Source organism: Mya arenaria, chromosome 8 (genome assembly GCF_026914265.1).
Source record: "Mya arenaria isolate MELC-2E11 chromosome 8, ASM2691426v1".
In the NCBI taxonomy this organism is placed as follows: domain Eukaryota; kingdom Metazoa; phylum Mollusca; class Bivalvia; order Myida; family Myidae; genus Mya; species Mya arenaria.
In genome coordinates, this window is record NC_069129.1 from 16150815 (window position 1) to 16294993 (window position 144179).

Sequence of the window (144179 nt, forward strand, 5' to 3'; positions counted from 1 at the left end):
ATATCTTCTGTAACTCAGTTGCTGATTTACTGGGTCGTTCAATAAAGTGCCTGTGCCTCCCCCCACCAACTTCCAGTTGGTTGTCAAGTAAAATAACATTGTCTAAATTATTTGTCTAATCTGGGAACTTATGGTCCGTAAGTGCTATACGGTTCTCTCCCATAGCACTTTGCCCTCAAAACATGCTACAGGCTACAGATGTATATACAAAGTTCAAGCCAACTGAATTTAATCCTTTTTAAAAGTTATATGTCTTTATTGTATTTGAATAAAATATAAAATTAAAAATATCTATGACTATAGCTTAATAATTTATTGCCAGCTAACCTTCTGGTCTGGTGTACTTGACCCTGCAATTTCTGGTTCACTGGGTCTATCAATCTGTTCCTTGATAAACACCCGGTCTAGCTCAGTCAGTCCGTATTTATCGAATTCCGGTAGCAGCTTGTTTTCAGCCACCAGATAATCAAACATTTCGGTAGATGCCTGTTCATGCTGGAAACCAAATATTTGTGTTTTAGGACTAGGTCTGGCCAAATTTTCTCCAAACAAGCTTCAGTCTTTTATTTAATTTAGCCAAATTACTTGCTTACCTTATTTAAAAACATAAACATACTTCATCACGAACTCATTTAAAACTTTTTTCTTTAAAAGCCTCAGAACTCTTAAACATGAAATATTAAACAAGTTACTTATACAAAAAAAAACAAAAAAAACAGTGAGCTTAGCTTGATCCCTTGATAAAAGACTTCAGATGTTTCGAGAAATCGGGGCTTGATATCACTTCTATAACTAACATGGTTAACTAGATTCGTGTTACCACTTATCAATTGATGCAATTCTAGCAGTAACTGGTTTTTAGACTATCTGCGCATGCGCGCAGGTAGTCTTAAGACCGCAATCTCCAAAGAACTACTTCTATTCATGTCGTTTCAACCCATTTTTTTTGCGCTCAATGCGCTCTATGTTTAGCAGAATAACGAAATCATAAAAATAGATTAGTTGTATTGCGGTCTGAGTATGAGTTCTTGCTTGTTCGGCTATTTCCGCGCTGTATTTCTGTATCCTGGCGTTTTATTTTTAGCAAGATATAACTAATTTTAGATCGTTATATTTATCAGATTAATAGGTCAAAATAATGGAGGCTCTGGTAGGAAGGTAACGTACTGATATTCACTCTGAGTTTAGCCCAAGATGTTCTAGAAATTATTACCGACCGCAAGTGACCCATCGCCTGCAGGGTTTGTTATTATAATCTGGTGTGACTCTGAAGCACGCTTATTTGTAATGGTGTATTTTTGATATTACTTTCATGAGATAAGAAACAAAAATGATTGTTTGAAAGTCAAAATAGTTTTATCTCAGGTTTCGCGTTGCAAATGCTTCAAATACTGTGATTTGCCTGCTATACAATTACAAAATACTATTCATTCTATGATTTTTAGGCTTATACTTTTCTTATAAGATGTTTTCATTTTTTTGCCTAATAGCTTCGTTCCGGTGTATTCTTGGCATAGTTTTGGACAAATGGCTTTTAAATTATTCTAACACACATGCCCTGATATGACAGTGAGTTATGCATAGGTTTGATAAAGCAAAGTAGTTCGGATTTAACCTGTAAAACATCTAAAGTGCGCGAAGCATTCATAACAGCACTAGTAATATTTCAACACAGATACTTACAAAACATATAAATAACATTTATTTATCAATAAAACTTGAAAACCACAATCATATTCCCATTCTTAGAACATACAATTTCCGATAATCTAAAAATAGTTTCAACTACATTAACTGACCGAATTTCTAAAAATATTTCCTTCATACATTAACTGACCACATGTTTGTCCTCACCGCGTGAAAACGACCATCTGATAAGCTCTGCATTTTGATTTAGTTATGGTTTATGAATTCCAGTTAATAAGTAACATAATAACTGCTTAACTAAATAAGGATCGTGCTACCAGTTATCTATAAATATGTTTATACAACTGGTTATCTACTAATGATTTTCACTTAGTAAGTGGTAAACGAATCTTATCTAGTTAACCAGTAAGTATGTTACTCACTAAGTGGAACTTGCAAACCATACTATATAACGTGTTAGCGCCTGAATCTGGAATGCATTTATAGTTAACTGGTAACTAGAATCTTATCTTGTTAACCATTTATTATGTTACTGATTAAGTGGAACTCGCAAACCATAACTAGAATTCCTGAAAAAGTTTCCCGAATATGAACTAGATAGCTAGATTATCGCGAAAATGTGGTAGTTAACACGAAACGATTCGTGAACGTTAATAGGTTATCTGACGGCAGTTATATGCCACCATAGAATTGGACATGCCAGTAATGCCAACTATTATCAGTGTAAACAACAACAGGTGTATAATACTAAAACAAAAAATATTGTGAAAAAGTGAAATAGTGTTTTTTTGCATCGATGTTACCTTCCATTTTGAACCTGGTAAGACAGCGGGAATGAACATTCCATCAAAGAGATGTGAAAATGGTCCGTGACCTGAAATCAAAATGGATAAACAAAACTGTTTGAGAAAAAAACACACTAAAAATGCCTTTCCCATCACATTGTAAACCTTATGTGATTTTGTTTTTGATTTCCAAAAAAACTTCCAAAATCATGTTTGATATTTTGAATTTTTTTGTTGGACAGTTTTAATGCATGCTAATAACAAACTGAAGGTTATCCTAAAGCAAACTTTAAAGCATCGGGGTGAACGCTTACATTCATCTGTTTTTCATTAGTTTAAAAGGGGCATAACTCTGCATTTTAAATGTCGAAGTTTAGGGCCTTGCTAAACATTCGTGTATTGTCTCTGGAAAACATGTGCGGGAAACATAATTATGTATTTGGTTTTATTTGAACAGCTGCAACAATTTTGAGTTATGGTTAAGGTTAAATATTTTGCAAGCCGATGCTCTGGCAGTGACACCAAGGTTATGACAACTTTTAATTTTGAAAAACAAACAAACAGACGAGCTTAAAACATAAAAGTTTTACCAAGGTCATGACAAAGTCCCGCTATTTCTGCACAGAGAATGTCATTGCTCGTGATTCCCAGTTCTGGCTGCCGACCTTGTAACGCACGCACCAATTTCCCCGCTAAATGACATACCCTGAAAAAATATTACATTATTGTATCAAATGATATACCTTATTTCCGTTTTCATATAGCCATCATGCATTTTTGCTTATCACACATGTGTAAAATGACATTGCGCTTTTCCGATTGATCAGAAATTATATCACTCCCTTAATTAATTGGCAAATATAATAAGTTGATTGGCAATATTCAATGAATGTACGATGGAAATTAATTTGAATACAGTAGTCCATTTTCCATCAAAATCCTAAAAGGAAAGCGAGATGTTTCGTCTTGGTTTCGTAAAAAAACATTTTTAAAGACGATCGGTACATCATATGTCTAAACAGGCAATGATATCATCAATATATAACAAATTACGATGTCATCATAACAGGATATGACGTCACGATATTAAAAAAGCAAATTTCGTTGAAAGTTAAGTGCTTTTTTATGTAATTCTTACTGGATATGGTCTATGTTTGCATCCTACTTATACAGAATAAAATCGATCGATGTATGACTATCGTTGGGTTCAAATCATTCCGGGTACTAAATTCCCGCAATGCATTAAGGTGAGAGAAAGGGCATTGGTTTGTATTATTCGGCTCTGTACTTGAGCAGGTGAAAAAAGTAAAATATGTTCGCTATTATTTACTTGATAAAAACATCCATCTGATACTTGTCATCCTATATTACATAACCTTATTCAACTTGTCTATGAAATATGTTAGTAAACCCACCAAAGATTCGCTTACAAACATACTTCCTCAACTCGTTCAATAAAATTGTGAATTATATGACGACTGGTGGCAGATCCTATATATTCTGGTTTAATTTTTGGGGGTAGTTAGACACCTTTTATGTTTAACATCCATCCGTTAAATGAACGGGCCCGTATTACTGAATTCACCTTAAAAGTGTTCTTATATTTATCTTAGGTGGATTTTTTATTTGTATTTCTTGAAGGATTAAGGTTCCTAAAAATATTTCTGTTCATTTTAAAAACATTTGTTTTGTTTTTTTTATTTTAACTGGAAAGCATGCATTTAGCATAACTTCCTTCCTTTATAATGTAACAGTTAAGGAACATGTCCTTTTTGAGGAAAAGGTCAACATTCAACTCCAATATTCTGACACACAAATAAGCTAGTTCTCTGATAGCTACATAAACCTTACTGTTAAGTGGCCTGGTGACCTTATATCATCCTGGTATCATATGGAAATTGTTCGCTTGCCGATAACTTGAAAGTAAAATAAATTACCAAAAGTATGTCATACATAAATTTATTAACTTTTTTTTATCAAATTAGAACTATTGTGCAGTCTTTGAAGGTCAAAAAAGTGCATTTGTTATAACATTTTGGGAGTTAATAACATAATATGGGGTCACTAGGCATCCATACTTCACATATTTGTTGGTGTGACATCGATGCTCGATTTGCGTGTATTTTTAATACAGCATAGTAACTCTTCCTGTGTGCCTTGTTAATTAAGGGCCATAAATCCTGCGATATTTGGGCTACAACCACTACTTATGTGTGGTCCTTCTAAATATTTGCATGCAATTTCATATTTGAGTGATTTTAATCAAAGTGTAGGAGAATTAGTTCTGACAATATCCCAAATGGGGTTGAAGTTACATCCACATATGATCAATAATAAAGACAATAATTCAAATAGACGAAGGAAGGGTTGCTCAAGGAGAAAGGGTACATTGCATCAAGCTTAGAATAACTTAATGTTTTTTTATTTGACAGTATACAGTTGTTGCATGCATATTTGTGTAACAGTCAAACTGTTGTCCCGAGGTGGGAGGGATGACTTCTGAACTGTTCGGAATGTCATCCCGGACACCGAGGGACAACAGTTTTGACTGTTACGTAAATGTCCATGTAACAACTGTTTCATTACCTGATTGTATATTTTTGTTCAAACACGAAAAGACAAATTCTTTTGTAAAGCGAATATATTGTTTATATAAGTTTATAGACGACTGAAATTTCTTCGGTATTCTCCATGAACTAATTAAAATTACAAAACCAATACCGGAAATTCACGAGTTTAAACGATATGCAGTTTATTTCTAGAATCTCGGTAAAACCAATGACGTACCTATGACGTAGCCTCACATGCGGGTAACAGTTCATTTTGTTTAACGATCAACAGTTCAAAACATTGTCATGTTGATTACTATTTGTAAAACAGTCAAAAATAGTGAATTACATTTATATATGGCATCGGGTAATAAAAAATGTTAGGTATTTTTTCGAGTAATATTTTATTGCAACAGTAAAAGATGTGAAGTTCGTGTGTATTTATAATCATATCAATTTAAATGAAAACAAAAGTAAACTGTAATTATCTTCAGCATTCAGTCCTACGAAAGCAAAAGGCTGTACATGTTTTTCTTCGTTAGGCCAGAAGGGTGCTACCAAAAAAAGTCATTACTCTTTCGCTAAAACCGTACAGATATATGTTGAGTATCGCCAAGATCTTACACTGCACAAACATCAAAATATGATTACTCACCCCAAACTATGTTCAAATCTGTTGTGGGATGCTCCTGGATATACGAAATAGCCGTTGCCGAGTTGCTTAATGAATCGAAGACGCTGGAATTCCAGAGTGTCGATGATTTTAACACACAGTGGATGTAGTTTTATATATCCGTGAATTGGGTCGTTGACAATCTAGAAAAAACGCAGATTGAACAGAATATTAGTAACAATTACATATGTGCAAAAACTGCAAACTATAATTTCACCAATTTATTTTGTAAGCTGGTTTTAAAGCAATTAAGCATGGGCTTAACCGATATACAGTAAAACTGCGATCGCTCGAGGTCGCCAGGGACCGAGCCAAAAGCTCGAGGGAACAGATGTTTCGAACGACCCGATTTTCAATTTTTCAGTTTGATATGAGATATCTTTCAGTGTATTTTAAGTTTGAAGTCGTCAAACAGACTGTTTACTAAGACACCGATTATGTGTTTCGTTGTGGAAATCGCTAATATGTTCTAAAGTTGACGTAAATTAAATGTAAAACGCAAAAGAAAAAAACAATAAATGAATAAAAAGAAAATGTTTGTTTTAACAAAAAAGCACATTTTCGTAACAAGCAACATTTGAATGACAGTACATATTGTGGCATTAGTCAGATTTAAGTTTCGCAAAATCAAGGATTGTTGATTGGTGCATCTTGTCGGTTTCGCGAAACTGTTCAATCGTAATGTGACGTGACAGCGTACAGAGCGACTGAAGATCACTGTCAGCATCGGCAGTGAATTCAAAGAACCTTCTGACCACATCTAAAGTGTTAACTTCTCTTCATTAACTTCTCATAATTATCATCTCAAATGCCCATATCAACTAATATCGGTCACGCGTTAACAGTGAAAAACGGTTTTTCACACCTTATCAAATTGCCTTTCAACTGTCATTGCAATTTTTACAACTTGCGAAAATTTTAACACCTAGCAATTGTTTGTTTATTTTGGAACACGCGTTTGGGAAAAAGTGTGAAATTATGTCCTCGAGGGAGCCATAAGGTTTTGTGCACGATTTGTGTACTTGGGACCGAGGATATTGCTCGACTGCTCGACATAATTAGGTTTCGATGCAGCGTGGGTATATTTTATATGAAAATAGAACGAATATAGTTCGGGACCAAGCTCCGACCTCGAGAGAACGCCGGTTCTCGAACGACCGCTTGTTTGAGGGAACGCAGTTTCACTGTAGTTAACACTTCGTTTCAAATCACAATTTAATGCATATCAAATACCTTGTTTCACTTTTTCCCTACATTTTGAAATTTGTTCTCAATAATTCTGTTCCTAATCTTAAAGGAGACCAAAACTAGCCTTGTGTATTCAAAATTTCTTCTAACATGGCACACCTTACTTTGGGTGTTCAAGAGCTCCTGCACTTGTAGGGAGTAGAGCTAACCTTGTCAATACTTGTAGGAGGCATGTATGTTTAAGAGATCCTTAACTTAAAGGAGGCACATTTAGCAATGTGTGTTCAAGACTTCCTATACTTCAAAAAGGCACAATTAACCTGGTGTTTACAAAAGTTCCTTTACTTTAGGGAGGCACAACTGACTCAGTGTCTTTAAGAGTTCCTATACTTGAGGGAAGCACAGCTTACCTTGTGTGTTCAAGAGTTCCTATACTTGAGGGAGGCACAACTAACTGTGTGTTCAAGAGTTCCTATACTTGAGGGAAGCACAGCTTACCTTTTGTGTTCAAGAGTTCCTATAATTGAGGGAAGCACAGCTTACCTTGTGTAAACTTGAGGGAGTCACAACTAACCCTGTGTGTTAAAACGATCCCATACTTGAGGGAGGCAAAACTAGCCTTGTGTGTTCAAGACTTGTTATACCTGAGGGAAGCACAACTAACCTTGTGTGTTCAAGACTTGTTATACCTGAGGGAAGCATTATAACTAACCTTGTGTGTTCAAGACTTGTTATACCTGAGGGAAGCATAACTAACCTTGTGTGTTCAAGACTTGTTATACCTGAGGGAAGCACAACTAACCTTGTGTGTTCAAGACTTGTTATACCTGAGGGAAGCACAACTAACCTTGTGTGTTCAAGATTTTCTATACTTTAGTGAGACACAACTAGCCTTGTGTGTTAAAGCGATCCCATACTTAAGGGAGGCAAAACTAGCATTGTGTGTTCAAGAGTTCCTATACTTTAGTGAGGCACAACTAGCTTTGTGTGTTCAAGCGATACTTTACTTGAGGGAAGCGCCACTAACCTTGTGTGTTAAAGAATTCCTATACTTGAGGGAGGAACAACTATCCATGTGTGTTAAAGAGTTCCTTTATTAAAGGGAGGCTCAACTCACCTTGTTTGTTCAAGAGTCCTTATACTTGAGGGAGGCACAACTAACCCTGTGTGTACAAGAGTTCCTATACTTAAAGGAGGCACATCTAACCTTGTGTGCTCAAGACTTCCTATATTTTCGACGAAGGCACAACTAACCGTGTGTGATCATGATTTTCTTTAATTTAAGGAGGCACATCGTACATGGTGTGTACAACAGTCGTAAACTAATAGAGGGAGGCATAACTAGCTTTATGTGTTCAAGAGTTCCGATCCTTGAAGGGGCACAACTAGTTGTGTGTGTTTAGTAGTTCGTATACTATAAGGGGGCAATCTAACATGGTGTTTACAAGAGTTCATTTACTTGATGGTGTCACATCTTTATATCTTTTGTTTTCAAGCGTTTCTATCCTTCAAGGAGGGACAACTTATAGTGTGTTATATACTTGAATGAGGCACAACTTACCTTGTGCTGTGATGTCTGTGAAGTAATTTCATCGTCAACCGATAAGTTTGCTGAACTGTAAAACATAACCAAAATGATAATCAGTATTTTGTAAAAAGGATACATGTAAGTCATGGTTAATGACAGCATGGTAAGTTTAATTTCATAACGCCATAAAAATATATTATTCCGGCAACTGCTCAAACAGTGAATATACCCGTCTTTTTCAAACATATAAATCTGGAAAAAATAATTGAACATTAACTGTCCGGCCTGACAGCAGAGTGAGAATAAATTTTGATTCTACAATCAAATTGACTGTAATTATGATTTATCTAAATAATGCACAATATAGACATATGTCATAATATGTTTTCGTGTACTTCTTTTATTTACTGCAATATAGCTGTTTTGATAATTCCATTCAAATCAAATGCACATGTGCCGTATTTTTTTGTAACCAACTTGTGTTTCTCGTACTTTTGCATAACAATCAAAGCAACCAGAGCCTTATTTTGTATGATATTTAACTATCTATATGTTAATAATTGATGAACAACAGCTGTCATAATAATTAACGAATGTCCCTGAAATGTCATCCAGTTATTTGGATCATGCGATTACTAATATAAATATGTTCAGGAAAAGCAAACATAAGCTACAATTATATGCCAGAACCCATGATTGTAAACCTCAAGTGTAGCAATGTCTTGTACTCGACATGTCGTCTTTATGTACCGAACAGATGTGCCAACAACTTTTACAATCCTTCTGTACATGACAAAGTTACAGCACAGACACGACCAACTATTCTCTATCCATGAGTATATATACACCATTCAATACAGATTAAGCTACAAATGTGACCTTGAACTTCAAATTGGGAAGTAGGTTCTGAACGCGCAACTTTGCCTTTATGTTTAGAACATATATGTTAACTATGTTTTTAAATTCCCCGTAAAAAAGGTTACATCCCTGACAGATGTTCTATTGATGTGCATGTGCACGTAGGCAGCATTTCATTATGATTGAACTCAAGTGTGAACTTAACCTTTGAAGTAAAGCTCATGTGCCTTGCATTCGACACATTGCCGTAATGTACCAAACACATATGCAAATTTAGTTTAAAATTTGATCGTCCATGGCAAAGTTACAGTCAAAACACGACCTACTAGACTCTATATATATGCATATATTATGCAGCATTCTATAATGATAAACATATAAGTGTGACATTGACCTTTGACGAAGGGATTTTTTCTTGCACGGACACGTCGTCTTTATGTCCCAAACAATTGTGTCAATAAATTTTAAAAGATAGATTAACGCGATAATCGAGGGGTATATTGTTTCGACGTTATTTGAAAACATTATTTATCCGTCCATGATCATAACAACTTGTAAATATTTAAGGTGTCTTTCCTTTATGTTGCGCGTATGCATATATAAACTTAAAGAAAGTGATAAAGCCAATTTAAGGTGTCAAGCGTACAACACATGGAGCCAAACTAAGGCATGGACATATTATAAAATAATGTCAGGTGAACGACATGAAGATAGACTGTATATCATAGTCTTAAAGAGAAATACCTCAATACTTGGTGTATATACTAAAAAGTACTTGTAAACTGGTATTACAGTTTACTACCTCAATACTTGGTGTATATACTAAAAGTACTTGTAAACTGGTATTACAGTTGGTATTACAGTTTACTTCGAAGTGTTTGTCCATGTCCTTTTTTCAAGCCAGGCCGATTAACAGTACCCTAGGTAACCCCGAACCCCCAACAATATTAATATATTGAGAGAGACATTAAGGTAGTTATATCAATAATAATAGTTCATTAAATTTGTAAATAAAACAGATGATTCTTAATGCAGAAAGGACGAAAAACAGCGAAATCCATTGAGTTTTGACATTTGGTCTAAACAAACGTCTTTTTTTTTGACTACCAGGAAATTAATGCATGTTTTGTTTCTCTAAATTTGAGTTTTAAAATAGAGACTGTCTTTCGACTGTAACAAAATCCCGATATTATTTAGAAGTGAATTATTTCAAAGTTAAGACATTATTTCTTTCTGAATCATACATTGCACTCAACTCATAATAATGATCTAAATGTTATATTTGCGTTTTGCAATGTTTTACAAGATTCCATGTTTTTTATCTGATTGTCAAATATAACATCTTTATTATTATCGTCTGCGTCTGCATATTTGTCAGAGTGCCCCTACTAAGGGGTCAAGTGACACTGTAGGGGTAGCCTCATCGCTATCGGTGTGGTATTTATTAAGACTTTTGAAGGAAAGGGCCCAAATTCTAAAACTAGTGCTTGAAATCAATGTTTATAACAAAATGTATCCTTAAAAAGGATACTCTCGGGCTTGTTAAACCAGCGGAACAGAGTGCGAAATTAACGGTAGCCCGATCGCCCGAGGTGACGAAAAAATGACCCGGGCTACAAAAAAATCCTTTAAGATAGCCCGATGGGCGATGAAAATAAAATGGTTGGGCTTGTTGATAAAAAAATTGTCGGGATGATATTTACCTTGACACCGTGTACCTATTTCCGGAAATATCTGAAATGGAAGTCAAATGTCGTCCCATAGAGGCGTACATGCAAATAAACAATTTTCAGACTTTCTATAGTATGTGTATACACAAACAAATTGGGTCGGAACAAATTTACCCACACAATGCAACTTTATCATAGATGTAAGCAGGGTACCAACGCATGCACCGTGAATAATTTCCGCTTGCGCAATGTCCAAGTCGGCATATGCGTAAAGAAATAAACAAAGATTATAAATCGTGTGCACGGCTCTGTTTGACGATATTTGACTTCCATTTCACCTGTATCGTGATAAATATATTGTTTCTCTTAAGAACATTGTTGAATTGATGGGGCAATAGCGGGAAAATGCATTTTAGTCTTGAACATTTCGGTAAAATTAGCGGGTAGTTGGTTCGTCAAGTAACATGTTTTGGGAAATTTGGGGTTTAAATTGCATTTGTTTTTGTTGAAACTGTACATTTTCTTAAAGATAGACACTGACTCTACAAGGAAAGTCCAAAAATGTAGAGATTGGTTATGATTTGATAAAATTATGACTTCTTAAACATGGTCATTTCAGCAAATATGCAATAAAAAAATGCCAATTATCACAAGTTACTGTTACCACATCATATTCTTACTTTAATAAGAATTGATAAAAAAAAGAGGACGGGGCGTGGGGTGTCAAAACAACGCAACCTGCCCCTGTGCTTTAATGCAGATATTTATTTTTGGATGTTCACTACACATTAAAAGGAAATAGTATGTACTCGCTGAAGTTCTTTAGCTAGACAGGACCCTCAACTCTGGCAACAAATAAATGAAAAAAAAAACATGCTTTTTTCATTTTGCAAAATGCAAAAAATTGTTAAATCACATTCAGTCTCATCTTTTACTGAATAAAATGAGATCCAGATCAGTTTGTATATCATTTTGTCTCTTTAAAAATTAAAAATACTCACAAATATGTTCTGTGATTTTTCTGTAAACTTCTGGGCCACAGAAATCTGGGTTGGGCTACAGAAATCTCATTGTCTGTAGCCCCATTGGCTACCAGGGTAAAAAGGTTAATTTCGCACACTGGCGGAATGACTTATGTCCGAATGGCTTGAATATTTGACATGTAATAGAGATTGTGTTTAGTACATATACTTGTTGTTGGGTAATTTCTGAGTCAGTACAGCTTTTTGATAGGAAAATCATAATCATGCACAGTATTACAGAGTAATGCAATGTTTTACTAAACACGTTTTATTTCTAAATACAGAAATGTTTTCACCCCTAAAAAGGTAACGAAACGTCATGTGCTGTATTATACGATTTATTATATACTCAATTCTATTTGTTCAGGTGTTGTCAAAAAATATTACCCAATAGCTCAGAAGGACCCTTATAGGGCGCCAATATGTATTACCAACAGGCTATTATGATCCACGTTGAAGCCCCTGCGAAAACTTCCAGAACAGTTCAAGAATAATTCTTGAACTGTTCAAGAATTTAAGTTCAAGAACGTTCTTAATTAGTTCAAGAACATATCAAGAACAGTTCTTGAACGTTATATGGCCCATAAGTTCTTAACATGATTATTTCTAGTTCTGGCTTCCATAACTTTAATGTTGATATTTATTTTTTTGATGTTTACAACACATTAAAGTTATGGCGTAACCCCCATGGTAAAGTCAACCAGAATCAATTGAGTGTGATGATGCAATGCAATCACATGACCATGATGACGTTGATTGATTCTATTTATAGCTTCGGATTCACATTGTTCATTTAGTTGAATCCAATTGCAGTAAGGCTGTAAATACCTTTTGATAAGTAAAAACAATTTATTTATTCCAAATTTGTTATTAGTTATTATTAATTATTCGAAATAGAAAAAATAACAGCAAAATAAACACTAGGTCACATGGGTATTTTCTGAAAATCTTGGTGTCATGTGATTAAATTTGAACACAACTATGACCTAGATAAGGAATTCTTGTAATAGGATTTATTAAAATGCTAAATCAACTATCTTTAAAGCGTTTTTTTTGTTTTGAAAATGAGTTTGTGAACTACATTTTACTTCATTAACCTAAGGATACAGTATTTTGTCTGTACAATGCATACAAGTGAAATAACTGCGTGACATAAAAATGTCACGAATTCTGGTAGGGTCTGAATACGGCGTTCTCTTCAGCGAACACATCCAAAAGGTAATATATAACATGTTCGCTTAAGTTCTTTAGCTAGATTATTTCAAGAACTGTTCTTGAACACAGTCAGTTCTTGAACTAACGTTTGTCAAGAACAGTTCTTGAACATAAACATTGATAAACATTCAGACACTTAACTATAACTTGCTTGGATAGTGGTTATTTAAAAGGTCAAGGGTCAGCAGCAATGCAAAAGACCAAAATTTAATTGTAAATATTCTATTGTAAAATTAACTCCTTACTACACCAAAACATGTTGCCAATAATATATGTTTAAACCCCCCAAAAGATCGTTCCTCAAAACTATATAAGGACTTTTTAAACGTTTTAGTTTTTTACCTTCCCCACCCACTTTTGCATCGCTGCCGGACCTTTATGGCAATTGATTCTTTTTTTAGACAAAAATAGCCTACTTACATTAAGAAACAAATATAATAGCTGTTAAAATATATAACAATGAAGTATTAGCTGTACGCTAGTCACAAACATTCATTTAACTGTTTCTACAAAAACGTATTTCGTACGTTTGTCGCGAAAATGTATTACAACAAAACATATTTGCTCATTACTTTATAAAGTTGCTATGTTATTTTAAACAATAATGTTGGCGTAAAAGATCATAAGATCATTATTAAAGTAATTGAATTATACCCCTAACTTTGCTTGAGCTTACCTTTAATTATCGAAACAACACTTCAGTTTATTTGGCGCATTATTTTGACAAACATTGTCGACTTTCCAATAGACCTTATATATTGACCATTATCCTTTGCGGCACGACGACTTCGGGTGCGGGGTGATACAGGAATCCAGGGGTATGACTAAAATCTGAATGGGTTAGTTTTGGCGAAAATATATTTTTTTACAAAAATGTAGTTAATTTTTGGCTAAAATAAAGTTATTTTCGCGAAAATAACATTTTGATAAAAATCTGGTTACTTATGGCGAAAAACTATCAGAACTTTCTTCTACTCGTGCCATAGGCATGGGCGGTTGGGTGAGCTTTTTTACACTCGCCATCGAGTTATACTAGTTACAAGTTATACTCATTCGGCGAGCGCACCACGATTTACATTTTAGGCTCAGCCTGTCATAGGCATATATGTCGACATCTCCTTAAGTTGTAGGATATATCTTTGATTGTTCCCTTTAGTTTTATCGTGTACCTGCTTCAGTAGCAATAACGGTCTATAATTATGGGTAGCAATAACGGTCTATAAGTATGGGTCTTTGTCATCAACTTAATCCGCTTAATGACAAACAAGTGTGTATAACCGCTTTGATGTTGCACATTTCGGATGAAGGTGTGATCAACAGAAACATGTTAAAATACTTTCAATAATCATTGTTCAATTTTCCTAAAAACATAATTGTTTCGAAACACTAATGCACCGGTCATATGTGTTATGTAGACCAAATAAAAGTATTTTAATATTTTTTATTAAAAATTGTCATTTACGACAACAGAAGAAGGTATTTTCTCTTCTTTTTTCTAAAATCTTATTTTCGCGAAAATAACTTTATTTTATCTAAAAACTAACCATATGTTTGTCAAAAAGGTTATTTTCACCAAAACTAACCCTACTTTCAGAGTTTTATCAAAATCTGATTTTCGCGAAAATAACTTTATTTTAGTCAAAACTCAATACATTATTGTCAAAAAAAAAAAATTTGCCAAAACTAACCCTACTTTCAGATTTTTATCAAAATCTTATTTCCGCGAAAATGACTTTTTTTTTAGCCCAAAGCTTACTATATGTTTGTCAAAAATGTTGTTTTTGCCAAAACTAACTCTATTTTCATATTTTTCAAAATCTTATTTTCATCAAAAATAACCTTATTTTCGTATTTTAGTCAAAAAAGCTATTTTCGCGAAAAAGTTAGAGCAATTTTTCATTTTTTTTTCCAAAAATAGATCGGAAATCGAGGTGAAATCCAGATTCCGATAAGTGAAATCCACTCATAACTCATTAATTTTAATAAATAATTTTCTGTTTTTGTATATTTATTAGAAAGTGCATCATAAAGGGTTTATATTTCAAATTTTACTGAAATTGGTAAAAAAAGAAGAAGTCAGGGCAATTTTTCGAAAATAGATCGGAAATCGAGGTGAAATCTAGTTTTCGAGAAGTGAAATCCACTCTTAACTCAGTTTTATTAATTAGTAATTTTTATTTTTTGTATACATTTTGGAAAGTGCCTCATGAAGGGTATATATTTCAAATTTTATTGAAATATATCAAGAAATGAAGAAGTTAGAGCATTTTTTCGGAAATCGAAGTAAAATCCACATTTTGACACCATACGTGTTGGTTGAACAATTATAAATGGTTGGACCGGAAGTGTTGGTTGGACCACCAGTGTTGTTTGGACTGCTTGTTGGACAGAATGTGTGATGGACAACTAGTGTTATTTGAATCACTGTTGGATAGACAGTTATTGTTTATTGGACAGCTATAATCAGTAGATTTACAATTTTTGGTTGAACAATATTTAATGGAAGGACAAGAAGCACAAGTGTTGGTTGGACTGCATTTAATGGATGGATATCTACTTGTGCCTGATTTGACCAAAATGAAGTGATGATTGAGCCGCTACTGTGGGTTGTCAGGTCATATTGGTTGGATTCCCATTGCTAGTACTTGTTGGATCTTTTTTGTTGGTTAAACTGTTGTTTTTTTAGTGTTATTATTAATGATATTCATACATGTATAATATGTTATGTGCTAAGTATTCAACACTTATGATGATTATTATTATTATAAGAGATATTATTATTCAATAATTATATAAATATATATACTTAATATATATATTTATGTCCTTGTACTTTAGTTATGTTTTACATTTACAATGTGCATAATAATGTTTTATTATATGAACAACTTTTTTATTTATTTACTTTTTACTCTTTTCTTTTGCTCTATTTTGTTACAAAAATGATAAATTTGTCATAAAAAAGCACAGCAAAAAATCAGAGCTCATGGTGTTCATTATTTGCTGATTCTCGAAATTACCTCCGCCAGTAAAGAGCGTTTCGTATTAAATGCGTAACATTAGAATATAGCTACGTTAGAATATGACTATTTAGTAAATATATGAGAGACAATCGATTACAAGCAAATCAATTATATTTTTTCCCATTCCCAGAGATCATGGTCCATCTAATTTTAAATTTACTATATAAATATAAATATCTTTATTTTGACCTTCTTGTTCTTTAATACAGTGCTCAAGTTTCTAGATGTAGGACCATCTATTGCATTTAACGATAGACCACAGTACATGTATAAATTGTACATTATGTACTTTATTTTAAATTTAGCGATGTGAAAATATTTTTCAGAATTTGTATTTAACAACGTAAAATCTTTATCAAAGTATTAGTAAATCTTTATTGTTTCAAATATGTTGTCTTTTTTAAAATGTATTTTCATTGTTACTAATCTGCCAAGTCAGCAGATATGAAATGACTTATAACAACTTTGACAGAGTATCAAAAGCACATTTGAAGCTCCTTAAAGACATGTCCTGTATTGCTAAGTTGCAGAAGCACCAGCTGAAGTATCAGCTGATCTTTTAAACAAAAATATAAAGTGAGAGAAGTAGCATTGAAGTCTCTAGTACAAAATACTATCAAAATGAAGCACATTAGAAGCATTGGTGCTTCAAATGAAGCACACTAACACATATTCAGAAGCTCATTAGAAGTTGGTGGGGGCTTCACCTGCAGTTCAAATAAGTACACATGAAGTCCCTGGTACTTCATTTGGAGCACAGGTCTTGTTTTAAGAAGTTCTATTTAAGTACAGAAGAAGCATATTAAAAGTAGGGGACTCCTATGAAGCAGGAGACTGCTTTTGTGGCTGGGTGAACTGTTCTTAAAATGTTCCATATATAAAACAATAAATATTTAAGAACTTTTCAAGGCACTATCAATTCTTGTACTGTGAGTATCCACTAACAAGTTCTTGAAATGTTCTTAATCCATTCATTATTGTTTGTTTAACAAACAATAAAGGAACCTTTCAAGTTCTTGACATGTTCTTAATGTGTTCACGGAACATTTTAAGAACAATTCAAGAACACTTAAGTTCTTGACATGTTCTTGAACTATTTTATGAACATTTTAAGAACAATTCAAGAACTTATTATGTTCTTGACTTGTTCTTAAATTGTTCATAAAATAGTTCAAGAACTGTTCAAGAACTTAAGTTCTTGAATTTCTATTAAGATCTGTTCCCATCTGTTGAAGAACTGTCAAGAACTGTTCTTGAAAACAGGAACTGCTTTTCGCAGGGGAGGTAACAAGCCATATGGCTTGCTACAATAAAATATAAAAAAATATCGGTTTCATGACACAAGTAAGAATTTCCTTCTTAGTCTATATTGTCAGCAATTGGTCAGCAGTATCTATCTAATTCTATATCGTTAGCTAATTGGTCAGCACTTAGCAGGACCCGAAATAAAGTGTTTGTTAAATCCCTTAAGAACATTCAAAGGTAGGGCCCCAACAAGTACGCATTATGGAAAAAAATATTAGGCTAAGGGGGGATAACTAAATAAATATGCATGATAGGATTATTGTTCTTACATGTATATCTCAAATTTAATTTCAACCCCATTAGTATTTCCCAGAATTTGGCCTGAACAAGCGCCCATTTACAAAAAATCTGATAAAGAATAGAGAAATAGAATAACGTATGCTAGGCAGAATTATGGTTATTGTGCACTGCACTTCCATCATTGCCATTCAATTATATTTCAAGTTTCATTTCAATTTCTTTAATACTTTCTCAGATATTGCCCGGACAAACTCCCATTATAGTAAAATATCAGGTTAATGGGAGATAAGTTAATAAATATGCAGATTATAAGTGTGCTTCTTTGGACCTGGACTTTCACGTATTAGCATCTATCTACATTTCAAGTTTCATTTCAATCCCTAAAGTACTTTCCAAGATATTGCCAAGACAAGCACCCATTATCGAAAAATATCAGGTTTAGATGAGGTATAGTGGAGATAACTGAAACACTATGCCTGACAGGAGTATGGTTCTTGGACAACGCTATTCCTCTTATTGCAATCTATCTATATCAAAAGTTTATTTCAATCCCTTCAGTTATTTCCAAGACATGAAGATAATAAAAATATCATTTGCGAAAAATATCAGGTGAAGGGGAGATAAGTAAAGACATATGTTAGGCAGGATAATAGTTCTTGTGTACTTCCCTTTATTGCCTTCTATCTAGCCTTATGTATTTCAATCCCATCTTTAGTTTTGAAGTACCCTGCGGACAAGGGTGTGACGATCGGACGGAGGAGTAGTCTAATGGGCTCATCCAGACCACAACGCACTCGGTAACCCCTTCTTTATTTAATGTAAATCCGCCATCTTGGACGGAGTAGAAAATGAGTCGCTTTTCGGGCGCGTTCGGGCGTAACATTATTGATCCGGCGGCTCCGGCGTAACGTTTCCGGATCCAACCAGACGACAAGTTCTGAATTTTCCTAAAGTCCGCCATTATAGAGAGATGACAGTATACCTTATGGTGCTGCATTATTTTATTTTTTATTATTAGCAGACGGTATTTAATTCATAAGGTGCGGTCATTTTAGCGAGATAGACACTTTAGCAGACGATCTTTTCCTGAACGTATGCCGTTTTAAGCGGGATATCGCCAGACAACGTTAATCCGGTTCCGACCGGTTTGCCAGAACATGAACGGCATTCCAATCGATATTCTCATTTCAGCCGCTAACAGCTTTAATTTAGTTGAAAGACAGGTTAGAGTTTTATATCGTATAGCAATCAGATGACAGCATTCGTATCTGATTTGTTGTCGCTTTTCATTCATAAGCGTTCAGTTCATTCTTTCATGGTAAAGCGAAGGTTAAACCTGAGCGATTTTAAGTAGACGAAAATTAGCTTACATTGTTTATTAAAAAAATATTCAAACACTACTTCTAAAATACTGTTAAACAGTTTTACTACATTCTATAATTAAAAGTACAAAAGTTACAACGATAAAGTATGATAGCAACGCTGACTCACACGTATTTTAACATATATTTAATGACAAAGTATGTTTGATACCACAAATTAGTGAGTGCAGGTACAGCATTATATTTACAGAAAATACATCACTCCTACCAGTACAACTGTATGTTATTACAATTTTAATAACCATAGGTATAAGTATGATATTCTGTGCCAATAATACGCTTGTCAAACACAATTTGGTAGTTTTTACAGTCATGTTTTGTAATTACATGATCAGTGGCGGGGATTCTAGCAATTTTATGTTCATCTACCGCGGTCGTACACTCACTACCTTTTTCCAATGCCTCTCACTTTACAAACTGACGTATGGTCACATTTTGTGGGTTTCATCAAGGTGTATGCATATGTTTTAGGGCCTCCTGTGACGAATGATGTTATGGTATTCCCTGGAACCTCGTCGGTCAACTCGCCAAGATAATCCCCTAGTTGCGGTTTCCATTGTCCAAGAATGCTAGTGAAGACGACGGAATCGGTATCACAGAATAATACACGATTTCCTAAGGGTTTTAAATAACTGTATAGTTTGAGACGGGGCTGGGCTGTTGTGTATGCCGCTATGATGACATTGGTTCTAGCAGATGCCTCAATAAAATCGTCATTATAAACACAGTCTAATTGCACCGACTCATCGGTAATGAACCGAACATTTTTCACTTGCTGTTGGTCGGAAGTCATCATGTCGAAAAACTCAGCTGGATCGGATATGTATGTTGTTTGGGTCAAATTAGTACGTTGTCCAAATTTACCCCAAAACGAGTTTAACATTAGCTTTGCTAACAATCGTAGCCCCGGATTTCTTTACTATATTGTTGTAGTCTAGCAAAATGCCTCCTTCTTGTAATACTGTTAAATGTATCTCTGTTTCGTTTCTTCATCCACACACCAGTCTGGCCAACCACTGGCTTCTTGTTTTACTTTGCGATACGTATTGACGTATTCTGTGAACAGTCCACCAGTTTGTGTTTCTGGATCATACTGAGCCACCTTTTTGAAATGCCATACTTCATGAATACTCTGTGTTACATATCCCTTGGAGATCGCTTCTTTCACCTCGCCAATGACCCATGTACCAGTGAATGCCCTCTCTACATTATCATGGAGACATTGCTTTTGCTGGAAGTGTTCTGTATATGTTAGACATAAACTGAACATTAGCTTCCCGTGCACTTCATAGGTAACACTGGGATATGTAAACCCCGAGGTAGTAATATTTTGCATTTTATTAATCCTTCATACTCGGAAATGTTTTTGAAATTTTCCGTTATGATTTCTGGATGCCGTGCGGGATTTTACTTGTTTTGTTTACCCAAGGGTAAAGTAATGTGACATCGTAGTATTTTATCTGCTTGTTTTCTGACGCCTCTTCATACAATTTGAAGGCTTCAGTTCTTCCACCGAAGAAAGCATCTCGTGACTCTAATGGGCTAACAAACTCCAGACTTTGAATATTGTTTCATGTCAAATTCTTCTCCATTTCTTTCCTAAAGTCGCACTCCCATAATATACAAACATAAGTATAGCCGCTTTCCATTGTTATACTGTACAGTTCACTAATGTGCATGTCACTGACTGGGTTTTTCATTGTCTTCGATAAACATCCATGCCGAAAAATAGCGCATGAGACGGGTCTTTATGGTTAAAGTGGCCCTCTCTGATGTAGACGCCTTAGCTTCGTTTTGAGTCAGAAAAATATTGGATTTCTTTCCCAGATGCGCTCCCGAATGCTCTCCCAGACGCGCTCCCAAATGCTTTCCCAATCGCTTTCCCAAATGCGCTCCCAGATGCGCTACCAAATGCGCTCCCAGATGCGCTCCTAGATGCGCTCCCAAATGCTCTCCCAGATGCGCTCCCAAAGGCGCTACCAAATGCGCTCCCAGATGCGCTCCAAGATACGCTCCCAAATGCTCTTAAAGATGCGCTCCCAAATGCGCTCCAAAATGCGCTCCCAAATGCGCTCCCAAATGCTCTCCCAAATGCTCTCCCAGATGCGCTCCCAAATGCGCTCCCAAATGCGCTCCAAGATGCGCTCTCAAATGCGCTCCCAGAGGCGCTCCCAGATGTGCTCCCAAATGCGCTCCCAAATGCGCTCGCAGATGTGCTCCCAGATGCGCTCCCAAATGCGCTCCCAGATGCGCTCCCAGATGTGCTCCCAGATGCGCTCGCAGATGCGCTCCCAGATGTGCTCCAAGATGCGCTCCCAAATGCGCTCCCACTCTCCCAGATGCGCTCGCAGATGCGCAGATTTTCTTAAAGTTTATCAAGTTCACCAATATATTGCAATTTCATAATCATGTTTTAATCACAAAATTAACCCCTTGTAACACGAAATGCATCAAAGAAGATCAATTGTCAATATCTTACACCTACATGTCCCATATAAACGGTTCAAGACTAAACAGAATTAACAGGAGTGTTAACTTTCCTGTGCGACAGACCTTAGAGAGTCGAACTCATCTGACCTTGTCAGTTGTTAAGTTACATTAGTTTAAGTGGAGAAATACTTAAAACGAAATAGCTTAATATTGAGGTTTATGTTTATAGTAAGAAAGTTAACTGCTATACGAGTTAAAAATGTAGAACGTTCACATTGCGGGTTAAAATGGGCGGTCTGCTAACCAAAATTACAGCAAACTATTATCCTGCTATATTCATGATAACGGCGGACTATCGGAAAAGTTAAACACTGTCGTCTGCCAGGCTGACCGCCCCACCGACCGGTTAGATCAGGAAGCGTTGCGCCGGATTCGCCGGATCATTGATGTTACATTAAATAAAGAAGGGGTCACCACGTGCGTAGTGGTCTGTATGAGCCCATTTGACTACTCGGAGGGACGGACATGCCCTCCCATCGGGAATATACAGATCAAAACATGCATATTTGTTCGTGTTGGTTTTACGCCTCAAGTTCCTAAGTTGCGGCTACAAATTACTAAGTTGTGGCCACAATTTACTTAGTTGTAGTCTCAAGTTAATAAGTTGTGGTCACAATTAACTACGTTGTGGCCTGAAGTTACTTGTTGAGGCCACGATTTAATAAGTTGAGGCCACGATTTAATAAGTTAATGCCACGATTTAATAAGTTGTGGCCACAAGTTACTAAGTCATGGCCTCAAGTTATTAAGTCGAGGCCTCAAGTTACTAAGTTGTGGCCAAAATTAACTAAGGTGTGGTATTAAGTTACTAAGTTGTGGCCACAATTTACTAAGGTGTGGTCTCAAGTTACTAAGTTGTGGCCACAAGTTACTACGATTGAGGCCACGATTTAATAGGTTGGGGACTCAAGTAACTAAGTTGTGGCCTCAAGTTACTAAGTTGTGGCCTCAAGTTACTAAGTTATGGCCTCAAGTTACTAAGTTATGGCTTCAAGTTACTAAGTTGAGGCCTCAAGTTACTAAGTTGTGGCCTCAAGTTACTAAGTTGTGGCCTCAAGTTACTAAGTTGTGGCCACAATGTACTAAGGTGTGGCCTCAAGTTACTAAGTTGTGGCCACAATTTACTACGATTGAGGCCACGATTTAATAAGTTGTGGCCTCAAGTTACTAAGTTGTTGCCTCAAGTTACTAAGTTATGGCCTCAAGTTACTAAGTTATGGCTTCAAGTTACTAAGTTGAGGCCTCAAGTTACTAAGTTGTGGCCTCAAGTTACTAAGTTGTGGCCTCAAGTTACTAAGTTATGGCTTCAAGTTACTAAGTTGTGGCCACAATGTACTAAGTTGTGGCCTCAAGTTACTAAGTTGTGGCCACAATTTACGAAGTTATGGTCACAAGCAACTAAGTTGTGGCAACAAGTTACTAAGTTGTGGCCTCAAGTTACTAAGTTGTGGCCACAATTTACTCCCAGCCTGCCGTACAAATTAACAATCTAAATTTTTCACTTAGTTTAAAAATTATTTATGTTACAACAATTGTGAAACAAAATAATACAACATAATGTTAATCACTCTCGTTGTTGACGCGAGAGTGTGGCCTTGTGTTGTGTGTGGGGGACTGGAGTACCCGGAGAAACGCACTTGTCCAGCTTGGTGACCACATACCAAACTCACATGCAATTATGCAATTAAACAAAAACAATTCAAAACATGTATTGTAAGTAAGCCATTACAATGCTCAATTTTACCTAATAAGTTGTATTTACTAAAGTTAAAACCGTTTATTATTTTAATAAAAATGACAAACCTTTGTTTATTATCCATTGTTCACTACAACCGTAGGTAATGTAATTATTTCGTTTCCAAAGATGATATTCTACAGGTATGGAGTAATTCGTTCCATACAGAGAGATTGCACATCTCTTCTGGAAGGATAATAAATGGTTTTCTGCAAGCTTGAATTAATGTGATCTGAACCACTATTGATTTCTTTCATCGATTTTCTAATCAAAGCGCATAAAGCGTTGAATGGCTTTCGGCTTGCAACATTTTGTGAGTGAAGTCATGTAATTGTAAAACATATGTAATACCATAAACATCTAAAGATAATATATGCTCGCTCATAATTTCCTTCGCAAAAACTTTTATGTTTAATGTTGATTCTCAATAAGATCATGAAGTATAAGTCACTTGAAATGTGGAATACGCCAAATAGTTATTTATAAGGTATGGAGTAATACTTAAAATCATATAAAACCTTATCTGGAGCTTTTGTTTCATAAACAATGCACTGACACGCATTAAGCATTAAGGAATTTTTAGTCAAATCTACTCTACTCTTTAAACTTGACTTGAGGCGTATTTAATTTACTAACAGGCTTAACCAAATGCATCCCAACAAAATTCATTGGACATATTTATTAGGTTTATGTTTAAGACTTCTTTCTACCACGCCTAATACCTCTGGGTCGAATCACCCACATACTAGTACTATTTCTTCCCTGTATGCTTTATGTACATGTATCTTAATAATGCCCTCATCATATGTCACTCGTGGACAAAATGAACAGATTTATATCAGTTTTGTTTTTATATATGCATATGCATTATGCTATATGCTCAAGATATTGGACTGAAATAACTGAGACAAACTTAGAAATATTCACATACTTCCGTTTCATTTGGCATTACATGACTATGACAAAAATTGTAGCAGGTCGATAGCCTGTCAACGCTTTACGCGGTTTGATTTGAATTGTAAAAGTGTATAATATTCATTTAGTAAATGGTTAAAAGGTTATTAGTATGTACTTACACAAGAGAATGGTTTTATGCGACAAACATTTTACAAACACAATTAAAAAACTAACAATCTCAATAAAAATGTCAAGTAATAGCCGATTTAGGCAATTTAAAACGTAGAAATTATACTTAGGAAAAAACTGATTGTAGAATAAAATGAAGTATCATAATTTCATTTAAAACATTATGGTTTGATATCTTACGCCTAATTAGCATTTTATAGCATCATAATACGATCCATATTTTCCCGTCTTTTAACGACTTTTCAGAGGTTTTTTTCCGGGGAATAAACCTGTCTGAATGCGATGACCCACATTCTATTCTTAACTACATTGTACATGTAGATATTATCGGTCCTCGACCGAAGCAAACTCTAAACACAGGTACGCTCTTGCGCACAGTGATCAGAAATTGGCTCAGGGAGAGCAATATTTGATAAGCATACAGAGAGCTGAATTATCTACCTTCTGTACCCTGTGCGTAGGAGTGGGTATACAATACATGTATTAATTGGATTCAGTACGCGTTCATTTTGCAACTATTTGCGGATTCTGCTTTTCTTTATTTTGCATTCTGTAACTCGCCGATATCAAAATATACAACAATTGCGTTATATTACGAAAAACGCAGCGTTTCCAAACCATATTAACCGCATAACACAGACTGAAGACTAATTACGGCGCTACTTTTAGCAAGCTGATCAATATGCAGAACGCAGTCCGTAGCAATTGGAGCAGATTGCTTACTAGGTATTTTCAATGTAAATGTTAATGTAAATTAGGTCGTTGACCAACGCAGTTCTAACCGCGCTAGGGTTGATACGCCCGTGCGCGTATTAATTCGCTAAAAGTTAAAAATGTTATGTCGATCTGCCGATGCGATTTCCGAGATACGGTTATAAAAGTCTGCATGCCTAGCGGCCTACAGCCTAAAAACGTTGAGTTTCCCATTACTCATATTCTCTACCACTACGGATATATTGATTTCCCATTACAAACACATAGGCCTTTCTCAATATTTATGCATGCTTAACATTCCATTCTCAGAACGAGAGGCTCAGATGAGTCAGATGTAGACATTGGATACTGATATCAATGGCTACTTCAGGTTAAGTTGTGATTCCGAGTAATTGCTTGCTGTGATAACAAGATTTCTAATTTCTAATAAGGCCAAAAAGAAATGCCTGTGTATCCGGTAACCCGACCGATCCTATTTTTTCCTTGCCGACCCTAATCTTTTTTTAGACATATTAAAAAGTAAAAAAAATTTTTTTTAATTCTATCGTAAAAAATATATTTCTTTAAATATATTGTTATTATTTTAGTTGTTTGTCTTTCAATGTCCCCGGAGAATATACTTTCATTCCTGATTATGTATAACAGACACGAAAACAAAATGGCGGAGGGCGGCGAACCCTGTCCGATATCTTCAAATTGGCAAACGCATGTTTACGGTCAAAACACGTGGTTGATCACCTGAGGCATATTTTGCTGTCTTTTTTTTAGTTCAAACTGAATTAGAGTTCGCGGTGTTATTTATCCATATCCATGTCCAAAATAAAACTTACTTTTTTACGATAAGGCTTTGCTTATATCATGCAGGCTTCTTACGATTTGGCTTTGCGAATTCATGCAGGCTAATTGCCAGGTTCCAATACACATTTCATTAATCGTTATATTAATTTATCCGCAATTATCAATGGTTATTTATTTCGCCTTAATTAAGTCCCATGAACTGAAATCCAAACAAAACACTGCGAGAGTTAATAACACATTTATTGGAATGTGTCGGCTGCAGATCAAACGGTACAATTTGTGACGTCAGAGCACGAGCGGTGATAAGATCAAATGCGCGTGGCTATGGTTTGTATCTAATTCGGTCAGTCAGATACCGTATGATCCTTTTTGATTGCCAGAATTTCGCCTAGGCTGGTTTGAAAAAAACATACGATCGAAAAAATAATAATCAATAATCGTCGTCTGGGAATCTTAAAACAATGACCGAAATGTTTCAATTCACTATAAATATGAGTGAAACTTTGATTGTAGTAATTTCCAAAATAAGATACGTTAAATAAATCCATATCCGCGTTTTCTTACTCTTTTATTAATCCACCTCCACTTTAAGGCCTAGTTTAGTTTAGTTTCGGTCTGGAGTGAGGAAACTACCCTAAAAATATTGCTGACGAAAAAGCCCACTTCCACATCATAACCCAAAACTCATCGGTATTCATCTTTTATTAGTAACAGCAAACGACAGTCGGTAAAATGTTTTGCAATTGTATCAAACTGTGAATTACATCCATGCACTTGAACTATAACATTCAATTTGTACTAGTATTTAAGAACTGGGTATATATTACTGCATCAATGGTTGACAAATTCACTATTATTTCAGATTCAAATTGGATGATGATGATAATGCAACATTGACATCAGATGTACAGCCTGGTGGAAGCAGGGAGGACATTCACACGGCGACCTCTTTACATATTAATTTAACATATTTTATTCAGCATGTTTATATATATAATCATCGAAGTTGACATTAAAAGGACTGTACACCAGATTGGCACCAAAAAAGGTTTTTTTCTGTAACGAATCTAAGGACATTTATCTAATAGAATGTGTTACGCTTTGATATCATAATTGTAAAAAAAAGTACCAAAATGTAAAAAAATGTGTCGGAGACCGGGTTCGAACCCGTGTCGCCAAAAGTGTAGTCCAGCGTCGTTTCCACTGGGCTACGACGGCTTACTCTATTTGGGTGACATAATTAAGCTATACACCTACCTCAGTAATATCACGTGATAACAACGACTAGCCAATCACGCATAAGGCATGAATTCTACCTGGAAGACATACCCAGTAATCTTTTTTAATGGAAAAATATGAAATAACTGCTAAACTTATATTAATTGTAAACTATGTGGTACTTCAGTTAATAAGTTTCAATGCACTGTACACATCGATGCCAAGTTTATGTCAGTTTTCGACAATTTTCTTTTTTTCTCTCGCTATTTTATCATACGGAGTACAGACCCTTTAAATACAATTTAAATATTACAAAATGCTCAACAGAGAGAGATTTATGACATGCTGAACACTACTGACAAACTATTAAAGTAACTTATATACAGGATTCTCTTCATTTTTTATTTTTCTGACATGTCATAAATGTTTAGAACCGCCCGCTTCTATTCACTGTTCAATCATGGGCGATGTGTAGATAGCTAAATAAAGATATTGAAACGGAAAATGTCAACTTTGTTTTCACATTTTCACACAAATCTGTATTTAAGTATAATGTTTCATTAAGATTGTCGTTTTCACACTAGACAAAAAACTCATGTCCACAGCAAACGTTCAGGGCTATGACGCTGTTTCACTCTATACATTTACAATGAGCCTTGTTCATTTTTCTATTATTATATCTGAAATTCTAAATTTATTTTAATATTTCTACATGTACACTTAAACTACCTGGCAAAAATATGGATCTTTAGAATTTCTTCTTGACCAGTTACCTTACATACTGACTCGAGTGGCTAAACTGAAAGAAACACAAATGCTATTTTAATGGTATGAAAATTTGATTTGTTTACACAAACACAGTAGATGCAAGACTCTAATGTTGGATTAATTGAAGAATAAATATCCTCGATATTCAATTTGCAAGACACTCAACGTAAATAGATCATCAGATAGATGGTTAATGGTCACTAATTTGTCATGGTATTTATTTTAAGATTAGAGCTTTATATCAATACAACTCAATACACATCTAGTTTCTCTAAATATGATAAGATTTTCTAGTGAATTAAGTTCCATTATGTATATATGTTAAGGATTAAAAAAGTACTTACCATTAAGACTATGGACAAACCCCTCGATGTAGATATTGTAGTTAAAATGTATTGATTCATTCCCGGAAGAAAAATAATTTTCCTTTCTATATCTTTCAAGAAAAGGAAAGGATATGTCCGGAATAATAAAAAAATACTATGGGAAGCCATTCTGCTTATCAGCAATGTTTACATCTGACCCATCCGAGCCTCGCTCTGGGCACCTCATGTTTTATTCATGAGGTTAATATTAAGAAAGGCCTATTACTCGTATGATGTTTGGTAGTTAAAGCAGATATATTTAACTCTAATGCTTTAACGTTGAGTATTATATTGTTGAAAAAAGATCATCGATTATTGTTGAAATACGCCAACACTTAATTGCATAATCTCGCTTTTATTTTTACTATATGGCATTATTCTCCTCTAAAAGTAGAATTATATAGTTCAATTCAATTCAATTCAATTTATTTGCATTATATGGCCTCCGGCCAAAATACACAATATACAACATGGATTAAACATAATGCATGAAGTTATGACATAAACAGACAAATAACACCGTCAATTTAAACAATGTTGACGTTTTATGGGTAAGAGTGCATAACTTATATAACAGAATATCTATCTAAACATTTCTAGGTATTTATCCCTCTCTTTAAGAGAGTAGTAAAGATACATGGCAACTTTTCGAATTAGATTCACATTGTCATTTGACATCAGAGCATAAAACTTATCAAGAGTTGGATATTGACAATAATACATAGGTAGATAGCTCGTTCAAATATCAGAATATAAAGACATGATAGCATGAAGTGATATTCATCTTCCAGAACAGTTTCACAATACATACAAACACGATATTCTCTTGATATGTTATAATGTCTACCTTTCTCTATCATTAAGCAATGTGAAGAGCTACGGAATCCTGCAATTCAATTTCTAAATTTCTCAACATCTATAGCAGCAAAACAATTTCAGTTTCAAAACAATATTTATAGTTACAATAATATTGCAATTTAATATTGTTTCTACACCTTTACTGCCAGTTTTGTATGAACTGGTCCTTTAGAGTTTGAACATATTGAATTAAAAATAACCTTTGGTTTGCAACATTTTGCGATTCCCACACATATCCAAACCTATTACTGTATAAGTTACGCTTAACATCAGTAACCCAGTTTTCATACCCCATATTGTCATAATATATAAGCATCTCATAGCACAATCTTGTATACCTATCTTTGGGCAAGTTGAGTAACCTTAACCAATATTTAATACATCGTTTTGAAGCATAAATGTGCATAGGATATGGTAAAACAATGATAGAAATTATTTTGCAATCAGCTAAAATCCTCAAGTTTATCATGAAGTAATAACTTCCAAATAAAATATAATACTTTATAAGTCATTTAAAAAGGGGTTTATATTTTCGAGACATTATATTATTATGTTTTACTTCATTTTCTTTTTGTCTTGGAGGTAGGAGATATCGCTACGTTAAAAATTTAGTGTAACTGCACATTCTATAGTGCAACATATCCTCGAGCTTATTATTTTAAAAAGCAGCCTCGTTTTTGATACGCACAGCAACTCAACCTTTCAGAGAGGTTTTTCAAATTTATTTCACAATATACACTTATATGCATTAGTTAATTCACAATATTTTCGGTTATTCATTCTGTATAATGTTTTTTTTTTGTTCTTGTATTTTTTCCGTTCATGAAGCGTTTTTTTTTACAAAACGATGTATTTGATTTTTGTTAAGGAACGCTAAATCCGAAATAGGCAGCAGAATGGGACCTTTCAGAACACTCTAATACGGTGGACAATCAATATGCAAAGTGAACCAGTCTGCGTTCTAAGAAAGGTTATCCAAATATGTCGGGTTTCGCAGGAAAAACGACTTATTTCCCTTTTATCAAAATTCGACATACGTGTTTCATTTATTGTTTATGAATACGCTCAAATACGCAGGGAATATGGGCTATAACATTCTCTATCCATTTTTGTATATTTCATTAGGCTTCTTTCAAAAACATTAACCTTCGAAAAAGTTAGTACACAACGATATTTTGATGTGAAATTTGATAATTGCTAGTACTTTTTATCAATGATGGAACTAGATAGTAACGTATTACCGACATAACTTACTTCCAATGGATGTGTTTCTATGAAGTCTATCAGTAAGTTTTCGTAGATTGCTTGAATTTCTTGTAACACTATTCGGATCAATTCGGACATTTGTATAATACACCGTAGTTACCGAAATTGATTTTTTTTCATTCCTTCATAATGGGTGAAAAAGGCAAGAAACAACCGCAATAAGTTAAACGATTACTTGGCAGGTCTACTCGTCAACCAGAAAAATGCGAATTACATTTTTAAAGTTCCATGTCCAATCTTTCAACCCCGAATGTTTCATCCTGCAGTTAACTGTCAAATTCTGACCAAGTAGGATGTCCTTTATTAGGACTTGTAAAAGTTGCTTTTTACATAACTATCAGCGGATGAGAAATGCTTTCATGAGTTCTCGGCATGACTTTTTAAATTGACTTGTTTCTTTGAAATTGTTAAATTTACAAGCATGTTAATGCCTCGAAGTCGTATTCAACTTCCTACTGTTTTCACCAGCTTATCTGCTTTGCTTTCAGCATTGTCTGCATGGAAAAGTGTCCGTTTGTTTGTAAATTTTGAGGTTCTGCATATATGCATATGATATATGCGTTCTGATATGAATCTGGAGTAATAATGATGCTATTTTTTTTTTTTTTTTTTTTTTTTTTTTTTTTAACGTTTAACATTTAACTTCCAACATACGTACTGCTTATCAATGAAATTCAAAATACGACTAAAATAAATGCTAATGGAAATACTTCTTAAGCCTGTTTTTTTGTGTAACCAATGCATTTTTTAATTTGTAATGAGCTTATCTATAATGGTGATTGTTGTATCCGCTAACTCCGATAAACTAACCTACTTAATTGTTTTTAATGTTATATAAAATTATTCCCAAAGACATAAAATTATATATTTCCCTTCTGTCTCACCATACCGTTGTCAAGTGTGTGGTGGTACGCTACTCTCTGCTAACATTCGTTTAGGCTATTATGATCAACCTTGAACATAACAAGCCATATGGCTTGCTAATAAACGCTCTTATAAAATATGCAAAATATCAGTTTAAATAAAATATCATTATAAAATTGATAAACTTATAATGCAAAATGAAACATAAAGGAACTCTTCATACTACATTCATGTCACACGGAAGATTTTCCTTCTTAATCTTTAGCACGATTCGAAATAACGGTCTTGTTTAATCCCTTTAGAATATTCAAAGGAATGGCCCGAACAAGTACGCATAATGGAAACCAAAACACAGGTTAAGGTGAGATAACTAAATAAATATAAAGGACAGGATTGTCATTCTTGGATACTGCACATTTCTCTTATTGCCAACTATGTATACCTCAAGTTTTGTTTCAATCCCATTAGAATTTCCTAAGATATGGCCTGGACAAGCACCCATTTACAAAAAACAAATCAGGTGATCAGGAGAAAACTCAAAACAGGCAACTGAAGGCAGTATAATGGATATTGTGCACTGCATTTCATCTCATTGCCATCGATCTATATTTCAAGTTTCAATTCAAATTCTTTAATACTTTCCCAGATATTTCCCGGGCAAACGTCCATGAAATTATCACGTTAAGGGGAGATATCTTAATAAATATGCAGGGTATGAGTGTGATTCTTTGGACCTGGACTTTCACGTATTAGAATCCATTTACTTTCTAAGTTTCATTTCAATACTTATAGTTCTTTCAAAGATGTAGCCAAGACAAGCACCCATTATCGAAACATATCATGTTAAATGGAGATAACTTAAAATATATGCAGGGTATGGGTGTGATTCTTGTGACATGCACTTCTCTTATTGGTATCTATCTACATTGCAAATTTTATTTTAATCCCTGTACTACTATCCAAGATATGCGAAAACAAGCACCCATTATTGAAACATATCAGGTCTATGGGAGGTAAGGTGTTGCTAGCTTAAACAATATGCCTGGAAGGATTATAGTTCCTAGACAGTACACTTCCTCTCATTGCAATCTATCTATATTTAAAGTTTATTTCAATCTCTTTAGTTCTTTTCAAAATATTAAGATAAAATCTCATTTGCGAAAAATATACTGGTTAAAGGGACAAAAGTAAAAAATATTTTCTTGTTGACTTCCCTTCCTCTGATCGCCTTCAATTGTTATATCAAGTTCAATAAAATTCCTTCAGTTCTTTCCAAGATATGTTCCGGACAAGCACCGAAAGTGAAAAAAAATATTAAGGGAAGATAACTTAATAAATATCCATTACATTTTTTTCGTGGGCTCTGCACTTCCTCCATCTAGCTTTATGCCAAGTTTTATTTCAATACTTAAGTGAAAAATCCCATCAGAACTTTTGCAGTTCATCTCCGTACAAGGGTGTGACAAACGGACAGGGGAACGGACATGCCCCTCTCTTCGGGAAGCATACAGATCATGAACATGCATATTTTTACGTAAGTCATTAGAATGCTCTTTTCTACAAAACATGTTTAATTCACTCAAATTTTAAACAGTTGAATAATTCTCTGTGTTTTTTTCTAAAAATATAGAGTGATTTATTCCATTCATCTACAAGTCCTTTTACATATATTTTAGGATATGAGGAAACCTGGAAATCAATTGACCGGTGCAGGGTTTTAGGCTTGTGCTTTATTTTAATTCCCAGCCTGTCGTACAAATTAAAAATCTAAATTATGCACTTAATTTAAACTTGTTTATGTTACAACAATTGTGAAACAAAATATTACAACATTAAGTAAATCGTAAACCACTACCCCGAAAAACCCGCTTGTTCAGCTTGGTGACCACAAACCAAACTCATGCAATTATGTAATTAATCCAGAGCAATTCAAAACATGTTTATTTTAAGTAAGCCATTAAAATCTCAATTTTACCAAATAAAGATTATTCAATTAAAGTTAAAACAGTTTATTTTTACATAAAAAATGACAAACCTTTGCTTATGTTCCATTTTCTTGCTCATATTAAGCAAACTCGTAGTGCCTATGAATCAATTTGTTTATGTAAGTACACGTACTTACGTGTTTTTTAAAGTCATGCAGTGATCCGTCTCGAGAGAGAGATAACATATCTTGTCAGCGAAGATAATTAATCATGTCTATCTGAAAGCTTGCAGAAATTTGATCTGCACAAAAGTTTCAAAGTTTATTCATACACTCAATGCAAACATAGTTTAAAAAAACATGAGGATACTAAGTTAAGCGAGGCTTTATGCAGGCACATAATGGATACAGATATGAAAACAAAGTATACATTGAGGTGTGCAATAAACAAAGCGTACCGAGTTTAAAGTGTAATGTAGCAGTTTAGAACAGAATAATCAACATTATGCCAATTATCAAAATTCTACGGAAGAAAATGAAGATATAACCTTGAAGTATATATTATGGAAGAATTCTCCAATTCTATAACGCAAAAGAATCGAGTGATATACGTTTATATAATAAACAGTTTTAAACACTAAGTGCTTAATTATTTTTAAATGTATTTAACAAATATTGATATTTTAAATCCATATTATTTTTAAATGCCATGTAAGACAATAGCCCCGCCCCAATAGGACACTAATTTCTAAACATACATTCGTTATAGTGTTGTCGCGTCGGCGTCCACACCAATGTACATTGCTATCGCATAGTATGCATGAATTCATGTGTTACAATCCGATAGCTATTATTTCCTTTGTTGTCATCTTGTCAAATAATGAATGTATCACATAAAATTATCCTGAACAAATATTCCAACCGCTGGTACACGTTTAGTTCCTTTGTTCTTGTATAATAATATCGAGTTTGCGAGTGTGTGAATTCTGAACAAACTATCCAATTCTGAAAAAATAAAAAGTCTTACACTGTAACTTCCATTAATTGTAGTTTAGCCAGTGCACTTGTTTATGCTATATATAATCTACCTGTTAAGATTCAGTCATGAAGAGACAATATTCAAACATAAGTTTCATTATGATCGTATATATAAATTCCATTTTCTACATTCTTCGAATCCCAATAACCGGCCTATTCTCATATGCTTTGATGATGACGTCTTCGGCCGAAGTATGGTAGCGACCGAATTCGGACAGGGACCATGGTTGAGCAGAAGTTTGGTGCAAACTTCAGACCGATTCTTTGAAATCTTTTCTTGATAGAATCTACCGATTTCATACCAAATTGTTTAAAGGTAGCTGGAAATATAAGGCGTTGTCATTTTGGTTTCGGGATCGGATTTTTAAATTTCACTAAGAAACACAAGGCTTGCGGCATTAAGATTTCTGTAATAATTATATTTTCTAAACATTAAATAACCACATTATAAGAGTTTAAAGTAAGTAACGACTAAACATATTGCTAAGGCCACACCAAATTAATAACTTGTTCATCGGATTTCCCGCACTTATTTCTTCAGAAAAGCAAAAAAAAAACATTTTTATTTTTTATCACTTGCGCCCGCACCATCTAAAAAAATGTTATTTTTTTTACGAGCGCTAATTTGTTTAGTAGAATGTAGCCTTTTCCCTTAGAACCGCGTTGTTCGATCGTAACAATTATCAAAGCACCGGCTCAATCATGCAGCCGCTCTAATTAGAGTCAATGAACGCTATAGACCCGGAAACAAGCGTCTAGATGATCTAGTCTAAAATAATAGACGTGTTATACGGGATTCTTCCAATCCCTAACGTCTAAACGGGAATGTGCAAAAAACGGGGGTGTTTTAAAAATATTGAAATTGTTTTAAGTGAAGTATTTTATGGTTGAAATTGATCATAAAGAGTTATATTCATATTTTACCATGTAAGTGACATGTTATTTTGCACTAAACAAGCATTTAATGCATTAAAACAAGTTGTTTACCTTTCCAATAAAACGAAAGTTGACTGACACAGAAAACAATTATGCGAAGGGGAACAACTCGATACAATCGTAATAACTCGGCCTCCTCCGACAAAGCTTCGAGATAGACCTCGTTATACAATCGTAACAACTCGGCCATGACCGAAATGTTCCGAGCGATTTAAAACTGTGCCCTGAAGCCTTGCATGTGCCCTTCATGTATATATCGTTATGTTTTGACAGAATGAAATGAAAAAAAGCCGTCAAACTCATAATTATAAGGTGGATATTTATTTTTTGTGTATGGAACTAATATAAAATAACATTATCTGGTAATATTTCTTGTTTTTATGATATTTTATAGACTCTATATGCTTTAACCCGGAATCCTGATCGGAAAAACTACCCACTTTTGATACTAAACAATTTGTACGTGAAGGATTTGCCATATCAAAAATCTTTAAAAAAATCCGCCAACGTACAATTATTTGGACTACTAGATGATCGAGACTAAATTGGCAAAACACTTCCTGATTCTTGAAAATTATGTCAACAAATGACAATTCTACCACCATTTAAAGTTTGATTAAATTTTGGACGAATGTGTTTGCTTTAATTTGGCTCCCGCTAAAAGTAAACGTATATATACTGGGCAAGAAGTGCTGAAAATTATCGTGAATGACAGTGATTATCCAAAGTTTGAATTTGGTTCGGAATTCGGATGACCGTTACAGTGAAAAGACAGTTTCCAATCGGTCATCTATACCTACTACACCTGTCCAGGTGAAAACTTCAGGTGTGTATTTTGACTTCTTTGTTGTTTTGCTGTTAATATAGCAAATATGATGTATTTTTTGTATTATTTGTTTCCTTCAAAAATAATTATACATTTAATGATTTATGCATGTTTGTTTTTATTTTGCTACAGATCAGAGTATAGTGTTTATTTAATTCATATGCAATTCATGTACAGAAATAAAAAAAGGAAGGTTGGCCAAGAAACGAGCACCACTTGTGTTATCATCAAACTGTTTCAGTAATGCATACTACATTATACTACAATGAACATTTATGTATAATATTGCTTTAATATTAAAATTTCAGATTCCTCCGACACAGCGGATCATGAATTTCCTGTCCCCATGAGGCAACGAGGGCGTGCTTGTGGTGGAGGCCTTGGTCGGCGATGAGTCAATGTTCGTGGACAGTAGGATGGCGCTAAAAATTAACCTGACTGACATTCATATGTGCATCATGCAATCCCATAAGTTTTACCATTCACACAAAAACATCAAACAAGCCGGATTGTGTATATTTTGTAAATATTAGTCAAAAAGGATAAAAAAAATGGTGTCAGCCTATGTGATTGGAAACAAGTATGAATCACACTTTGTGTTGTAAATAAATGTTTGTAGATTTTTTAGATGTTCATGTGTATATCTAAACTATATAAAACAATTATTCAAGTATTAAATATTTATGCTGATTGGTTTTTGTCTATGAAAAAATATTGCATATTCTTGTATTTTCTTGAAATATTTTTTTGCTATATATGAAAATTGACACAATCAGTATTTGCAGTACAAAAGAAGTAAAAGTGTATTTTGTTTATATGTTTATGTTTTCTATAACTTGTCTTCATTTGAACAAGATATCTAAAAAAATCACGGAAAATCTGCAATTTTAAAAAAGATAGGCGTTAAGTTCTGAGAAAGCCTAAAATCAATCTGGCGCTGGCTTGAATTTTCTGTGACATTTTTCCAGCTTAAATGGTTTACAATAAGGTGTAGGTTTTTTTGTCAATTCTCTTCCAGACCTTAAATGACTACCAAGGCCAATCGTGTAGTCAAAGCAAGAGTGATAGCTGTAGTTTATATTTGATTGCAAATGCCTATATTGATTTTGTGAGTTATTTTTCAAGTCACCTTGTCTAGTCATTTCCATGGCATGAGATATGACAATGTATTTTAATAGAGAATTATTTTTAACAAAAATTGTCTAAGGAGAAGTTGAAAACGTAATTAATAGATTTGGATATGGTTCATTGGGCAGGCAGGTGGCTGTGACCATTGGCGCTTGTGTCCAGGCTTTAACTTAGCCATGCATACTGGGTGAGTACCTAAATCAGAACACTTTCGGCACTGTTTTTGAAGTATTTTTAGTTAGACTTGCACCACAACTTCAAAATTTTCCATCAGCATACTACATGTAGGATTCAAGACCAATTGGTTGATAATAATGGAATTTTTCAAGATAATACCAATCTGCATGAAAAGTACTTTATTAACCGCACAGTCAAGGACTGCCATTTTTGTCCTCGGAGTACCTAAATATAGAATAGTTTTTATTTGTTATTTATTTTTATGTATCCTTTTAAAATTATTGCTACATGTTTTGTTTTAGTAAATTAATAATTAATTTTATTTTAAGCTTGTTTATTTTTGTCATTTTTTGTCAGTAAAATTTGATGATTTAAGTAAGAAATACAGACTGTACCAGTATGCTGCGATTGTGGCAAGCATGAAGTAATTCCCCCGCGTGCCATGTATGACATTTGAACATGAAAAACTTTTAATGAAAATAAACCAATCGCGATCGGCAAAACGCTTTTATAACGGGTGTTCCATATTTAGGTACTGTTCCGATATAGGTACTGACCCAGTAGGGTATTTTTAAAAAAAAAAAAATTCAAAAAGGTTTAAAAAACTGGAAAACTGGTTTTGAGTTCTCTCATTTATGAAATAGTTAAAAAAATACATTTGCTTGATCTCAAATAGCATTTGTTTGATCTCAAATAGCATTTGTTTGATCTCAAAACTAATATTTCTATAGAATTATCTTTTAGTGTTATCATTTTTCACTGGATGTTATCCTTGCACTGTTCGCAATATCATTGATTAGTTAATAAGTGAATAAAATGTGTAAAAAAGTGAGTTAAATGACTATATATATATTTGTTCGCTCTTTGCTCGCTCTTCGCTCGCTCCTCTTTTTTGCTAAATGCAAAACAAATATTTTTATTATTATTTCGCTCGCTCGCCCCATTATTTTTTGGAAAAAAATCCGATGAACAAGTTATCAATTTGGTGTGGCCTAAGTTGTTTTATTCAGATTCAAAAGCAGTAGTGCCTATAATCAGATTAGTTAAGAATTACGCCCTCACTCGTGTTCTTGACGAAATTTCTTCTACGATTAAATTAGCTGCCGTGGTAAGACATAAACATATACATGTGGACGCCGACTTGTTGTTGTGGTCACTCTTTTTGGCATTGCGATACAGAGTTCGAACAATAAACGCATATAGCTGTCTATTTTACTGTTTAAAACGTTAAAACAAACGTTAAACGTGTTTATTTGATTAAACGCCTATTTTTATACATAATATTCAATGGCGTTGTACAATACATGCATACTCTATAAATCCAACATAATATTTGAACATATTTTGATATAAGACAATATAAAGCAGTTAAACAATAATATATTAAAACTTGCAACATTCATTAGATTGTAATTGACTAAAGTAGTAATATATGTACATGAAGTAAAAGCATAATTGGTCAAAGCAACCGATAAAAAATGAAAAATAAACAAACTCTAAGACTCTAAAAAATCAAATATAATATCAGACATTTCTTATCGGAGTCGGTTTTAAAACAAGTCATAAAACTGTGTAAAATAGTGAGATTTGAGGTTTTTCTTGAACACATCAATAGACACTGACTGCTTGATATACAATGGCAGACTATTCCATAGTTTTGGTCCGATTGTGCAAAAACTTCTATCGTTAAACCTTGTTCTCTTGTTAAATGGTACATCATACTTTATACCAGGGTCACTAGCTGATCTTAATCCTTGTCTACGACTTACACTCTCAGACAATAACTCAGTCAAATAAGCAGGAGCCCTACCAGTGCCACAGTTGAACATAACTGTCAATATCTTGAAGTTGATTCTAGCCTTTATTGGCAGCCAGTGCAGATCAAAGAGAGCTTGCTTGGCCCCGTCATAATTGCCTCGGTTAAGAACTAATTTTGCGCACATATTTTGGATGCGCTGCATTTTGGTTAACTCTATCTCAGAAATACCATACAATATAAGGTTACAGTAGTCCAAATGAGAGATAACAAGTGAAAGTAAAAGGATTTCGGTTGCAGCTCTGGTTAAATATTTTCGTATACACTTCACCCTGAAAAAGTTCAACGCATAAAGCTGGTTTTTTTACTGTTTGATTATAAAGCCCACAGGGGCACGACAATACATTGCTTTTGCAGCTTGGTTTGTAATATGTTTTTTGGCAGAAAGAAATGGTCCAGAACGACTTAAATATGTTCCAAGATACGTATTATCTTTCACAGTTTCAATGTCCATAAACGTGTGATTTGTCATATTACCAGATGAGAATATTACAATCTTTGTTTTATCAATAGTTAATTTTAAATGCCATGAAAGACAGTAGTCCATGATACGCATTTAAACAATTTTGTAAATCATTTGCATTTTTACAGACAATGGCTGTGTCATCAGCATACTAAAGTATCAACAACATTTTAATTTATGACAATAACTGGTTTTCATTAATTCGATGCTATCCAGCTTTTAAGGTAAAATTAAAATATACATAAATTGTAATTAGAATATACATAAATTGTAATTATATAAAAAATGCAGTCCATTTGCAATCAAATTTGAAAAATTAATACCGGTTGGGTTTTAGTAAAACTATAACATGACAAATAGTGCAGTTTAAGTTCCCTGTATAACAACAGTTGAAACACGTGTAACTTTGTTATTTGAACATAACATAACATAATGTTTATTGTACTTAAAGGCCACCAGCCCAGAATACATACAAAAATATTATATTTGATAGTACATTAAATGAAGCCCCTATGCAACCACATCATTGTAAATCCCTTAGAATAGAATTACATATGGCGACTGACCTCCATGCTGTAGTAACTTTTGTAGATATTGGTAACAACGACCTCTGTTATCCGACTGCTACTCCTGCTCATTTAGCTAATGCCATTCTTTATTAAGTTGTTGTCCTCAGCAAAATACTACTACGGAGCACCTGTATACACTCAACGTGTAGCGGACACCTATGCTCTTTAAAAGAGCTACTACTCCTGTTCCCTAACCATGATCTTTAAGTGTCATTCGAGAAACTATTTAAATAAACGTTTCCTTTCATATCTATTACCGCTGAAAGGATTCATATTAATCCTACCCGAGCCATTAGGCCTTACTCGGTGCGGAGTTTAACTCTCTATGCGGAGCGTTTCCTTTGATTAACATTTTTTCACAACGACTTCTGCCTGTACGTTGTGTGTACAAATTGTAGTTTTGCAGGCGATTTCTTCCATTTCCAGTGTCTATAATGCATCTGGATCTTCGTGTCTTTGAAAGAGTGATCAAACTCCATTTCTTCTACACGGTCAGGGATTCACCTGGTTCTAATAACCATTTTTAGTGTTTCCTTACTGCCATTATAACATTTTATAGTAAATTCACATGTTTATGAGCCATTATTAGTGTTTCCACTCCGTCACATTTACACTATGCTGTAGTTTCACTAGGTTCATAAGCCATTTTCAGTGTTTTTCCACTTCCATTATTCCTTTATGCTGGTTTCACTTGTCTAATGAGCTATTTTAAGTGCTTCCATGCTGGCATTGTTATATTATGGCATGGGCTCACCTGGTTTATAAACCATTTCAGTGTTTTCATTCTAAAATTCTTCTCCTTGTCGTGGTTTCACCTGGTTCTACGAACCATTTTAGTGTTTCCACGCTGGCATTGTTTTGTGCCGTGAACTCACTTGGTATATTAACCATTTTAGTGTTTACATTCTTTCATTCTTCGCCTATGTGGTGACTTCATCTGGTTCTTCGAACCATTTTAGTGTTTCCACACTTCCATTATTATGCTATCGATTAACGTGTTCATTTGGTCGTTACTATAGCCTTACAACCATTAACCATTATGTTGGTGCTAAGGCTTTTTCAGCATGCTTAAACGCCGGAAGCGAATTCAGGAAGGAGGAAAGCCCACCCAACAACGCCTCGCCACCTTGGTTGATGTGACTATTACGAAAGACAAGGATATCCTCCAGGAAATTTCACCCCTGCTCATGGCAAATATGGCTTAGCTCGACGGTACGGCATCCAGGGCTTAGAACATGGACAATGTGTCAGACTATCTGTCCATTCCGAAGGCATTATATTGACATCTCAGAAACCCTTTTTAAGTAGTACCACTGGCATATTTTCTACGGGATATAGGGATGTATCCTTCTTGTTCATAGCGTGCATGACGTTTTCATAGCTTATATGCCTGCATGTCTTGAGATGTTGGGGAATGTACCCTCCCTCTTTTCCCACCTTCTTGTGTGTTTTAATATACTTACCATGTTAATCCTTTGTACATATTTTTGTTCATTGTAAGTTTTGCCTAATCGTGTTAACAGATCTCTGTCTTTCCCTTGCGCCATATACATTGTCGACTCATTATACTTTGTGCAATACGAATGTAATACCATGTGTAAATAACTGTTGATGTTGCATTCTGCTCAGCAATGGCGGCCAACTTCCATTATAGTAGGACACTGGATCACTTCAGCAATAAACTCGGCTTTGATGGTATCGCAGACTTCTTTAATTTTGAGGGAGATGGTGTTTGGAGCAACTCTGAAGTTGTATGACATGCTAGAATTATTGTCACCGCAGGTCATGTGTCCTAACTTAATGGACAGCTTGGAACCAGGTCGGAGAGACTTTCTGTACCATGTTTCCTTCTGCCTTCTACCCTTCACAGAACCTCATCTTAGAGGCCTCTGTAAAGTCTTCTGTAGTTGTAGAAGGCCTTCTTATCTTCTGTCTTAAGCTTATTTAACAGAGTGCTATAGTGGCCATAGCGGTATCTTCTTCTGTCAGACAACCATTTACTGACACACATATACCTCATATATAGGTTTGCTCCTGCGCCTCGGTTTGACACTGCAAAATAAAATGCAAAACAAGATAAGTACATTTTCGAATACTAGAAAGGGAAAAAGCAAGAAATGTGAAACAAGACAACTTAACATGTAAGGGGTGCTAGGCCTGTAAGAGTTGCTCATCATGTTCTCTGAGGTGCATCAAAAGAAGTAATGCTGCTGCCTTTTGTTTTCCTGGTTGTCTCCTCTTCAAAAATTACCGTTCTGCAGGAATTGTGATTGATTGTGTTACACACGACCGAATCTGCTCTGTAGAGTTGCTAGTGACTGACTGAGGAAGATTCTCTGAGCCAGGCCTTTTTCAGGCTTGAGCTACTCAAGTTCGGCTGTCATCGCAGAACCCGTGGTCCATCTAGATGTCATCGTACTAGAATACGATGGCTACAAGACGGTATTGCTAGGGATTCACGAAGTCGTGTTCCTTCCTTGGGCAAGGGCATCTTCTTGTTTCATTAGTATTGTTTTAGTTAGGCGAAAACTGCCCGATAACACCAGTGATCATACTAATTACAGACGAAGATGAGACGATTTGCCAAGATGCCCTCACGGTGGCATTACGAAGGGCATAATGGACACACGAATTCAACACGAAAATGAACCTTCGCAACGTGTTTCGGCATTTATTTGGAATGCGAAGGATTTTGCCACCCCTCACGAAGTTGCATCCGTATCCCGAGACACTGCACCGGTGGTCAAACGATGTTTTAAGTTGCCCTCACGAATGGCCAGAAGTGTTTACGATCAGAGCCGAATTTGAACATTTTATTTATCGTATGTCCATCTGATGTCAATTTCGGGACAGTTTGACGGCTGCATGAAAATAAGACACTCAATTACACAAGACAACAGAGTACATAAATAATAAAATATCGAAATGTGGTTACAAAAATTAATAATAGTTAAAGCTATCGATCTAATTTATTTTTCAATAGTAGCATTATCAAATTGTATAGGCCTTTAAAGATATTCATATGTTATACTGCTTTATTTCTGTTGTATTAACTATTGATAAGTATTATTATTATGATATTGATTCAAGTGCGCTCCCTTTATTTCATACCCAAAATAGTCAATATTATCTAACAAACAAATTTATAAATGTGTTAATTCTTTAAGTGTCAGCATTTGTTATTGATTGTGTATTTTACACCTTTAAATATAAGTGTCTCGGGTCAAAGTAAATGTACACCTAGAATTATAAAATTATTGTTCATTTGATGTGCATACTTATTTATAATTTTTTTGAAGCCAAATATGATAACAAGCTGTTTTTCTTAACTCCAAAATAATTGTTCTGACCACATCACTTCACGATAAAGAAAGCTTATAGATGAGAAAATGCTTCATAAATCAATACACAATGTTACTGCTTTAAGCTTTTTTTTACTAAAAACTAATCACGTTTGTGTTAGAAATCGATAAATATCATCTTTCATTGATCAACTCTTCAAAAATTAGCAAGGGCGTTGACTATAAGGCTTAGTTTCCTCCATCATTTTTCTGTTTGCTTTGTATTTTTGTTTATTTTTCTTACCATGAGGAAAAACGCTTATGAAACAAGAGATGTTTGTCAAACATTATGACCCCCCCCACCCCTGAGCTCCATGTTGTCAGGATTATATGGACAATTGAATTAAATGCATGGACCGAAATGACAGCTGATTTGTCACTGACATCGGATGCCATTGAGGCAGTTTTAAGATTATGACCATTCAAAGTTTGAGGATAGAGTGTGTTATGACAATGACCTTTGACTCTATGACCTACAAATCCACAGGAGTCATCAGCTGGTCACTAAAAATCTAAATGTTAAGTTTGAGGGCCATGGGTGCAGGCATTGACAAGTTATCACACAGACAAGCTTTTTTCGTTCAAGGTCACTGTAACCTTGACCTTTGACCCGATGACCCCTAAAATCATAAGGGGTCATCTACAGGTCAGAAACCACTTCAAGTCAAGTTTGAGGGCCATGGGTGCAGGCATTGTCCAATTATTACTTGAAACATTTTCGCATTCAAGGTCACGGTGAACTTGATATTTGACCCAATGACTCCAAAATCAATAAGGGTCATCTCCTGGTCAAGCCCAACTTACATGTAAAGTTTGATGATCATAGGTTCAGGCATTGTTGAGATATCACTGGGAGAAGATTTGTTAACTTTTTTGCGTTAAAGGTTACTGTAACCTTGACCTTTGTCCGATGACACCCAAAGTCAAGAGGGGTCATCTACTGGTCAGGCCCAAGTGTCATGTCAAGTTTGATGACCATAGGTCCAGAAATTGTCGAGTTTGCTTTCAAGGTCACTGTGACCTTGACCTTTGAACCCTAAAATCAACAGGGGTCATATACTGGTCAGGCCCAACCTCCAAGTCAAGTTTGATGGCCATGGGTTGCAGGCATTGTCGAGTTATCACTCGGACAACCTTTTACCATTGAAGGTCACTGTGACCTTGACCTTTGGCCCGATGACCCCCAATAACAATAGGCGTCATCTACTGGTCAGGCCCAACCTCAAAGTCAAGTTCGAGGGCCATAGGTGCAGGCAGTGTCGAGTTAACCCTCGGACAACCTTTTACCATTCAAGGTCACTGTGACCTTGACATTTGGCCCAATGACTCCCCAAAACAATAGGGATCATCTACTGGTCAGACCCCACCTCAAATTCAAGTTTGAGGGCCATGGGTGCAGGCATTCTCGAGTTACCACATGAACAACCTTTTACCATTCAAGGTCACTGTGACCTTGACCTTTGGCTCGAAGACCCCGAAAAGCAATACGGTCATCTACTGGTCAGGCCCAACCTCCAAGTCAATTATGAGGGCCATGGGTGCAGGCATTGTTGAGTTATCACTCGGACAACCTTTTACGTGAGGGGGGGGGGCGGCATAATTATTCAATTCCGCATATGAAAAGTGTTTTTTTCTCACTTGTAAACCTAACATTTATTTCAAAAAAATATAATATTTTGTTTAAGCAGACTTTATTGTTTTACATGTAAGACTGAACCTAACATTATATTTATGTATTTCTGACACAGTGCACAACTATTTTTTTTCAAGCAAAACTTTACTTTTCCCCTAAATGATAAAAGATATTTGACCTAGTGATGACATTCAGTTTAGTACTTGTTTTCGATTATGGATATAACAATATGAACTCTTGATATAAGATGTATAGGCATCAAATCAAAACGATTAAAGATTGTTCATTGGCATAAAATAATAAAAAAGGGTTTGATATATGTCTTTAACTCTGATTGTAGGGGCCCCAATCACAATCCCATTTACTATATGTCTAACCTACTTAAAATTCGATAACATTGGTGAGTTCCGGCTCGCCCGAAAAACAATGAACGTCATTCTTATAAACAGGTTACCCTTCGTGGAAACCTGGTTAAAATATAAAAATATGCCTGTCAAAAGAAAGCAAGTCTCCTAATTTGCATTAAGGGTTAATCAGGAGTTATGTTACCTAACTGCAAGATGGCCGTCAATAATTGTGTGAAGTATTAAGACAATTGTATTAAGGATAATATGGAGTTATTTAACCTCATAATGTGATGGTCCTGAACAACTATGTGAATTAGCAAGTGAATTGAATGAAGGGTATTGGAATTATAAGTGAAAATGCCATCTTGCCCACTTGAACCGGACGCCGACGCCAACGCCGACGCCTACTCTGGGGTGAGTATTAAAGCCTCATTATTCTTGGTAGAGCTAAAATTAATGATACAAATACTATCATCGGCGAAGATTTTAATAAGAATATTAATCCAAAGCTAGTAAATGTAAATGGCAAAATAAGTTTACATGTAAACATAAGAAACAAACTCGCGATATTTAGCAAAACTTTAATTGAACAAAGAAGCTATTCACATGGTATCCAAATAAAAAGCCTAACATTTGTAGCAAACTGGGTTATTTTGTATATCAGAAAGTATAATTAATAGCGTAAGTAAATGTTCAATTACATCTGGTTTTAAAACCGGCCATTCAGCAATTGTGATGTATGGAAATTTGAACAAACAAGAAAAAGGACCTGGCAATTTCAAATTTAATAATTATCTTTTAATAGATTAATGTTTTGTTGATTTGATAAAATCTACAATTCAATTCAATCTTGTAGAAAAATACGTATTGCAATCCTAACACAGTTTAGTAAGTTTTTAAAGGTAAACTAAATTCAACAATAAAATATGGAAGAAAAAAGAAAGAAAGAAAAAATATGAAAAAAACAGGCTAAATAAAATGATAGAAATACAGCTTTCTTGTGAAAATTATATGAATAATAATGAGCAAATAACAAGAGAATAGCATGCAATTAAAGAAAAGCTTGAAAGTATCACATGTGAAAATGTTAACGGGACGATATTTAGATCCAAAGCGTTGCATCACGGTTGATAATATTTTTCAAAACGAAAAAAAAATGTTGTTTTTTTTTCAACTTATAAAAGCGAAACACGGAATGAAAACTAAAACAAAAAGACTTAAACTACATAACAAAATCATTACTAACTGTAATGATATTATTAAAGAACAGCATCGCAATTTTATTAATCTCTACAAAGAAAACCATAAAGTAATTGAAAGTGAAAATTTGTTTTTCATCATACCGATTACGTAATTGGTGGACATAAAAAAACACTCTAACATATTCTGAATGTGAAAATCTTGAAATGAAATTAAAAAAAAAAAATCCCTGGGTCGCTTGTTTTACTGTTGTATTTAAAAGAACACTTTTTAAAAAGCATATATTTCTCTTTTGAAACAGGAAATCTCAGAACTCTTCAAAAACAAGAAATAGGCTCATGGAAACTGGAACAAGGTAAATATGTAGAAAGCCTAACAAACAGGAGACATGTGAGTTTAGTAAATGGTGGTTGCAAAAAAGCCTAAAAAGCAATTGCAAACAGACTAAAATAATAATCCCGAATATTATACCAATTGCTCAATCTCGTTTCTTATCCTTGGAATAAAAGTCCCTATAATGAATAATTCATGGTCATTAGGCCATAATAGAAAATAAATCGTACGTATGTTTTACACATTTACATGCATAAGTCACGGAACATGCAGTACAACTTGCCATTTAACTTAAAATCCTATTCAAATAAAAATAATACTTATATTATCTTAATGCAAAAAAGTATATTCGTTTGTTATTCAATCATTGTTCGAATTACATTTAGGTAACACATTTTTTATTAAAATTTGAACAATCATGAACAATGGCAGCAAGTTTACTTATCTGATGTGCAAGTCCGGTATCTACTCTTGTTCTGTGCATGTTAAGAAACAGTAATATCAATGTGTTAAAGTGTCTTGACACACTTTACACTAGATATCATCGGAACTCACACGTATTAACTATCATAATACTACTCTGAATATGTGTATTAATTGACAAATATTAAATATTCGGAAATAGGTGCATATGTGTCTGCCTGTCTGTCTATCTGTATGGCTGTCAATGTTAAATTACCCAATTGTTAAAACTGATAACATCTAAGTTAAGTCATTAAGTTTCATTGCAATCACCTCGACCATGTATGTTTCTATCATAAATCATAATATAAGCTAGAACATCTTGCTGATATATTGAATGAGGAAACATATTGACTTTGTTTAGAAAATAAATGTGCCTTCCACGTTCTAGGCGTTCTAGGCTGTAGCTAGAGGGGATATTTTGTTTGTTGTTCCATACATGTTGATGAGTGTGGCATCTAAATTGTATAGCACCAGAACATTTTAAAGGCCTAGTTTAAGGAATGTTTGGCATGACGATCCCCTGCTATGCATCTCCTGCTAATTGCACTGATGTCAGAGTAGGGGCCAATTTCCTGTGTATTTGTTTATTGGCTCAGGGCCATTAAGGGTCCATTTCCATAATAAAATCTCAAAAACTGCACAGCAGGATATTCAAATCGGAGATCTGATAAGACAATTAGATTAAGATCAATAAACAGAGGTTGTTTACAATACACGGTTTTGGGGAGGGGGGGGGGGGGGGGGGGGGGGCGGGGGGGGGCACTTATAGAAGGATTAAATTAGGCCTTTAAAGGAATATCGGGCATGTTAAAAACAGACTTTCAATTCCCTGTCATTTTCCTTCGTGGCACAGATACAATGTGAAGTGTTTATTAGTGAATAACTAATAAGTGGTGTAATAGAAGATGAAGCATCTACACCGGAGTAGCAGGGCCCAATACACGACCAGTGTAATAGCCCGTATTTCAACCTTCCTTAAGCCTTCCCGCCCCCTAATCCGGTATATTGCACAAGGTTGAATATTCGTCTTTATCCGTACTGCCATCGTATTTGATCAGTTCTCAGATCAATGAATAGCTTAACCAATCGTTCAGTAGTCAAGCGCTCTCTTCGGTTGCGGAAGGTGGCGGTTTCAAACCCCGGCCGCGTCAAACCAAATGACGATAACAAATGGAACCAGTAGCTCCCTTGATTAAGGCTTTTCATTTAAAGGGTAGTACTGGGATAATGGTGAACATAATACTGGTTTAACCCACGGCAGTTGTATACTGTATATCTATGTTTTACATCGAACAATAGGTCTCTTCGCAAAGAGCTAGGGTATCGCACCTTGATCATTTGTACACATCTCACTCTGTTTCTAATCTTCTAATAGTGGATTTGACTGGAAAATACAGTCATTTCTATCTCGTTACACAATTTAAGTCGGGATGGAGTCACGGCGGTGGTAGTGCGGGCTGACCTTGATAAATTAAAATAAACAAGAAAATACAGTCGAACCTCGATGGCTCGAACTCCCAGGGACCGGCGAAAATACCTCGAGCCTCGAAAAAATCAACCCAACCGGGAATGGTTACATTCAATATAAAGAAATCGGTCCTATACACTCAGTTTGACCAAACGAGTAATTCGAGCCAAGCGAGTTCGAGCCGACAAGATTCGACTGAACGTGAAATTGATATCCCTCACTTGATTAGGCAAAGTAGATGGTATCGAAATTAAGTGTAGGTGTAATATTACAACCGAAACATGCAATACGGCTGCAGTGTAATGGCCTCTAATGATCAATGGATATGAGGTATGAGTTGTTTGCGTTTGTTTGAAATAAAAGACTATTGTATATAGTGTAGTATTGAGATGTGACCGAGTAACTCAATTTTGACCCCACATTACCTAGTCCCAAACAAAAAAAGGATTTCATCAAGGCAAACATTCTGATCTGATGAAGTTTCACGAAGATTGGACCAGAAATATTGCAAAAACAACGTTAGAGTTTTCAATGATTTTTTTCAATTCATGTGAACTACTTTCAAACAAGAGATGTTTGTCAAACATTATGCACCCCCCCCCCCCCCCCCCCTGAGCGCCATGTTGTCAGGATTATATGGACAATTGAATGAAATATGCATGGACCGAAATGACAGCTGATTTGTTGCTGTTTTAAGATTATGACCATTAGTGTGAGGATAAAGTGTGTTATGACCGTCATGACCTTTGACTCTATGAACTCAAAATCCAGAGTCAGCAGTTGGTCACCAGAAACCTAAATGTCAAGTTTGAGGGCCATGGGTGCAGGCATTGTCAAGTTATCACAAGACAAGTTTTTTTCGTTCAAGGTCACTGTGACCTTGAAATTTGACCCGATGGCCCCTTAAATCATAAGGGGTCATCTACAAGTCAGATGCAACTCCAAGTCAAGTTTGAAGGCCATGGGTTCAGGCATTGTTGAGTTATCACTCGGACAACCTTTTACCATTCAAGAGCACTGTGACCTTGACCTCTGGCTCTGTGAATCTACTGGTCAGGCTTAACATCCATGTCAAGTTTAATGATCATAGGTTCAGGCATTGTTGAGATATCAGTGGGGGAAGATTTGTTAACTTTTTTGCGTTAAAGGTTACTGTGACATTGACCTTGGCCTGATGACCCCCAAAGTCGATAGGGGTCATCTACTGGGCAGGCCCAACCTTCATGTCAAGTTTGATGACCATAGGTCTAAGAATTGCCGAGTTTGCTTTCAAGGTCACTGTGACCTTTACCTTTGACCCCTAAAATCAATAGGGGTCATCTACTGGTCAGGCCCAACCTCCATGTCAAGTTTGAGGGCCATGGGTGCAGGCATTGTTGAGTTATCACTTGGACAACCTTTTATCATTCAAGGTCACTGTGACTTTGACCTTTGGCCCAATGACCCCTAAAATTAATAGGGACAATCTTCTGGCCGGGTTCAACCTACAAATCAAGTTTGAGGGCCATGGGTGCAGCCATTGTCAAGTTATCACTCGGATAACCTTTTACCATTCCAGGTCACTGTGACCTTGACCTTTGGCCCAATGACCCCTTAAATCAATAGGGACCATCTTCTGGCCAGACCCAACCTCCAAGTCAAATTTGAGGGCCATGGGTGCAGGCATTATCGAGTTATCAGTCGGACAACCTTTTACAATTCCAGGTCACTGTGACCTTAACCTTTGGCCAGATGACCCCCAAAAACCATAGGGGTCATCTCCTGGTCAGGCCAATTCTCCAAGTCAAGTTTGAGGGCCATGGATGCAGGCATTGTTGAGTTATCAATCGGACAACCTTTTACAATTCAAGGTCACTGTGACCTTGAACTTTGGCCCAATGACCCCCAAAAACAATAGGGGTCATCTACTGGTCAGGCCCAACCTCTAAGTCAAGTTTGAGGGCCATGGGTGCAGGCATTGTCACGTTATCACTCGGACAACCTGTTACCATTCAAGGTCACTGTGACCTTGACCTTTGGTCTGATGACCCCCAAAAACAATAGGGGTCATCTACTGGTCAGGCCCAACCTCCATGTCAAGTTTGAGGGCCATGGGTGCAGGCATTGTTGAGTTATCACTCGGACAAGCTTTAAAATTATTTTACCATTAAAGGTCACTGTGACCTTGACCTTTGACCCGATGACCCCCAAAATCAATAGGGGTCATCTACTGGTCAGGCCCAACCTTCATGTGAAGTTTGATGACCATACGTCTAGGAATTGTTGAGTTATCACTCGGACAAGCTTTGGTCTACCGACGGACCGACCGACCGATCGACATACCGACATGCCTGTGCAAAGCAATATACCCCTCTTCTTCGAAGGGGGGCATAATGAATCCAAGAATCCATCGAGGCAAACATTCTGGTATTTAAAGCGGATATATTGCCACCGTTAGTTTCCATTTTTTCTACGATTTGACCTAATTTGCCACCCAATGTGACCCCCTTTTAGATTCAAGGGTGACACACTGACCAGAAATAGGAAAAAGTTTGATCAATCAATAAATGTCCTTTTTTGGTTCCAGACATGACTTTATTTTAAATAGTTGACCTAGTGACCTAATTTCAAACTAGCCAATGATTTTATTAAGGAACTATTCTAAATATGTTTGAATTGTAAACAAAATATAATGTCTCCAGTGTGTTCAAAAGAGATTTTTTTGATATGACAATGTGACCCAATTTTAAAATATGGTGAGATTTCATTCAGGGCAACATTTAGATCAAGTGTGAACATAATCTAACCAATCCTTCCCAAGCTATGATTTTGATGATATGGTTCCAGACAAAAATATACAAGATTTCACCTAGTGACCTAATATTTGATCACATGTGGCCTAGTTTTAAATTTGTGCAAGAGTTCATCAAGGAAAACATCATGATTAAGTTTCATAAATGTTGGACCAAATGTAATGTCTGTAGTGCGTTCCAAAGACTTATTTAAGATTTGACCTATAAATAAAGGTTTTGACCAACGTTTACAAGCGGTCGAGATATCATTAAGGGGAACATTCTGACCAAGTTTGAACATTATCTGACCAATCCCTACCAAGATATGGTTCAAAAGTGTGACTGACGGACGGTCAACGAAAACACTTTCCTCCTCCTGAAACCTTTTGTTTTTTGCGGGGGATAACAAACATAAAACATGCTTTGTCAAAGCATAACTCCTGCACAGGGAGGCCACCATATCCATTTTTTGGTCAATAAATTGCATATCAATGACATTGGACGTTCAAATTTAAGTGTAATTGTTTTTTAAATTGATTAAAGGGCAATAATTCTTGTGTTGCTGACCTTATCCACAGCAATCTTTTTTTGCACCATCACAATACGTTTATACACACTTCAAAAAAGTTTCAATAAAGTGCATATAATAGTAACATACTTATGGTTCTGGATGAACGGACAAACAACACCAAATCTGTGTCCCCGCGCAAACCTTCGACGCAAACCTTCGACGGGGTATAGTAAACAGACAAAGAATCTAGGTTATATTTATTGAATACAACAACACTAAATGTAGTGAGGATACAATCATAAAGTGAGAGTTTGGCATTAAACAGTGTAAGTTAAATAAAAAATAATCACTAGATGTTTATAAAAATCACCAGGCCCAAATATCACAAAAATACTTTATCAATTCTTAATCTCAACTCATTCATTCAACATAGCAGCATGCCATGATTAATAATTTACTGTGTTTAAAATCATATTCACCTTTGTATTGTATTGATAATAATCATTCCTCTATATTCTGGAGAAAAATCATTCCAGAGACAAAAATAAACTTGCAAACTAATCCAACCATAACAAATTGTACTCTATCTGATATATGCAAAGTGAATGGCCTTGCATATCATACACTTTTAGACGTAATATAACTATGTTCAATACAAATAAAATATGACTTAAAGTACCAGGATTCATTTCCTTCCTTTTTATGGACAATTTACGTAAATATTGTTATCAGCTGAGATAAAACTTAAAGATGCACTCTTACTCCCAAATAAAATTTTGCTCAATTAATACAATTGTTTTCATATACCAAAAAGGATGAAATGTCGAAAACAATGTTTTTTTATGAAGATATGGAGTTAAATCTGAGAAAAAAGGTACAGAAAACTCGGTATTTCTTCCTTATGAGACAATAGTAGATCACAGTAAATCTTTTAGCACTCACAAATCATTTAATATTTGTGCGTATTAAGCTATTAAATATGTGGTTATAATCTTATTATCCGTAATTAATATTTACCTTTAATGCATTACAGGTATTTAGTAAGTAGTTAAATGTTTATCACTCAAAATTTATATGTGCTATACATGTTTATGTATTGATTTTAAATATGAGTATCACTTTAAGTATTTTCTATATATTGGGGTCGGAGGTTAGAAGACAATTAGGACTATATAACAAACACCAATGATTAAATGGATTGTCAAGTTATATTACAAATATTGAAATTTACAAAATCAAATTTAGATTCATAATATTAATATGTATTACCTATTCAACAAATTTCTACATCTGCAAAGCCAAGCACTTATATGTATCACTATCACAGTCAAAACACGAGACACGAGATAAAAGTTGAGTGCTTATTACAGTAAACTAGGCATGAGATTTCACTAAAAGTTGAGTGCTTATTACAGTAAACTAGACATGAGATTTCACTTAAAGTTGAGTGTTTATTACAGTAAACTAGACATGAGATTTCACTTAAATTTGAGTGCTTATTACAGTATTTAGTGCTTATTACAGTAAACTAGACATGAGATTTCACTTAAAGTTGAGTGCTTATTACAGAAAACTAGACATGAGATTTCACTAAAAGTTGAGTGTTTATTACAGTAAACTAGACATGAGATTTCACTAAAAGTTGAGTGTTTATTACAGTATTGAGTGCTTATTACAGTAAACTAGACATGAGATTTCACTAAAAGTTGAGTGTTTATTACAGTAAACTAGACATGAGATTTCACTAAAAGTTGAGTGTTTATTACAGTAAACTAGACATGAGATTTCACTTAAATTTGAGTGCTTATTACAGTATTGAGTGCTTATTACAGTAAACTAGACATGAGATTTCACTAAAAGTTGAGTGTTTATTACAGTAAACTAGACATGAGATTTCACTAAAAGTTGAGTGTTTATTACAGTAAACTAGACATGAGATTTCACTAAAAGTTGAGTGCTTATTACAGTAAACTAGACATGAGATTTCACTAAAAGTTGAGTGCTTATTACAGTATTGAGTGCTTATTACAGTAAACTAGACATGAGATTTCACTAAAAGTTGAGTGCTTATTACAGTATTGAGTGCTTATTACAGTAAACTAGACATGAGATTTCACTTAAAGTTGAGTGCTTATTACAGTAAACTAGATATGAGATTTCACTAAAAGTTGAGTGCTTATTACAGTAAACTAGACATGAGATTTCACTAAAATTTGAGTGTTTATTACAGTAAACTAGACATGAGATTTCACTAAAAGTTGAGTGCTTATTACAGTATTGAGTGCTTATTACAGTAAACTAGACATGAGATTTCACTAAAAGTTGAGTGCTTATTACAGTAAACTAGACATGAGATTTCACTAAAATTTGAGTGTTTATTACAGTATTGAGTGCTTATTACAGTAAACTAGACATGAGATTTCACTTAAATTTGAGTGCTTATTACAGTATTGAGTGCTTATTACAGTAAACTAGACATGAGATTTCACTTAAAGTTGAGTGCTTATTACAGTAAACTAGACATGAGATTTCACTAAAAGTTGAGTGCTTATTACAGTAAACTAGACATGAGATTTCACTAAAATTTGAGTGTTTATTACAGTATTGAGTGCTTATTACAGTAAACTAGACATGAGATTTCACTTAAAGTTGAGTGCTTATTACAGTAAACTAGACATGAGATTTCACTTAAAGTTTAGTGCTTATTACAGTAAACTAGACATGAGATTTCACTAAAAGTTGAATGTTTATTAGGTACAGTAGACTAGACATGAGATTTCACTAAAAGTTGAGTGCTTATTACAGTAAACTAGACATGAGATTTCACTAAAAGTTGAGTGTTTATTACAGTAAACTAGACATGAGATTTCACTCCAAGTTGAGTGTTTGTTTTATATATATATGTCTTCTAGATCTAATCAATATTTAACGCATCCATCTTGCTTTAAAGACTGACCTTAAAGATGCACTCTAATACTCCCAAGTAAGATTTACCACAAATAAGAATATTGTTTTAATATTCCAAAACGGATGAATAAATGTCGAAAACAATGGTTCTTTTGAAGGATACCGAGTTTAATTTGACAGAAATGAGCATAAAATATGGTATTTCTTCCTTAGGAGACTATAGAAGACCACAGTAAATCTTAAATTAGCATTCACCAATTATTTAATATTTTTGCCCTTTCTGCTATTATATACACCGTTACAATCTTGTTATCAGTAATTAATTTTCCATAAATGCATTTTTTAGTAAGTAGACTAGTTTAAGAAGGTTTATCAGTCAAAATTGATGTTTATTATACATCTGTATGTATTGATTTTGAATAAGAGTGTCACTTTAAAATACAACAGCAACAGGTAGCCAATAATATGTAAGTAGACAATATCCATATAATAAAAGAAATAAATGAAATTATTCAAATAATTGGGGGGGGGGGGGGAACAATACTGTAAAATGGGATGGACTACAATTGAGAAAAGAAAGCATATAAAGGTCACCAGGCCCCGATTTCTCGAAACTTCTTAAGCTAAACTGACTTAAGTGGCTTATTTCAATTAGTCAAAATACATACTTAAATTGAATTTTGGTAATTGAAAAATGGTTTATTCTGCTTAGCTTAATCCTTTTATAAGGGACTTAAGAAGTTTCGAGAAATTGAGGCCAGGTATGTGCAGTTTTGTTGCAATACTTCCACCAAGAGTATCTTCTTTTTACACAAAGTCTAGATTGATTATGAAAATCATGAAACATTGTAACAATATGATGAAAAGTCAGCACCAATAGCACATTTTTAACCTATAATTGCCACTGTTGTATAAATGCTTCATAAAAATAAAGGTTTTTATGTAAACATCACAAGCATAAAATTTAAAAGTAAAATGTGAAGACTCTGTGCATCCCCGTATACATCCATGACAAACATGATTAAAATATAAATCAGCAAAACTATCATTCAAAATAATACTCACAAAACAAAAATCACTCAGAATTTAAGGCATATAAAACAATATTTAGAATTGGAAAAAAAGCTGAACAAGAAAGCAAAAAAAGAAAAAAAACTTTGCTTTCAACAAAATGGTCTTAGCAACAGAACACTAAACAAAAATATCTTCCGTAAAAAGAACATACACTAACACAATATACTAACTAACCATCTACCTCTAACAAACATGAACAACAGACAGTTCTTTGAAACATTGCCACTTTTACGATGTGAGTCTGACTGTTTTGTATTTACAGTTACCTATTCATTAATTGAACCATTTCCTTAACTGAACATGTGAATTTTCTTTGGTAAAATCTAACCCTACTAAGACGCCATTTTAAAAAATTAAAGGTTGTTATTTTTTGGCATAAAAAAATCAAAGAGCTGTTTTATCACAGTACATATACATGCATTTCAGCATCACAATGAACAGTTTAAAAACGGTAAAAATATTAAATTTGTTGCATAAAATAAAGAGAAAGTTGACTAAAACATTTGTTTGGAATTCAATAAACAGATATGTTTAAATGCCAAATAAAAATCTAAAATGAATCAATGATTGTGTCAATAGGGCTTTCATTGATCCATTTAAATATGGATTTTCTATCCATCTGCATCCAATTGTATAAAAACCCGTTAAGATTTGGGATGCATAAAAATTATCCTAAACTTTTATTGATTGGTCAATATTCATCTAATAATAACTATTAACCAATCAAATGGTTTAAGAGTCAACTAGCCAAAAAAAACACCCTGTGAGCATCTTTTATACAACAGCCAATTTTATCAAACTGGTTAAGTCTTTGGTTTGGTAAAAATGGGCCATATTGATTGGTCAATATTTTTCCGAAAATTAATAATAACCAATGAAATAGTTTCAATATGCAAACTAGCTTAAAGATAACCTGTGGACAACTAGACCAAGTGTTATACAATTGACTGCTGAACTCAAGTTATTAACAATAAATAAACAAAAAGAAATGGCAGTACTACCTAAAGTACAGGTGTGGATGCAAAACGCCTGAAAATTATCTGAGTGTGTTTATGCAAACCCAACAATGAACTGTTAATTTACTGTTAACAAAGCTATCAAGCATTTAGAGAGGTCTGTTGCAAAGAAAACTATGCATCTAAAAATCCTGTCTCATTATATTTCTGTGTAAGCCAAAGTAGGTATCTCTATGAAGCAATGCTTTTAACTAAAAAGCCTTATTTGTGTCAGAAATTTGTCATTTGTTTCACTGCTTTTTGTCAAATTCAAAAGTCAATTTTGACCTTTGCACTTTCACCCCTATGATGACCGTCTGACCCCTCGGTGTCATTGCTGCTGTTACTGGCCTTGCCCTTTTCAACTGGCGTAAGTTCAAGAGAGTTCTCATCACCACCCTGGAAAATGTACAAGAGAAAAGTTTTAAAATGGAGCAAAAACAAATAAGTATAAACCAATTGTCTTAGTTTGGTGGAGAAACAAATTACAATAGAAAAATCATCTGTCCATCAAGGTGACCATAAACTAGAAATTTATGCAGTGCAAGTTCTGCAAAGCTAATTATTTGCAAGAAACCTTGACCCACATGTTCAAAAGAAATGTAACTTGGGGCTTAGTTGCTTAAGCTGAGAGTGTCACACACTCCCACAATAATGCTTTGACAGAACCGTTGAGAACGCTCCTTACTTAAGCATCAACCAGTATCAAAATAATGAGGCGGCACTATCAGCTCATGTACCATTGCATAGAATGTGTTGTCAAGTGCTCATTAACCCACTGAGCTCATCCCCAGAATATCTTACCTTGGGAGCGGGGAAGTTTTTATCATTGCACCAGCTATTGAACGCCTTTCGGACCATCTCAAGGGACCTTGGATCAACCTGCTTCGAGTAGATCCGTATCTGTTGCTCCTTGAAGTGCCCAGGTATGAAACTTGACTCCTTTGCACAAGAAATATTGACAGAGGATTTTAGTGATGGTAGGCAAATAATGACCTTATTAAAGGCAATTGTACCAGTTACAATGCACAATCTTTTGATAGTACTCATGTACATATTTTGTTTTTAATTTCAAATATTTCAATGTAATGTATACCTTAAGACTGTTTAAACATTTTATTTTAAACATGGTATATTGCTCTGTTAAAACACAGCAATATGGAACATAGAAGATATGATTTTTAGTCTTACTGATAAACAAGAGTGCAACAAAGTGAATGCTTACCCTCATATATTGTTTTTTTTTAAATTCTAGAAAGGGGCATAACTCAATGATTATTAAAGCAAGAGTTGTGGACCTGCTGTGCATGTTTATGTCTCAGGCTGTGGTAAAAGTCTCAATTCAATATATTGAGCATTTTTGAAACATGGAATATTTTATTTCGAGAGGAGAGATAAAAATACATCTGTCAGCCCTCATCTGGTTTTCACAGCAGTTCAAGGGGCATAACTTTACAAATATGGAAGCCAGAGTTATGGGCCTTGCTTCTTATATAAGTACTGTCACTGGTCTCATATGTACCGCTTTTTCATCTGAATTTGTCGCTTGTTCTATTGTCGTCAAAAGAGTCAGGCAAAAAATGAGAATATACCTGCTCTTTTCTGATTTGGACAGCTACATCCGGCCTATCTTTGCTGTAGAACCTCACACTGTCAATAGGATTCTTCTCCTTCATTCCGTAGTCCAGGTTCACAAGCTGAAATATTTTAATACATGTAATAGGATGTGGATATAGGAAGATTTATTTATTCTTGACCATTGTAATACAAAACATGAATCACAAATAATGAATCATTCTTTTATACAATCTGGTAGTTCTTTATGTTGAAATAAGAAGTTTGATATATTCTTGACCAAATACAAAACATGTAGCACAAACAATGATTCATTCTTTTTGTTATTTCATTATATTAACCAGTGAACATAAAAATGTATGTGTAGGTAGGCTCTTTCTATAATTGTAGGCAGCCGTGAAACACAGTCCATTAACAATATAAAACTACAAAGGATTCACTGACAGATGTTTTGTTTTAATGATTGTAATTGACAAAAGCTTGTGGTTTTAGTGAGAATCAAACCTCCACCATTTTATTTTTTTTGTTTAGCCCCATTTGGGACCATTAAAGTGACACTCTTTTTCAAAATCAATACAATCATCATGAACATGTATAAGAAACATTATTTTTACTGAAAAACCTTTAACTACTTCCTAAATAATACATTTATTGAAAATATTAATTACTGATAACAATATTGTAACCAAAATATTAAATGATTGGTGAATGCTTCAAGATTTACTGTGGTCTACTATAGCCTCAAAGTACCAGACCTGGATGTCGATGCTATCTTCTGTGAGGGGAGAGCACTCCAGCTCATCTTTGTCCATCTTTTCGATCACCTCCCTTACCATCTGTGGTTTGTCCCCCTGAAAGAGAGTTAATAAGAGATGATTGTAAAACATAAATGTCAGCCAATGAGTCATTTCACATTTATTGATTATAGATTATGCAAACATCCCTACCAAGTTTAAGGATGAAGGTAAAGTTATTGACCAGTTCAAAATTTTGATGTAGGACTTGACGAGTTATAATTTCAAGTAAAACATATGGTTTCATGAAGTTATTTTTAGTAGTTTTGGCCAATATTCACAAAAGGTCATGACAAATAATTACAGCAAACACCAAAGCTAATCAATAAACAATATTATTTGTTAGGACAATACTCTAAATACAGTTCTGCTTTTGTATGCAACACAATGAAATGGATGGCAGGGCCATTTGATAGGGGGGAAATAGTGTCGTTTTGGCAAAAATACTAACATGATTAATATAATGTTCAATTTCTTTTCAAACCCTTTTATCAACAAACCTATAGGTATATTTCTGAATGACACTATATTGAAACATTTGTTAAATGTAAAGGGGTCAATGCTCCTCAAAAAAAAGATTTTTTTTACCTGGGAAGGGGAAAATATATACTTTTTTAGGAGGGGGATGGGGTTTTTTGGTCCAGAAAAAAGGGCTGATTTTTTTTTTTACTGGATTGTTGATCAATTTTTTATGAATTAAAATCTAAATAATTCCCAGTGGCAGGTATATATTGCCACAAATTATTACATATTGTTACACTATTCACTGAGGGTAGCTTGTTTGTTTTTTGGAAGAGTTTCAGTGTTTTGTGAGTTTTTCTCTCTTTTTGACTGCAAAAGCAACAACAGACCAGAATTGCCCTTTTGTTAGCGGCATTTTTGTTCAACATAAACATACCTCTTTTAATATTTTATCTTTAGTCTGTGTTTGTCCAACACATTTGTAAAGCTCGCGACGTAACACTTTTTTCAGAATTTCTCTAGATTCCCTCAGATCTGCTTCTGTTGAATTAAGAATAAGGTTGAACACGTGGTCTGTCATCTGACTGAAGGCTTTCATATCATGTATGGACTCAGACATTTTCAACTTTTTCCTGAAAAATTGAAATAAACGTTAGAGATGTAAACATTTTAAGTAATCATAATTGATATCATCTATGAATAGAATTGTAAATTCAATAACAAAGTTAGTCTTATTTTTCAGTTCAGGGAGGAAATTTTCAAAATTCAAGGGACGTAGTCACAATTATGGATATATTACCATTACAAACATCAGTTCTAAATTTCATGTGAATGCCTTGAGACATTTCTTAGATGTCATTGCATGTCAAATAATATTCCAATGACTCTTCACAAGTTTCACTTCTCCAATTTGAAAAGTGGCACCGCAGAGTACCCAGGTCGTATTTGAACCATTTAACATTTTAGCATTTGTTTCAGAAAATATTGGGTTTCACATAGTGTAGAACCAAGGTTTTTCTAAAATTCCTCTTTCTTATTCAATATTTTTCAATAATCTATTGCAATTTGAAGGGAATGCACATAAAATTGAAATTGAAATTTAAAAAAAAGAAGATAGTTTTTACTGTACAGGACAGCTTTTCCCATGCAAGCCAACTTAAGAACATTTGAAGTTGACTTATTTACAATAAAAGTAGAATACATCTTGTCAAATGTCCTAACGAAGATATCATGAGTAGTTTAAAGACATTTGGTCCAGCCATTATAAAGAAAATTTAATTTATCATTTTTACTAACTGGATTTACAATGGATGATTCCAATTAAAAACAGAATTTTGAGTAGTATTTTAAAACCATATAGCTTCATATATGATTTATTGTAAGGTCATCAAGCAGTTCACCCCATGTCCATGGATTTCAAAAAATATTTATAACATCCAAGCTGGAGTAATTCTTCTTGGGATGTTTTTTAAATATTAAATGACCGCTTTAGTGCCGAATTGTTGGTGGTCTGCATCTTTGGTTTATTCCAATCATGCGCACAGAGGGCTCTAGGGGGGGTATGCGAAAGGAATAATCCTACTTCAAAAGGAATACCAAAATGGCGACTGTATTACCAGTATTCATACATGCTGTATTTCAAAATAGTTATTTTATAAAATGGTATGGTCAACTATATATATGTTGTGTTTAACGTTTTTTCATGTTTAAATCAACTAGACCGCCATGAATCCTATCTGTTGTCTATTGAGAGCGCAAAATATCTTTCTACTGATGGTCACCATGACAACAACAACAACTGCAACCTTCTTCACATTCCGTTTGATTTGAGCAAAGAAGCTAGGTTTTAGTGATGTGACATATACATAGTGACCTCCCCTGACAAATGGAACATACAACTGTCTTCGAAGGAAATAAATCTCTGCACTCTTGTAAAATTTAATTGATCTGTTACGCTGAGCACCCAATACACACTATAGTCAATAAGAAAGCCACATTTTGACTAAATCCAGTGTTTTTTAGTGAAGTTTAAATTTTATTAAATTTTAATCATTTTTAATGCATTTTACGCACTTACGCCCCTTATCTGGAGCTCTTTAAAACCTTTGCACTTACTTAAAAACATGTTTTTGCCTGCAGCCATATAGAATGAGATAAAGTTGAACACTGCTAGGCCAGTTTTAGTAACATTTACACGAAAATAAAGAATGATACCCAAAATATCCTTGTATCTACAGTATGTGAAACACACAATAGAATTATATTCATGCTCACCCATCTTCTCCTGTAAACTTGATATGATCATTGGCTTTCACAAGAGCTTCTGTAACCCTGTTAGAAAGATTAGAACATTATTAAACAAGTTAAAAAGTATAATTTGTAATAAAAATACGGACGATAAAATCTGTAAAAATATGTGCAAAAAATATTAACAAGAGGACCAAAATGGCCCTTACGGCCCAAAATCACTCACCTGATTGGACCAAGGGTGATAAAGTTATCCATCAGACAACATAATGGACATATCCCACCCCTACACCACATTTTAAATGCATGTTAAAGCTTGAAAAATATGTATTTGTTAAAAAAAAGTTACAAAGGGCCATAACTCTTACAATATATCACAGTATGTCACAAAAGAGCACATATTTTCTGTGAATAAGTTCATGAAGTTTAAAGTTGATATCGTCAATGATTGTAAAACAATGAATTAATTTAAGAAAACAAAAAACAAAGAAAACAAATAAATTTGATAAAAGGGTCACTTTAACAACATTTCTATGAAATATTTTGAACTCGGGCCAATGGTGTTTGAAGAGAAGTTTTTCAATGTTTTCCATATAGGCATATAATGAAAACTTGCCCCACTCCTGGTGGCCATGTTTTTTATGAATCACAATGGGAAGAAGGGTAACCTAAGGAACATTTCATTGAAAATATTTTGAAATCAGGTTAATGGTTTCTGAATAGTAGATTTTCAAAGTTTTCCATATAGACATCAAGTGGTAATTAGCTCAACCCCTGGCAACCATGTTTTTTATTAATCAACATGGGGTGAAGGAATTTGATAGAGGGTCACCTAAGGAACATTTCTGTTAAATTATGTTGGAATCGGGCTAGCGGTTTCTGAGTAGAAGATTTTCCATATGATTGCCATAGCAACCAGAGTTCTGCATCGACCCACTTTTATTAAAGGAATCTAAAAGAGGACCACCTAAGGAACATTCCTCTGAAGTTCATTTGAAATTGTCCCAACGGTTTAGGTAGAGTTGTTTGAAGGCAAATGTTGACGAGGGACAAAGGACGGACTAACAACGATGGACGACAGACAATCAACATATCATAATAACTCACACTGTCAGAGCACTCTATGCTCAGCTAAAAAGTTTGGTTTCAAAGACAAGGTAAATAATTCTGGAGATAAATCAGACACAAGCGTATTGCGGCCAATTGATGCCAAGAAATATTTTTTCTCATTCAAACAAGGGATATAACAGAACATTGATAAGAGCAGAAGTTATGGGCCTTGTTACACATACACATATTGTCACTGATAGCAGGTGTCAGCTATGGCCATGGCAAAAAAAACTGTGAAGCTAAAACAAGATCCTTGCAGGGAAATACCAATGATGGTGTTTTTTTCTCTCATTTGAACATGGGGCTTTAATAACAGGATAATTATTCAAGCAAGACTTATGGGCAGTGCTATACATGTGCATATTGTCTCTGTACCAAGTTTCATTTGAATAACTTGAGAAAGACTTTGAGATATGGATCAACAACGTTAATGATTTTGCACAAAAGAACCGGTGTAAATGACAACAGTAACGCAAAGGCTCTGACAATCCCAGGATTTTCTACAAATTAAATGGTGATAATACGTCTCACAAGTGCAGTTTATTGAGTTATGGCCACGGTTAATGTTTTTGCGCATCACGGACACCAACACCGACAACAAGGCTATTAATATTTCTGGACATTTTTTTCTCCAAAACAAAAACAGACAGGCTAAAACATAAAATGCTTTTACAATAAGACAAGCGTAAACATTATTTATTTAGCGTACTTACATTTTCTCTATAATGTTGGTGGTCTTGTGCTGGTAGGCTCTCCTATGAAGAGTTTGGCGAGTATGAAACATGTCATACAAGTTTCCCACTTCCTGTGAACAAAATAATCAATATTTAGTGAAAGAGCTATATGTATATAATATATATTAAGAATTTCAGTAAAGACCTGACTCTAAATAACACTCTGAACTTCACATAGTAATTAGTCAATAAAATTTTACAAGATATGTATAATTTTAATTGCGACTGTAGTCAGTATGCATGATTAAAAAAAAATTGAGTCGAACGTTCAGAACTTTGTTAAAGTTAACAACCTGATTAACAACTTTGCTGTTAACTTTTAAACATGAACTCTTTGACGATGTGCTCATATTATTAAATAAAAATAATTTGCATGGAAACAGTTGTCTCAAAAATTAAAGATGCACTGTTACTCACAAATAAGATTTGCCACTATTAATAATATTGTTTTAATATTCCAAAAAAGGATGAATAAATGTAAAAAACAAGTGTTCTTATGAAGGATGCCGAGTTTAATTTGAAAAAAATGAGCATATAACACAGTATTTCAACCTTATTAGACTATTGTAGACCACAGTAAATCTTTAAGCATTAACCATTCATTTAATATTTTTGCGCTTTCTGCTATTAAATACACGGTTACAATCTTGTTATCAGTAATTAATATTTTCCAAAAATGTATTATTTAGTAAGTTGTTAAAGGTTTATCACTCAAAGTTGATGTTTGTTATATATGTGTATGTATTGATTTTGAATAAGAGTGTCACTTTAATAATACAGCAGATCAAAAGTGAATCGATTTAACAGCAGTGGAAAGGCACTCTACAGTGGTCAGAACGAACTTTATCCGACGATGACTTTAGACGCTTTAGGATTTTACACCCTAGCGTTACACATGCAATTGTGTATCAAGTGTTCGACTCCAGTTATTACCGGCACATTCAAACCTGTATTGCAAGACTATGGTGCAAAGTGCCTACAGATAGCATTCGTCGCTGTGAACATTGCAACGAGGAAACAGACAATATAGAGACGCATAAAGTGTACTCGTGCTATAAGCATGAACGTTCGAGATGGCGTTTTATTTCTGACGTCGCAGCAATCGACGTGGATCTAGCCAGTGTACTTCTATCAATGGACAAAGACTCGTTCAATCTGGCCCTCCTTGGCGCCGAACTGTCAGTGCCGAATTATCTCAGTGTACGCCATATATTTTTAAGGTGTGCATACACATACATCCATCATTGTATAGTAATAATGCGCTGCAATGTTGTTGTAAAGAATATGGACTGTCTTTTCATATATATCATGGTATATAATATGTGTAGACTATTAAACATCATATCATATCTAAATCAAATGTTCATGTTTAACCATGCATACATAAGTATTTAAACATTGTATTGTATTGTAATTAGCAGTTATTTAAGTTGTTTGTACATATAATGCATATCATTGATTTCGGTGGAAATAAAGATAAGTTGAGTTGAGTTGGGTTGAGTATTAAATACACGGTTACAATCTTGTTATCAGTAATTAATATTTTCCAAAAATGTATTATTTAGTAAGTTGTTAAAGGTTTATCACTCAAAGTTGATGTTTGTTATATATGTGTATGTATTGATTTTGAATAAGAGTGTCACTTTAATAATACAGCAGATCAAAAGTGAATCGATTTAACTTCAAAAGCATTAACAATTTGAAAGTTAACAGCAATCGGCTCAATGTTGTTATTTATTTGCACGCAACATATTGCCCGAACCTTTTTATAATGATAATAAATGCATGAGCAAAAGCAAAGACGCCACTCCCCAAATATGGTATAAATGTTTTTTAAAAAAAGAGACAATAACACACAAGGACCTGCATCAATAAAGACCTTACCATAATCGATTTTAGTCATAGCCTGAAAATATCTTAGTGTCATATGTCTGTTATTTACCTACATATTTAAGATATTTGAACAGCCTTTCCTGAATTGGGCCTCAGGCCCATATAACCATATTCATATTTATTGCACTTCCAATGACCTCTACAAAGATTTCGGTAAGGGAACATTTTTTTTTTTATAATCTGGATAAAAAAGGTACAAAAGCATTATGATCTTTTTATCAAGTTTATTTAGTTTCGATCAATGAGGTCCTTTTATCAAGAAGCGTAGGACAAAATTTTCTAAGATCATGAATGTTCACTAATTGAAAAGTAAAAAAATCAAAATTGAATAGAATGTTTAACTGCCTTATTCAGATAAACTTTGAATAAATTGACCAATCAACTATTGTTTTCGAAAAAGTTATTATAACTTGTTAGAAATACTGTTTCCAAAAAGTGATTGTATACTACATTTGTCGATAAGATGGTGTCAATCGGAGTGAATAAAAATCACATACATAATATGTTAATCAGCCACACAGAGTCCAAAATTGATCTTATTCCATTTAGCCCATTTCTTTACTTAAACTTGATTTTACACAATAAAATTAAATTATCGTGATAAACAAAGAGATGATTTCATTAGGCTTAATACTACATAAATAATACCAAAGCAAAAATTGTGTGCTTAACATCATACTGTTATAACGGACTTAAAGCTACACTCTCACAGATTAACCATTTTGACGACTTTTTTTATTTTTTGTCTTGGATTGATTTTGGGGTAAAATATCTAGAAACCAGTGAAATGATACTGGTGAAATAATATCAGATCAAAGTCTTTAACAATAACATTCGAAAATTAAAGTTTTATGGCAAAAAGCTTTGTTAACGCTTTAAGAAAAAAGAGTTATTCGAATGTATATATGAAAAACAGCGATCCGATCTTTTGTCAGCAGTCTTATATTACTGGTTTTCAAATAAAATAAGTTGTTGAAATGGTCCATCTGTGAGAGTGCAGCTTTCAGATGTGTTGAGATATTGTGTTAGGGGCAACAGTACCTTATATCTGTAACAAATCTGTAACTTCCCTTCTACGAGAAGCACGCGGGAAAAGTGGATGCAGCGATCATGGTCAAAGTTGTTCCGAATTCCCAGCATGTGGCAATCCCGCGCGAAATAGTCCCATTTGTCAACATCAATGCCATTCCGCTTGTTGGCTACGACCTAGAAATATGTTGAATTGTTACAATGTTACTACTATGTAAGTTGTCAGCAAGTAGGTTAAAGCTACAAACTACAAACTGGTTTTTATAAAACTTAAAGATGCACTGTTACTCCAAAATAAGATTTGCCACAATTAAAAATACTGTTTTAATATTCCAAAAAGGATGAATAATGTCAAAACCAATGGTTCTTATGAAGGATACCAAGTTTAATTTAAGAAATGAGCATCAAACACTGTATTTCTACCTTATGAGACTATAGTAGACCACAGTAAATCTTGTTTGCATACACCAATCATTTAATATTTTTGCGCTTAAATATACAGTTACAATCTTGTTATCAGTAATTCATATTTTCCAAGAATGCATTATTTAGTAAGTAGTTAAAGGTTTATTAGTCAAAATTGATGTTTGTTATACATGCGTATGTCTAGATTTTGCATAAGAAGGGACAAATTTGCAATGGATTTTTATGATATCATTATCATATAAAAAAAGGTAAACCAAAAAAAATATACTCTAGGCTCTCTTGAAAAATAGCTTTTGGTGCTCATTCAGTTATTACCATGATTTTTGACATCTTCTACTGTACCAATTAGTTTTCATTATTTCGTAAATAACAATGTCATTCTTTATTATTTTACTCTCCATAATTAATTGCTAGTTATAGTACAACTACCAACAAACATTCATAACTAAACACTTAACCCTTACATGAAAGCCTGCTTAACCCCTTCATGGAAGCCCTGCATTACCCCTCAATGGAAGTCCTTCTTAACCCTGTAATGTAAATCCTCCTTAACCCCTCAATAGAAGCCCTGCTTAACCCCTTAATGGAAGCCCTCCTTAACCCCTTAATGTACGTCCTCCTTACCCCCTTAATGGAAGCCTGCTTAACCCCTTAATGGAAGCCCTCCTTAACCCATTAAAGGAAGCCCTGCTTAACCCCTTAATGGAAGCCCTGCTGAACCCCTAAATGGAAGCCCTGCTTAACCCCTTAATGGAAGCCCTCCTTAACCCCTTAAAGGAAGCCCTGCTTAACCCCTTAATGGAAGCCCTGCTTAACCCCTCAATGGAAGCCCTGCTTAACCCCATAACAAAAGTCCCCCTTAATTCCATAATGTAAGTCACCCTTAACCCCTTGCTTTACACCTCAATGGAGGCCCTGCTTTAGGCCTTAATGGAAGCCCTGCTTTGCTTAACGCCTTAGTGAAAGCCCTGCTTAAGCTCTTAATGGAAGCCCTGCTTAAGGCCTTTATGAAAGCCCTGCTTAACCCCTTAATTGAAGCCCAGCTTAAACACTTTATGAAAGCGCTGCTTAAGGCCTAAATGGAAGCCCTGCTTAAGACCTAAATGGAAACCCTGCTTAAACCCTTAATGGAAACCCTGCTCCACCCCTTAATGGAAGCCCTACTTAAGGCCTTAATTGAAGCCCTGCATAACCCCTTAATGGAAGCCCTCCTCAAGCTCTTAATGAAAGCCCTGCTTAAGGCCTAAATGGAAGCCCTGCTTAAGACCTAAATGGAAACCCTGCTTAAACCCTTAATGGAAACCCTGCTCCACCCCTTAATGGAAGCCCTACTTAAGGCCTTAATGGAAGCCTTGCTTTACACCTCAATGGAGGCCCTGCTTTAGGCCTTAATGGAAGTCCTGCTTAAGCTCTTCATGGAAGCCCTGCTTAACCCCTCAATGGAAGCCCTGCTTTGCTTAACGCCTTAGTATAAGCCCTGCTTAAGCTCTTAATGGAAGCCCTGCTTAAGGCCTTAATGAAAGCCCTGCTTAACCACTCAATTGAAGCCCTGTTTAAACTGTTCATGAAAGCTCTGCTTATGGCCTAAATGGAAGCGCTGCTTAAGGCCTTAATTGAAGCCCTGCATAACCCCTTAATGGAAGCCCTCCTCAAGCTCTTAATGAAAGCCCTGCTTAAGGCCTAAATGGAAGCCCTGCTTAAGGCCTTAATGGGAGCCCTGCTGAAGCTCTTAATGGAAGCCCTGCTGAAGGCCTTAATGGGAGCCCTGCTGAAGCTCTTAATGGAAGCCTTACTGAAGGCCTAAATGGAAAGCCCTGCTTAAGGCCTAAATGGAAGCTCTGCTTAAGGCCTTAATGGGAGCCCTGCTTAAGGCCTAAATGGAAGCCCTGCTGAAGGGCATACATGCCATATTTCTGAGGGGCTTCCCAGGGGATTTTGGTCTGAATTCCAGGGGATTTTGATATTACACCAGGGGATTTTTACACGACGAAAATTTGCGCAATATCTGCATTTATAATTTAAGAATAAATACAGTTCTAATACATTCAAATAACAATAATTTTTGGACTAAGTCATCATGGTCCTTCATGGAATTTCACACTCGTAATATTATTGATGCTTTCCACTGTCAACCTTTTTTTTTTTTTCCAGGGGATATGGATCCCCCGGCGGGGGACCAGGGGATGGGTAGAAATTCTGGGGGATTTTTTCCCCCACCAGGGGGATATGGCATGTATGTAAGGGCTAAATGGAAGCCCTGCTGAAGGCCTTAATGGAAACCCTGCTGAAGGCCTAAATGGAAAGCCCTGCTCCACCCCTTAATGGAAGCCCTTCTTAAGGCCTTAATGGAAGCCCTGCTTTAGGCCTTAATGAAGGCCGTGCTTTAGGCCTTAATGGAAGCCCTGCATAAGCTCTTAATTAAAGCCCTGCTTAAGCTCTTTTACCTCATATAAAAAACTCTTATCCTTTGGTCTTCCTTCAAGAGTCCAGTTCTGAAATATTCAAACAGGCAGGTATGATGAATATGTGTCCATAAGGTTGTTGATTAAGTGAAAAAAACTCTAACATAGCACAAAAGTGTTAATCTTCGATTGCACTATACCTACACAACTTGTTGTTGTATTGTACATATCTTTTATTATATTTAAATGAATATAAACTCCAGATTACTTTACTTCATCTACATTTTATAGCTTAATAATTTACTGCCAGTTTACCTCCTGGTCTGGTTTACTTGGCCCAGCAATCTGTTCCTTGATAAACACCCGGTCTTGCTCTGTGAGTCCGTATTTATCAAATTCTGGTTCCAGGCTGTTTTCACGCACCAGGTAGTTAAACATATTCGTTGATGCCTCTTCATGCTGGGATCCAAATTATTGTGTAGTCAATGCTTTTACATTCGAAAATTGATGGTTTATGCCAATAAACTCATTTTTCCTAAAACGTTACTAATGCTTTTAGCAAAAAAACATAAATTTTCAACCGTAGATATGAAAAACTGCAATCTGATTTTTTGTCAGCAGATTTATATCACTGGTTTTTAGACATAAACGACTAAATTGGCTCATTCCCAGACAATTTTTTTCTAAATGTCGAAACAATCACTCTGTGAGAGTGCAGCTTTAAGAGAATCAAGATGTTTCGCGCAACTGGGGCCTGATATTTATGGACTCAATTAAACCATATATAAAAATTTGAACGAAAAATGTAATTAATACATTGATCATTTTGATAATGAGAAAATGTAAATATACTAGCTATTATCATCTTTAAATAATTCTTTCATATTGGAAGCAGATAAAATTTCCCTAAATTCCTACATGTATAGTGTACAGTACATGTCAGTCAAGACAAATACAAGTATCAGTGCAAGGCATTTTCAAAATTACATATAAATTATATCAAAAAGATGAATAAATTTATTCAATTAGGTCATCATTTTCTGCGATCAAGTTAAACCATTTATATTTAAAACAATTTTACCTTCCATTCTGAATTCGGTAAGACAGCGGGAATAAATTTTCCATCAAAGAGATGTGAAAATGGCCCGTGACCTGAAATCAAATTCAAATGATACCTGGTACACAAAACTTTGAAGAGTGAATAAAACACTCACAAACTTGTTAAATTAGATTCAACAAAAAATAAACAAAAACTGTTGGGGTTTTTCACTGTGAAAACTTTGTGATTATGTTTTTCTCCATCAAATTTTAACTAAAGCGCTCTGGTGCAAACAACAGCAGCCACCTTTTATTAAATTGAAAAAAGGGGCAATACACAACAATTTCAAAGTCCAAGTTATGGGCATGTTATACATGTGCATATTGACTCTGGAAACAGGGGCCATATTTATAAAACTTCTTAAGTCATTTCCCATCTTAAGTCAAATTCTTAAACTTTCCATTGTCAAATTAAAAGAAATGTATAAGTGTTTTTAACATTAAAGTACATTTTTTCAATTAGGTCAATGAAAATAATGTATTTTGGAAATCCTTTATTTTTTACCGGTATTTCATATGGCTAAGGAGATACAAAAGTTATGAAAGTGACTTAAGTTAGGAAATAATTTACGATGTTTTATGAATACCGCCCAAGATGTTCTGTCAACATAATAATGTACCTAGTTTTATTTGAATATCCAGAGTTATTGAGACACCAAGACTATGAAAATAGCTCAACTTTTAATTCTTGGAAAAATAAATGAGCTTTAAGCATTGAAATATTACCAAGGTCATGACAAAGTCCTGCTATTTCCACACAGAGTATGTCAGTGTCCGTGATTTTCAGTTCTGGCTGCCGATTTTGTAACGCGCGCACCAATCTTCCCGCTAAATGACATACCCTGAAAAAATATACATTATTGTTCTTGTTTAATTATTTGGGGTTGTAAGATAGTTTTAAGATATACATACAGCAGTATTACTGAAGCAACCTAAGAAGTGTTCTTATATTTTATCTTAAGTGGTAATATGGCATACACATACTCTGAACCGCCATAGTGACAGCTTTGTCAAGCTCAATGCAAGCGGCCTCGACAAAAACAAAATAACTATGTGATTACTTCAAGCATTGAGTTTTATGAAGGCAGAACAGTGCACATGCTGGTCTCTGTAAGGTCAGAATGGTGCCACCAAAAAAGGTCATAACTCTTTTGCTAAAACCCTACTTATATTTGTACAGATCTTTATGGTCAGTACGATCTTACAATTCATAAAAATAAAATTAAGACTTAATCTGTCACAGGAGTGACGAATATCCCCCATGAAGACTGGACACAGGAAATGCAAACTACATGTATATCCTTGAAAAGAAGCCATAATTTCTTCAAACATTTCAGGATTGTAACCAATGTAGAACTTGACCAGTATTTTATAGTGTTAAACAAATGTTCAAATCAGTTTTTTTAAATCCATTGTACCTGTCATAAGATATCTGCCAGAAACCAAATATATATATATATACCTGTAGTTTTCAAGTAGAAGGAATATTGCAATGGACAGCATGGCTTTTTCTATAGTACATTATGGAAGTCTTTTTACCTGTACTGGTTCATGAATTTTCAACATCCTAATAAATTATGTGATCACTGATGTAAAGTTTTTGACGTAATTGAATTCAGAAATCATTGATTTTCATGCATCACATTCAGAGATCAGTATAAAATATTATCTGTCATGATTTATTGCTATATATTTTTACTCCCAAAGGATTGATATTTCAGCCATTTTGGGTCTTTAAAATGGGAAAAGACTAATATTAATTAATTCACAGGAGACTAGACAGCTTGTTTTTTTATCTGTAAAATTTTCCAATTTTCGGCTTTTTTGCGAAGCTAATTTCCCCAAAATATTAAGGGTCTTTTTCCCAAAATGGGCAGAAATAGCCCTGGACAGACCAATCATTCAACTACAGGGGTATAAATATGATTGCTCACCCCAAACTGTGTTCAAATCTGTTGTGGGATGCCCCTGGATATACAAAATAGCAGGTGCCGAGCTGCTTTAAGAATCGGAGACGCTGGAATTCCGGAGTGTCGATGATTTTAACACACAGTGGATGGAGTTCTATATGGCCGTGAATTGGGTCGTTGAAAACCTATAAGAAAACATATGAAACAGAGTATAAGTAATTATGACACTTGTACAATGACTGCAAAAGATCATATGCATTTAAAATAAGCCTGGCCCTTACAGAACTATTAAACACTTCGTTTCAAAGCACATGTACATGTATACAAGTTAATGTATACGTACAACATAGCTATGTGCCTCACCTGGGGATCAAAACGATGACCCCTTGCTTTGCAAGTGGACTGTCGACAGTGCCACTTTAAAAGCTAGCTCAATTGTGAGACTGTTTAAGTGCCATTACATACATTTCAAATATCTCTTTATACTTTCTCCCTCCATTTTTAAACTTAAAGGCAATAACTAAAAAAATACTATACTCAAAGATATGGTTCCTGTCCACAGCTCTTCTCCTCAATAATAATATAAAGATCTATTTGTATATGTCAATATCTCAAAGACTTTTCAAGTTATGATCCGGAAAAAATGATGGGGGATAAAAAGCTCTTGTATGTTAAGCTTGAAGATAAGATGAGGCCCTCTTACATAGTATACAATATACTTGAATATATTTGAATTTATTCGTAATTCAAGAGGATCACTCAACGAGTTAGACCCACCCACCTTCCATTTCCCTCCGCAAGTTTCACTATGGCTGCCATGACAATGAATTTATCCACTGTCTGTTTCAGGGAGTTTTGATTTAAGACCCTACGAAAGTAATCATTCGACCGAAGAATAACAAATGCAGTGTTCCTCGGAGGGGTTAACTCTGCTGACACCTGATAAGAATCTACACTAAAATTGAGTTTGTTTGAATAAAAATTTCAATCCATTGTGATGGCTTCAGTAAATTTCTTTTATTGTTTTTCAGATACAATTCCAATAAAACATTTTGATATATTTTTAAAACAAAGTTAGCTTACCACAAGAAATGCAGTCATATTTGCCCATGCATATAAGAATGTGACTTTTGCCCTTGTTGACAATGTTTAATTATATCGTGACTGAATAATGGCATTTTAATTTGATATATTATAAACATTGATAATACATTACACCTGAAGGCCATGTTATCATTTGAAGATTTTTCAGAAAATAACAATTAAAAGTGACTTGGGTCAAACACGCATTCAAAGTTCATGGCCATGGTTGAAGGCCCTCTTGATTCGTTTTTTGAGGAAAATTCCCAAAAATATCATAAGCTTTTTTTTACCAAAAATTCATATCATACAATTATAAGCTACATTGTACACACAAATAAATTGCTGGTAAGAACTTAATGCGACTTACAAAGTAAATAAGAATAAAAACAAATATCTTCTGGACAAGAAATAATGATTTTCTGCTATCTCCTCAGGCGCATAGTATTCCTATACCTGAGGGAGGCATAACTAACCTTGTGTGTACAAGAGTTCCTATACCTGAGGGAGGCATAACTAACCTTGTGTGTACAGTTCCTATACCTGAGGGAGGCACAACTAACCTTGTGTGTTCAAGAGTTCCTATACCTGAGGGAGGCATAACTAACCTTGTGTGCTCAAGAGTTCCTATACCTGAGGGAGGCATAACTAACCTTGTGTGTACAAGAGTTCCTATACATGAGGGAGGCACAACTAACCTTGTGTGTACAAGAGTTCCTATACCTGAGGGAGGCATAACTAACCTTGTGTGTTCAAGAGTTCCTATACCTGAGGGAGGCATAACTAACCTTGTGTGTTCAAGAGTTCCTATACCTGAGGGAGGCATAACTAACCTTGTGTGCTCAAGAGTTCCTATACCTGAGGGAGGCACAACTAACCTTGTGTGTCCAAGATTTCCTATACTTGAAGGAGGCACAACTAACCTTGTGTGTTCAAGAGTTCCTATACCTGAGGGAGGCATAACTAACCTTGTGTGCTCAAGAGTTCCTATACTTGAGGGAGGCACAACTAACCTTGTGTCCAAGATTTCCTATACTTGAAGGAGGCATAACTAACCTTGTGTGCTCAAGAGTTCCTATACCTGAGGGAGGCATAACTAACCTTGTGTGTACAAGAGTTCCTATACCTGAGGGAGGCATAACTAACCTTGTGTGCTCAAGAGTTCCTATACCTGAGGGAGGCATAACTAACCTTGTGTGTACAAGAGTTCCTATACCTGAGGGAGGCATAACTAACCTTGTGTGTACAAGAGTTCCTATACCTGAGGGAGGCATAACTAACCTTGTGTGTACAAGAGTTCCTATACCTGAGAGAGGCATAACTAACCTTGTGTGTACAAATGTTCCTATACCTGAGAGAGGCATAACTAACCTTGTGTGTACAAGAGTTCCTATACCTGAGAGAGGCATAACTAACCTTGTGTGTACAAGAGTTCCTATACCTGAGGGAGGCATAACTAACCTTGTGTGTACAAGAGTTCCTATACCTGAGGGAGGCATAACTAACCTTGTGTGTACAAGAGTTCCTATACCTGAGGGAGGCATAACTAACCTTGTGTGTACAAGAGTTCCTATACCTGAGGGAGGCATAACTAACCTTGTGTGTACAAGAGTTCCTATACCTGAGGGAGGCATAACTAACCTTGTGTGTACAAGAGTTCCTATACCTGAGAGAGGCATAACTAACCTTGTGTGTTCAAGAGTTCCTATACCTGAGGGAGGCATAACTAACCTTGTGTGTACAAATGTTCCTATACCTGAGAGAGGCATAACTAACCTTGTGTGTACAAATGTTCCTATACCTGAGAGAGGCATAACTAACCTTGTGTGTACAAGAGTTCCTATACCTGAGGGAGGCATAACTAACCTTGTGTGTACAAGAGTTCCTATACCTGAGGGAGGCATAACTAACCTTGTGTGTACAGTTCCTATACCTGAGGGAGGCACAACTAACCTTGTGTGTTCAAGAGTTCCTATACATGAGGGAGACACAACTAACCTTGTGTGTTCAAGAGTTCCTATACCTGAGGGAGGCATAACTAACCTTGTGTGTACAGTTCCTATACCTGAGGGAGGCATAACTAACCTTGTGTGTTCAAGAGTTCCTATACCTGAGGGAGGCATAACTAACCTTGTGTGTACAAGAGTTCCTATACCTGAGGGAGGCACAACTAACTTTGTGTGTTCAAGAGTTCCTATACCTGAGGGAGGCACAACTAACTTTGTGTGTTCAAGAGTTCCTATACATGAGGGAGGCATAACTAACCTTGTGTGTTCAAGAGTTCCTATACCTGAGGGAGGCATAACTAACCTTGTGTGTACAGTTCCTATACCTGAGGGAGGCATAACTAACCTTGTGTGTACAACTGTTCCTATACCTGAGGGAGGCATAACTAACCTTGTGTGCTCAAGAGTTCCTATACCTGAGGGAGGCATAACTAAACTTGTGTGTACAACTGTTCCTATACCTGAGGGAGGCATAACTAACCTTGTGTGTACAGTTCCTATACCTGAGGGAGGCACAACTAACCTTGTGTGTTCAAGAGTTCCTATACCTGAGGGAGGCATAACTAACCTTGTGTGTTCAAGAGTTCCTATACCTGAGGGAGGCATAACTAACCTTGTGTGTACAAGAGTTCCTATACCTGAGGGAGGCATAACTAACCTTGTGTGTACAACTGTTCCTATACCTGAGGGAGGCATAACTAACCTTGTGTGTACAGTTCCTATACCTGAGGGAGGCACAACTAACCGTGTGTGTACAAGCGTTCCTATACCTGAGGGGCATAACTAACCTTGTGTGTACAGTTCCTATACCTGAGGGAGGCACAACTAACCTTGTGTGTACAGTTCCTATACCTGAGGGAGGCATAACTAACCTTGTGTGTACAAGAGTTCCTATACCTGAGAGAGGCATAACTAACCTTGTGTGTACAAGAGTTCCTATACCTGAGGGAGGCATAACTAACCTTGTGTGTACAAATGTTCCTATACCTGAGGGAGGCATAACTAACCTTGTGTGTACAACTGTTCCTATACCTGAGGGAGGCACAACTAACCTTGTGTGTTCAAGAGTTCCTATACATGAGGGAGACACAACTAACCTTGTGTGTTCAAGAGTTCCTATACATGAGGGAGGCACAACTAACCTTGTGTGTTCAAGAGTTCCTATACATGAGGGAGGCACAACTAACCTTGCGTGTTCAAGATTTCCTATACTTGAAGGAGGCACAACTAACCTTGTTTCTCAAATCTTTCTGCAATGTCTGTCTAGTTACGTCCTCAATAAACTTCTGTACTCGAAGTTTATTCCCAAGTGGCCTTTAATCATGAGAGAAATTTAAAATTTAACACATATCATTAGTTTGGTCATTTAGACAATAACTAATGTCTACCTGAATGTGCTCTATGTCTGTAATAGGATATTTTTTGTTAAAGACTTTTTACTCTTAGTCATTTTTTTTATTTCAAACTACACTGTACGCCAGTCTTATATTGTTCCTTGATCACTCATGATATAGAATTCAATATTAATCCAAGATAAATTACAAATCTCTCTTTGTATACTGAAACATTTTTTTCTATACATATTTATTTTTTTAATCAGATATGTGATGGTAGCTAAAAATAAACATGTATACCTAATACCCATTTCGTCTAAATGCTTGTCTTTAATTCTTGGCAAAATCTCTCCCACTATACATTCCTCTGAAGTACGAAATACTCATGAAATATACAAGAACATTGCAACTGGACCTATCAAAAATATTCTAAATAAGGTCAAAGACAATTTTCAACCGACATGTATAGTAATACTGAATGATTGTCTTTGATTTACCAATAAAATATGAACAAATTTGCTGCTATTAAGTATTATTTTATCAATTTTACTCCTATTAAAACGATCATGAAAACATATAGAATTATACCAGAGCAGGGAGTTTTAGTACATACTTTTAATATTCATACCCACAACAGACATGTTTTCAAAATAATCTAGTATAAGGGGAATAAATCTTCATTTTTTTTACTTTTAAACACTGCGGCCACATCCATTAGCCCAGCTTGATTGAGACGTTCTGCAACTTCATCCTTGTCCCATTGCAACCAGTCTGTGTCATGTGACCAGGCACAGTTGTTCTGATTGGTGTTTCCATTCACAGCATTGTAACAGATCCGCTTTGAAGGAGGGGAGTATCCGTCATATTCAGACTCTTGCGAACCAATAAATTCATCATCAACCGGAGGTGGCCACGAGCCCATTGCTTCTTTCTTTGGGTTTGATGACCTGTAAAATAGAACAGATACAAAATATTTTAATCAATATATTACAGGGTACATGTAAGTCATGGTTAATGGCTGCATAGTTAGTTTTTTTTCATTAGAGGCCTTATTGTTTTCCTTCTGCCACTTTGAGAACACAACCCCCTCCCCAATCTTTTTTTTGTTTAATTTGGCCTTAGTGAAAAGCCGTTAAAAATCTATGCCAAAATGATGGGTGAAAATGGCAGAAAGCAAAATAATTGATCTTCAACAGATGTTAGGGTCTAAGGGGCCAAGTTAGGTCCCTTAAATGGTAGAGGTCACCCCCTTTAAGGTCCTTGGTTTGAAGCATTTTAAGAACCTATAATCATTGTATTTAAACATATGTAACGTGCGACGTCAAATAACTTGCCAACACTCACTGATCCCTTCAGAGAAAGACATGCTCGACCCTGAAGGGGTCCGCTGGTCTTTATACACAGTAAATTCTCTATCCACACAGAACCCAGGCTTTGCTTATTTGCATATTACCAACCAAGTTAACATACATACTATGAACGTACTTCCGTTTGTAATGTAATGTTATACTATGAACGCACATCCGCCGCCTACAGTGGACCATTTCACATATTTGTACAGTATGTGTTAAGAGTTAAAAATGCATGTATTCTTTCTTTTTTTATTAATTTATGCCTAGGGAACAAAAATAATCACAAAATTCTGGATGGTTCTTGCTCGTGCAAAATTAAAAGTTCAGCAAAAACTAAAAAAAATATAAATAATTTCAAAATATGCCATTTATTTTTAAGCATCCCATTAAAAAAAAAAAATCTGGATTATTATATATATATATAATATAAACTGAAAATTTATTTTCTGGCAAAATTGCCAGCAGATTAAGAAAAAAGATTTATTTTAATTGTCTCAAATATAAATTATCCAAATAATGCACAATTTGTACATTACATGTCTTATCTGTATTCTTCTCAAGTTTCCGCAATATGGCTGTTTCATTAAATCCATTCAAAAATTAAAATGAAGTCTGCCAAACACAAATCTGATGCACATCTGATGTTGTTTGTTTTCATATTGTTGAACCAACTTTTGTTTCTCATTGTTGTGTATAGATAACACTTAAACCAGAACCTTATTGTATGATATTTATTTGTTTATAATTGAATGTTAAACAAGAGCTGTCACAGTTAGTAACAAATGTCCCCGAGATGGCATCCAGTCCAATGGATTACTAGAATGGTTATGTTCAGGAAGAGCAAACATGAAATACACATGTTCATATATGTACATATGCCAGAAACCATGACGGTTATGCACCAGTCAATTGTAACCATGCCACCCGCCCCCAGGCCCCAGGTATACCAGGGATAGCAGGTGGAATGGGCCGATTTTACCTTCCAGGTGGCTCGGCAGTGCCAAATGAATGCGGTGGTTTTGATTTTACGCCAAAAATAGTGGGGAAAAAGGCCTTACCTAGAATGGCTCTAGGGTGCAAGGGCATTTGGCAGGGATTTTACCAGCAGTGTGTCACCGCAAGGCCGGGATTTCACCCGGGCTTGGCTGGACCGAAAGTCAAAGTCCCCGCTCTTCCCCTGACCCTCCGTGCATGACAAAATTACTGCAAAGAGACCACCGACTAAAGCAGCATTCCATAATGATAAACCTTTAAGAGTGACCTTGACCTTTAAGGTAATGATGTGGGTCTTGCAAGTGACACATAGTCTTATAATGTATCAAACACATGCGCCATTAGTACTTTTTAATTCCCTTCTTGAATAACAAAAGTTATAGCCAGACACGACCAACAATACTCGATGTGAATATATGCAGCATTCCATTATGATGAAACTCTAGGTGTGAGCTTTAACTTTGAGGTGGGGATGTGGGTCTTGGATGCCACAATTACCCCCATTTGAAGTACACAACATAGGTGCCAATTTATAACAAAATCCCTCAGTGCATGACAAAAATACAGCACAGGGGTGGTATTCATAAAACATCTTAAGTCATTTCTTAACCGAAGTCAATTTCCTAAGTCCTAGATTTTCGTAGTCAAATTTAAGAAAAAGTATAAAAAAATTTTTTTTACATAAAAGTATGTATTTTGAATCAAATCAATGTAAATAAAGTATTACGAAGCAATTATAAGTGAGATACTTAACTTAAGAAAATAAATTTAGTTAAGAAATTACTTAAGATTTTTACGAAGGGACCCAGAGACATAAAACCTGATAGATGGATTGATGGACAGAGCAATTTTAATATGCCCACTTTTGGAGGCATAAAAATACCAAAGAATATTTATTACCATGCTTTTAGGCTTAGCTTTTTATATGTTTAGTATTTATATGAACTTTGTATAACATTCCAAAAAACCTGAGAAAGTCACAACATTCCAAAAAACCTGGTTAAGTCAGAGTTAAACATCAACATCCTAGATATGAATGTCATTATAAACCTTGATCTTTCTTACCATTTCAGCTTTTACTTGCTTTCACTTTATGATAATGTTTACTTTATGATAATTTTAAACAATCATAAATATTCCATACTTTTATGCTTAAATTTGTAAGCCAATACTGATTTTGAATATATCTGAAATGACATGTTCATCTGGATAAGGCCTGTTGGCTAACACTATATCCAAATTATAACTATTTTCTCTGGAATCTCCACAAGTATGGAGTGATTTATTCCATACATTGAAAGCGGGCCTGCTACACAGTACCAAGAATTTTAGTAAACCTGCACGTCAGATATAATGTTACTGGCATAAGGTTTTGTGGCTTGTGCGCATTATTTTTTCATCCACAGCCTGCAGACTACAAATTAAGATCTGAATAATGCTTTTGAGTATAAAATGAAAAAAAAAAAAAAACATGTATAATTCTAAGTTATTACAATGCTCTTTTATATTCTATTCAATTAAACCATTTATTTTTCATAAAAAAAGACAAACCCTCGCTTATTTTCCATTTTTCTTATACTTTAAGGTAATGCCGATAACACAACTTCAATTTACTGAATGAAATGGCTCAATGTACCCAAATTTCTCTGGATTTTCTAAAAATGAGAAGTGATCAATTCTATGAATCTAATCATGGTTTTCTGAAATCTTGCAGGTATTTATGCAGCACCAATACATACCTTCATTGTTAAAATATGATGGCGAGCATGAGTCATTGGTTTTCTGAAAACAATCTGTTGCTTAGTATATAATAGAAAACTGAGCAAATATCTTGACCATTTATTACTAATGGTTGATTATGATTTGAGACTGATTCCACCTTCAGAGATTCCACCTTCAGATATTCTTCCTTTAGATGAAGGGGAAACATAATTAACCATCTGTTTCAACTTTCTATCAACTGACATAGAGTTTCTGAACTATATATACTTCTTATTGGATAAACCTTGCACCAAATTAGCAACAACTATGTACACCATTATGTTACCTTAATTTATATCTGATGTAAGTATACTACAAATTATCTTTTTTGGACTTCAATTGTCAAACATATAAGATTATAAAATGTGGTCTTATTAGTGTATGGGATTCACATTATTACGTTCGATTGACCTGGAATGTTAAACAGAAACTCACTGATTTCATTTTGAATGAATGGTTGATAGCACTATTAATATTTCTAGTGAATATGATAATTATAGATTGTTCAAAAAAGATTTTGGAATTGAGAGTTAACCTTACAGTTTATTAAAGGTATTGGTTGAGTTTCGAACAAGAATCATCGCTTTCAATCAAGACCGGTAGCTAGACCGGACTTGATGTATTTTCAAGGAAGTGTCCATTTTGACAAACTAACGGTAGTATTGGAGATAAGTATCACTATCTGTTTGAATGAAGTGTTCTTAAAGGCACTAGATACCAGATAATACCATATACATGTATATATTGAATATTACAATAACTTTAAATGATAACTGGACCTCATAGTTTTATTATATTTCATTAGCTATATAATACTTATATAAAAGTGCTACATATAAGTGCTAAAAAGGTTAGAAAAACAATATTAAATGCCAGACTAGTAAAAAAAAATGTATATGATGTACAGTCCACTTCTCGCGGACCTACCACTTTCCTCGGTAACTTCCAAGGTTTTACAAATACATTGTGGACTTTTGCCTAATATGTAACCTGCTTTCCTAGCTAAAATCCGAGTTCAATGAGTGGCTCGTTTTCCGCAGTGTTTTATTGCCAATAGCGCCAGTGATTGCCAGTGGAGGGGTCAACTAAGGATCATTCCTTTGGAATTATTTTAGAATCGAGCCAGCGGATTTTGAGGAAAAGATTTTCAAAGTTTTCCATACATATATAGTAAAAGGTAGCCCCCTTAAGCGACCATGTTTTTTTAAAAGACAACATGGGGTGAAGTAATTTGATGGAGGGTCACCTAAGGAACATTTCTGTGAAATTATTTGGAAATCGGCCAGCGGTTTCTGAGATTTTCCAATTTTTTCCTTTTGGTAACCATGGCAACCAGAGTTCTGCATGGAATCAGTTTTATTGAAGAAATCTGGAAGAGGACCATCTAAGGAACATTCCTGTGAAGTTTGGTTGAAATTGTCCCAGTGGTTTGGGAGAAGAAGTTGTTTAATTAAAGGAAACCGATGGACGGACAATGGACAATTATTCTATCACAATAGTTCGCATTGAGCACTTTGTGCTCACTGGTGAGCTAAAAATCAAAACATGCATATGTTTGTTTTTTTAAATCAATTACAATGACCTTTTATACATTAGTTATTTAATTAAACGTTGAATAGTTATATAATTTCATAAAAATGACAAACCCATTCTTACTTTCCATTTTTGCATATATTTAAGCAACAAAAAAACGTCCAACAGTCAGTTTGTTTATTGAATGAAAGAGCTTCATTACCATTAATTTTTCTCTGGATTTTCCAAAAATATGGAGTGATTGACATTCCAAACATTAAAAACCCTGCTACATAAAATCCAGATTTTGAGTAAACCAGGATATTATGTAAGTGACACCAGGCTGCGCAAATTTCACCCAAAGCCTGCATGCAGAACTGAATCTAATCTAGTGATAAATTAATGCTTTTACGGTTAAAATGAAAAACCAAAACATGCATACTTATATTAGTTTTTACAATGCTCTTTTTAACCAAATATATTCTGTTCACTTAAAGTTTAAACAGTTTATTATTTAATAAAAATGACAAACCCTTGCTTATTTTCCATTTTTCTTATACTGTATATTAAACAATACTAACAGTAGCAATGCCAATCAATCAATTTGTTAACTGAATAAAATGGCTCAATGTGTCCCAAATCTCTGGTTTTTCTAAAACTGAGAAGTGATTATAAATTATGTTCCTCTCCAAAGAGATTACCAATCTTAAGGAATTTTATCTTGGTTTTCTGAAAGCTTGAAGTCATTTATTCTGCACCACATAACATTTCACCAGTTAAAATATTTTTATGATGACAATGTTTTTCTGAAAACACTTAATATTTTATTGGCACTTAATATACTCCACCACTACATATATATTGATTTCTTGTTATGAACACACTTCAGATACCAGGTAGGAAAAGCATTGCTAGTGCCAAGAGTTACCTGCCACACAAACATGTCTCCCCTCATATATCATCTTGTTTGCAGCTGTGGAATTATTGAATAAACAGCTTTGGGACTCTAAATCAAACACACAAAGACTAGGGCTTAAAGTAGAGATAAAATGATTATCAAGTAACTCATTGCAGACAATGTAATGTGAGCGACAATCATTGGTGGAAAAATATCCAAAATCAATGTCACTAATGTTACTTCCAATAAGTAGTATATACATCTTTTTGTAAAGCTTACTTGTACTTTAAAATGCAGTGTGCATCATTTTGCAACTGATGTGAAATTATTATGTATGTGTTTTGTTGTTATGCTCATTCCTAAAGTTATTAAAATCAACTCGCAAGTTTATGGAAATTTTAATTGTTCCAATAACCATGACTATAGTATCACAGTTACTGACTCCAGGTCAAACCATTCAAAATCTAAATTATGCATTTTCCAATAAAATGAAAAGAAATCAAAACATGCATATATATATTTTTTATATTACTTATTTAATTCAATGTGTTCTTTTCAACCAAATATATGTTACATGTTAAACAGTTTATTACATAAAAATGACAAACCCTTGCGTATTTTCCATTTTATTATACTTTTAGGTAATTCCAATAACAGAACTTGTTTATTGGATGAAAAATTGGCTTGGTTTCCCAGAATTTCTCTGGAATTTCTAAAAATAGTTAAGAAGTAATTTATTCCAGAAATCTTATTATGGTATTTCTGAGAACGGAACTGTACATCATATTTTCACCCGTTTTTGACTTTCAGAACATTTCATTTGATTTTGCATACTTGTACTTTTAAGTTGAAGAATCAATTTTGTCATATTTCATAATAATTACATTAACAGTTAAGAATGAACAAAAGACATGGACCAGACACCATTGAGGCTGATATAGCAATACATACTTATTTTAGAAGGATGTTGTGACCTTGACCCCAAAGGTCACGGGTCATGTGATACCACTGCAAGAAAAAAAGAAAATTTTCAAAAACTTACATAGAATTGATATCGTTGTGATCAACGCATTGAATTTTACTTACTGATGTATCACATCCCATATATGACAAATAAACTGGAGTTGTCTACAATGTAATAACAAGAGGCCCAAGAGGGCCTAAATAATGCTCTACTGGCATGGCTCTTGTGGTTATTTTCAATACAGAGCATGTACATCAGACTATGCGAATGTCCGTCGGACAGTCGGACATGTCCGGTATATTTCCATTTTGACCGGCGAAACTTTTGTTTTGGTCGGTCACAATGTCCGGTGAAAAATTACAGTCAGCACCGTTTAATTTTCGGAAAATTTACTTTCAGTTTCTAAATAAATGTTCAGAGTTATTTTTAACTATTATATCATGATTATTCAGCGTGTTAATCCGTGTATCACTATTTGTAAACCCCGTTTCGACATGTTTCCGTAAAAGCCGATAAAACGCGTAAGGTTCCGATTTCAGCTCGTACTCTTATACTTTTATTTTACGGAAATGTTCGGAAATTACAAAATTCCGTATGTATTTATTTTCGGCGAAGTGGTTCCCGGCAATCGTTTTAATTTAGATATGATGATTAATATACCGAGCTGACTTTCTTTCCGCTCTGTTTAACTTTGCCAATAACAAGAAATCTACTTTCGTTTTTGCATAAATGTTGTGCCTGAGTTTGACTTGTAGTACAATTCGTTACATTTTATAACCGTGCTGTATCTTTAATTTAAAGATGAATTAAAAGAGTAAGATCTAGCTGTTCCATGGGTAGACGAACCAGATATGAGGGGTTTTTTTTGGGAGGCAAGGGAAGAAAAAAATTATGACATAAGATCCGAATATTGATTTTTTACATGATATTTAGCTTTTTTGTAATTTATTATAGAACTGTAAGACAAGTCTAACCAAAAAGATCTAAACCTGTTATAATGGGGATTTACAAAACTTATTTAAAAAAGAGGCTTAAAATCAAGGTTTAAGCTGATGTAACCGAATACTGTTTGTAACATTGCGACAGGTAAAAATTTGTTGCGACAGGTAAACTTAAGGTGTTTACCTGTCGCAATGTCCTGTGAAGAAGAAAAAGTTTTCGCGTTGTCTGGTACATATGAGTACCGGTACCTGTAAGTTATGTGGCATCACACAGTGTGACTCTTTGATCTGAAGCCGATAGAATGTGTTTATTCAGTTCAGTGCATGTATAAAATGGTGTTTTAATTAACTTCATGAAGGATTTACACTTATAGGCGTAATAAATAAGTTTATGACCATTGATTACTACGGATAAATTAATAAGTGGTAAAAAGCAAACATGAAGAAAAAAGGCAGGTTAAACAAACATGTAAATAAAATGTAAAAATGATAATTTTCTATGTATTCGGAGAGCGAAAAAAATAATTAATTTATGGTGTCCGCACTCTTGTGAATTACGGTATTCAATATTATTTTGAATAATAAATTGAATTAAACAATAATCAAACTTACATATAAAAAAGCAAAGTTGGGCACTGTCAAAATATTTTTTGCATAACATAACTTTTCATTCTCGACAGTATGGTTGTATGGTTTTAAAGATAACCATCGCCATTTTCACGAAAAAAAATTTTTTTGTCACTGTCAACAAACATGGTGGCTGAAAATGCCGGACGATTTTGACATTTTTTCTATGCGACTTTTAACCAAAAGACCATAGATTAAAAGTTTTTTTCTCGGATTTTTCACAGATTTTTTTCCCTGCGTCTAATACCCCCTATCGTCTTATACCCAGTCATTTACGGTAATAGGCAACAAATATATAGTTCACTTTTTGTGTTCGGGGTGAGCTAAAAAACGCTGCATGTTCAACATCTGAGGACAGAAAGTGTTGTAAGTAGATTAGCTGCATGAACTATTTAATATGTGCCAAGTAAAGGTAATCTGAGGGTAAAAAATATTTGCTTTCAAAACTGTACTCATGGTCAAAATTTCATTTCTGTAGAGCTCTTTAAAAATAAAAAAGTTGGTCAAAAGGTCAAAGTTAAGGACATCCGAGGACAACATTGATGCTCGTTTGCAAAACTGTGCACATGGTCAAAATTTCATTGCTGTAGCTTTAAAAATTAAACAGTAAGTCAAAAAAGGTGGGGCCAGCTTTTGCCCAAGGGGCATAATTTCAAATGTTTTGCTAGACAGTCATCATATGATGCGACCACAACAAATATCAAAGGTATGGGCCTTGTGGTTTGAAACAAGAAGATTTTGAAAATAGTTCTTAAATAAGTCTCTAGGAAACTTGTGACCCCCGGGGCAGTGCCAGTTTTGACTCAAGGGGCATAATTTGAGAAACCATGGTAGTGGACCACTAAATAAAGCCTTGTTCAAAATAGCAAGGATCTGCATAGCTGTTTCAGACAAAAAGGTCTAATAACAATTCCAAATTTAAGTATACCAAACCTGTGAACCTTGGGTGTGGCATGTTATGACCCTAGGGGCATAATTTGAGCAAATATTTATAAGCAATTGTGACTTTACATGTAAACTTGGCTAAAAATAGACTTCGCTCATGTAGACTTGGCTAAAAATAGCATTTTTTTATACTTTCAAGACCCATAATCTAGGCATGCATGGGCGGATCTGGCTGGTTTTCAAAAGGAACCAAGCTTTAATGGATATCTAAATACTGCACAAGTTTCATCGAGATACAAGTTTCATCGAGATACAATCAAAACTGAACACTGTATCATGTTCACAAGCAATTGTTTACAGACGCACATACTTTTTTTTATACTTTCAAGGCCCATAATCTAGGCATGAATGGGCAGATCAGGCTTGTTTGGGAAAGGAACTGAGCTCTTAATAGATATGTTACTACTGTACAAGTTTCATCGAGATACAATCAAAACTGAACACTGTATTGTGTTCACAAGAAATTGTTTACAGACGCACAGACGCACAAACGCACGGATGCACATACTACGTACACATTACCATCGCATAAGCTCTTCTGGCCTTTGGCCAGTAGAGCTAACCAGTAAATTTAAAAATAATGTCTGAGTATATGTATTTGAACTAATCACGTGACTTTCAAATGCTACATTTTTTTGTAAATATACACATAATAAACTGGGAAACCATTATGCACTATTTTCAAATGGGTAAACTAAGCTGAGACAGAATATTATTTTATTGTAAAGTGATGTATTATCGGCCTCATACTACATGTAGCTTGTAATGACGATTCTAGGCTTGTTTTGAGGAAATCATTTGTATTTGCTGATTTTTGGACCATCTGGTGTCTAGTCCCTTTAACAATAGCAGATAGCTATTTATTGACATGAACAAATGTAATCAAATTTCAAATTTGGAAAAATAAGTGAATCTTAAGTAGAATGTATGTTCTATTATTATTTACTATTTCATGATATGTATTTTTTTCTATTACTTTTGGAATTACCGGTATGTTTATAAATACAAAAGGCCATTAATATGCATGTGTCAACTTGTCACAATATAATATGTATTGCACAAACATGATCATCACTGGCGATACATATTAGGTATACAAGCATGGCTGATTATGTTCACAGCCTATTATTATTCACAATTCATGGTCTTATGACATACCGGTATGATAAACACAAGCTGATTTGGGGCATATATTTTCAAGCCACTTAAACTAATATAAAAATCACTGAACATTATATATGACTACCAATATAACAAGAGAAATATCTTTATTTGGTGATAGCTACATGTACATCTCTTGACTAGAAAAGCACAATCAATAAGACTAACTATCATTTTGATTTCAAGGTATATATATTAACCATATCTTTTGATATATTCTTTTTCGGCCTCAAACAATTACTGTCTTTAAATTGTATTTTTTAAATTACACTGACGTGTACATTATTTCAACTTTCACAGTTATTTGATGTTCATTCCATCCCATACTTAATTGCATAATTATTTTTTTACAATGTTTACAAACAAAAAGAAACATTTACATACAATTAAATGGATCAGACATTGAATTATCTAATGTAGTCACCATTAAGCAATGAAGGCGCAAAATTATTGGCACATGGAAGTCATGCATTCTTTGTCAAAGATAGAAAAGTAATGTAATTAATAAAATTCATTTGAACAAGTTACTGTTTCATTAAGTTTTACGTAGAAAAATGAACAACCTAATTGCACTCGTAATCTTGACTTTTACAGTAATTGTTATGTAGAAATTCATGTTTAAAAAGTGCTATAAGATTGGATCACATTACACAAAACAAAGGATTACATATTATACTATATGTAACTTGTAAGTATATCAATACTCTTTAGATTATAAAGTAGGGTTTAGCTAAAGAGTTATGGAAGGGTGCTGTACTCTGTCCTTTTTCAATTTAGTAGCACCCTTCTGCTCTCATGGACATCAATATATTCATGCCTTTATAGAATGAAATGGTTCTTAATATGTTTTGATTAAAACAATTTTATGAGTATGATTATAAATACATACAAAATTGACATATTTGGCAGATGAAACCTAACATTTAACTTCAATTAAACTGGGACCAATAATACATTATATATAAATAATACATTGTAATCTTGGGAGCAAGACAAATCGGCCCCCTACCAAATCGGCCCCTAAGACGTTTCGGCCCTGCCATTTCGTCCCCTTAATTAAAATGACTCGAGACGTTTCGGCCCCCTAGTGATTTTCAACAGAGACATTTCGGCCCCTTAATTTTATTTTATTTTTTATCTTGAGTATAAAGAAAAACATTGTAGGTCGTCTTATAAATTTAAATGAGATCTGTAAATAAGTTGTAAATAAAATCTCTAAACTTACAAATAGACAAATATGCATGAAAAACATTGATATGACTGATATAAAAAATATAATTAAAATCTAAATAACTATTAACCCTGATTTTTAATATAATATGTTAAAAATCTAAGAAAGTTTATTTGTTATAACTGTTAATTATTAATTGATCTTTAAAGACTTCAAAGAAAATTTGTCTTTGAACCATGCGTTCTTTTTTGCAAGGCAAACTGTTAGTGTTGTGGGTGTGAAAAAGACATTCAAAGACGTGTGAATGAATAATTGTCTTTAATTTGTTAATGTTATTTACAGTTGATTAAAGAATATTTGAGTAATATAAACAACGTAAGTATAAATATTAATCGTTTCTGAAAGTGGGTACCATTTGTTTTAAACGTGTTGCGTTTTTTAAAAAATGCCTTTACGTTTCAACCATTAATTTGTTATCTATGTGGTATATACTATTGCTCCAGAATAATTATTAATTATTATTTTTGACAATTAGTGTTTCATCTATACATAATTAGGAAATAATGTTTGTTTTATAGATATGAATAGCAAACAAGATACAACTTGATAGTTCAAATGCATTTTAAAAAGAGTAAAACAATATTTCCGTAATAAAAAAGTGAAATAATATTCTGTTTGAGGTGCGAAGAGATAATTGGTATTAATCTTTAAGTGTGAGAATTAGCGGTTGGGAAAGTCGGAACAAACCTTGTAGACGTATTTATAAGCTTGTAAACACAAAGTGTCACAATTCCAACGCCTGATACCTCTGTGGAATGTGACAATTCGCCATAAGACCGTCTGTCTAAAAACACCGTTTAAGCCAGTATGGTTTTGCATACGTATTCAATATAACATTAATAATAGTTATTTTCATCCTTACCTGATTTGAATATAAATAACTGAATTTCATAAAATTCATAACTTATGTCGAGAGCGTTACAGAGACATCAACGCCAGGATATGGATGAGTGGACTCATAAGATTCGCATAAGGTCACCTGCGAGGAGTTCCTGAAAAATGTTGGCGCCATCTACGGCGGGCGATAGGTGTTTGGTCAAGACTGATGTTAGACAATGGACATGTCATTATACATAATATTAGCAACATAGTTATGAATAATATTTAAAGATTATTTTAAAAAAATGAAGTTTAAGCATTTCTTCTTCAACTCTATTTCGTCTTATAAAAATATCTCGTGAATAAATCTTTACATGTTTTCAAGTGTACAGATATTTTCTTTAAATCTATTTTTATCTATATCTTTGTATGCATGTATATAGCTTTGTCTATCAAAATAAAAAAAAATGAAATTACATGTTTTTTACTTATACAATTAATTAGAAATAAAAAAATAAAATAAAAATAAGGGCCGAAACGTCTCGGTAATCAACGTTTACGGGATGAGGACGATTTGGTAAGGGGCCGAAAAGGTAACCGTTTGAGCTGGGGGCCGATTTGCTAAGGGGCCGATTTGTCTGGTAGCCGTAATCTTACTCCTAGAATTAACACAATTCATTACATTTTCTGTCAAATTCATTTCTCGCAGTCCTCAAGATACTTTTTTTTATCAAAGAACTTAATAATGTGCCTGTTTGCCATACATTAAGTGCCGTTAATTCCTATTACTCAAGACTTGTTAAATTTGATTGTTGAACCTTTATTGAAATGCAATTAATTCTTACAATTAACATTGTTTGTTTCAAACTGACAAAATAACCACATTCTTGGATTATAACTTTCTTTAAACAGTATCAATAATATCAAAATAGTTTTAAGACATAAGTGTAGAACGAGGAATTGAACATGGAATTTTATGAGTATTTAACTAATTTTGATCGAACTAAAACACAAAAGTCATATATGTGTTAAAACAATACGTTTATTTTCATTCATATGAAAAAAATATCTACAAATATAAATAAAATATAGGGTACAAAATGACTATAGGTAGGGTACGAAATGATTCTCCAAAGGGTACTAAATGACCAAAAATCGGAGGGTACGAAATGGTCAGGGTACGAAATAGCTACAAACCTTTAAAAGAGGCGCCATTATAAAAATATCAAAGTAATACGTCATTTATTAATTAAAGTGACTCTTATTTGTGGGAAACACACCGTTTCTTACCCTTAAAGATGTACTTTGTTGAAATTTTTAAATACTGCAAGGAAATCGTCACAGTAACATTCGAAAAATTATTGGCTACGCAGGATGTATTGCGCGGGGACTTGTTTACCGCGACACCGAGTATTGCAAGAGGACCTTGCAGGACAAAACAACCAACAATGTCAAAGTACAGCTACGCGTTTCAGCGACTTCATAGGTGATTTTGTGACATATTTTCAATAAAAAATATTGTGTTTAATAAATTGAAAGCATTATTTGTTCTTAACAGGAAGTGTCACTGTTTGTCTGTGCTCTTGAACACGAAACCTTACGGGTATCCGGAAGTATTTTTTCGGATATTAATATGTTACTTCCAAATATAAGACGTGTATACAATTACGATGTCGGGTTAAAAAGCCCAATTACAGAAAACCACTTAACCACTAGGCCACGGAGACGGTTAGCGCAGTAGTTATCTTGCTTCTCGTCAATGCCACCCGTGTTGGAATCCCGGCCAAGGCGCATGTGAGTTGGGTAATGGTCACCAAGCTGGACAAGTGGGTTTTCTCCTGGTACTCCGGTTTCCCCCACAACACAAGACCACACTTTCGTGCAACATCATGCCAACAAGAGTGATTAATATAAGTTGCAATAGCTTGTTTCACAATCGTTGTAAAATTAAATAAGTTAAAACTACAAGGTTTTAAAAATATTCTGGTCTGTGTATGTAAACCACATGATAAATTAGGTCATGTATGGTATGTCAGAAGGCAGCATTTTACTTAAAACGAAGACTTAAAACAAAGATTTATCTTTTACTACAGTCTGTAAGAAAATTCGTCGGACCTCATTCACAGCTATATTGTAGGCCCGCTTGTCCGGCAATAATTTTTGGGGCAAAATGATTTAATAAATCTGTGTCAAACGTGTATCTTGTTAATTTTATTAACTAACCTATGTTTACTTTATCAAACCAAATTAATCAGGGCGTTTATCGACCCGAGCTCCCCGGGTTTTGACCCATTCAAAATCGTAAATGACCCGAAAATGAAGCATCATAAATTTGTAATATTAATCGTTTGCAAGACATGATCTAAATTTCTTTTTATCAATTAAAGTCAAGAGCAATTAACACCCGCAATGACAACTGATTATCGATCTGGAATCTAATCGGTTTCCATGTTAATTAGCAGCACTCAAACTCAATGACGTGATAACTCCGCCCATTATGCAAATTAACGGATACCTTCTGCTTTTTCACTTAGTATGATGGTTTAAAAAACAACAATGCTTAATTAATACCTTAAAAAATAACCATGCTTAAATATATTTTGTATTAGTTTTTTAAACCATGTCTATATCAGTTTAAAAAAATGTATATATGTATCAGTTTTTAATAGATAATCATGTACCTTGCAATGCCATCATACGACAGATGAAAACTATAATTAAGAAATAAGACCATGTATTTAGATTAGAAAAACATGGACAATGACACTTGAAGATCTGATTTTTACTCTTGCAAATCAGATTTTAAGAGTCATTGACCATTGGGTTTAGACGCTGTTGAAACCCCTGACTTTCACAAAAATGTACATAAAATGTTTGGTCCTGCAAAAACTGGTCCGGTCCTGCAATGTAGACTGTATTGCAGGACCTTGTGTCCTGCAATGTGATAATGACTTTCGTACAGACTGTAATACTACACCATTTCAAATGAAACAAAGGACAGTCTATGTTGCTTAAAGAGTCCTGCCTGCCTTTTATTCCCAGAGTTTGATAAAGGGCTTAGTTTCATTAAACACTATTTCCAAAATAATGTTTTGACAGTGCTCCATCTGACGGCCGTTTTGTGTAAAGGTTTGTCGAAGTGTTTTAAGAAACTTAACTCTCAATCATACTCTGGTAAAAGACAGAAAGCGGGGTTCTGTAAGCAACTTAGACTGCCCTATGTTCATTTAAAATAGTGAAGAAATGGTGAAGTTACCATTGTTTAAAGCCTTCATTCCAAGCCAAATATTGCCTTTCAACGTAGCATTTATGACGCAATTTGTCAAGTGGTATACACACACTGCTGGTGATAGCTACAAAATTGAGTGTTCAGGCCAAAAAAAGTTTTGCTAGGGTCACATCCTTTTCAAAAACAGGTAAGGTAGGTAGGGTGTTTTTTACTTTTTTTATTAGACTTTTTATAAGAACGTAATTGTCATCATTGGAGAATGGTGTTTAAGTAATCTTCTTTATAAAGGTTTTAAACTTCATATATTCATATTAAAACACAAAATAAAAAAATAAATTTATTTTGTTATCGTGCCCTCAGACCTAAGAGTTGGCCAGCTACTTTTTCCTTCTTTTATTTTTGGAAAAGCTCTCCTCCTACACCTTCCTTTTGAAAATATGTCCAGAAATACTAGGGGGAGTGTGTGTGTGTGGGGGGGGGGTACCCTCAGACCCCCAAGTTGGCCAGTTAATTTAACATTTGAACTAGTAGTTCAACAAAATGTTATTTATCAATTTTTGGGAATAAGTTTAACAATAATTTAATTGCTTTCAAATGGAAAGTAAAGAGCCCTTCGTTTATCCCCCCACCCATCACTTTTTTTCCCGGGAACTCAAATTTGGTAGACAAGCTGGTCATGACCAGCAGATGAACTTAACACCCGGTCAGTGTGTCAGAGGTCAAGGTTGTGGTGACATTGAGCTGAAAGTCTGTTTTTGATAAAAAAAAATGATCAAAGATGCTGAGGCCCAGGGACCTCATAGACAGGTTGGTCTTGGCCAGTTTTTGAACTCTTTAGATCTTTAGGACAGTGGGTCAAAAGTAAAGTCATTGCGACCTTTGCAGGTATCATTCTAATCTAATTATACAGTGATCCATGCATGTTTTGCCAAAACTTTTCAATCCTTACACTGAAAAGCGACAGAATAGTCAAGCGTGCTGTCTCTGTGACAGCTCTTGTTTTAATTGTTTTCCAGTGCTAGTTACTTTGTTTCTTCATCTCTTTAACATAACAGTGTTCAAACCATTTTTATGCCCCCGAAGGTGGGCATATTAAAATCGCACCGTCCGTCCAGTTCAATAACTCGTGTCCGGGCTGTAACTTTCCCTTGTATGGACAGATTTTAAATTAACTTGCCACATGTGTTCCACATACCAAGACGACTTGTCGCGTACAAGACCTGTGTTCCTACCTCAAAGGTCAAGGTCACACTTAGTGTTTATTCACAATGAAGTGCTGCATATAATGACATCAAGCATCGGTTGTCGTGTCCGAGCTGTAACTTTCCCTTGTATGGACAGATTTTAAAATAACTTGCCACATGTGTTCCGCATACCAAGACGACATGTCGCGTGCAAGACCTGTGTTCCTACCTCTATGGTCAAGGTTACACTTAGTGTTTATTCACAATGGAATGCTGCATATAAGGACATCGAGCAAAGGTTGTCGTGTCCGGGCTGTAACTTTCCCTTGTATGGACAGATTTTAAAATAACTTGCCACATTTGTTCCACATACCAAGACGACGTGTCGCGTGCAAGACCCGTGTCCCTACCTCTAAGGTCAAGGTCACACTTAGTGTTTATTCACAATGAAATGCTGCATATAAGGACATAGAGTATAGGTTGTCGTGTCGGGGCTGTAACTTTCCCTTGTATGGACAGATTTTAAAATAACTTGCCACATGTGTTCCACATACCAAGATGACGTGTCGCGTGCAAGACCCATGTCCCTACCTCTAAGGTCAAGGTCACACTTAGGTGTTTATTCACAATGGACTGCTGCATATAAGGATATGGAGTATAGGTTGCCGTGTCCAGGCTGTAACTTTCTCTTGTATGGACAGATTTTAAAATAACTTGCCACATGTGTTCCACATACCAAGACAACGTGTGGCGTGCAAGACCCGAGTCCTACCCTCTAAGGTCAAGGTCACACTTAATGTTTATTCACAATGTAATGCTGCATATAAGGACATAGAGTATAGGTTGTCGTGTCCGGGCTGTAACTTTCTCTGGTATGGACAGATTGTAAAATGATTGCCACATGTGTTTGACATGCCAAGACGACGTCTCACATGCAAGACCCGTTTCCTTATCTCTAAGGTCAAGGTTACACTTAGTGTTTATTCACAATGTAATGCTGCATATAAGGACATAGAGTATAGGTTGTCATGTCCGGGCTGTAACTTTCTCTGGTATGGACAGATTTTAAAATAACCTGCCACATTTGTTCCACATACCTAGACGACGTGTCACATGTAAGACCAGTGTCCTAACCTCTAAGGTCAAGGTCACACTTAGGTGTTTATTCACAATGGAATGCTGGATATAAGGACATAGAATATAGGTCCTGTCCGGGCTGTAACTTTTTCTTGTATGTACAGATTTTAAAATAACTTGCCACATGTGTTCCACATACCAAGATGACGCGTCGCGTGCAAGACCCATGTCCCTACCTCTAAGGTCAAGGTCACACTTAGGTGTTTATTCACAATGGAATGGTCATAAGAGTGTAGGTTGTCAAATATGGGTGGTATTTTTTATGTTCAGAGGCAATTTACAATAACTTGCCATATGTATTTGACATGTAAAGGCAAGATCAACTTTTCATTTAATTTTTCATAGGTCAATGTCACATTCAGGGGCATTCGTCACATACTGTGACAGCTCTTGTTTCTATTCTAGGTTTTCACCAAATAAATTGAATCCTAGCTAAAATATCTCAGTCATTTTGTAAAGCATTCATTTATAGTCATACATGTTATTATTATCCCAAGATCTCATTTAAAAGTACAACAGACATGGTTGACATCTGCTCCATTTTGCAGTGACTTTGCATCACATTTTGCTTTTAAAAATGTTAGCAATCAATATTTCCAAACTACATGGGAAAGTTGTCGTGAAATATGTTATTGATTAAAGGCTGTCTCAGGGCCCAAATACTAATGGCTATCTGACAAACGAGGCCTTTCTAGGGAATTTGTCACATTCCTGTGACAATTCTTATTGTCTTTAAAATGCCTACATTTCCCATACTTTTATATGATGAAGTCAGCTCCTCAGAAAGGCGGAAAATTCAGGAGGATTTTGATAAGTATTCAGGATGATTTTGGTAAGTATTCAGGGGGATTTTTTTAGCAGGTCTAAGTTGGCGAAATTCAAAGTATTTTTAGACGTAAGTACGAAAAAATGTATTCACATATAGAATTATTTTATGTCATGAATGATCATATTCTTATATTACACTGTCATCTCATACTGTAATGCACTTGCAGAACGAAATATGTGATTAGAAAAATATGTTTTCAAGACAATTTGATTGGTTTACCTTCCTCCAAAGTCTTTTAAAAATTCTGCTTAATACTATCAGCTATGATGATGTTCAGATAATAAGAGAATGGAATAAATATTATTAATTTCTTCATTTTCCAAAAAAGTAATATTTCTTTGCCTTTGATCATTACTTCAAATGAATTGATCACTAAAGTCTTGTGTTAAAAGTTTCCTTTTGGCAACCTTTTTTAAACAGTCATTTCTCCCATGTAGAGTTGTTTTTTTACATTCAGTTTCACTCACATAATTTGTTTTTTTCAGTGATTTCACTTTGTCATTATTGCCTGATGTAAAATCTCTAAATAAAAATATTATCCCACCGGGAAACCGGGGATGGATCGAAATTCCGGGGGATTTCCCTCTGCCGGGGGGATATGGCATGTATGATATTGTGAGTGTCTCATGTATATGGACATGGTGTTCACCTCAATATGGATTGCATTTTGATTCTCTTGGGCATGGCATGCAACTTATTGCTATAGACAATGACAGGGTTATTGAAAAACTGACTGTTTTATCAGAGTAAAACCCAGATTGTATTGAAATGCATATATATAAATACTAACAATGTGTATTTTGCATAAGATGGTACCTTGGATTTGTATCTTATAGCATGCAACCCCCTTTGCTCAATCCCACTTCCTATAACCCTACAATGAGGTGGATCATTCACAAAAGATGTATATAAATATGCTGATGGACATGTCATGGATGTTGCAAGTGATTCAGTGTTTTCAGCTACACATACCAGACTGAGTAATGAAAAAGTAGCTCCACATTGTGTGGCAGTAATTATTGATCTCTATCAAGAAGACCCACCACACACCAGTGATGAAAGAGTAGCCCCACATTGTGTGGCAGTAATTATTGATCTCTATCAAGAAGACCCACCACACACCAGTGATGAAAGAGTAGCCCACATTGTGTGGCAGTAATTTTTTATCTCTATCAAGAAGACCCACCACACACCAGTGATGAAAGAGTAGCCCACATTGTGTGGCAGTAATTTTTGATCTCTATCAAGAAGACCCACCACACACCAGGGATGAAAGAGGCACCCCACATTGTGTGGCAGTAATTTTTGATCTCTATCAAGAAGACCAACCACACACCAGGGATGAAAGAGGCACCCCACATTGTGTGGCAGTAATTTTTGATCTCTATCAAGAAGACCCACCACACACCAGTGATGAAAGAGTAGCCCCACATTGTGTGGCAGTAATTTTTGATCTCTATCAAGAAAACCCACCACACACCAGTGATGAAAGAGTAGCCCCACATTGTGTGGCAGTAATTTTTTATCTCTATCAAGAAAACCCACCACACACCTGAGGGCCCACATTGTGTGGCAGTGATAATATTGATCTCTTTAAAGAAGACACAAAGGGTTTGTCCGCACGTCTGAAAATCAGTCATATGGTCATTGTTGATTTTGCAAAATGTACGCTGTTCAAACTACACATTAGACAATTAAATACATCATTGACATTCAGCTGCCGTGATGGTATTCACCAACTCAAACATATTAAAAAATATCAGAGATACTGATATATGGGTTTACATTCTGTAGAAGTTGAAAGTTGTGTTGTTAAATTTTCTTGATTCTTGTATCATATGTCAATAGTATTTGTTGTAGGTTTCTTGAATAAATAATAAGTAAAAAAGTAAAACAAACTGCATTAAATTTGGATAAGGTCAACTAGTTTTGTTTGCACAGTTAAAATATTTGACGGGTTAATATTATTTTAAGCTTGACTTTGAAGAATAAGTCATCACTCGGCCCAGTGTTGTTGTCTGGTTAAAGGTTTTTCTCTTGTAACTTCAATACCCTTCATTCAATTCACTTAATACTTCACACAGTTCTTCAGGACCATCACGCAATGAGGTTACATAACTCCATATTACAAGTACAAATTATGGCCTCTAATTGATTTAGGAACTAATAGGTTAAAGTTTTTAGGGCGCATTGTGTCCGCGCTTACAGTCCTACGACAGCTCTTGTTTTGATGAATATTGACCAATGAATAAACATTTTGGCTACCTTTAAATTAAGTATTAACCAGGTTTATACAATTGGTTGAAGGAATACTAGCTTACTGCATATTTTGCATGTTTCACCTATATTTTGTGGTATTGGTGTTTTCTAACAATGTAACTGTATTTGCCTATAGAAAATGATTATATATTAGAGCTGGCGCCTAAATGACAAAAATTGATTTCAAATTTATTTAATTGGGAAGTGCATGGGACACACATGCACATGTATTTTGAATATACCTACTACCAAACACCAACCAAACCAATGTCTAAGTATAAGTTGATGGCTGCTGTTCAATCATTCCACTTCTTGATTAAGTTGGCGAATTATGTCATTGATTTATTGTCTTAAGTCTACACAAGTCTTACAGTCTTTTTGTAATATTCGAAAGACCAGGTAAACACTTTTATGTCAGAGTTAATAAAATGACAGCTGTTTGATGTATTTTTGTGAAAGATCAAGATCAAAACAGATTTTCATTGGTATATAAATGAATGTGCGCTTGATCAGCTTTTTGGCACTTAATTGACTCCAGTTCTAGTATTGCTGTCAGGGCCCAATTTTCAATGAATAGTGTACAAAACAATGAGACCAATGTGAGAATCACTTCTGCAATACATTTATGTTCAAGCTGAACAAATGATTATAATGTTCTACTTTATTTTTCTGTTGCAGAAATATGGTCAACCTGGTTGTTCCTTCTCGGCCTTTCATAGTTGGGTATGGTCATATATCTCTGGTGTTGTACAATTATATATATGAAAAAACCATGCTAGGTCTTCTTGACTCGCAGACATCAATTGTGTTTCGACTATTCCTTATATATTTGATGAATAAGTTAGCATATATCATCTTTACCTCATGTTCCAGATTGTTTGCACAAAAACTTGAAAACAGTTAGATGACCAGTTAATGACCACTTGTGTTTTGTCAAAGGTCAGGATCCACAGTAATATGAATGACTTTGTTAAAAGTTTGTTGGTACAATAACTTGAGAGGAACATGAAACTTCAGTGGCTAGTTGCTCTTGACCTCATGCGCGTAGGAAGGAAATTGACATTGGGGCCACGGAATGGTAGGGCATAGGAGGGTTGTCCCTTACTGTCGAGATTTTTTTCAATTTTAAGCATTGAAAAACTCTATTTTCAGTGAGTTCAGGTTTTATTTTCATGTTTTTATCTAAACCTTTTTCGGTTAAAATAGTTGATAGATATAAAACTATTATCGTTTAGTAGCATTTATTCATATTTTCCCTGTCTCACAATGTATGTTAAATAGCAAATTAGCGCAGTTTACCTCTTCATAGTGAAGCAACGAGTGACTTTGGAACCATTGCGAGTTGAATGCCATGTGTTCAGTTTTTTTAGTGCCAAAATATCTCTTTGGAAATTTAAAACTTTTAGGCTGATTTGGAAGGTCCATTTTCAAGTCAAACTTTAATGTGTTGAGTTTGAAATAATACAGTAACATATTGCTGGCTATTTAATGACAATTCTATTTTAACGAGTAATTTCAATTATCACAATGAACTACAGTATTTGAAAGATCAAAAACGATACAAATAAATTATTGTCTTTTGCCTCTTCTTCCTTTTACCCGTCTTTAATAATCCGCCGACTGTTTTCACGCCATTCACACGCCAATAAGCTAGATGGTCACAGGTTTAATTATGACATTGTGATCTGTTTATCCAATATCGTGTCAGACTGGTATTGATATATATATATGCGCAAAGCTTTATTAAAAATACGATTATTAAGAAAATCGGTATCAAATGTTCGCGGCTCCATTGCAGTTACAAGCCAGAATATTGGGGCCGCGGCCCCAGCTCCTACGCGCCTGGACCTGTTGATTGCCCCTATAGTATTTAAGAAGGTCAAAGGTCAACAACCTTATGAATACCTTGTCCATCCATTTATTTGAGAATAATTTTATATGAACCATGACACTTCACTGGTAGATTGTCCTTGACCAGTAGATGACCCCTATAATAAGGTGTTGTAAGTGAGTAGGTCAAAGGTTGAGGTCATGATTAACAGTATTATGGATTAAGGATCAATTAATACAAATGTTGAGATGTTTGTCATCATTTTCTTTGTGCAACCATAATATTCAATGCAATTTCTTCTTCTGATCAAATACCTTGATTCATTCTTCAACATGTTTCTGAAAAAGGGGCCCTTAGGGTGTGCAATGTTTGATAAATATATCTAGTTATATATAGTTATTTATTGATTTCTAAAAAGGCTAACCATCATTTGAAACTTAAAGGTTTATTTATGCTCTTTGGCAATCTAAGGACACCCTGCTCATTGGTTATGATCATGTCTATCATTTATCTCACATGTTACAAATGGAAATCTCTACCGGTATTTAAGACCATAAGGAAATTTCTTATTTCTGACCCTTAATTCTTTCTCCTTTTTGTACATCTTTTTGGCTAGTTCTTGATTTGGAAGACACCTTAATTTATTGCATTAATTCATAGAATGCTCTTGTTAACGTTAATCCAGGCTGAATGGCACTGTTTTGAAGTGTGCCAATGATATTATAAGACACAACTTAACCTAAAATTTAAAAAAAATCCTGACCTACTGTGTCTGGCATTGAATTGAAATCAAACAATTTTATTTTTTTGCCTTGCAAATAAATATTGGAGTGTCCCATTTTCCTATCAATTCATTGAAGTTAAAGGTAAGAGTATCATGAATGTCAAGTCTTTTGTGCTCATTTCAGGGCATATCCGTCTCTGAATTTGATGATTCAAGTTAATGCCCCGAAGAATGAAGTTCAGGTCGTGTTGCCTGGATTGAGATACGATGACATAGACCACACCGGTAAGTGATTAGATCCTCTGTTAAAGCCTTTCCGTTTCTTGAAGAAAACCAGCTGTTTATTGCACTTGCTTGAGATGTTATTTCTAGGGATGGCACAAGTAGTAAAATTAATACTCGAGTACTCGGACGATCGTTCGATCGAGTACTCGGGTACTCGATTACTCGGAAAAATTGAAAGTGTTCGCGAAGACAAGATTGTGTATACATGTATCGTTAATGGCGTATATTGTGCGTTGGTCATTTTCATCTTTAAAGTAAACTTTCATTACGTATTTTAACAAAAATGAATTTCAAAGAACGAAAATTAATAGCATACATAAAAAAGTCACCGAAATTCAATACGAAGTTCAGTTTTTTAGTTGTTTACTCTACAGATTATCTTTAAATATCAACCAATCAATTGTGATATTCATTGCAAAAATAATTAAAATACGCCCATCAATTCTCGTAACAGTCGATACTCTTTCGCTCATTAGCGTCCATTGTTTGTTGAAAGGTCTCTAATTGGTATTTGGTTGTCCGGTTAGCGCAGTGGTTAGCGCACTAACTTCTCACCAAGGCGACCCGGGTACGATTCCCGGCCTGGGCGCATGTGAGTTTGGTTAGTGGTCACCAAGCCGGACAAGTGGGTTTTCTCCGGTTACTCCGGTTTCCCCCACAACACAAGGCCACACTCTCGCGCAACATCGTGCCAACGAGAGTGACTCAGTACAAGCTATCATAGCTTTCTTCACAATCGTTGTAAAATATATAATGTTTAAACTAATTGGTATACAATAGAATTGTGTAGGTGAAAGTACTGCTATCAAAACTTCGCTAATTGATATCAGTGCTAATTTTAAATAGGGGTCCTTTGTTGACAGTTTGCAACTATCACAACAACTGTCAACTAATTGATTGAGGTCAATTGTATACACAGCGAGGATTAGAGGGACCATACATTGTCCTTTTGGCAACTAACCAGATCTGATATTTTGTCTGTAAATCGTGTATTTGGTGATTTTTATAGATTTTTTTTTCAAGTACTCGAGTAGTGATTTGGTACTCGAGTACTCTGACGTTCGATCGAGTACTCGAGTACTCGGGTACTCGTTGCCATCCCTAGTTATTTCCTATAAGAAGTTGTGACCAAGTTTAGTAAAGATTTTATTAGAAATAAGCAAGTCAGAGAGGGGACATGAAAGTTTTATGCTGCGAACCCTGTATACGATGATATGATGATCCCTATAATTATGTTTGCAACACAACGCAGGTGACATCAAAATTGAAATAAATTTTTTTTAGATATCATATCATAGGTGTCTTTATTATACCCCCCAAAACAAAGTTTGGGGGGGGTATACTGGAATCGGGTTGTCCGTCTGTCCGTCTGTCTGTCTGTCTGTCCGTCTGTCCGTCCGTTTTTTTGTCCGGGATTCATCTTTGTCGTTATTGAACAAATCTTTTTCAAACTTTCAAATATTAATGACCATGATGTAAACCTGTGCCTCCGTGGATTTGGTCAGAGTCGCATGATCCTGAGTGGAGTTGTGGCCCCTTAATGAGTTAAATTGGGCAAAATTAGCTTTGTCCAGGATTCTTCTTTGAAGCTATTGAGCAAATCTTTTTCAAACTTTCAAATATTAATGGCCATGATGTAAACCTTTGCCTCCATGAATTTGGTGGGAGTCACATGATCCTGAGTGGAGTTGTGGCCCCTTAATGAGTTAAATTGGGTAAAATTAGTTTTGTTCGTCCTACTCCTTCGTCATTTTTGAATGAATCTTTTTCAAACTTTTAGCCATGGTGAGAACATTTGCCCCTGTGATTGTGGTTGGAATCACATGATCATGTCTCCAATTATGGCCCCTGAATAAGTTAAAATAGGCAAAAATTATACAGCTTTGTCTAGCCTAATCCTTGGTCATTTTTTCTCATTTTTTCTATAAATCTTTTTCAAACTTTCAGATGTCAATGACCATGATATGAACTGTTGAATATGTGATTTGGTGCACCTGTATTAATCAGAATGTTTGCATGGCCTTAAAAAGACCTTTAATTGATTTTGTCCTTAAAAAGACCATCAAAAGTCCTGAAGTTAGGTGCATACAGGCCTTAAATTTGTTACAATATTCGCTTTGGTGGCCTACTCCTTTGTCATTTTTCAATATATTTTTCTCAAACTTTCAGCTATCCATGACCATGATGTGAACCTTTGTATATGTGATTTTGTGCACCTGTATTATTTCCTTGGTACTCGTGTGGGGGGGAGGTGGTGGGGGTGGGTAAACAGAAATTGGGTTGGCAGACTGTCAAATTCACCCGTCCACCTTCATTTTGGAATATCCTGTCAGGAGTCATGACCCCTTTATGGTGAAAAACAGGTTTGTTATCTCCCCTGAGGTGGGTGGGAGTGGGGTAATATTCGCTTTGGTGGCCTACTCCTTTGTCATTTTTCATCATGACCCCTTTATGGTGCAAATGAGAGAAACATGTTTGTTATCTCCCCTGAGGTGGGTGGGAGTGGGGTAATATTCGCTTTGGTGGCCTACTCCTTTGTCATTTTTCAATATATTTTTCTCAAACTTTCAGATATCCATGACCATTATGTGAACCTTTGTATATGTGATTTTTTACACCTGTATTATTTCCTTGGTACTCATGTGGCTGCTGCAGTGCCATGGCAGTCCCTGATTCAGTAATAGGTATTCTAAATAAACTAAATAAATGTATTGCCTTGTGCTTTCTAATGATACCATAACTAAGGCCAGGGCAAACAACCTAGACAGGGTGGGTTGGGGGGTATTCGTTAGCCTTTGGCTTACAGTTCTAGTTGTTGTTGGCCAAAAATCTTAAGTGGGAAAATCTAAACTTTAAACTGTTTAGATAATTATCAGCATGAAATTTGGTATGCTAGATTAATAATGATAATAATAATGCTCATGTACGGCATGCCCAAAGCATGTTTGTAGAGTTAAACCTGTTGAATGACTGGGAAACACAACAAATATCATGTCTTGTTGTCAGAATTGTTAAAAGGGCCTTCTTAAGTGTGATTATTCGTGTGTGCTCATTAGCCACAAATAATCCATGAAAGCCATCTTTATCTCCATCATTTTACAAGAGATATATCCAAACAAATCAATCATTATACACATGAAGCTTAGAATTACATCAGATGATGAATATGACTTTGAATAAGTCCCAGTTTTTTTGGTCAAACAAGATGTTAATTTGCTGGAAAATAGGGATGAAAATTTAAAGATTTCTTTTCAATGGCCTAATTATATTCAATGATGTAAAATATTTTAGTGTGTATGGTATAATTAGATTGCTCTATTTCTAGGTCAGCCAAATATGGTCAGGATGTTTGACATAATGAGTCACGTCGAAACTGCGGCCTTTGGAAACAACCCATCATTTCTCGACTACATCGGCATGCGCCAGCAGAATCTCCGAGTTTTCATCAAAGCATGCGTAATGGAGATTGACAGTCTCTTCTATGAAACTACAACCCCTAAAGCTCCCCTAGATTCCCGAGTCACTCTGGCCAATGTCGGAAACAGGACGTTCACAACCCTTAATGAGCTTTACTGCAGTGGAAAACTCAAACCTTCAATTCGTACACGAAGTGTTTATGCAGTGGTCAACAAAAAGACCGGCAAAATTGAAGAATTACCGGAATGGTGGAAATCTCGCTTTGTGCCTCTTCAGTCAAAACCCAACTCAAAACTAATAGTGGACTCTGAGCAGAAGCGTGACACGATTCACAGTAAAACCTTTATGGTTCCTTTAAACGATACAGATCATAATGAACGTACAAGATGCGCATCGTACCTCAGATATTTCACAGAAAATATAAGTATTGCCTCCAGAAATGAGGCCTTGGAACACATCAAGTCATCTTTCCATGAGTTTCACATAAAGAAACTGGAAATGTTGTATTATGGGGCAACAGGATGGGGTGATACGTTGACCTCAGAAACATGGCAGACAGATAATCCCCTGCAGATTAACTGCCAGGTTAGTAAAGAGGGGATACCAATGTGGTTTGGGAAATTGGAGCTGCATGAAAAAGTCTTTGGACTTCCTGAACTGGAAACAAAATGAAGGAATCAACCTTGGTAGAAGTTGGCTTTGTGACCTTGGCAGAAGTTTATTTTGTGACCTTGGTAGAAGTTGGCTTTGTGACCTTGGCAGAAGTTTATTTTGTGACCTTGGTAGAAGTTGGCTTTGTGACCTTGGTAGAAGTTGACTTTGTGACCTTGGTTGAAGTTTATTTTGTGACCTTGACAGAAGTTTATTTTGTGACCTTTGTAGAAGTTGGCATATGACCTTGGTTAATGTTGGCTTTGTGGCATTAAAAAAAGATTTTTGTGACCTAGGCAAAAGTTGATTTTAGAGGTACAAATAAGATATTGATAACTAGAAAGTGTGAGTTCATGTTTTAGCCATATCAGTTAATGAAATCATGGTTTCCAATACATATATAATGAGCGTTTATTTGTAAAAAATATACCTCATAGTTATATATACATTTTTTCTTTGCTGTGAGCGATAATTATTATGGTTATTCATTATTTTGATATTCTAGTTTTTGTTCTTTTGTCTTACCGGTAACCTGTATTTTTGAAAACTTTATAGAAATTGTAATAAGGACAATTTTTCAACAAGAGTACCTGCATAAATTATGGAAAACTAAAACTTTTTAACCGGATTGTAATTATTTAAGCAACATTTAAGATGTTATAAATTATAAATGAAAAAAAAAATTCTGACAGCTAATATGATATTTAAAGTGCACATGTATCTCTGCAGCTCTTTAAAAGCTATGCTTTATATATATAACCTTTAGGTGTCTTTGAATATGATCAAACCCTGAATAAAATGAATGCATTTTTTTTGTTTATGTGATCTAAGATCTGTTAATTGGGTTAATATAGTTTAGTGTCAAAGATCAAATGACACAAGCCCACAAACCAGAATTTCAAGCTGGGGCTCGTAATAAATCCTGGTTCAAGTAAATGTTTGTATTTGGGCTTGTGCGTTATAACCTTACAAAAATATGAACATGTATGTGCTTGTTTAAGAAAATTCATTTACTTTAGATTATAAGTGTCGTAACCGCTAACCAAGGGAATCCAGGATTTGAACTCTTGACTATGGATTCTTTTTTAAGGTATTGACAGTGTTCAAAAATGCACAAGCCCTAAATATTGAACATTTATCATACCAAGCACTTAATAAGTGTAAGAATTCAGAGTTTCAGCCTTATTTGATAGTCTGTAATGATATGAATTAAGGTCTGATAAGTCATAGCTATATATATTTTTAATTTAATTTAGCCATTAGTCACCAGTAAATATCTCCCTGACACAGTCAGGCTGCAGTCTGTGTTTTGTATAAGATTTAGATCATATATAAAGATAACAAATTAAACATGTATTTACCTGTAGATCTGTTTTTTGATGCAATTTCGTGAAATATGCGTTGATTATCCTTGACACCTTTTAAAAGATCTATTCAGGCATGTATGTCCTTGTTCACTGTAAGAAATATTTTCAGTAATTTCCCAATGGTTGTACACATAACGTTATTTAGTACTGATGCACTCAAGATGTATAGTTCAGTTTAGGAGTTACAATATCAATATTTTCTATTAAGGCATTATGTGGTGACCTAGGAAAGGTCAGTCTTACATAGAGTTATGGCCCAGTCAGTAATCTGGTTATGATTTTGTTTGTAATACTACTGTACATTTATCAATGCTTATAACATGTAATAACGGCTTGCTTGGTGCATGAAGTTATTTATCAGATTTGAAAAAGAGTCGTATTGATAATCCTTTTTATTCTCCACATATAAGGGCTATTCCAGTAAAACATATTACCCACGGGGGGAAGGCAATTTTTTAAATAGTATATGGGTAGGTGTCTTTTTTGCTAATTTGGGCCCTGAAAAGGTAATAAATTTGCTTCCGTAGGGGGACCAGGTGGTATATTTTAAAAGTGGCTTTCCCCTGGGGGTTATATGTTTAAATGGGATAGCCCTAAGGGTTTTCTATTATGTTTCAAGTCATGTTCACATTTATATCAATTGAGTGTAAAAATAATGCAGTGCTAACTACCTAGCTTTTACATGAATTTAATGTAGAATTCATATATACATGTACGTATCAAATTTTTTTCTCAAAGTATAGTTTATAATCTTCTGATACTCAATGTATTCTTTTTCGAGGTATTTAAATGTTAAATTAATAGTTTTTATTGATTTTTCATTTGTTTAAACTTCCTAATTATTTCACGTTACCTGCTGTAAACAATAAAATTATGATGACAGTCTATTTCCAAATTTTGCATTTATTTTGTTAAATGCATACTAATAACATTTAACTATTGGCTACTGATCATCTATGTACTGATAAGCAATAACTTGGCAGGTCTTATACGGTTTGGATTGAAAAAGGTAAAGGGTTTATTTATTAAAACCATCAAAATATGCATATGAAAGTGCTTGCATGTACGTGTAATTATACATTTATATATTATAGTTCTCCCATGGCGTTCATTCAGAATTCGAAACTGGAAGTACGAACCATCAATATTGGAAGTTTTTCACAGAAATTTGGAAGTTTAAGTTTCCCAAATACTATCATTTTTTCCCAATTTTTTCAGCTTCTATGTTAAAAATCAAATAATTTGCAACTATAACTTGCCAAATTCACAGATTTATATTGTACTATAGTCATCTTATTTTATTTACCTCAAGTCTGATTGAAATTGTGACCATAAAAGTAATTTATATATTTTGAACTTCTAAGCATTCAACTTTGGAAGTTTTTCTTCAAAATTATGGAAGTTTATGTACTTCCAAGGAATCAATTTTGGAAGTTTTAAAGTAATATACTTCCGAACTTCCTTTACGGAAGCCCTGGTTCTCCTGAAACCTGAGGGGGGACTATTTGAATCACATTCATGAATTATTTTGAATAAATAATTATATGGACATTGTAGTTGTTCTCCTTATTGTAGGTACGATTAATAATTATTTTTGTGAAGAAACACTTTTAGAGTAACTTAACATAGATGTCACAGTGGTAATTGTCTGTAAAATTGTGCATTAGAGTATATGTATCCTTGCAATTGTTGTTCACCATGAAAAGACAGCTTATGGAAGGGCTATGTTTGTAGGTGGAATGTTACACTCAAAGATCATTTGTTAAAGTGTTTCAACTGGCTTGCCCGGGCTGTAACTTGGTCAGTTGGGATTTCACCATGAGAAGGCAATGTGTGGCATCCACAACCCATGTCTGTAGTGCAAAGCTCTTGGATGATTGATATATTCCTTTATTTTGGTTCATGCAGGAACAGTCCTTTGAAATACCTTGTTGTTTTTAAATTAATACCTTTATCGTCAATGACTTGATGAAATTAAATGCTTAATATTTGTATACCAGATGCCTTCAGACCAGTGTAATGGTCATGGTATGTTCTTCCAATAGACTTAGATTCTAGTGAGAGGTTACAAAATCCTTAGGTCTGCCTGCCAAGAGGTCTCATGTAATATATTTTTGCTGGGACTTTTTTTTGTGTTCCCTCATATTTGAATGGAGTTTTGCACATACCAAGAATTTCGAGGAAACATGATAAGCTTCAATCATGTAATTGTCGTATAAGATTTTTTTTTTGTTCTAAATTTTTATCAGCGATAAATTCAAAGAAATTTTAAGGAATATTTAAATGCAGTCTGAGTCATAGCATGAGCTTGTTTGGTGATGTCATGTGATATTTCAAAAACTGTTGGCTCTAACTTTACCGGTTCTTCAATGTCATGTAGGATTTACCATAGTACCATTCTTTTTCAGGTTAACTTCCTATAAATCAAGCTGGTTCAAAGGAAATAAGTATTTTTATAGTGTTGATTCTTTAATAGATGTTCTTTCATACCATACATAAAGATAATATTGTTTTTGTGAAAGTCATTTCACATAATTCATTGGTCGAAATTTAACAAAAACCAAATGTGTTCAGGAAACTGAAGAAACTCTATTAATTAATCCTCTCTTTATTAAATCCCAAAAAGAAATGGAAAACCTGGATTAAAGTTACACGTGGAGCAAAGAAATGCAGGAAAATAAATGTAGACAATAGTGTATAAATACCAACACATCACAACATCAATACATATCTATTGTGCATCTAATACTGAATAACATTTACAAGCAAACATACGTTTTCCCCTGGGGGGTTGGGGGAATTCCCATGAATTTTGATCCAACTGCACATATTGCTGTGGTCACTCTTGTTCATGTATATATGACAGTCTCAAGTACTACCTTCTCTTTGTAACTAAACTAACGCTCAAATGGCAGATTATTTGTTAAATACCTGTAGCATATTGTACCAAAATGTCATTTAAAATCAGTATATACCTGATGAATGTAAAATTATTGCACAAAACAACTATCAAATCATAGTACACTTTTCAGTTAAAGTCTAAGGGATGACACTGTTACATATACTTTTTATATATACATGCTATGTTTAATTATAACAGTTGCAAAATTACCCTAGGGTTTTAGCTAAAGATTTAGAGAAGTGTTCTGCAGCCTGTCCTTTTTGGAAGCAACCCCTTTCCTCATGGAGACCGCAGCATGTGCACCCTCTCTTCTTCATAGAATTATATGCATAAAATTATCAAATATTTCTTATGTTTTGATTAAAACAGGCAATGGAAACCTAAGAATACTAAATTTTAATAGCATATTTCCTATCATATTTGTGAAATTGTTCATATTCTTCAACACCTGTGCCCATTTTCTCCTGTTGCACCCTATCACTTTTCAGCAGCACCCTGTCCTTTTAAACATTCAGCTAAAACCCTATGGACATTGACCTGGATTTCAATAGACGATCATTTTGAACAATTTATATATATGTCAATAATCACAGTCAAACATTTTGGGTGGAAACATTCTAATTTTAGAATCATGTTTATGGGAAAATGCATAACAGACAGACCACAGGTAAAGGTAGCATGCATAAAAAAATTGTAATAAAGAACAAAACAATCTGTGAAAGCGTTGATGTTAATAATACAAAAAAAATGCAGTTTGCTCAAATCTATGTATACATACAAAATTGTTCTTTGCTTAAAACAAAAAACGGGTTCTGATGCTGCAAAACTTTTTGAGACATTAAGTTTGCTACCGCCATGCAGTCACTCTCTGCCAATCTTAATCATAAAGAATTTACTTCAAGTCCTTTTACTATTACTAAAATTTAAACATTTATGATCCACTTTAGTAAGGTTTCTAAAAAAAATCATACAAAATCTGTATGCAAAATTATCCTGTTTTAATTTTGCATTCCAGTAATGCACCAGTCAATTGTAACCAAGGTCTGGAGAATAGTGGGAACTTTGACTTTTGGTCAAGCCAATCCCAGGTAAAATTCCCATCCTGTGGGGACAAGCTGCTGGTAAAATCCCCCCGCACCCCAGGGACATCCTAGGTAAGGCATATTATAGTGTACATTTTTAAAGCATATGCGCATATCTTATGAGATCACGTAAAACGCATACAAAAGAATGGATTTTTCCCGGAACAAAGCCACAGCGCATATCCCACAATTCGGCATGAAAACAAAACCACCGCATTCATTCAGCCACCTTGAAGGTAAAAACACATTCCCATTTCCCCAGCTGTCCCTGGACATGGCGCCTTGGTTATAACTGACTGGTGCATAAACAAATCGCCAAAAAAGGTCAATTTTACTTTAGTTTCATATAATTTAATGGACTTTGACCTGGTTGAACAGGGAACACATCAACCTTTGATTCTAAAATCACTCGATATGTAATGAACCAACATACAACAGACACAACGGCAGCAGCTATTTTTTGAGTCATAGTGTGGAATCTGTACACAACTGACGTTACAAGCATGATTTCACAGAAGAGAGTCCATAGGGCAAGAAGCACAATAATTATCTTGATAACAGGAGTCAGATTTCTGTAAAATATCCTTGCTTGGGATATCTGCAGTTCACTAAGGTTCTTCTTAGAAGGTAGATCTTCTTCCTTCAACATAGCACCAAGCTTAGTCCAGTTCTTGAAGCTTTTTACTTCTTCTGATATCGTCAGCAGGTTGTGTATCAATAAAAATACGTGCCCCGAAATGTCAAACCCTAGCCAGGATCTTCCAGCTTTCAAGCAGTCATATTTTTTCTTATGGCTTGACAAGGAACAAACACCAACCACTTTATCAATGTAGCTGAATGTGTTTGTCATAGCATACCACCAAAAGGTTGTTATAACTAGTCTAGTCAAATGTTTCCTGATCACAGGTTTCCAGTTTCCGCTGTAAGTTACAAAACAAGTCAAAAATATGTATCCAGTGAGTAGCAGAAATGTCCATCCGAAACCAAAATGTACGAAGAATTGGTTTAAAAGGTTCTTCTTATCCGAAAAGTAGGTTTTTGGGAGAGAAATTATGTCCGAAAACACTGATCCGATTAATACACCACCGAGGTAAATTCCAATTTTCACCTCTGTGTCTATGTGTAAGATTTTCTTACACAGAGAAATTATCAGTATCGAAATGAAATGACCAACATGCGTTGGCTCCGGAAGCGGTTTCTTTCTAGATTTTCTGCTAGTATCATTTTTTGCGAAATTTCTTTGCTTACTTGCACTGCGTGTCTCCATTTTGAGTTCTAACAAGGAATGGGTTACAGAACACTAAATTTGAACGGTCGGTGGAATTACCGAATACCGAAATCCTGGTAAATACCGAAATCCCCTTTCATTTTCATAAGTATTTATCGTCTTCTTTTATACGCCCGGATTTAATACTTTATTATGTTCGTGTGTTGTATGCCGTAATTGTTAGAGGTTGGAGACGGGTGGAGAAGTCGGAGGAGGGGTGGGGGTGATGGTCGTGGTGACTTAAACCGGGCACCCCCTTTCATTTACATAAGTTCATACAAAAGAAGAGTATACTAGAAGGTAATTGTTGGAGGTTGGAGAGGGGTGGAGAAGTCGGAGGAGGGGTGGGGTGGGGTCGTGGTGACTAAAACCCGGGACCCCCTTTCATTTACATAAGTATGTATCGTTTTCTTTTATACGCCCGGATTTAATACTTTATTGTGTTCGAATGTCGTATGCCGTAATTGTTGGAGGTTGGAGAGGGGTGGAGAAGTCGGAGGAGGGTTGGGGGTGGGGTCGTGGTGACTAAAACCCGGGACCCCCTTTCATTTACATAAGTTCATACAAAAGAAGAGTATGCGACGAGGTTCGTACGCCGGGGCTTCAAAACTGCATTGTGTTTATGGCTTGTATATGCCGTAGTTGTTCGTGGTTGGAGAGGGCAGTGGGAGTCAAATGAGGTGGTGGGGGCGAAAACCTGGAACCCCCTTTCATTTTCAAAAGTACCTACAATAGAGTATGCGACTTGGTTTGTATGTCGGGGTGATCTAATTCATTGTGTTCATCGCTTGTATGCCACACATAGTCGTATGTGGTGGGGGTAGTAAAACCCGACACCCTTTTTATGTTCATAAGTAAATACAAGCGTATGCGAGGTGGTTTGTACGCCGGGATTAATTACTTCATTGTGTCATCGCTTGTATGCCGTAGTTGGTTGAAGTTTGAGAGGGGAAGGGGAGTCGGTGGTGGGGGTTGGGGTGACTTAAACGTAATCAAAATCACTGAAGTATGATAACATGATTTTTTCATTCAATTTCTTTTATGAAAATTGTACTGTATTGGACGACACCGCACGGTACTGCACAACAAGACACTCAAATGTGAGATCTGATAAGACAGCAGACGGAAATAAAGATAAAGAGCAATACATAGAAGCTGTGTACTTTACACGGGCTGGAGTTATTTTGTTATCGTAGATATTGATATTTAATGTTTTAACTTCAAACTAGTTGTTCAATATCACATTATATTTTTTATTGATTTTCTTATTTTTAGTATGTCGTACATTGATTTTTTAATAGCTGTCTTATTTTTTTTATTGATATTGCTTGTAATTAGTTATCAGTTTATATCGTTGAAAGCGCCTTTGAACGTGTATATATAAAAATGGTGCTATATAAGTTAATCAATAAAAATACTAATTGTGTATTGTGAACAAGTTGTGTGTCGAGAAAGGTGAATAATTGGTATCAAGCGGGAGTTGATTATACAATTGTCCTTATATGTATCATAACGATTTGTATGTGTCTCAACAGTTTTGTGGGATCGCTTGCTATGTTTCATTGCACAATCTCGTGAAGAGAGAAATGCAAATAATACAATTTCACTTAAATACCATCACTGCACCTAAAAACGAATCATCAACATCATTTTAACATTGGTCATGATAGGAAAGTGATCTTAAGGAATAAAGGCATAATATAAGATTTTATATCATAAACATACCATTTAAATACATACATGTAATACTCGTCTCAATATCGATATGGACATATCATTGTGAGATATTGGTCCATGTCTGTTACCTATCAGTAATGACACTCCGCTGTGACAGATTCTTATCGTGCGGTCAGTACTTGGAACCATGCTGTCACTGATGACTATAATACGATGTGTATTGAACCCCAATGGCGTTCTGGTTTCAAACGGAAAGCTCCTGTGAACCAGAAATTAAATCTTGTATTTACACGAAGGTAACAAGTAAGAGTACGCGGTGTATGAAAGAAACATCTGAAGTCTGAATGTTTATTTCTTAGTGCAATGTAGTTCAAGAGTACATGGCACGTCAGTGTTTATGATATTAAAGAAATTTAATATAATACACCACTGAGGGCCATATGACATAATAAGGACCGGCCAGTCACCCAACGAATATGTATATGGACCGAGGCGTAAGCCGAGGTCTGTTCACCTTCGGGGGCTGAGAAGGCGGTTGTTATAATGCCATGATAATGTCCCGACGTGGTGTATTATATAAAAGAGGATGATCTTAAGCGAAGTGATATTGACCATACGAGAGCGTTCAGTTATGGCATGATGAATGTAGACTTGAATTGGACCAAAGATTTGTATTATATGTCTTTATTTTTTCTAATTTAGATGGGAAACAGATTTTTCATTCACCGTGCCATATCCAGGCCACACCACGAGGAGGCGCTCTGATCATGGTCCATCCCCCACCATTTGGCTGATTGAAAATAACCTCCCTCCCTTATTGATTTTCATTTCGTATTATTTTAAGACGGACTGCTTATGCAGTGTTAAAAATATTCATCACTTAATCCCGAAAGAAATCGATACTTTATTTTGAAATAATCATCCTATTCTGCGAAACCAGTTTGGTTGCCAAAACATTTACGGGAATGACCGTAAAGTGATATGTTCGAATTGAGGTAATTAACAACCGTCTTGCCACCATGACAGTACTCGTGTAAAGCATGTATAATAATTGCAGTTAAATACCCATATGAAATCCTGAACATTCAGTGTATATACAAAATAAATAAAACATATGTACAAGATGTAAAACTTAGTTGACAAAACAGTTGTATAATGACTGTCAATTATCAATCAAAGTGTCACGTAACAGAGTTACGTATAGAATGTGACGTAATACGTTATATTTAAGATATAATTAAGATTTAATTAAATGGATATGTGTCTGCATACTGTATGTTTAGTAATGTAGGGCATATTTGATTGTCATTTGAATATGAAAATGGTTGACAGCCGACCTGGTACAAATGTACAAAATGGTCATGTTAATTACAAAAACGTGTATTCCTTGGGTTGTAAAGCTGTCTTATTCAGACCACAAATTAGTATAAGAGAGATGATTTTGGATGTAGAGGGGGGGGGGGGGGGTAGGCAAGGCAAGGAACGCGGCCTTGGGTCCTTAATGGACGGCAGTTAGGATGCGGGATTACCTTAAATGTCATGCTGTACTTAGACTTGATTATTATACTTAGAAAGAACTGGAACAATAAAGAACTGACATTCAAACGGTTGTTGTTTAATAACTTAAAGACTTCCAACAAGTTAAGTGAACAGTAGCATTACGCGACAAAAGCATACAAAGAACCCATGGCTAGAAACATAGGTATAATGGAGTGACATTGTTGTCAGTACTATTGAATGCGAGTCACGTCAATGCATATATGTCTCAGCTTTACCTAAAGGGTGACAAAGACTGTAAACATAAATACCTTTTTTTCATTTACAGTTGTTACTTGCTTACCTCAAAAGTCTCGAAAGCGAAACGCAATGAAAATATGCCTGTAACATGTCATGTTGTCGAACAAGTTCGAACTCCATTCCACTGTTCATAAACTTTATTTATTTATTGTGGATGCAATATGGAGACATATTTTATCATAAAGCGATGATTATGGAATAATCCATGCCAGTAAATGTAGTCGACATCAGCTAACCGTATTTATTGCTAGTCGTTTACAAATGGTGTTCGTCGACAAAATGGTTTATCAATTTGGAAAGTGAGGTATTGCACTTGCGACGTGAGTTGCGCTGAAAGGCCACCTCAGTGTGACTGAAGTTTCCCTACAATGGGATTCACGGCGGGTCTCTGCAACAACAAACATTCGGAACTCCTCGGCCATTTTTTCAAAAACAACCTCGGATGTATGCCGGTACATCTGTTGAAGTAGTCCGTATTTTTTTTTAATAAAATCATTAATTAAATGTAGTGTTTAAGAGTTGTATTCATTGCTCTCAGTTTAAATTGATTGCCAGTGAAGTGTATTATTGCAAACATAATTACGATTCCCAAGAGTTAAGTCATAAATTTTAACTACTAAATAAGATTACTACGCGATCTATTTGCAGCGGACTTAAACGTACCACTTTTTAAGTGTGTAAACCGTCCATATACATCCGAGGTTGTTTTTGAAAAAATGGCCGAGGAGTTCCGAATGCAACAACAAACTCACGCGCTTAAAAGAGACTTTAATGAGCCAATTTTAAATTCCACATTCGCTTTCAACTTTTCCCCAAATATTCGTCGCCTTCCTTTAAAAAGCAAATGCGTACAACGCTTTTCTTCAAATCTATTTCCTAGATATATATTAAACTATTAATATACCAAGAGCAATACGAATAACATTGATAAAACATACAAATATATAAATAGTAAACACTGACGTGCAATGTACTATTGAACTGCATTGCATTAAGAAATACATATTCAGACTTCAGATGTTTCTTCCATACACCGCATACTCTTACTTGTTACCTTTGTGTAAATACAATATTTAATTTTTGGTTCACAGGAGCATCCCGTTTTGAACCAGAACGCCATTGTGGTTCAATACACATCGTATTATACTCGGTAGTCATCAGTGACAGCATGGTTCCAAATACTGACCGCACGATAAGAATCTGTCACAGCGGAGTGTCATTACTGATAGGTAACAGACATGGACCAATATCTCACAATGACATGTCCATATCGATATTGAGACGAGTATTACATGTATGTATTTAAATGGTATGCTTTATGATATAAAATCTTATATTATGCCTTTATTCATTAAGTACACTTTCCTATCATGACCAATGTTAAAATGATGTTGATGATTCGTATTTACGTGCAGTGATGGTATTTAAGTGAAATTTTATTATTTGCATTTCTTACTTCACGAGATTGTGCAATGAAACATACCAAGCGATTCCACATAACAGTTGAGACACATTAAATCGTTATGATACACATAAGGACAATTGTATAATCAACTCCCGCTTGATACCAATTATTCACCTTTCTCGACACACAACTTGTTCACAATACACATTTATTATTTTTATTGGTTAACTTTATATAGCACCCTTTCGATACACACGTTCAAGGGCGCTTTACAACGAAATAAACGTATAACGTATACAGGCAATATCAATAAAAATAAGACACCTTTTAAACAATCAATATACGACATATTAAAAATACGAAAAGCAATCAAACAAATATAAAATGTGATATTGAACTAGTCGTTAAAACATTAACATATATGAAATTGAAAGGACTTCCCGGGATTTAGCCCTCCATTCGTCCGACTTCCACACCTCTCTCCACCCACTAACAACTTTGGCATACAGGTCACGACCAAAATGAAGTATTAAATATCGGCGTACACACCCTCGCATACTCTTTTGTATGTAAGGTACGACCCCTACCCTCCTTTACCTCTACACTTTGAAATGAGGTATGTGAAAATAGTATTTGAGACTTCTTCATAGCCACCCCCAATTCCTCCGACTTCCCCACGCATCTCAAACCACCAACAACTACGGCACACAAACCACCTCGCAGACTATATTGTATGTAAAGTATGATCCCTACCATCCATTACCTCCACACTTTGAAATGAAGTATTGGAAAGTAGAATTTGAGACTTCTTCGTAGCCACCACCCCCTCCCCTGACTCCCACACCATTCTCCAACCAACCTCAACCACGACAAACAACCAACTTAAACACAATACAGTTTTAAACCATACTGCATACTCTTTTGTATGTACATAGAAATATGAATGGGGTTCCCGGGCTTTAATCACTCCCTGCCCCACCCCCAACTACTCCGACCCCCCCCCCCACCCTTCTCCAACCACCAAGAAATACAGCATACAAACAACTAAAACACAATGCAGTTTTGAAGCCCCGGCGTACGAACCTCCTCGCATACTCTTCTTTTGTATGAACTTATGTAAATGAAAGGGGGTCCCGGGTTTTAGTCACCACGACCCCCACCCCCATCCCTCCTCCGACTTCTCCACCCCTCTCCAATTTCCAACAATTACGGCATACGACATTCGAACACAATAAAGTATTAAATCCGGGCGTATAAAAGAAAACGATACATACTTATGAAAATGAAAGGGGATTTCGGTATTTACCAGGATTTCGGTATTCGGTAATTCCACCGATCCAAATTTGAACGTATCTGTTAACAAGACAGCGCCTAAATCCTAGATACTGTTCTCAGAATGGATAGCCCATCTTAAAACGGCATATCTAACATAACTTATAAACATGTTCCATAATTTGTTTTAGCAAGAAATACAAATTTCCACGGTTTAACCGAGAATAACAGCACATGGTGATACGTAAATCCCAACTTCAAAACAAAGCAAAGAAGAATTGGCTGTGGAACAAATTCAAAACAAATATATACCAAAAAACTTATAAGTCAGCCGGCTTTTTAGAGCAGAAATAAAACACATTTGCAACATTATTTAAAATGCCTAGAATAAAATACAATAAAATAGCACCAAATCACTCTTAAAATACATAGTATCAAGACGTCAAGATCACACTGTAGTTCAACCACTCAAGAAAAAGGGGTCAGTAAAGAAATGGCAATAATTAAAGACATAGCTCAAATCCTCGTCAACCAGTTTAAATCCGTCTTTAGTGGTTCGGGTAACGACAACTCACTTTAAAGAACCACCAAAGAAGCTTAGTAGCAAAATATCGCTCCTACATATAACCACCAAGTCATCGCTAAACTTTAAACACTAGCATACATTCATAACTGGACCCAAGAAAAAAAATCACGTATCGTCTTCAAGACCTGCTAAAAAAAACGCGCTCCGTCGCTAGGCCACCGCTTCCAGAATTCAATGGTTACCGGAAAATTACCATCTGACTGGCGGACTGCAAATGTCTCACCGGTGTCCAAGAAAGACGACTTCACTTAGCCGAAAACTTCCGACCGGTTCTCTTACCTGTATTTCCTGTAAACTACACCAGTGAACATATGTTATCTGCAAACATATACTATATATATAATCTCGAACATAGGACTGGAAAACAAAATTCCAACTCATTACTTAACCACGGCTTTCGATTGGGCTTTTTGTGAATCTTTTTATGCGAATCACAACAACTAACTACAACCTACGACCTATTAAAACATTGCGACGTTGGAGCCAAAATAAACATGATGATGCTTGACTTTTTAAAGGCGTTCGACACCATAGCACATAACATTCTACTCCAGTACATAATGATCGAAAACCTATGGCTTCGGCGGCAACATCAACGATTGGTTTCGTGACTCCATAACCAACAGAAACATGCATGTTGTAGTCGAGGGCGATACATCAGAACCAGCCAACGTACGTCGTGAACATATCCAACAACAATATATATGCAAAAAGCTACAGAAACATGCTCAGTAGCAAAACGTAGCAAAAAGTTTAAACATAAACCCGGTTTAGTGGCAATGGGCAACGCCAAAGACATAGAACACAAATTCACAAACAAGAAACAGATGCCCTGAAAGAACTCCAGAGATAGGCCTTTAAGTGGGATATGCGGTTCAATGCAAAAATGTGCTATGTGGTGAGCATCAACCAAAAGTCAAATAATTTCTTCCGACTCGACAGTCAAATCCTGAAACAAAAAAACAACAAAAACATACCTAGGCGTAACTCTTAAACCTCAATTTTAATTCTTATAATACCAATATTACCAAGAAACCCAAATCAACCTTAGGGCCTCTTAAACGCAGCTTGAAACACTGCCCGGAATCAGCCAGGAAAGCCGCGTATCTTACCTTAATAAAATCAACTCTAGCATCGTGGTTTAGGACCTTAATCTAACGTTCGGTGCGGTTTATCATCTCTGACTTATGATTCATCCAGGGACCAGTGATGTATCACTAGAATTCCCCAAGAACCTTGAATAAACCCCTCTGCAGGACCAAATGAAAAACACAACACTCGCCTTCTCTTCAAATTGGCCAAGGGGCTGGTGCCAGCTTTACTAAGTCATGACTTTCTAATCCCAAATCATGGAATTAGAAGTTAAAACCCGAAATCATTTGCAAATTGTGAAACAACAAATATAGTGTAAAATCAGCATCTATGAATTCAAGGTGATATCGATTTAAAACCATCCAATGTTAAACTGCCATATAATTTTATTGAACAGGGTTGTTTTCAACCCTGTTCAGTGTAGCCACAAGCCCGACACTCACAACTTAAAATTCCTATTAATAGTAACAAATGTCGCCTGCCGATTTACCACCAAAAATATAGTTTGAGAAAGTGCAGACTATATAAATTGCAAACTAGGTTTCCAAAACCGAGGTAGATTTGACAAAGCAAGAAGCAATCATTTACGCAATATCTATTTAAATCATTCACTCTGCCACATAGCAGCACCTTATTAAATATTAATACACACATGATCGTGAAATCATAATGGAGAAAACCCGTATAAAACCCTGTTCATGCAGCGCTATCAGCGCTTTGATAATACATGTAACTCTTTCTTTCCTAAAACAATAATTGAGTGGATTAGTATAACACACAATAATGTGTGTGCAGGGACAGTTGCGGGCTTCAGAACAGCCTTCCTTCATCGAGATTAGCATATTACCATAGCTCTCCCAACTGGGCGTATGCCTATACAGTGTATTTATTAGTCGGCGAGAAGGGCGCCGACTATATTTGATATTACTTTAGAAATATTCCAACTTAGGGACTAGTTCATAAATTGCAGAACAATGCTTTCAATAGTTTCCACGTTGCATGATAAAATATGAAGTTTAGTTTGTTTTAAAAAACTTTACACTTTAATTGATAATGAAACCTTAAATCATAATAGCCCTGCTTATCATTTTGAAAATTTTGATTTTAAATACCAACTCGGCCATCTCCGAGATAGATACAGGCCGAGGTGTTCCGATTGCATTCGGAGCTCCTCGGCCATTTTATCGAAAACAACCTCGGATGTATTTGGACGGTTTACATACTCAAAAAGTGGTACGTTTAAGTCCGCTGCAAGTAGATCGTGTAGTAATTTTATTTAGCAGTTAAACTTTGTGACATTACTCTTGGGATTCTTCAGTATGTTTGCAATAATACAATTCAATGGCAATCAATTTAAACTTAGATCAATAAATACAACTCTAAAACACTACATTTAATAGATGATATAATTCAAAATTTTACGAACTACTTCAACTGATGTACCTGCATACATCCGAGGTTGTTTTTAAAAAAAATGGCCGAGGAGTTCCGAATGTTCCGATTGATACCAAATAGATGAAGGTTACACGCTACTATTAAAATATCCTTTATGTTTGTAAACCTCCTACGCAGTTATCTCCCTTGGTGACAGCAAAAATGCCGAGTTTTGAAAAATTAACCTTGAGCTAAATTGTTTGTTTTGAAAATGTCATTCGAAAGAATGAACTCCAGATAATTCCCCTTTGATGTTTAGTTTTTTTTATCCCCGTTCTATATACTCATATGAGTGAAATGTGTTACAAAAACTTAAACAAAACAAAATATAAAGCAAGGAATTCACATAACATGCCGGTACAAATAAAAGGTGAATTTCATGCTATTGAAATCTATGTATTAGACCATTGACTCTATTTCATCCGAAGAAACGTATGTATATTTTTGTTATAATTTAGTTTTAACCGGAGGATTAGCTTGGGGAAAAACAGAATATCTATAATTCCGGGCTTAAACTATTGTTAACCATAATGACCTTCGAGCATATGTACACCCAACATGTTTTTGGTTATCAGCATGCACCTTTTTCTTCTACTTTCATTGCGCCGAATTGATGCTATGCATCAACTTTTTTCTTGTGTTCTATTGTTTCCGGAGTAATGGACAACCTGGTTTCACTATGTATGGAAATAATAACAACACTTGTTTGAATTGAAATAAGGGCATTTAACCGCCATAATATAAGAACACATATAAAATATAAAAACAAAAGGAATAAGAAAAGAAAAAGAAAATAAATTCAAAAAGTGAGGTGAGCCAATAATGTCTTACGTTGTAGGGTAGGAGGAGAGGAGGAGGTGGTTTTCCAAATTTTTTTAGCGTGGTTCTGCTTTGAATCTGAACGAAGAGTGATGGAATAGGAGTGCCTTGATTGGCTGATATTAGTCACGTGGTTTAAAGTTTCGGTCACATGATTTAAGACGATAAGACAATTGGCTCTGACGTCATTGGTCTAAATATACATCTTATTAATATCAAACAAAGACATAAATACTTTTATATGTTTATAAAATTCATTTATGTTCTATTGTTTCCGGAGTAATGGACAACCTGGTTTCACTATGTATGGAAATAATAACAACACTTGTTTGAATTGAAATAAGGGCATTTATTCTAGAATGCCGGAAGTTTAAAGTTATTTTTCCATATCTGGACAGCTAAAAAACCGCCACAAGGAACGACCGCCAGATGAAACCAGGATGTACAAAACCGGAACGAGTTAAGGGAACTGCATTGAACTCAGAAATTTATTAAAAGGTATATATATATATATATATATATATATATATATATATATATATATATATATATGTAATAAAAAGAAAGATACATACTATGAACAACATACATGACTAGACAATGATGCAATAGTAGGGAAATTGGCAAGACCAGCTGGCTCAACCAGACTGGTGTACGTACACCCTTTAAATAAATACAGCAAAGAACATATAGGTAATCAACATTGATGAAAGTCACTATCATCCGGCTGGCTCGACCAGACTGGAAGCAGTAAATGTATGAAAAAAATTGGGGAAAGAGCCCCAAGGCAAAAATACATATGCAATACCGCAGCTGGGTTTACCAGACTGTAAAAGGAGACAGTCAAGAAATACTATATACAACATACATCAGCTGGCTCTACCAGACTGTAAAATGAGACAGTAAAGAAAAACTGAAAACAGCATATATAACTATTAAAATTAAACAAGGAGCTTGAAAGCCATTTGTCGAGTGAAAGTAAATGTACAAAGACAGGCCGTCTGCTGGCTCCACCAGACAGACACATAAAAATACATACATACAAACATGTTTGTAAGAATGCTTCTTGACAAATGTTGGTAAGTTTAGAGTGGAAACAACAACAAACCCCCTTTTGCCCTAATAACTTAAATTTTTGAGCCATAGATTACATTTATCATACACAAAGCAGTTGCAAGACCAACAAAGCTTCATTTTTGCCTTCTGCTGGCTCAACCAGACAGATATAGCCAGATCTAGACCCATACAATCGTAACAACTCGGCCATCTCCGGCTAGCTTCGAGGTAGCCAATTCCTGTTGGATACTGGCCGAGGTGTTCCGATTGAGACCCATAATGTTGCGCATATGTATAAGAAATGCCCAATTCAGATGTAACCTTCCCCTGAAACTGCGTCGGGAATCAGAACAGTAAAGTCCAAGGTTAAAAAATTAAATGCGATACAGTTATAAGCTTGCCACCACAATTGTCTGTGTACAACTAAACATCGTTTTATGAATAAACATTTAAATATAATTGAGAAATAACCATTTTTCGCTATAAAGCATGCCATTCTTTTAATATCCTAAACAAGAGCTGTCACTGTAAGTGACGAATGCCCTCGAAGTGGTTTATTCGAGTGTGATTCAGAGGTCATTTAGAAAGTGAAAACTAGCAATGAAATGTGTGGATAAAGAAAGGAATGTTTATGAATAAGTGTAATAAAGTTAAAAGAAATAACCCAATAAGTTTGACCTTGAACTTAAAGGTAGCGACAAAAATCGTGCACTCGATCGTTTTGATATGTCGAACACATTAGTCAAGTTATTTTAGTTTAAACATACCTATTGAGAAATAGTTCATATCGTTATAAAAACGTATATGCTATACATGTTAGTATTTTCAACATAGGATTGCAAAACAAGCGTCAAATACACATATATAAATTCATTTTCTGAGACAGATTTACATTATACTTTAAATTGCATATGACGTGTTGATAGTGATAGCATCAATTAATGTATTGTAAAGGCACGTGACTGTTAAGCATCATTAAAAAATAAGTATAAAATTCATCGCTTTGAAGTAAAAACAGTACCAGCAAAAACACTTTTCAAAGCCTCATACACATGTATACTTATGTTCTTTTATATTTTTTTATAAAAAACGAAAAACAACAACAACAACTGTAATAAGAATTGTGTGTTGTCAGTGAGTGATTGGAAAATGATTACTAGAATAATATTTGTTTTTAAATAGGTTGCACTACTCAATATATTGAGAAACTATCATGATATAACAGTAAAATTTAAACTTAAAAATTGGCAGGGAATGATCCTGTGTATAGTGACCGCGCATTCAATATGAATTCATAAAAACAGGACTTATGTATGTTTTTTAATACAAATATCTTTACTCACTGCTAACTCCTGAAAAAATATTTATCAATCAACCTATCCTCTAAGGTTAGACGAGACTTGCACGCTTTGGATGTTCTAATCGTAAATTAAACATAGAACTGGGCAGAGATTACAATGTACAACGAGAAGACCAAATTTGTTTGCATTGTTTTACACACTTACATGTGCAAGTCATTGAAAATGAGTTCCATATGCTTTTTTGAGTGTCCTCGTTCAATATGCGTGCATCATGAAGGACAATTAAACTATCTTTTTAATTGGTACAGTGACCAGATGAGAGATATCAATTTTTATTTTACCATCTTTTGAATAACTACGAGACGTGTCCATTGTAGAAAAATCTCCTGAAGAAATTCAAACCCATTGATAAGACGAAAATCATGGTGTTTCGTAAAAGAGGCGGATTATTTCCCAATGAAAGATGGACTTACAATGGCCATGATATACAAGTTGTTGATGATTTTAATTATTTGGGTGTTGTTTTTAATTATACTGGAAATTTTAACCTGAACCAAGAACATTTGAATGGCAAAGCACTTAAGGCAATGAACGTATTATTTTGTAAATGTCAAGATTATGACTTAAAACCCAAAATTATGTGTCAGTTATTTGACGCATTTGTTGGTTCTATTTTAAATTATTCAGCAGAGGTTTGGGGGTATACTAAATCAAAGGAATTAGAAAGAATTCATTTGAAATTTTGTAAAAGATTATTGAACGTTAAAACAAACACTTGCAATGCCACTGTTTACGGAGAGTTGGGTAGATATCCATTATATATTCATAGATATGTGCGTATATTGTCTTATTGGTTTAAGGTTGCTAACAGTGATAATATTATCATAAAATCTGTATACAAACAGGCTAAGAGTGATAGTAATAAAGGTTGCCGTAATTGGGTGTATAATGTTAAAAAGATATTAAATGATTATGGTTTTAGTTATGTGTTTGGTGATAATTACAATATTGATGTTAAATCATTCATAAAAAAATTCAAATGTAGAATTATCGATACTTTTAAACAAGATTGGTATAGTACTATAGAAAATAGCACGGTGTTAGATGTGTATAGACATTTTAAAACCTGTCTGGAATATGAACCTTATTTAGATATTTTACCAAAGAGCTTACGTTTTTTCTTTTGTAGACTACGGCTGTCCGTGCACCCACTCCATATTCAAACTGGTAGATACAATAGAAATAACGTTGTACGCAACCAAAGATATTGTTTGTGTTGTAACTCTAATGACATCGAAGATGAATATCATTTTATTTGTGTTTGTAAATCCTTTAGCAATTTAAGAAAGAAATATATCAACAATTGTTACTTTATAAGACCTTCTGTATTTAAATATATGCAGCTGTTGAAATCTAACAATAGAGCTGAACTGATTAACTTATGTCTGTTTGTTAAAAATGCTCTCAAAGAAAGATCCGCTTTGATTAATGTTAGAACATAATTATATTTAATGTTCATCCTCTGATATATATATATTAGTTTATTTAATTTAATTACTTAGAAGTATTGAATACTTTTGTACATATATATTTGTATATATATATATACTCATTTGTTTGCATTATCTGTTACTTTACATACACGTTGACATTATATGTTATATCATTATGTGTTGTTGACGATGTACATTGTACAAGTCAAAATAAATTGTCTGTCTGTCTGTCTGTCTGTCTGTTCATTTAACGAAACATGTAGCATAATTTGTTTCACAAATAATGAGTGCGATTGAAAAAAGATAAAACAGTCGAAATGGAGGGTGACACTATTATAATATTATTGCTAACAATATTTCATGCTGTATTTTGGGCCGTAGGCCTTTATTTACAATAAATTGAGGTAAATTGTGTTGAAATTAATTCAATTATAAAAACTTCATCTGTAAGAAAGTTGAATAAATAATTATACATGATTTTTTTTTGTTTTTGAAAGCATTTTGAAACTGACCCGACAGTCTAGGCTGTAAGGTCATGTTTGCGTAAAATTATCCGAATAATTATAAACACATGTAAACTCAATAGATCAATTAACTGACATGTATTCATGCACTCGACAATTAAGGTCATATCGACATAACGTTTCAAATAACGTTAACTAAATTTTAATTACCGAATGCGTCGAAAATGAAATGCCCGAGGACACGGAAGAATAAGAAAAAGGGTGTTCTTCGGCTTCAAGTATTTATCACCGTTTATTTGTGTTATTGAAATTATCAACAGTGTAAATTTAATTGTCGATGAAGACAGCATTACGTGCATCTAAGAATGCTTTGTCTAATGGATGTATACATATTGTCTTTGGTGAGTAAAGTAATGGCAGAAAAGTACTGGATGTATCTTTTACATTGTAAGTTTGAACGGAATGACAATGGTAAATTTTCTGTAGTTTAACGTAAAAAGGGTTTTGTATATATTGATAGAAATGATCGAACTATTAAAAGAACTTTAGAAGCGATCCGTTACAACAGATTGTGTTGTTGTTTTTTGTAAGATTAAAAAAATATTTCAATAATTGTACTATAATTCTACTGACATAGAAATATACAGAATGCACAATTTTAGAATTAACCTTACTGTACATAATATCGACAATTTTAAATTCAATGCATACTGTAAACGAATAAAAGGGTAATTCGAGAAAAATACATATTCTTAAGCTACACAATTTTATGCAAATATTTTGATGGCACGTACATTCTTGGCGTATTTTATAATTCAAATGACGATTCATGCTTACAACAGTAGACATAGTGCTGGAAATTTCAAAGTGCCACAGGCTGACAGTTTTATATTAAATACTTTCTTTTATCAAGCAATCCAGGACTGGAACAGTCTTCCAATAAAGTTAAAAGAATTGAAAAATAAGAATACTTTAAAAAAAAGTGAAATCGCATCTCATTGTTGGTATGAAATGTGCAGAAAGGAAGATTTCCTATTTTATTAATTGTTATTCATTTAATCTTGCATATCAGTTCTAATTGATACAGCTTACAACTGAAATCTTGGCAAATAATTATATTTGTCATAAGAACCCCATTGGAAATAAGTTGAATAACTTTAATGGGTTATCCTGTATTATATATTTGTCACATTGAATTAAATCTTTATTAACGCACGTGTATGTATCCGAAGCATTCTAATGATGTTGTTATCATCACTAATACTTTGTTAATCAGTCTGTGTTATAACTTTATGAGATATTTGGTTTGTTACTATGACACACACACACATATATATATATGCACGAATAAATTTATCTATCTATCTATATAGATGCTCTTCATTTTTTTCTCGGAAATAAATGACACCCAGAAATATGTGCTGAACTTTCTTGCTTTTCATTTATCTTTCATTTAGTTAGTAAGTCTAGATCTATAGACGTTTGAAACGTCAAAGCGTCTGTCAAAACATAACCGGTTACATATATTTAAGAAGGTTATCGTAATTTTTATATTTATTTAAAACTATTGAAAGCAAAAAAAGTTATTAAAGTATAATTTATTGTTACTTTAAAGTGTTTGCTTTTCCTATGTTCAGTTTATTTTAAATGTTTCATTCAATTTTCTGAAGTAATCTTGAAAATAGTCTAGCTTATGTAAATTTGTTTACCATCATGTTACATAAATTTAACATGTAAGTTGTAACAAGCAACATTATTGCATCATTTTGCAAAGTGAAGTTTTTGATATTCTATTAAAAAAAGCTATTACTTTTGTAAAGCTAGGTGGTTGCATATAAATTCACCATAACTTTTGTATAGCCACAATAATTGAATAAATTGCATTTAGGGAACATTTTTTTAACATTTGGATATTCATTTTGTTCACTAAACGCCATAACTGGACTGTTACAAACCAATGTAAACTATATTCTTTAACTGTAACTCCACAATATTTAACCCTGCACTGTTGAATAAAAACACCAAAGTTTCACTTACATTATTTTAACAGTGTTAAACAGAGCCAATACTTTCTCTTCGTATACTTATATGTTTCATGGAACACTAGATCAGATTGAATTCTGTCAACAAAGCATTGCCATTTTTGAACTATCTAGCAGGTTCCCATTAGCTTTCCCCTCAATATACTTAGCGCTGGGATCTGTTATTCTTGGTGGGATATGGATGCTTTGCCAAAAAGAAATCATCAAAGACTCTGAAGCAGCTGTTTATATGGACTGAAGTTTTGTACTTATAACGTGGTCCAATATACATAATACAGGAATCAGAATCTGACTTCTTGGACAAGGTTGAAATATGACTTTAATTTTTATATGTTGATCTAGAACATTTATGTGCAATTAATATTCAAAAAGCTCTAAATCATTTATATTGTCAGGGTATTAACCACAAATTAAGTGAATGTTCCTTTGGGATAATTGTGTAATGATATAACAATGGTCAAAATTAGCACAAGCCTGCAAGCCCTAGACTGGTAAAATGCAAGTCCAACTTATTCATTATTCAATAAACCAAGCCCGATGGGCTTGTTGACTTGGCTGAGATTGTATTCATTTTCTTGTCCTTTTAAATATGCTTATGTTTTTTTGTCAGTCACCATTTATAACAATAATCTAAAGAAGGCTTCCTCCCTATTTGAAATGTCTTGAATGGTTTCCCTTTCATGACCATGTCAGGATTCATCTAGGTAATTTCCGTGAATCAGCTGGCTATCTTTGATTTCCAATCTGCTATTTTGAGAATAATTTCAAATGTTCTATATTTAGAACCAACTGCAATTTATTATAAATGCTTTTTTCTATCCTAACTATAGTGCATGGATAATTGCACTTTTCAAATGGTTTCTAGTCAGTAATGGTGCAGGGCTTTTTCTGCCCAATTTGGGAAAAAGACCCTAGACATTTTGGGAAATTTTGCGTTGTGAAAATGCCGAAATTGGGAAATTTTACAGTTAAAAGAAAAAGCTGTCTAGTCTCCAGCGAATTAGGAAATGGTTTTATATTAGTTTATTTCCCTTTAAAAGACCCAAATTTGCTGAAATATCAATCCTTGGGTGTAAATATCTATTGCAATAAATCGATCATGACAGATAATATTTCATACAGATATCTAAATGTGATGAAAATCAATGATTTCCGAATTCAATTATCAAAAAAAATTAACATCACATAATTGATATGATGTTGAAAATGATCCAGTACATGTTAAAAGACTTTCTAAAAAAAATAAAAAAAATATATATTTTTTTTAATTTTGATAGGGATTTTTTTTATGAAAATTGGGAAAAATATCTTATATTTTGCTTTGGGAATGGGTCCGATAGTCGGACCCGTGGGTACTATAGAAAAAGCCCTGTGGTGCTAAATTCTTTTGTTGAAATGAGTTATTCTTTCAACGTCAACTCTTCACATGACCAGGACAGTTTGATTTGTAATTGAAAGGCTAATTTTATAAAAAAATATTTATGTATTATTTTCATTATAATGAATGCTTAGCACATCTACAGAGATACACTTGTATTTTTTGACCAGTTCCTATTTAAAAAAATAAAGCCCCTGTTACATTGTTGGTAAAACTAATACACCCTCTTTGACTAGCCTTAAACTAAAACTCTCCAACTATGATTTTGACAATTGCATTTTATATCACTAGAAGGCAAATTGTTGCACATTTCCAAACAACTTTCTAACTCGCACAAATGACCTAAGGGATGATATATGGTTGCCAAAATATTTTGTTATTTAGGAGGAATATTAATTGCACATATGATAACAATCACCAACAACATCGAATAACTGATCCCTGGATGATGCTTTCAACGTAAATGGTTTCTCTCATGCTTGTTAAGTTTTATTTCATACTCAGAAATAAAAATCAGAACCCTGAATAAGAGAAAGGTATGATTTGTTTTTATTGTTTGGATGTTTTTAAAAATGCTTTGAGTAGGTTTGTTAAATGTTTGTATTTTTCTTTGCAGGAATGAATTGCATTGAGTCAGAGAGTGTTTGATTCTAAATAGACAGAAATAAGGAAGAAAAATGCAGACACAAAGAATAATGCCGATTATTTTTCCATCAGGGAGACCTATTCAGTGTTTACATTGTTTAAAGAGAAGGGTGTTCTTAAATAATGGACAAAGTACTAGTTTGTTTCGAAGTTTTTCTAAGCTATCCACAGATGGGTCCAATGGCACAAGATTATCAAGAACTCGTAAGGTGTTGCTAGGGTCTGGAATTTTCACAGCTGCTAGTGGTGTTGGATATCTCTGTTTAAAAGAACAGTATAAGAGGAAAGTGCGGGTGACAGCTGGAGGACTTGTAAGATTCTTCAGGTATGTATTTTCTGTCATGGTTTTCATATTAAAAATAATTTTTAAATATTTCATTTTGTCTGGTAAGGGGTAATTGCATAACTATGTGATTTGTATGTACATGATCAAGTGTATCATAGTAAAAAAAGATATACATGTAGTCTTAGAATTGTGTGAAAAAGGCTTGATAAATAACATCATAGAATTGCATCTTTACAATCCTCAGGTCTGCAGTCATAGGACTCTCCATATCTGTTGACTACAAATCGTCGTTATGGAACTTAGAAGAGGACTCGGCTGAGTACGACAAGATAATACGACTCTGCCACAAGCGCTCAGCAGAGAAGCTGCTGATGGGATGCCTAAATAATGGAGGATTGTATGTGAAACTGGGCCAGGGATTGGTGTCAATGAACCACATACTGCCGAAGGAATATGTCGATACACTCGTCATCCTCCAAGACAAAGCCTTACACATGGAACCACAGGAGGTCTGTATATATCTGTATTATTACAAGCACGTCGTCTGACCATGGGCTGTAGATGTCATGTTAAAATACACTTAATATAATAAATAATAATGTATTTTTATTCATAATTGGACTGTTAAATAAGTTAACCAATACACTGTATGTAATTGAATGATTTATAAGGATGAGGTCTTCAATATAGGCACAGAAATGGTTCGGATGTTAGACGAAATGAATGTCTTATGTTTAACAAATTATTTTTAAATGGTGTGTCTTTGAAGTATATGCTTTTATTGTAGAATGTAGGTAACATTTGAAAATTTGATCAATTTTTATGCATTTATGTATTTCTGCAAGCACCAGAATGTTTTTAACAAATTATCACAAGTGTAAAAATACAACCTCACATGTTTTTGCATACACATATGTATGACTATGCTATACTGTCAATGCCCTAGTTTGAGTCCAATTTTTTTAGGCCTTATTGTAAATGGCAGTATTTTTTTTACTTTTTAATACACGTTTCGTAATACATTGTTGTTATTATATTCTATAAAAAATATGTTTGCATAATTATGATTCAACAGATGGAGGAATTGTTCCTGGAAGATTTCGGCAGTTCCCCCCATACTCTTTTCAAAGAGTTTGACGAAGAACCCATTGCCGCGGCAAGCCTTGCCCAGGTTCATAAGGCTACGACTCATGACGGGCGCGATGTAGCTGTCAAGGTAAAAGAGTTGTTGGAAGTGACACTGTTCAGAATTGTTTTTAATTTGATTATATAATATTTTTAGCTTAACCAAGGTAAAATAAATAAAAAACTGATAACTTTGAACAACTTCTAGTATTAATAATATGGTATGCAGTGTTATTTCAGTAATTGTTTGTTTAACCCTGACCTTCATGGTTACGCAAGTTACACCACTATCGGCAACCACACGAGTGTTTATGATATTAACCACACGAGTGTTTATGATATTTCGCTCTATCCATAGCCTTATAGATATATTTATTTTTACGCCCTAGTAATGAAGGATAATATATTTTCATACCTGTTGCTTGTTTATTTGCTAAGAATGCATTTTTATGGAAGTTTGGACATTGATCAAAATCATGAATGATTTAATTAACTATACAATCATGTCCTTTTCTCCATCCTTGTTATAACATTACCTTACGTCTGGCCGACATTCCCCCCAGTTTGACAGCTTTACTGGTCACAGGTGTGTCCTATCCTTTACATTTATAAAATCATGTGATCAAATTGTCAAGTTGTAAATTGTAGTTTAGGATAATTAGTTTAAGTTTGCCCCAAGGGGTTGAAATTCATAACATTTATAGATGTGAATTAACACACATGTTGGATATAATAGTACATGTCAATGATCAAATTCAATGGTTATGATTTTAAAACTTTTTAAACTATTTCTCTTAAAGTACTCAATTATGTGACCTTTGGCTGTCTGGTGACCTTACATTATATTGATACTATTTCAATCGGAGTCCATGTGATAAGAAAGAAAAAAATGTAAAATGTAGACTAAAATTAATATTATAAATTAGGTTTTATTGCCTAACAAAACTGAAAAGTTGCTCATTGCAGGCCCACTTTCCATTGAAACAAAAAGAAAAAATACAAACTGGAAAAATTTAATAAAAACTGTATTTAGCTCGTTTATATATATATATATATAGACACAAACCTTATTAACTTAATATATGATACATGTACATTTTATTGTTTATTTTACTTACACATACCGTTAGTTTGTACTTGGCCACCAAGCATAAAACATTAACACCATTCTCCATTTTTTTATGATGACAATTAAGTTCTAATATTAAGGCTAATAAAAAAAAACTTACCTACATGTATCCTACCTGTTTTTGAAAAGGATATAGCCTTAACAAAACCATTTATTTGAGGCCTACAAGTAATCTTCAGTATAAAGGTTTAAAACATCAATATAAAACACACACTTAAAAAAATAAATATTATTTTTACCAACTAACTTTAAAAATAATAGGGTTGGCGCCTATTTCGTGGGTAGGGTCAGGTACACAATCCAATTTTTTTTAGGCCTTATCATAAATAGCTCAATAAAATGGCAAGCTAATTTGTATATTAGATGCTTGGAAGATATGGAGTTTGGTCATTATAAAATAAATTGGTGCTAAAAACGGAATCTCAAAATTGACATATCATTGAATAAGCCTATAATAAAAAGTAGAACCAAAAGTACCCCAGTTAAGCAGATGTGAGTTTTTCGAGCATGGCATTCAGTGTTTATTTGCAAAAGAGCCTGCGATTAAAAACAAAACAGCCAATTGAAACAACTTGGTTCAGCTGAGAAACAAGACTACAAATAGTTATTTTTCTATACTTACAGGTTCAGTACATAGACTTACAAGACCGCTTTGCTGGTGACGTCAAGACCTGTGAAATTCTGCTCAAAGTAATTGGATGGATGCATCCCAAGTTTGAATTAGCCTGGGTATTACAGGTAAGGCCTTGATTCTATGTTATGCTATGCAAATAAATAGCTTTAACAATAAATTAAACATGGCATAAAAAGAACAGCATATATGAAGGGTGTAAAAAAACACATTAACGAAAGGCACTGAAATTTATTATATATATGTAGTCCATTGTATATTGTATTGATGCTTAAAATATAGTCCTAAGTCTGTGACTGAGTGGAAGCCGATTTGGCAACGTCACTCAACTTAACCTAGCTCAAAATTTCAATTTTGCTTACGTCTGATTGCGTGAATCATGACGTGCCATTGGTATATATACTACGCTAAGCTTTAACATTGTAGAAATATATAAAACAGAATCTGTATCAATACATGCACTCGGGACGATCAGTGAAAATGACAGACTTTCTGTTTAAGAAAAGCCAAAAAAATCCATCTGAAATTCAAAAACTAGCACTTGATATCAAAATGAATGTTCTTTATATTTTTTATAATTATATAAAAAAATTGTCATCAGGATATGAAAGGGACTCTTGCCCAGGAACTTGATTTCGTGAACGAGGGGAAAAACTCGGAACGTTGTCAGTCGGACCTGAAACACCTAGACTTTGTGTATGTTCCAAAAGTGCACTGGGATAAAACAAGCACTGTAAGTGTTTAGCATGTTGAATCTTTGGATATACATGGATTTATGGAGGACATTACATTTCCAGTCATTAAAAACAAGATTTCTTTTCCTTGGCATGTTTAATACTAATTTTAGTTATTGAATTGAATAAATTTTGTATTTAATGAACACAAATTTGATATTCTATTTAGTTCATGAATACTTATGTGATTGTTTACATCGCTTAATACATAAAAGTGACTATTTGGAGCCTGCATTCATCAATGCTTTTCATTTATGATATTTATTCCAAAATATTATAAAAAATAAATAATGGCTTTATTTCAAGCTTGCTATTAGTTTTTATTATATACCTTTGTTTCTGGCTTCAGCGTGTGTTAACAGCTGAATACATAGATGGCTGTAAAGTGAGTGATGTCGAGGGAATCAGAAAGCTGGGATTGTCACTTAAAGATGTGAGTATGTCAGTGTGCATTTAGGGCTATTCCATTGAAACATATGACCCCCGGCACTTTTAAAATATACCACCCTCTACAGAAGCAAATTTACCCTCCCGTGGGTTATATGTTTTACTGGAATAGCCCTTAAATACCGTATTTGAGTGAACTTGATAAACAGAAAGCGCTATTTTGATTCAGGTTGTTAAATAGGCTATCTGCACATGCAATGAACTGTAAAAATCATGTGGACTTTCTTGGGCTTACATGTACATTGCCCGCACTTTTTCTGATATGGTAGTTAATTTTTTTTTTTTTTTTTTTTTTACCAAACGTTCAATTTGAGGGGTGGAAGCAAAAAATGTTCTATCTTCTTTTTTATTTAATGTCACTTAGAACTTTTTCGCATCCACCCCTCGATTTTTAAATAGGATTGTTCCTAAGGTACAGACGCCTCTTACGTGTTACTCCGGAATAGAACCTACCTGAACAGCTTGGCCACAGTCATGCTGGATATTTTGTTTTGGTCCCTGTATTGCAATGGCTTTATTTATATCACAACCCGTTTTATCTCCAGGTTGACCAGAAGCTGGTGCGATGTTTCTCAGATCAGATTTTCCTCACTGGATTTGTACATGCTGATCCTCACCCAGGCAATGGTAAGGGATCACTGGCCCCTATTTCTCCAAACTTCTAGGGTCCCTTATAATGGGGTTAAGCTAAGCTATTAAGCTCACTTCTTTTTATTTTCTATAATTTGCATAATATTTACTTCTTCATGAGTTTTTAGACTTTCAGTTGGAATTATGTTTAAGGTTATCACAATAAACAATGTTTCACTTATAAAAACCAAGTTTAAGTATTTTGGCTTAATAAAATAATCAACAGAACTTAACAATGGTCGATATTTACACAAGCCCGCTTCCGTCTTGTTCATCCTAATGCCTAATTTCTATGACTGACTAATGCTTAATAAGTTTTGAGAAGTTAGGACACGATGTACATGTATACATATGAATGATGTAGGACTGCTTTATTTTTTGCTGATATTTAAAGGTTTTGTTTTAGATAAGATATATCATCTTAGCCTTTATTCCATATTTTATTGGTGTTGTCATTTTCCTGATGCAAAAAATAAATGTTTGTCATGATTTCTGAACATACAACACATCTTTAAAGACAAGGATATTTCAATATTACATGAGTTTTGTTCAAATTTGTTCAATCTGATGATTTTGTTAGGGAATATAAAAAAATGTCTCAATTTGACGTGTGATGGTTTAAACATCTAATTAACCTTAAATGGGTGTTTTGAATAGTTTCTTTTTTGTAACGAATCAACGAAACTGGTATTTTCAGTGTTCATAAGGGTTGGCAAAGACAAGAAGTCAGAGATCGTACTACTGGACCATGGCTTGTACGACTACCTGAAACCATGCCATCGCGAGTACCTCTGTAACTTGTACAAGGCCATCATCATGCGCAATGAAGATGATATGGAGAGATACTCACACTTACTTGGGGTTAAAGGTTTGTCGTTAGGGCCCATATTCACACAGCAACTTTTTAATTAAATTACACAATTATTGACATTGTCAATATTTCCTTTTCAATAAGACAAGACATAATAAAGTTCAGTGGATTATATTTACATTCTCCTAGTCCTTTGTGTAGATAAAACTTGATGTTCATATTGTATAACACGCAAGGAGTTATGACGTCATTGTTAACTTCAATATTGTGCTCTGATTGGATAAGGATGACATCATTTAACCAATAATACAAGATTCAGCTATTCTTTTATACTAAAGAACGTTCATACAGGATAAACGCAAGAAAAAATGTGATCAATCCTCAATCAAGTGTCTCTTTTGCCCTAAAGTTTGATTATAATGGATTCCCATTAGAGCTTTGTACACAAGAGTATTAAATTCTCTTAGTGTAAGGGCTCATGCCTCCCCCAATAGGAACATGGGACAGATCCACATTTAATCTGACAGTTAAAATTCCATTAAGCACATAAGCTTTTAATAAGAGCATTAATTTTTGGACTTCAAAATAATAAGAGGGCACAGCACTGCGCCCGGCTTGCCAACTTAATCGTTTAGAAGATCAAAAATAGATACTCATTATTATTAAAATGAAAGAAAACGTACTAAATTGATATATTTTTATTGAAAATATTTCATTGGCTGTGCTGCTTTAATTGACCTACCTGTTTTTAAATTGTATAAACCGTATATATATATATTCCCTATAAACAAAATATTCTAAATTAAAGAATTATCTTTACCGGTATTTTCATTTATTTGCTTTTATGTGCAACATGTACATTACAGCTTTGATTTTTATTGTTTTCAACATTTGCAGGCCTGTAGCAGAAAATAATTTCTTTTTTCATTAATAGTGAAATCTTACATGTGCTGGTATATTTACCTTCTGTTCACTCAGCAAACTTTTCTTTCATTCAGATTACCAGATATTTGCCAGTTTGGTAAAACAGGGACCAGTCATGTTCTCGAAGGCGCCGCCGCTATTCCGCCATAAACCTGTAGCCATGAAGTCATTCCGTAAACTCCCCAAACAAATGCAGGCGGAAATGCGAGAAGATTTCGAAATTCTGCACGAGCGAATATTTAAAGTTATGCGAGACATGCCTAGCTCCCTTCTTTTGATTTTTAGGTAATGATCATTATAATGGTGATTTCCTATTTCTAGGTCACAGTTGGTGGTTGAGATGCGATATCGGAATATTTTAAACTGTTTTATTTCAGATGGGTGTATTATTTTAGATTTTGAGTAAATTAATTTAAGTCATGAAGGAAAAACTTAAGTTTGTTAAATACCAATAATTTATCTTTGTTTCTAGTGCTAAACCATGGCATTGTGCCTATTTAATTGGCCATAATTAAAAAACAGTGAAAAAAGAATCAAGAAATTTAAACAGTCTTAATTAGTGATTGGATGCAGGACATATCCAGTTTAAGTACACAGTCTGATCCCCCCCCCCCAACTTGCCCACTCACATTCAATGATACTGCATTGTCAATATCCTACGTTGACATTGTTACCACCAATTTTATTAATCATGGATGGGTCCCTTAACGTTCCTTACTTAAAGTGAAAATATAAGTGGAACAATCAAGTGAAAAAATAAACGTCATATTATCAATTTGTTTTACCGGTACATTGAAAGGGTCTTCATTTAACATTGAAATTTGTAATTTGTTTTAACATTCTGCATGCTTTATCGTTGGGTCTTTTGTTGGTGAAATTTATTTTGTTGTCTTTTGCATGATACTGGTGTCTTTAAAATTTAAGAATTATTTGACACTTAGTTGTTAGCACTATAGTTTCATACAAATGACTGAAGTTTTCAAATTTTAGTTTGATGCTACTGTTCACATTCAGTTTTAGTTTGGTTTTGCTCATCAAAATTTGATAAGGACCCTTTCATTTAATTTCAAAGCAAACAAAATGAACATACAGCTTAAAGTGTGTGCTTTGATTTGTATATTAAAACCTTTAAAGTTTGATACTAAAGATTGCCTTAACTCCATTCTCCAATGATGACAATAATGTTCTTACATAAAGTCATATAAAATAAAATTTAAAAAGAAAAGAAAAAAGAGCTTACCTACCCTACCTGTTTTTGAAAAGGATGTAACCCTAACCAAACCATTTTTGTTGGCCTTACTTTAATTATAACAAACATCTTATGATAGTAAACACAATTCTCCAATGTACAAAAGCCTACAGCAATAATAAGTATAACATTAGACAGAAGGGGGAGCCTAGTATTTATTAGCAGCTCTGAGTAACCTTAGTAACATATATCAAGAAAGCAATACCAAACAGCGCTTATTTATTTCTCAGCTTACAGAGATTTCAGGAGTAGCAGATTCACAGATAAATAGAGAAATCCAAGATAAATTCACTAAAACAAATACATTAATATTTTTTTCAATTCTATGTGGTTTTCCCATGTCTATTTTTAGACCGAGTTGAGTTATTCTGTGAAATTCTAGTCCAGCGACCTTTAAAGCGTTCAACACTATATCTCTCAAGCAAACTTACTGAGGAAGATATAAAACAGTTGAAAAAGAGGGCTGCGGAACATTTTGACGAGATTGTCAGTGTCCTTAAAGATATGCCGCGTCAGATGTTGTTGATCATAAGGTGTGACTGAACGTTTCAGTTAGAGTGTTTAACGCAAATTATTATTTTTTAAAGAGTTTGTTATTTATGATTTTGTTTTCGGATGAAATAACGTTTTATTGTAACTATTTTATAGTTTTATTATTAATTTATAAACTCGATCTGTTTTCTGAAGGAAAGAGTATGAGGTGTTGTGGTAGCCTTGGTATTGGTTTCGTCAGAAGGCGTATAAAAATTTTAACCATTGGTCACAACTTATATACTCAAATGAAACTGAGTAAGGATATTCAAGAGACAATATACACAAATGTTAGAGAGCCCTTAACTCTGACTTCAATGAATTCTTAGCTTAAGCAGACAAGCGTTGAGTTGGAATCTGCTTCCTGTTTTCTTGTTGTTTATCGGTTTGCATGAGTTTCACAGTTTTGCATGCATTTTTGTTATATATATATGTCCAATTTTTCTATTTCCTCCTCTGAATTTCTTATCTTTTAAGAATCAACCTTAATGTTTATTTGTAACCATTTCTAGTACAAGTATTCTTAAATTTCACTTCATTGATTGAAATAATAGCACTGAAAAATTATTTGGATTTTCAACATTGTTTCCATATATATTTGACCACAAATGTCTTTAATCCAATAAAGCAACTTTCTCAATAACTGAGTTTGTACAAATGTTATTTTTTAAAAACAGATATTAAAGACTGATTCTTAAATTTTGTAAAAACACCAGTAAAATGAAAGAAGTATAAGTCTGAAGTAATGTCTATAAGTCTCAAGTTATGTCTATAAGTATCAAGTTATGTCTATAAGTCTCAAGTATTTAGCTGTAATTGATGGAAGAGTTAGTTATGATGTTTCATTATGTATGTTTGTACTAATTTACAGGAACATGAACACCGTTAGGGCGATCACGAGAGAACACGGACATCTTGTGGACAGATATGGCATCATGGCTAAAAGGTTTGTTAAATTATTTTTTCAGTGGCTACATCAGTTTTAATCAATGAAGGTTTGCTTGAACTATACAATTCTTTTTGGTAGTTAGGAATATATAAAAACAACCTTAACATTTTAAGTTTTAATCTTTGAACTGGGAATTAGGGTCAAATTTTTACTTGATTCGTATTTGAAGTGGGTTTTCTCTGCATACACCAGTTTTCTCCACAACACAAGACCACACTCTCGCACAACATTGTGCCAATGAGGGTGATTAATATAAGTTGAAATAACTTGGTTGTAAAATTAAATTTAAGTTTAAACTAATCTGACATACAAAGTGACAGGAAGATAATCCAAAATGGAATCCTTAGAAATGTTACAGTATAACATAATTAAAAATAATATTGGTTATTTTGGTTCCAGCGCTATCACAGGCACCTATCACAAGGAGGCCGAGGATATCACGCTGATATCACGAGCCCAGGCGTGGTGGGACAGGATGGTCTATGACTATCGTGTTAAGGCCGAGGGCTGGAAAATGTGGGTCGCATTCATGTATATCCGTATTCTACAGTTCATGGGTAGAGCACCACCCGTCGAGAAAGTGAAGAGTTTCATGGAAAATGAGGAAAAGAGGTGATTAAATACAAATAGATAATAAATGATGTTGCCTTCATGAAATATAGTACTTATTTATCTGTTGATGTGTAACAAGTGTTATTTCATTTCTTTAATAGCACATCATTTTTACCATGTCCCTTTTTTAAATTTATTAGTCAGGTTGTAGCAATAGTCTTGGCGTTGTTGTATGTTGTCATCAGGAGTGTTTGCAGCATGGTTGCCATGCAAAATCTTTTTACCTTGGCCATTTCAAGATATAAACAAATTTCAAGATATATACCTGAAACTTGGTACACTTGGTTGCCAGAAACAATAATATGCACATGTTTAGCAATCCCCATAACTCAAGCTGTAATTTTTACCGATTTATGCCCCTTTTCAATTGAAAAAACAAGAACAGATGAGTGATGTTGTTTGCTCCTCTGCGCTCTTGCAAGTTATTATGTACTGTGAATAAGCAGCAACTGTGTCTTTGTGATATTACTTAGTTTACATGTAATTTCAAAGTATGTCTTTCATTTCTTTATGAGCTTGAGAATTAGTGATTCACATACTAGTATTAACCTTAGAGCTCTGATTGTAACTAAGTAACATAATACAGGGCTTCCATTAAAGGAAGTTTGGAAGTATTAATTACTCCCTAGAAATGGGTTAAAACTTCCAAAATTGGTTCCTTTGAAGTACAAAAACTTCCATAATTTTGAAGATAACTTCCAAAGGAGAAAGCTTGTTCAAAATATCAAAACCTTGTGTCCATATTACTTAGGTCACAATTTCAATCAGTCTTTAAATAAAATAAACTATTATAATATATAAGTCTTTAAATTTGGCAAGTTAAAGTTGCAATTTACTTGATTTTTAACACTAGTTGAAAAATAGTGGAAAAATGGATTGTATTTGGGAGACTTAAACTTCCACATTTTAGTGAAAAACTTCCAAAATTGATGGACAGGAAGTTCATACTTATAGTTTCAAATTCTTAATGGCAGCCCTGACATATTAGCATTAACATTAGTGCTTTCAATGTAACTTTGTAACATACTAGTATTAACATACTGGTATTAAGTTTAAGAGCTTACATGTATATTCCTTTTTATGCCTACCATACTATATTGCTAACACCATGCATAGTTCAGTACAGTACAGATTTCCTTAATAGCCTGTGGTTAGAAAAGTTGACATGCCATTTTATTTTGTGACATATTTTCACTAATTTTCCAGGACAATGAAATTTTTGCCAATAAGTTCCAAAGTTTGGCAAGAATTGCTAGAAAAATACAGTGAGACTTGTTTTATTTTGATTTTTTTTTTATATTTCCAACAGGAATGTTTCATTGGTGACTAGCTTTATATTTGATTCAGGTTTTTAGGAGAAACAATATTTCATATTGTTAAAGGGAGTTAAAAAATAAGTGCGCTTTAATAACTAACATAACCTAACATAAAAAAATACTTATTAAATAATGCTAACACACAGCTCCAGTGCATGCTTCACAGAAGAAGAAGATAACATGTTTTATATACTAATATTAATTAATAAGACAACAGAAGGTTGTTGGCATGGGTTGTCTCCAGTTTAGCGATCACCGTTACTAAGAAGTTGATAAACAAACTACAGGCCCTGATTTCTCGAACTTCTTTAGTCCTTTATATCATGATATAGCTAAGCTCATTTTCTTATTTTTTCAATAAATTGCATAACCACAATTACACATTTTTCATTTATCAAAACTCATTTTAAGTATGTATTTTGGCTTATTTAAATAAGCTATTTTAGCCTTTTTAGCTTAAGAAGTTTTGAGAAATTGGGGCCATTGGGGATGTGGTGGCTGCTACCCCCAATACATGTTTGTATAATACTCCATTACACAATGACAAATTTCCATTTTGGATAAATGAACTTACACCTAAACTGTTATTGTTGGAAACGCTAAACTGGGAGTGCCCCAGTGGGTTTAAATGTAAAATTTTACCATTTTATTAAATTCATAAAAGTACATAGCATATTCTTACTTCATTAGTTTTAAACTAGTAATATTTACAATTAAATTTATATAGGTGTAGTCTTGTTGTTTCAAAATTACTTGGATTGTCTTCAGTGTTATATATTGTACAATTGTGAGCACTTAATTAATGTATTTTTTAACTTTGGTTCTAAATAATGATCTTGATTTGTAGTTTATCAGATTTTGTACCAGAGCTCTTAACATGCAATAAGTATGCGGGTAAATCACAACGATATTATACACTTATACACACGCTACTTATTGAACTCTGTCCTTGATAAAAATGGTACATAACTGTCACTACACCCATTTCCCTGAATTGAAATTAGAAAACTGGTTAGAACACTGGTCAATTCTCACCTAAGCAGTCCAGGTTTGAATCCCGGCCTAAGTGCATAAGTGTTTGGTTTGTGGTCACGAAGCCGGACAACTGAGTTTCCTCTGGGTACTCCGATTTCCCGCACAACACAAGACCCCACTCAGGCTGTGGGTACAGTTACATAATTTCTCGAAGGTTTTATCACTGCAAATATTTGCATATAAATCTAATCTGAAATTCAAACTCCCGCCAAATGATGTATAAAAACATGGCCATCTCACCATAATCTCGTGTTACAGGTAAAAACAAAAAAACTTGAAAGAAGAATCTTGTGGCAGCATGAGCGAGGCAGCTTCCGTAGCTAGGACTTTAATTTTTAATTTTTTTAATACAACATGCTAAACGAAACAAGTCCTTTGGAGGCAATCATGTTAGTGAGAAAAGTGAGATTTATGCAAGTGATGGACAACCAGAACAAACAACTGAGCCCAAATGCAGAATAAAATTAACAATATTTTTTATCAATTGAATTTCAAAATAGCCATGTTCAACATCGTATGAGGCACAATAATTGACACTACACATGATAATTTCTCAATACGTTGTAGTAATTTTAATTCTATCTGTTTGTGTTTTTACAGGTACGAGAATATGTGAAGAAGATGTTAATCTGTCGAAGCATTCGCTGTGATTTGGAATTCATCCGAGGTCAC

General features: G+C 34.6%; 5 protein-coding genes across 19 annotated transcripts in view; 2 read left to right on the forward strand and 3 right to left on the reverse strand.

Annotated features, from left to right (window-relative positions):
* LOC128243545 (deoxynucleoside triphosphate triphosphohydrolase SAMHD1-like) overlaps positions 1-33332 on the reverse strand; it is a 44874-nt gene extending 11542 nt beyond the window's left edge. Inside the window, exons 1-7 of one of the 2 annotated variants that reach the window (XM_052961380.1) lie at positions 25941-26036; positions 23379-23496; positions 8404-8458; positions 5637-5797; positions 3023-3138; positions 2451-2521; positions 328-495 (exon numbers count right to left, since the gene is read on the reverse strand). In XM_052961380.1, coding sequence (XP_052817340.1) covers positions 328-495; positions 2451-2521; positions 3023-3138; positions 5637-5797; positions 8404-8458; positions 23379-23395 — 588 coding nt within the window. In that variant the 5' untranslated portion in view covers positions 23396-23496; positions 25941-26036. Of the gene's footprint in view, positions 1-327; positions 496-2450; positions 2522-3022; positions 3139-5636; positions 5798-8403; positions 8459-23378; positions 23497-25940; positions 26037-33282 lie in introns of those variants that run through there. The other variant, XM_052961379.1, reaches the window with a different exon arrangement.
* A 19106-nt stretch (positions 33333-52438) lies between these two features.
* On the reverse strand, positions 52439-91858 carry LOC128243544 (deoxynucleoside triphosphate triphosphohydrolase SAMHD1-like). 7 transcript variants are annotated; one of them, XM_052961374.1, is made up of 17 exons: positions 91764-91858; positions 77960-78216; positions 77570-77636; positions 77168-77249; positions 72874-73034; positions 71666-71781; positions 70923-70993; positions 70157-70300; positions 69884-69931; positions 67026-67190; positions 64071-64162; positions 62275-62331; positions 60437-60632; positions 59500-59595; positions 58762-58866; positions 57974-58111; positions 52439-57568 (listed from the first exon to the last, which is right to left on the reverse strand). In XM_052961374.1, exons 2-17 carry the CDS (start codon positions 78189-78191, stop codon positions 57440-57442), a joined length of 1899 nt encoding a protein of 632 aa, XP_052817334.1. In that variant the 5' UTR covers positions 78192-78216; positions 91764-91858; the 3' UTR covers positions 52439-57439. The 7 variants fall into 7 exon arrangements, with proteins under 7 accessions (XP_052817334.1, XP_052817335.1, XP_052817337.1 ...); XM_052961375.1 differs by lacking the exon at positions 91764-91858 and adding an exon at positions 90517-90700; XM_052961377.1 differs by lacking the exon at positions 91764-91858 and adding an exon at positions 84737-84755.
* An 11-nt stretch (positions 91859-91869) lies between these two features.
* Positions 91870-108937, forward strand: LOC128243547 (uncharacterized). 3 transcript variants are annotated; one of them, XM_052961381.1, is made up of 4 exons: positions 91896-91959; positions 99790-99834; positions 101851-101951; positions 105277-108937. In XM_052961381.1, the coding sequence occupies exons 1-4, from the start codon at positions 91922-91924 to the stop codon at positions 106038-106040; spliced, it is 948 nt and encodes a 315-aa protein (XP_052817341.1). In that variant the 5' UTR covers positions 91896-91921; the 3' UTR covers positions 106041-108937. The 3 variants fall into 3 exon arrangements, with proteins under 3 accessions (XP_052817342.1, XP_052817341.1, XP_052817343.1); XM_052961382.1 differs by lacking the exon at positions 99790-99834 and having other exon boundaries at positions 91870-91959; XM_052961383.1 differs by lacking the exons at positions 91896-91959; positions 99790-99834 and adding an exon at positions 91987-92267.
* A 1041-nt stretch (positions 108938-109978) lies between these two features.
* LOC128243382 (acyl-coenzyme A diphosphatase FITM2-like) lies at positions 109979-112637 on the reverse strand. Its single transcript, XM_052961134.1, has one exon. The coding sequence runs from the start codon at positions 112635-112637 to the stop codon at positions 111702-111704; it is 936 nt and encodes a 311-aa protein (XP_052817094.1). The 3' UTR covers positions 109979-111701.
* A 15897-nt stretch (positions 112638-128534) lies between these two features.
* The window catches only part of LOC128245157 (uncharacterized aarF domain-containing protein kinase 5-like), a 19860-nt gene continuing 4215 nt past the window's right edge, over positions 128535-144179 (forward strand). For 2 of the 6 annotated variants that reach the window (XR_008263068.1, XM_052963406.1), the window contains exons 1-13: positions 128995-129380; positions 131070-131423; positions 131629-131893; positions 132460-132600; positions 134263-134376; positions 134871-135002; positions 135353-135436; positions 135996-136077; positions 136778-136948; positions 137890-138100; positions 140467-140541; positions 140944-141156; positions 144108-144179. The exon at positions 144108-144179 is cut by the window's right edge. Coding sequence is in view for 5 of the 6 variants with exons in the window: in XM_052963406.1 (XP_052819366.1) it covers positions 131131-131423; positions 131629-131893; positions 132460-132600; positions 134263-134376; positions 134871-135002; positions 135353-135436; positions 135996-136077; positions 136778-136948; positions 137890-138100; positions 140467-140541; positions 140944-141156; positions 144108-144123 (1797 nt within the window). In the remaining variant the exon portion in view is untranslated. Of the gene's footprint in view, positions 128569-128993; positions 129381-131069; positions 131424-131628; positions 131894-132459; positions 132601-134262; positions 134377-134870; positions 135003-135352; positions 135437-135995; positions 136078-136777; positions 136949-137889; positions 138101-139416; positions 139705-140466; positions 140542-140943; positions 141161-144107 lie in introns of those variants that run through there. The other 4 variants (XM_052963407.1, XM_052963410.1, XM_052963408.1 and 1 more) reach the window with 4 other exon arrangements.

What these genes read in the sequence shown, in the direction of transcription:
- LOC128243547 (XM_052961381.1), top strand. Translation starts at nt 91,922, where the DNA reads ATGTCAAAGTACAGCTACGCGTTTCAGCGACTTCATAG. An exon ending in GCGTTTCAGCGACTTCATAG is followed by an intron (nt 91,960 to 99,789) that starts GTGATTTTGTGA and finishes TTTCTGTTGCAG; the next exon opens with AAATATGGTCAACCTGGTTG. An exon ending in TCTCGGCCTTTCATAGTTGG is followed by an intron (nt 99,835 to 101,850) that starts GTATGGTCATAT and finishes TGCTCATTTCAG; the next exon opens with GGCATATCCGTCTCTGAATT.
- LOC128243544 (XM_052961372.1), bottom strand. An exon ending in TTAGACGAAATGGGTATTAG is followed by an intron (nt 77,250 to 77,569) that starts GTATACATGTTT and finishes TCATGATTAAAG; the next exon opens with GCCACTTGGGAATAAACTTC. An exon ending in AGATTTGTTACAGATATAAG is followed by an intron (nt 64,163 to 67,025) that starts GTACTGTTGCCC and finishes TTTTGTTCACAG; the next exon opens with GAAGTGGGAAACTTGTATGA.
- LOC128243382 (XM_052961134.1), bottom strand. Translation starts at nt 112,637, where the DNA reads ATGGAGACACGCAGTGCAAGTAAGCAAAGAAATTTCGCAAAAAATGAT.